This window comes from Cinclus cinclus, chromosome 11 (genome assembly GCF_963662255.1).
Source record: "Cinclus cinclus chromosome 11, bCinCin1.1, whole genome shotgun sequence".
Taxonomy (NCBI): domain Eukaryota; kingdom Metazoa; phylum Chordata; class Aves; order Passeriformes; family Cinclidae; genus Cinclus; species Cinclus cinclus.
In genome coordinates, this window is record NC_085056.1 from 12,478,255 (window position 1) to 12,595,013 (window position 116,759).

The 116,759-nt window shown below is 40.4% G+C and overlaps 2 protein-coding genes across 2 annotated transcripts; both read right to left on the reverse strand.

Moving 5' to 3' along the window:
* Positions 1-227: 227 nt before the first annotated feature.
* ADCY7 (adenylate cyclase 7) lies at positions 228-31,346 on the reverse strand. Its single transcript, XM_062500037.1, has 26 exons — positions 31,176-31,346; positions 29,698-29,898; positions 27,459-27,620; positions 26,516-26,665; positions 24,117-24,265; positions 23,677-23,788; positions 21,255-21,382; positions 20,865-21,023; positions 16,128-16,260; positions 14,634-14,819; positions 13,709-13,752; positions 12,995-13,075; positions 12,017-12,089; positions 11,112-11,209; positions 10,425-10,509; positions 8,770-8,907; positions 7,576-7,638; positions 6,850-6,888; positions 5,343-5,500; positions 4,077-4,158; positions 3,372-3,527; positions 2,542-2,688; positions 2,040-2,147; positions 1,166-1,280; positions 506-630; positions 228-392 (listed from the first exon to the last, which is right to left on the reverse strand). The coding sequence occupies exons 1-26, from the start codon at positions 31,344-31,346 to the stop codon at positions 246-248; spliced, it is 3,210 nt and encodes a 1,069-aa protein (XP_062356021.1). The 3' UTR covers positions 228-245.
* A 40,302-nt stretch (positions 31,347-71,648) lies between these two features.
* Positions 71,649-111,855, reverse strand: TENT4B (terminal nucleotidyltransferase 4B). Its single transcript, XM_062500134.1, has 12 exons — positions 111,311-111,855; positions 89,978-90,101; positions 84,741-84,787; positions 81,855-81,975; positions 80,725-80,832; positions 78,651-78,779; positions 77,176-77,389; positions 76,734-76,860; positions 76,529-76,632; positions 74,738-74,925; positions 74,002-74,166; positions 71,649-72,773 (listed from the first exon to the last, which is right to left on the reverse strand). The coding sequence occupies exons 1-12, from the start codon at positions 111,853-111,855 to the stop codon at positions 72,594-72,596; spliced, it is 2,052 nt and encodes a 683-aa protein (XP_062356118.1). The 3' UTR covers positions 71,649-72,593.
* Between the last annotated feature and the right edge of the window lie 4,904 nt (positions 111,856-116,759).

Below are 116,759 nucleotides of genomic sequence, written 5' to 3' on the forward strand. Positions count from 1 at the left end.
GGTAAATCTTCAAATTACTTCAGGCAAAAGTAGTCCTTTTCAGACTGACAGTTGTGTATCTTCTAGATATTTCTCAGAATTCTTCTTTATTTTAAAAAAAAAAATCTCTCATCTTGAGATGTAGAAGAGATAGGAACAGTATATACATGTTTTTAGAATAAAGTCCTTCACATAAGGAGGGAAATTCTACGTCTTCACAGAAGGGAGACAGATCTAAGTCTATTTTGATTAACTTCATTGTAGCCTCAGTTCAGTCCCATGCCTTGGAATTTGGCTGTCTCAGTGCAAACAAAGTAAGTCCTCAGTTCTCCCTTGCCTTTGACATTAATGAGTCCCCTACATTCACATGAGTATCCCAGCTCCTGTAGTATTTTGCTTGTTTCTTCTGTGACCTTTGTGTGAAAAGAATTGGAAACTTGTGAAATTCTTCTGATTATTCACATTAAAGCAAAATTCCAACCAATCAGAAATAATGCCCTGGACATGGCAAGGCTCACAGTTTTACCTGGATCTTGCCAAGCTCCCCTGTGCTCTCCATTCGGCTGGCAACATTAACAGTGTTGCCCCAAATGTCATACTGAGGCTTCCGGGCACCAATCACACCAGCAATCACCGGGCCGTGATTGATCCCTGCAGAAACAAGCAGGTGTCATTACTGAGGAAGAAAGGGATGTGACTCCCAGTTTCACTGTTAACTGTAGTTTCAGGGGAAAAAAACATCCCAGAACTTAACTCTGCAGCACCTTTCTAGCAATCAGTATTAGTACTGTTCTATAGATACTCATACTGAGGCTCAGGAGATGTGAAGTGATTCACTCATTGCAAAATGGGAAGTCTAGGGCACAAAGCAAAATTCTTCCTCTTCTGCATTTAATATACAGAAATAAGCATTGTAATGACAATACTGTCTTGAGTCAACAGTCACTAACAGGGTACTTCACCCTTCATCTGTATCTTTCATTTCCTCCAAAGTCACCCAGTTGCTCTCTTCCTGCTGCTCCCTCCAGTGCTGAGAAAAAGCCCATCTGTGGAGGAACTTGGCCTGTCTGAAAAGCTGACCAGACAATCCTGCCTTTGGCTATTCAGCACTTGGACCTACATCATCCTAGCTCATCTGTCACTTGTCTGAGCTGTGGAGTTCACGTTCCCCACACCAAGACCTTACCAACACGTAGGCGGAAGTTGTTAAAGGAATGTCGGTTGATGCCATCCAGTTTACTCATCAGGGCAATTCCATACTCCACCATAATCCCAATGTGAGCGTGCTGCCTTTCCCTGTCCTGTGCAAGTCACAACACATACTAATGATCAAATTACAATACAAAAGGCTGTGTCAGGCTGCTACTCCAAAGCAGTACTAGAGTGACTGCAGTGTTTATGAGACTACTCATCCTTATGAGTGCAGAACTGTAGAATTTCAAAACTCCATTAAATTCACCTGGGATGGCTATGAGGTAACAAGCATGATAGGATTTGATTTTATAACAAATTAATGTCTGTCCTTTAGGGTTTCAGCTTTAATTTTACATATTTTGTGTATAATATTATATGCATCTTAAAGTCGTATGCAAACCTGCTATACCGAAAATGAGCCAGAGAAATTTGTGTTAATTGTTCTTGGGTGACAGTTTCAGACCAAATGTGGCACTTGAGGATTCTCCTTCTGTGCCAGTTCTCAGGTGTCACAAAAAGCCTACTGTCCAGTTCCGAGATGGCCTTTCCTTTGGCTCCCTTCTTTGACTCCCCTGTTATTAGAGCCCTTCTGTTATGCATCTAGTTGTGTTAAAACTATTGGAATCAAAGATGAAATATGTAAAAAGTATGCTGGGATTACAGACTGAATACCTTAATTTAGAAATAAAATGGAACTAGGAGATAAATAATGAATTCAGCAGGAGACAATACAATTTTGTCATTTTTTCCTGTATTTTAGAAAGGCACCCTTCATGATTTATTTTTTTGTATCATGTTACATTTTGTTACTTTGAACACACCTATGCACCCACAGGGTACTGAAGGCAGATTCAGAGCCAACATACCTGGTTGTTCTCCTGGCCTGGTGTAACACTGAGACCAGCTGCTGCCATGTAAGTGCTTCCAATTGTTTTTATTTTTTCAACACCACTAAATTTAGGTTTTAACAAGAGCTGTTTGAATGGAAAGAAAACAGAAACTTTAGACTTTTAATACCACATTTCAGTGTAGTATTTAACCAGAAATCTGATACTGAAGATTGGATAAAATACTGAGAATTAGTTTCACAGTTTTAATCTACCCACTCACAGGAGAAATGAAATCACTGAAGTACTGAAATAAAGTCCTTAAATTCAGGACTTTCAAACCTTATTTCCAGTGGATTAGATGATGTACTTGAAAATCCCAGCCAGATGAAAAAATACCTTTCAAGATTGCAAGGCTGAAGTCAGAATATTAGTACAGCATAAAAGTGGTTTTTCCCCCTCTAATGCTTACAGATCTAGTGAAACATTTATTTTGCAGTAAATATGTAATCCAATGCATTTTTGACAGAAGCTTAATTACCTCATCAAAATCAGCAATGATTTCATTTAACAGCCTCAAGCATTCCAAGCCTTCTTTATTGACATCACATTCTGTGTAAAACACTTTAAAATCTGGAACTGATGCAAACATGACACAGACACAATCGTAGGATTGATGGTACCAGTCCTAAAGGAAAGCAATAAACCCACACATTGTCAGCAGCCACATTCCCCCACTCACACTCATGATAATTGTCTGTAACCAGTAATCAAATTACAGCTTTCCTATGAGGTCAACCACATCTCTCATTCTACCAGAAACATTAACAAAGTGGATCTGCCTAAGGAAAAGCTGAGATTCCTTAAAGATATCTTAAACATTTTCATCTTCTTGGACAGTGTCACTCTTCTGAGACACAGCATTGTTCTCCCTGATGTCATGTCAGCAGAATGAGATTTCTTCTTTAAAAAAATCATTATCAATGAACTTCTCTCTGGGAGAGACTGTTTGCTCCTCAACTGATTTCCCTAAAAACTATGACCCAGCCTCTCTGGTAAAATACTGTCTTTGGAAAGCAATAAATCTCATTTAAAATTAGAGTATTTAAATTAATTAAACTGTGCCAACTTAAACTGTGTCCTGAAGCTGAACTACTACTTCTGAGAAAAGATTTCAGGGACTGACACTAAAAGTTGCCATTTTTTTGAGGCCATCTATTTAACAGGTTCTTGGGTTCACAAAGGTTTTGGAATACAAACAAGAGGCAAAGATGGCAGAAGTTTATAGTCTGTGTTCTTTTTCACATCATGTGTACTATATATCACAGAAATCCAATTTGCTGTCCTTCACACAGGAGAGACTCAACACACCTCATTTCGTTTTTCTCCAATGAAATATGCAGCAACGTGTGCTGGAAGTACATTTTCCAGCAAAAGCCTGTTAACATTCTCCATAGTTTCAAATTGTTCATGTTCCTTTTTAAACTTATTCTTCCACAGACAATCCAGTCGACAGTAATAATCAATCTGCAAAGAGATCAAATATGACAAATTAAATCCATAAAATAACTCACGGAAAAATATTAGGCAATTTTCTCAAGAAGTGCAGTAGCAATGGTTTCTTCATGGCCTTTTGAGTCTATACAGTTACGAAAAATGGGATTTGAGAGCAGAGGTCAGAAAAATATGAAGCAGCCACTAAGACCAAATGTCATTCGATACCATCAGGTGTATTTACCAAAATGACACTTTAGTGATATGATTATTTTTATCTTCAATTGCTATGTTGATTTCACATGAATACTGTTATATACAGATAGATCAAAACTGGAAGAACCAGGAAGTTCTCACATCTGTGATGTGAACACTGTTGAAAACTAGAAAAATGTTCCCATCCTTTCACAGAAAATTTTTTTTCATTACCAAAAACTAATTACAAGTATGTTATCTGCAAAACCCAAATATTAAGAAAAGATAAAAATATACACTAATTTAGAGCACACAACACTTCTGCATTTTATTTAAATCAACTCGCTGCAAGTAAAGGAACTCCGTGATTGCGTTTTAAATACGTACCTGTTTTGCAAGTAAAACTAGGGTTATGTAAAACAGAACCAGATATAAATTGGTCATTATCCTTGGCTCTTTGATGAAAAACCTGAAAATAAGAGAGTAATACTAAATCATCTGTATGCTTTAAGAGAATCTGCACGATGGAGGGCTGGGGTGGGAGGTGAGGAGGAGAGGGTGTCTGTCCCGACGTGCCCCACAGTGTCCCTGTTCATTTGTGCCAGTGGCTGGCTGGGACAGGTCCTGTCCTATCGAGGAGAAAGGATGATCAGCCAGCTCAACACATGGAATGATGCCTTTCACATCAGGACACACTGGGTGTTGAAACCTTGTTCAGTAGCTCTTGTAGTGAGATGTTCAAGTAAACATGGCTTTATCTTAATGGAGCCATCTTAATTTCCACCAGACTGAGTTTCAGCTCCCATCCCACATCACTTTACAAAAAATACAGCCCACAAAACCTTGAGGTGGGAAAAGAAACTTTCTTATTTGTGCAAGGGATGACAATAACAAAATAAAAACCTGAATTCCTAAGACAAAGACAGCAGTTAAATCATACCTGTATCTGAATCACCATTCATATTTCATAGTAAGATCAGTCTTACCACATCACTTACTTTCTACAAATGCAAATTAAATTCTTATCATATGAATAAGTTCACTCAAGCTTTTATAAGGTGTGCTGACAGGTTACAGCTCCTGCAAAATAAATGTATTCTAATCTTCAGCTATGAGACTATGCTGAGGAATCTGAGAAAGCCTTAAAAACTAACAGTAAAGCCTTTGCATGTGATTTCTCTTCAGTATTTTCAGTTTCTGCAATTAGATCAGGTAAACTGCTGTTACTTTTCAAAATACCAGCACTTAGGTTAGTACATGAAGGGTTCACCATCCTATTGACTACCAAGGTCTCACTAGCACAGCTTGAGCCTCAGACTTTTAGCAAGGTTTTTCTTCATAACTTAAGATCAACCTTACTATGACATTAATATTCTACTCCCTAGTCCTTACTGCAATCCAAGGCTTTTAGAGATCTCAGAAGCCACATTACAGAATTTTTTCAGAGAACATACATTTTTTTAAAAAGAAAAAAAAAAAAAAGGTGACCTGGTCTAATAGTATTTCCATGTTGTTAACTTTACAGAAAGGTTTGCAGTGTCCAGCTTACATGACTTTGTTATTTCAGTATTCATATATTCAAAATATGTAAGTGCACAAAATCTAACACTTCCTTAAATGAAACATTAAAGGATGAGAAACTTTACAGTGCACCTGGTACTGTTGCCATAGATGTCTTTGTGCTGAAGGGTATTAAAAATGATGAGGTAGACAGTCACAGCAATGGACAGGAGGAGAACTTTGAGTTCGAAGCTCATTTGAAGAAACACTGAGCAGGCAATGAACCCCAATATACAGCAGTAAGCATAATACTGTAAAAGAGGAATGTAAAGAGACTTTGCATTATTCAGAACTTATGTCTAAGAGATGTTCAAACCACAGCAAATGCTCTGAGTTTATGGTCACCGCAATTTAAAACAAAGAAATTGCAATCACTTAAAGCTGTATTTTTAATGGTGCTAAAAGGATGAACTAAATATTGATTTTAGTTTACTTTTTTAATTAGTTATGGGTAAACAAAAATATTTAAACAAAACAAATCAACATAAGTAAGCAATGCTAGATAAAAACTGAAGTGTTGAGAATTTATCTCCTGAAGTTTCTTAATTAAGCGATTATTTATGTAAAGCTCAAGACTAATCTAAAGTAGGTTTATAGTCTATTGAACCAGCAAGTCCAGCACTCTAATCCTATTCTGACTCTGCTTTCTCATTGTAACCCAAAGCAGATACCCCATTCTCCCCTCCCACACCAGTAGCACGTGGAGACCATGAGTGCTGACCCAGCCTTAGACACAGCTCCTTCACAAGAACTTTGATGCTAGCAAGCATTATCAAGCAATGGCCACTATCCCCATCATGGAATTACTGAGCACTTTGCCAGGGGATCCCAGCTCAGGCATGGTGTCAGCATGCACCTGCAGCCCGCAGCTGGCAGCACCAAACACGGTACCAAGTGTGTGGTGCAGACGGGATTGCTGCGGGCAGCCACGGGCACAGCTGTGAGCTGCCACACTTTAGTCTACGGGCAGCTCCAAAATTACCTCAGGTTCTGCTCCTCAAGAATTCATGTCTCTTTATGCACAAAGCAGTTTTCCCACCCAGCACAGGTCTACCACAGAACTGTGAGATTCTTGGCTAAATAATTAATATTTCTGCTGAATTGAACGACCCGAACAACTCCTAATCAGAGCCCACATATAACACATTACACCAATTCTGTCATCCTAAAGGCATTGTGTCTGCCTCCAAAAGATACCACTCTCCCTCAAGCCAAACCTCTGAGAAAGGAACTAATTTGTAGAGAACACCAACAGAGGTCTCTCAGCCACTTAAGCCCTTTTACTCCGTAAACACACTTTACTGGGACACTCACAAGTATAGCTCTCATCTTTCAGACTCAAATATTATCATCACCCTGTTCTGCTGACTTTTTCTTAAAGTTTTAGACCTGCTTCTAAGTCTGAAATTTCTAAAAACTGCAAAGCCATACTTGATTCAGCACAACAGCAGCAGCTGAATAATCTTGATTTCATGAAGATTTTTTCTGCTGTCAGACACCTTAAAAAGCTGCCTTTTATACAGCAACAGAACCTGCCGTTTGTCAGTAATAAACACAACATTCAAAGATCAGGCTTAAGTAAGATGCATTCACTACTTACAGTTTCCTCTATGCAGGAATGAGTTGTGTTTCCAAAAGTCTGATTTACAAACATGCAAGACAAAAAATTACCAGATGAGTACAATGTGCATTTCATATGTCTAACTTATCATTTGTCATAAGCACCTGAATGAAAGGCTCCTCACACAACCTGCTGCACGTAATTCAAAAATATGTCCACTATCTAAAGGGATAGCCAGGTGACAAAGTAGCATCCCAAACATTTGGATGAACTTAAAACAGAACACTACTTTGGCACTACAGACAGAAAAAGTGAAATAATACTTCTGTGTCACTAGTAAGTGATTAATTTACCCTTACAGAAATGCTAGAGAACACCTTTCAAATATCCTGTGACACCTAAATAAACCAAAACTCATTTTTTATAAATGAATACTCCAGACTTCTGAAAATCCCTAAAGGATGCACAACAAAGCCATATGTAAAAATACAAAACACCCCTTAAAACTGTTTTGTGTCATTAGCAAGTCTTTATGTTCAACAATTAAAAAAATAAAGCCAAACCTTATCTTTATAAATAAATAAATAAATAGATAGATAGATAAATAAAATGGCAATAAAATGTTGCCATCCATCTACATGATAGGAGTTGGATTTTGATGATTCTTGTGGGTCCCCTTCAGTTCAGGATGTCCTATGATTCTATACCCACCATCCAAGATTCATTTCATTTCAATCCCAGAAATTAAGATGGTACTCTACTCACATAGGTGGTACCACTCAGGTCATTTGATCCAGTAAAGTTGGCAGGCTTGTTCTTTTCGGCAGTCTTGATTTATTGAAGGGGAGGAAGAAAAAACCACAAAACACATCACATCAATAAAACCACCATACAAACTTATTAGAAGGTAATCACTGATTTTTTTTTTTTCTCCATGTATTTTACAAAGAGTGCTGATCTGGTTGTCTTTATGTCAAAATACAGTGGCACCCCATGTAGTTGTATTAAACACATAGGCACACACAAGCTGCAAGAAGGTTAAAATTTACTTATTTTCTAAATGGGGGTAAAGTTTTACATTATGACTATGTTAATTTAGCAGCTATCTGGCACAAACGTGTTTTTGTCTCACCCCCCAGTTTCACAGCTGCTGTTCATGTTTTCTTTCAGGCTGTCTCTTGTGGTGGTCACATGACACCACTGTGAATCATTTCAAGGACCTAAGCCAGCAGAAAAAACACCCTACGGAAGAAAATTAAGCATTTTCTGCAGTATTGCTTTCAGAATGAACTCCCTGTGGAATCAGAAGAATGGCAAGGCAAACAAACACGTGGGATCAGGAGGACAACAGTTTTAGTAGTTAACTATGAGTAAGGTAGACCTGTTAACACACAGAGGTTGTTTAAATAAAAAACACAGCACAGTTATTCAAATGTACATACCCCAGGTGCAATATAATACTCAAACTAAATTTAAAAGACAGATGCCATTTCCACCTTACTCCAGCAGTACCTATCCTCAATGCCTTTGCTATTAGAGAACCAAGCTGTGTTCTTCCCTCCCTTATCCCCATTACTATCAGTGAGTGGAAATACCACAGTGAACTGCTTAAAGCGCTGCCTGCCACTGCCAAACATTTAAAGCTACATTAAAAAAGCAGAAAAACATCTTAGTGATGAGGGTTACAATAAAGAGTTGTTTTCAGTGCCATCTTGAAAACAAGAAAAGGTGGTATAAACTAGAACTGAAGTTTATCACACGTACTTTCAGTTTCACAAACTAGGAGCTTTTCTTTTTAATGCCTTTAATTGCCATCATGCACTATCCCTGTGCAATCATCTCATGTTGCAAATCAGGCATTAGGAAAAGCAGCAAAACTGGTACTTGATGAAAAGAATGCAGGAAGTTACTTAAACTGCAGATTTTACAGTAAGTTAATCAATTAATGTGATTACTTACCAAATTAAAAATGGCTATAATGAGCAAGGAAGCTATAGTGATGAATGCTAAAGGCAGCCTGAGTAAAGGCATTGTTTCCACCTTTTCTGAGACAGCACACAGATGGTGAAGGAGAGGCCACTGATCTGAGCAGCACTTCTGAAAACACAATTAATAACAGGGATAACACTTTGATACAGGGGAAGAAATATTTCTAAATATAAAGCTGACCTTTTTTCTGAAGGAGAGAGTCAAGAGCCTTCACTGGAATTCTAATTTAGAACTTTGAATCTTGTCATTCAGAGTCAATGTGTAACACCTTTCCCCAACTGAAAACAGAGACAATTCTTCCTTTTTTCAAAGGGGTTGGGTGCCAAAATTTTCTGAATTTGTGCTTTAATAATACAGAATTTTGGTCTGTTTGAAAGATCTAGAGAAAAGCTAATAAAAGTGCAGTAAAAGTGTTGGGTTTTTTTGTTTGGTGGTTTTTTTGTTTTTTTTTTTAGTTACAGAGCTATGATGTTATATTTGGAACTAAATTTTCAGATTACTAAATCAAAATCAACCCTAGACAGTCCCCATTTTTGCCATCCCTATATCCTCCAATTGTTGCTAGAGAGAAAAAAATGCAGTAAAGCATATAATTTTAATGACTGCAAGCATTATTCCATGATGCTGCACTAAAACCCTCCCAGCATAAAACTCAAGTCTGATACAACTGCAGTCTTGGAATTTTCTGTTTTCTTTGTGTGTTTCTACACATGTAGAAAAAACATATTAATGGATATACACACACCCCTCTCTCTCCACAGACATATATGTAAAAATCCATCTATCCACAAATATAAATGCCACACATACATAAAATCCATACATCTGTCCAACCATACAATTGAGTCATAAATCTTTATCCCATGTCCTGAGTACAATTGTCTCTTATTTTTTAAGAGACTGCAGTGCAGTGGTGCTCTGGCACAGTGCAGGTTTAATGAGTGCAAGGAGCATTCTAAAATCTCTTCCCTCTCCCTACCCTGCTTACCAGGAAGTTCTTAAACTGAAAATGACTTTTTTTTTTTTTTAACTCTGTATCACTGAACTCTCCATCACTATGGGCTCTCTCTTGTCACTATGTATTTTCAAGCAGTAATTGCACGTGTTTAATAATGCAAAGAAAAAGGAACTACAAGTGCAAAGTGTCCTAATTGATGTAATGGTGAATTTGGAATTCTAACAGCCATGAAATTGTTGCCAATAAATTATTCATGTTTGTAATTTTTGTTACACTTCATAAATTATTATGAAAACTGATCTTCGGTTCCAACTTATTTCAGAATTTTTTCCAGCATAGAGGATAACAATATTTACAACCAAAATTACTATTAATGACAAACAAAAACAAAAATACTTTTTAAAAAAACCAACCCCACATCCTCCTTCCTACCCATCTAGTCTTGCACCCAAGTAGTTCTGAACTACTGTGAGAATTTTCAGACATGAAAATCTGTCTGAAGGGAAATCTATCTCAGGCAATGGAATCTTCTGGTAACCTGAGGTTCAAGGCTCCTGTAACTCCTATTGAAATTAGTAAATTTCATCAGCCTAAAAGGCAGACCAAGTTGCTGAAGTATATCCATCCACTTTTGAAAATAGGAAGTGTTTTTTAAAAATGAACTTACCAGACATTTCTCAGCAAAGCACACAAACAAAATAAGCACAATTATGACTGCAACAACTCCAAAGGAAATTCCCAGTTTTGCAGTTCTAAAAATAAGAAGAAAGCACTTTAAAATCCACGTTTAAATATTATTTTTCTTCAAATAGCACTGAATGCCCATGGCATCACACAGGTTATGGTTGCTCTGTTGCACAAGCTGTTTTAAGAGATTCTGCTCCTGATGGCCTGAGCCACTGCCCTGTGCATAAACCACATGGAAACTGCAATGCAACAGCCACAAGAAACAAAGATGCCATAAACTTCAGCATTATCCATCCTCTGCTTTCTCAGAGGAGTGACCAGCACCTCCAAGTTGCCTCCTTGGAGCTCTGCAGAGAAGGATCTCAGTTTAACCAGCTAAATCCCATTTTTCTACTGCTCAGTGTCCTTACAGCCAACTGTTCCTATAAAATAGTATTTCTTACTTAATTGACCACCTCCCTGTGTGAACTAAGCAAACAAAATATTGAAGAAATATTTCTATTTTATTTTCATACTGGTATCTTGGCTCTTATGCATTCCTTTATCATCAGGTAATACACGTTTCTTAAATTTAACCCCTCAGGAACTCCAAAAGGTTTCATGCACGAGGTTCATCTTTAGCTGCTGGTTAAATTTAATTATAAATAATTAAAATACCAGCACTTACTTTGGCATGATAAACATCTGGATCACAAATATACAGAGGAACACAAAACTGGCACACACGAAGTAACTCTTGAGTTTTAGAATAGGAATGGTGCGATACTGAAACACAGAACAAAGCATCAGGGTCATTTCAGGGGTGTTTTTTCTTAATTTTATTACATCCTTGAGATGATACATATATACAAGTTTATACTGTATTATTAAAAATACACCCAGGACTAAAACAGAACAAAAGAAGACCACCACCAAAAAAAAAACAAAAACCACAATACTTGAACATCTTTCAAGATAAACAGCCCAGTCCAAAGGATAATTTCCAACCTAAAGGGAAATGCAGGCAGTATTTAAATCAGCTCTCCACAGATACCCATGGCCAAAATCCTTATCAAGAAAGGATATACACAGAAATAAGCCTAAAGTGTGTGTATAGACCCACACCATTAACTATATCCACAGCACAGTAAATTTAACAGTAGTTATTCAAACAGAAAAACTACATTGCACCTAACAATTACCAACATTATATCTACAATGAAACAGCCACAGAAAACAAAGTGTTTTCATTAAGGATGCAGAAATCCCTTTTTTTTCCTCTTTAAATCTCATTACTTTTGAGGGAAATAGTTTATATAGAGAAATTATCAAACTCCACTAACTCCCTTACGGCAGGAATTTGACAACAGATTAGAGACAATCTTGTTTAAGATCAGAATTTGTATTCTTAAGGAAGAATGACCAGTTCAAATGACTCCTGAAATGTTCTTTCCATTAGTTACCAGAAGCCTCTTACAATGTGCAGTCAGCTCCAGAACCCAGTTTCAGAATGAAAAGGTTCAAACATATTCTTATGCTGCTCTGAATGGCAAATTGAAGACCAAAAAGGGTTACTACTTTGCTCTTACCAACCTCTTTTTCAAGACCAGGTTCTGCAAAGATCAGTGAGAATCCACAGAAGTCATCTGATCTGCCACACCATGGGCTGCAGCCAGAGAGAGACAGGGGTTATCAGGGCAACAGAGCCAAGGACAGGACACAAAATCATCGCTGCACTTGAGACCCTCCCAACACACATCTGATGCTCCTGCAAGGTCTTTATGTTTCACAGCAGAACAAACCAGTGGTTATGTTCTTACTCATCTGACAGGCAGATCCACAACACTCAGACAGCAATATCTGCCATCTACATGAAAAATGTAGCTCCAAATCTTCCCGAAGGCTTACGAATAGGAAAGTGTAACAGCAGATATCAGAGAGGGCTCACAGCCTCCAAAACATTCCCTAAATAAAACCAGACTCCTATTAGGAGTACCTGAGGCACAGCCTTCCTAGAATTTAGATTAAATAAAGAGTTTTTCTTCTCAAATTCAGTGTTTCAGCAATTTAACAATTTAAATATTGTACTTTAAATTAAAACCAAAAAAAAAAAAAGAAAAAAAAAGAAAAAAAAAAAGAGAAAACCCAAACCACCACCATTGCCTATATTTGTCTGCTTTTAAATGTACATGTAGTGCCAAAGGAATTACCTGCCCCTGACAGACCATTTACCTTCAATGGACCAGATACTAAAGCAACTTTATTACCCACAAAACTGGTTTGACTTTATATGTAGATTTTTGTTCAGGACAGCATCCCATTTCATTAAATCTCTTGTTTTAACAAAGAAAACACTGAACAGCAAGATTGATCACTGGCTTCTTGCTAAATAATGCAGTAACATTTATATTCAAATTAAATCAAAAAAGAAACTAAATAAAAAACAAAGACAAAAAAAAAGCAAGACAAAAATCCTGGTAACTTCATACGTAGATTTTATATCTAGGCTTAAATTTAGAATGCAAGTTAATCTCAAAGAAAAGATGAAGAATAAATTAAAGTACTGCATACGTAGTTGAACTGAGGCCTTCAATGGTTGACATCATTTCATCATAAATGTCTTCCTCTATCCTTCCCTTCTGAGATGAATTTCTGAGGATGAAATTAAGTCTGTGTGACAAATGCTACTCAGAAACAAGTAAGGGTACACAGCATGCTTTCTCAGCACACAGTGGGGCAAGCTTCCAGGGAAAAGTTAAACCAGAATGCTCCAAACTGATTAAAAAATACACCCATGAGCACTTTACTAAGCATTTCTCTAGTTACTCAAATCATGCATTTTTCAAGCTTTTGACAAACTGAGGGAATGTTCCACAACTGAAAATCAGCTCCTCATTTAACTCAATGCTACAGGTGCCATTGTAAATGACAGCTCTTTGTCACAGTGTAATGGCAAACATTAACAACACTAACCAAACCCAAATCTTTCCACTGTTCTTTAGGGCTCTCCCTTCCCAATTCCCTCCCACTCTGCTGCAGCACAGCAAGCAAAATGGAACCTGAATGACTGGGGAGACAGTAAAAGCTCCTTGCAGAGTCTGCTAACAATAACAAACATGAACTGAGAAATCTTCTAAAGGCTAAAGATTTATCTTAACCTTCCTAAGGCAGGGCTACCATACACAGAGTGATTAATCACCCAAATGATCACATCCTTACAGCACACTGAACTGCAACAGCAGCACAGGAGCACAAATAAAAAAGAAAAGAAGGTACTTGACAAACCTATCTGAAGTTCTCTGGCGCCCAGTGGAACACAAAGGTATTTCCTAAATAAAATAGGAATTAAGGCTAAGTTACACACTCTTTGGAATAGCCAACAACTATGGGAAACAAACATCAAGAAACTGCCAAAACCATTTTTATTCAAAAATAAAATAAATCAAGAACCATTCCCAAACAGAAATGTTTATAAAAATCAATTGTTTCCAGCAATATTTTCTGCTTTAACAAGTTAGAGATGTGTGTTTTCTGACAAAAAAAAAAGATCTTCCCTCTCATTTTTTTCTCTATACACCAAAATAACTAAGCAAGCACCAGCAGAGGCAAGCAGACTGGAAACCACTTCCACACACCTGAATGGATGGATGTTTAAATTAAAATTTGCCACAGCTGAAAGCATACATATCTCCTACTTCCAGCTTTCAGGAAGGGAAGATGGAAGGAAAAGTTAGTTTTCTTATATTTTAAAATAATCTTAAAAACCTTAGGAATTATTGATCTTAAAAATTGTTTACAGATAAAATCCAGGTGCAGGGAGAGCATGTGGAGGGACTATTTATTTTCTATACATTTCAAATAAGTATTGAGTGCATCTGTCTTTTTTTTTTTTTTTTTTTTTTTTTTTTAAAAACCACATGTACTAGGCAGGATCTCAAGATGGAAGAACAATAGCAAAAAAACAGATAGTTTTGCTCTGAAGATAAACTGTGATTATAGTATGCTGGAGAGATTGGCAGTCTGAACATGGCTAAGTTCTGACAGAAAGAGCTGTTGCACAGACACCCTCTCCGTTCTGCGTGCACACTGGACACCAAGGGGCAAGAGCAGACACTGAGCCACAGAAGGCGCAACACGTCGTGAGTTTCACAGCACGGGCAGCAGGAGCAGGCTGCAATCGCAGGCTGCCAATGCCCAGCCGAGAGCTGACCTTTCTGCGCCTGCCCTGGGAGCTGGAAGAGTCGCTGCTGACGCTCTCCCTGTGGCTGAGGTGGGCGAAGGGCCGGGCTGCTCCCCAGGACTCCAGGTACCGCGTCATCCGCACGGACGCGCGCATCTTCAGCCCGTCGTTCACTCGGGTTTTGGGGAGGTGATTGTTCGATAGGCATTGTTTGGACTAACAGAAAGAAAACGGCTCGTGTAGTGAACAGAAATTCAGACAAATCACAAAATGCTGAAGGTCTGGGTATCGAGCAGCGTAGGACTATACAAATCTCACTGGTTTGCGGTCTCTGAACGCATCAGCAACATGTCAGCCAACCTCAACTCTTTTATGTCATCTAATTAACGTGAGCTAAAGCAAATCACAGCACACACAATTAATTGCTTCAGCTGCCTTTAGGAGATTTCACTTGCAACAGTCAAACTTCCAGGTTTATTTACAGTGATGCAAGGGCTCACAGGATCTTATGAACAAATATAGTTTCCTTGCAGTCAGCACTACAGCAGGGAAAAAAAGGTGCCAAATTCCTGAGCTGGGGTGTATCAAAACAGTGGTTGTAAGATCCCACAAATTACAGACTCCACACTAGATTATACTCCTGTGTCACAGGTGCTGAGTCAGACAGTACAGACAGGGTGTACAGCAATATCCTTGCAGAACTACAGGGAAGCTAAAACTACAGAATAAACTGAGACATCAATGACTGATAATTCTCTAACGTTTCACAAGGACATTCAAGGGAGCAAAGCCCATTTTAGTAGACATAGGTCCTCATTCTCAGAAAAGTGCTATGTGCAACTGGGTGGGGGGGTTGCAGTATTGAAAAATGTATCCAAGGTAAGATTGAGTTCTTGCTAATTAAAAGTGGCTCTATGCTGCTCCTTCCTGTAGAGATAGGCTACTTCCTGTAGGAAGGAAAGAAGTTTCTCATCTGCATTCTTTTTTCATTTGAAGCATTTTACTCATTGACCACAAAACAATTCAAAACAGCAATACTCCAAAATACTCCAGGCTCTAAAGGAACAACCCACAGTTGCTAACTTTAGACCCTGAAAAGAAGGTGAATCTTACTTTTTGGATAGTGAGGAAGATGTCTGATGCTATTTTACAGGGAATATTTTAGCTGCAAGTAGCCACATAGTACAGGTATTCTTTCATTCCTTCATCCTCATCTTTTGACCTGGGTTTTTGAGACACTTCACACAAATACATAATTAAATATGTGTTTTTACTCTAAGTGGGACACATGACAGTTGTCAGCATAATGCTTATTACCTTCAATGTAATAGGCATATCATAAAAAAAGCAGGATGTGCTTTCAGATCTGAACTCTCAAATCCAAGCTACTCAGGCGACTCACACCATGCTTTATTTCTGCTCCTGAATGAAATAGCTGTATGCATCACAGAAATCTATGTACTTGCAATGTGTACTTATAATGTGTACTTGAATAAATATATATGTTCAAAAACAAATACATACCCTTGGATCGACCACTAAGTAGGTTTTGATATTCATGGATTCAAGGTAAGGATCCCTCAGGTGTCCATTCCCTTCTTCTACTTCATAAGCTTTGCCTAGGTGATTTAATGTTGCTTCAGTGATGTGCACACGGCTGAGAAAGGGAGAAAGAACAAGAGACCCAAACACTCACAGAAAGGTCACATTAAGCATTTAATTTACATTTCAATGGCCACTGCTGACATTTCTGCTTTTCAGACATCCCCTGCTTTGGCAGCCAACTGAAATATCCTGCCAGTACTTAAAATTATATTTGCTATCTTTTACTACAGTACATCATTCACAGCAAGCATACTAAAAAACACTTCCCATAACGAGATAGTATTGGTATAAAATTAAATTGAATAAGCAGGGAAATAAATGAAACAAGAAGAAATGGGATCAAAGGAGATCTAATGACTCACAAAACAGGCAGGCTCACAGGCAGGTTGTAAGAGCTGCAGGGAAAACTCATGAACAAAACACAAGCAAGGACTGCTTTGTGCTAGAAATGCACCAGGGTGGAGGGAGACACAAAGTCTGGGAAAAGAAAGCCGGGGAACTTTTTCTGTTAACTCTGAGGAGAATTCTGAAAGTCTGCGTTTTCTGACTGAAACAATCCGAGGAAAAGGCAACACAGCAACAACAACGCACTTTGAGGAGAGTAGGCAGCATTTTTCTGTACCTATTCACAGTTCCCCTTGAATGTTATTTCACTCAGTATCCCAAATCATGTATGTCCACATAAGTTATGAGCAATATCTTGTCATATAATTTCTCAACAAGAGACTGGAGGCAGTTAATAAAATAGCATTTTAAAGTTCTACTTTCTCATTTTTCTTTGGCATGGGAGAGTTAGACACTGTCCTACAATCCATTAGCTCAGGGCTGGGAAAAGCACAATTCCAGAATGGAAACTGGCAGTGTGCAGCACTGCTGCCTAACTACAGAGAGCAAGGGAATCACTGTCTCACCCACCTCTCCTGCCTGAAGAAGGACATAGCTTTGCATGAAGGTAATGTGTCCAAGACCTCAAAACTATTGGCTATAGTCCTTCTAAGAAGGAAGAATAAAAACTTCCTCAGTACTTTTCTATCCAACAGTAGGAGTTTAATTGCAGAGGGTATGTGCTTTTATTTGTTTACTGGTAATTTTCTCAAAAAAATGAGTTTGTTACCTTGACTGCAAACTTTCGCAATTAAGGTGGACCTTCAAGTCTGAAATTTTAAAGTTTGCTCTAAAGCATCATTTTCCTCCAAAGAGACTGGGGCATTCCGGGTGATGTCTGTACCTTGAGCCTTAAAATACAGCCATGTGCTGCAGCAAGTCTCCTGTGCTTTTACACTTACTCCAAAAAGCAGTGCATTTGTTCACTACCCACTATTTTGCATTTTACCGAGTTTCCTCTCCCCTCTCCCTCAAACTGCACACTGCTGTAGGACGTTTCCTATCTTACTGCAAATTTCTCTTCAAATTAGATGCCAGTGATCTCTCAGCAGTTGCTAATTGCTTACTGGATTCCAGGACGAGCACACAACCAAGAGCTGCTCTCACTGGCAAGCTGGAGCACGCACTGCTGCCCTTGCCATGCCAGGACAGAGCGCTCAGCACACTGCGCCCAGCTTCCTGTGCTGACAGGAGAAAAACATGTGCTGAGCTTTCAGGCATTTACACATTCCAGAGAATTGGTCATAAATGCAGTTTTAGTTTTGGTTTTATGCTACTCCTTTCTGCTTTAATAGTGTATTACACTGTTATGAATGTAAGTAATTTTTCAAAATCACAACAAAGATGATCAAGGATACTCTGTCACTGGAAAGAAAATACTTCTAAAGCTAGAAGTTTTCCTGCATCCTTTCAAAAGTCTTTCGATTTCCTTCATTTACAGAAACTCAGGAGAGATATGTTTCCTATTTTAAACAAAACCTCTAGCTGGCTCCTAATGACAAAACTGCTTCCATCCAAGGGAGCAGGACTAGCTAACATTGGAATGAGGAATCTGCAACAAATAATTTCCCTGCAGAGCAGGGTAAAAATGCAACGTAACATTTACATAGCAAATACAACCCCCTTCACCCTGTCAGGCTCAGTCTCCCACCACTAGAAGCTGTTTCCTCTGGCCAGTTCTGAAACACAAGTGAGTACTACACAGCAATAGGCAGAAGTAATAAGGATAATGTTTCTGAAGCAGCATGATAAACTAAACCAGCTTAATTCTTCACCAGCTTATCATCTACAAACCTAACAACCATAAGGGAATAATCAAGAGTTTTCAAGATTAGGCAAAGGTCCTAAACGTGACTAACAAAGTATGTTTTTGTGCCATATGCAGAGTCATGCTGTTTGCTTTACCAACAAAAGAAACTTTACAACTCTGTATTCTTGTTCAATCACACTGAATCAATACATTAAACCCTTCAGGCTGGCTGGTGGTGTAACTGCAAACCAAGCTCCAAGTAGTTACCAATGCAACAAAGTACTTTGATATTCATAACCCCTTATCACTTCATTAATCATTTTAATTTTTAAGTTACAAGCTGCCTAAATTTTTAAGTTACCTAAAAGCTGCCTGAGGCACAAAAAGAATAAGAAAATCTGTGATGAAACCAAAGAAACCAATTAGCACAGAACTACCATGACACAAAAAAAATTTTAAAAAAATTAAAAAAAGGTCTTTCGTAAACAAGGAAAATGCAAAATGTTGGTATTCCTGAAAAACATTTGTATTTGTTCTGCTCAACAAGCATCTTAAAAAGGCTACAAGAGACCAACCTCAGACCCAATCCTCAAATCACTGAGCAGCACATGGCAAGGTAGATTCCTGCTCTGCCTCAATCCTCCCATCCAGCACCACTGCCTCCCCTTCCATGCCAAATGCACAGTGAACAACAGCTCCAGACTCTCTTTGCTGGGATAGTCCCCATCAGGATGCATTTTAATTTCCGAGTTGTTTGTGGGGTTTGAGTGGTAGAGGCGGTGAATACAGAGCTGATATAAATCAAGTGGGACTGATCAATACATTAGCAGAAACACTAGATAAAGACAACTTGGCCTTGTTGACCTAAGGAGCACAACTGTTCTTTAGCTGAACTTACAAATGTAGAATTATCCCTGCATACAGCATGGATTAACTAAGTCAACATAATGCACATGTTTCTCCCAAGAAGGGAATGTCAAGAAGCAGTCACCTGATAAGAACAGAATTTTATAGCTCATTGAAAACGCCACCAGAAAATCCTGACATTTTACAGCTCTGCTAAGTACACATCTGTCCTGTTTCCGCCATCCATCCCCTGGTGAGGTTGTGTGTCCTGGCACAGCTGAAGCCCCCGGTACTGCCCGGCTCTGCCCCAGCACTGCCCGGCTCCCCCCCGGCACTGCCCGGCTCACCCCCCCGGCACTGCCCGGCTCACCCCCCCGGCACTGCCCGGCTCACCCCCCCGGCTCACCCCCCCGGCACTGCCCGGCTCCCCCCCGGCACTGCCCGGCTCACCCCCCCGGCTCACCCCCCCGGCACTGCCCGGCTCACCCCCCCGGCTCACCCCCCCGGCACTGCCCGGCTCCCCCCCCGGCTCCACCCCAGCACTGCCCGGCTCACCCCCGGCACTGCCCGGCTCCCCCAGCTCACCCCCGGCACTGCCCGGCTCCCCCCCAGCTCTGCCCCAGCACTGCCCGGCTCACCCCCGGCACTGCCCGGCTCACCCCCCCGGCACTGCCCGGCTCACCCCCCGGCACTGCCCGGCTCACCCCCCCGGCACTGCCCGGCTCACCCCCCCGGCACTGCCCGGCTCACCCCCCCGGCACTGCCCGGCTCACCCCCCCGGCACTGCCCGGCTCACCCCCCGGCACTGCCCGGCTCACCCCCCGGCACTGCCCGGCTCACCCCCCCGGCACTGCCCGGCTCACCCCCCCGGCACTGCCCGGCTCACCCCCCCGGTACTGCCCGGCTCTGCCCGGCTCCCCCCCGGCACTGCCCGGCTCCCCCCCCGGCTCCACCCCAGCACTGCCCGGCTCACCCCCGGCACTGCCCGGCTCCCCCAGCTCACCCCCGGCACTGCCCGGCTCCCCCCCAGCTCTGCCCCAGCACTGCCCGGCTCACCCCCGGCACTGCCCGGCTCACCCCCCCGGCACTGCCCGGCTCACCCCCCCGGCACTGCCCGGCTCACCCCCCCGGTACTGCCCGGCTCTGCCCGGCTCCCCCCCGGCACTGCCCGGCTCACCCCCCCGGCACTGCCCGGCTCACCCCCCCAGCACTGCCCGGCTCACCCCCGGCACTGCCCGGCTCACCCCCCCGGCACTGCCCGGCTCACCCCCCCGGCACTGCCCGGCTCACCCCCCCGGCACTGCCCGGCTCACCCCCCCGGCACTGCCCGGCTCACCCCCCCGGTACTGCCCGGCTCTGCCCGGCTCCCCCCCGGCACTGCCCGGCTCACCCCCCCGGCACTGCCCGGCTCCCCCCCCGGCACTGCCCGGCTCACCCCCCGGCACTGCCCGGCTCACCCCCCCGGCACTGCCCGGCTCACCCCCCCCGGCACTGCCCGGCTCACCCCCCCCGGCACTGCCCGGCTCACCCCCCCCGGCACTGCCCGGCTCACTCCCCCGGCACTGCCCGGCTCCCCCCCAGCTCTGCCCGGCTCACCCCCCCAGCTCTGCCCGGCTCACCCCCCCGGCACTGCCCGGCTCACCCCCCCGGCACTGCCCGGCTCCCCCCCGGCTCACCCCGGCACTCCGGCGGACTCCATGCGGTTGGCCAGCGACACGTCGTGTGACCACACATCGTACTGCCACTTCCTCAGGCCGATCACCCCGCACAGCACGTTCCCAGAGTGGATCCCAACTCTCATGTTGATGTCCACGCCCGTGGCTTCTCTCACCTGCCTGGGGAGGAAGCAGGGAATGCTTAGAGCAGGAGACTTGTCATTTTCTCTCCTCCTTCTGTTAAGGTTTAGTGTCAACATACACTTGGTACAAACACAAGACAAACTCACGATCACAACTATCCAACTACAGCTAATAAATACACTTTTGAAAGCTGACAAGTAAACTAATTACTTAATTCAGTATCTGCACAGTATCTATATCTTAAACAGCCTTCTGTGTAATACTTACTTTATTGCTTCACACATGTCGAGCCCCATTTTAACACAGTTCCTGGCATGAACTGGTAAGGACACAGGCAGGCCTGAGACACAGTAGTAACAGTCTCCCAGGATTTTTATTCTCATGCATTCATTCTCCTGCAAAATTACACCAAATATTTTTAACAGGAAAAAAATAACTGCAAATATTATTTCTCTGGTTTGAGAAAGTCAGGCTTTGTTCAATCCTTGTTGAAACATAGCTTATTTATTTTTCCCCAAATCTGAAGGCCTGGACACTGCTCATTGGAGAGAACAAAAATGACCACTTAAAGCATTTCTGAAATAAAACCATCTTGTTAGTTTCTCACCTTTTTTTTTTTTTTGGAACTGTGTGCAATTTTAAAAAAAACTATAAATAAAATACAACTGTCACAGAATTTAGCATCTAAAGGAAAAAATCTGCTTAACTATATTTTAATCTGCATTGAATTATGGACAGTTTTCCCTCTATTTTTACATGGCAGCCTCATAAGCTACAGTGTGAGGTGTCATAAAACCTCCCAGCACTGAGGGGAAACTCAGAAATTCAGATGCCCAACCTGGTAGCTGTGCAGATGCAAAATGGAGTTTTTTTTGTTATTTCAAACATGACTGAAGAGGAAGCTGGCACAAGCTCCAGTTTGCTATTTCTAATAAAAAACCCACAAATTCTAAATGGCAGAAAAAAAAAAAAATTTCCTAACTGTGCAACAGAGGATACTGCTGCCAATGACTGGCAGGAGAGAGCAGAAAGCCTCTGATACTGTCTTTTGTTAACACTCCACTGACATATTTTAACTACAAAGGTTGCAAGCAAGCCAGGGCTAATTCTGCAAGGCTGTGTAGTGTTTGACTGATGAGCAGAGATGGCTTCATTTGGGCCAGCCAATACCTCCAGCTGTTCATCCCTACCTGCTGTTGGAACACAGTTCCTAAATCAGCTCCAAAATCAGCCCAAATGCGTGGCAATTTCCCAAAGTGAGCTGTTCTCCCTCATCAGTTAAAGCCTTCAGGAAACATCCATCATTCTCCACATCTCAATCCATCCCAGTGGGTTCTGAGCAGTGCCACAAGTGACAAACTCGGAGGGATCAGCAGGGAAACCCAGCCCTGGATTAGAGCTGCTGCACTTCAGCATCCAGCTCAGCGTCCAGCTTAGCCATCAATTTTTATTAGGTAAATTGGAGCTTGCAACATTTTTACATTATGGAAAAAATGAGAGAATGCTGTCTGGCAGAACAAAAATAGCACAAAAAGCAGGAACTTCTTCTCACAGTTCAACCACAGAGTTGCAAAAGACCTTGACTCACTAAATCCAGACATTGCAACGCAATTTGTAGACAGCAGTGAGAAATTAAAATGCATCACTCAAAAACTAGAATTTTTTCTATTTTTATATCTGCGAAACAGTTACAAAACCTGACCAAATGTGTCTAACCTCAGCTTCGACTTCAGCATTAAAAGAAATTTTGCCATTTGTCAACTAAGGTGACATAACTTACACTGTCTTTATAGATGCTTTACAACCATACTATTGCAATAGATATAACTCATTTGTCAGTACTTAAACACTTCACAGCAACTGAATTCAGATAAATGCCATGTCAGATAAAACATCAGCCATGTCATTTAGTCAAAAATGTTACTAGCATCTTAGGTTTTAAACAGTGGTATATTAAAAAATTATTCAATGATATCCACAAAGGTTTAATTATAGCAATTTCACTCCTCTGCTACATTAATAATTTTAGAGTTTTCCAACTTTTTCAGACAAATTTTTAGGATTCCACAAACACAACACACAAGCATGTAGGTCATGCTGTAATGTGAGAAATAAAAACCTGAGTTTGTGATTACAGCTGCAAAAAATTAACCTCAAGCAGCACCTGGAAGTGGTAACAATTTCTGCCAGGCTGAAGGGTCAGTATTGAGGGTATGTCTTAATAGGGACCATTTTAAACTACTCCCCATTCTTACTTTTTTTTTAAATTAAGTATCCATTAGTAACAGGAAGCTTTCTTCAGCTCAATCCTGAGCTAAAGGACTCTTTGCTGATGCCTCTGAATTTATGAGTTTAAATGTGTGTCTGAGAGTTCTCCATTTGTGGAAACAAACCTTCCAGCTTGTACACAGAACCTGCTACAGCCCTGCTGCAATCACTTATAACCATCAGGCAATTTCCTAAATGATACAGATAAACCTTCACACTCAAGAACTGGAATTACAGCAGCAACTTGCTACATTTCCCATTTTTGTTTTACATTTTGTTTTAACTTGATTTTGCCCGTCAGCCTTAAAGCAAAAGCAGTCTTGTCTTCCTGACTTCAGGACTAACACCCAGCTGCCTCCTATTGTGCAAAAAGACTTATTTTCCAAAGGCCTTTATCCTACAGCACAAACTGTAAACCTACCTTTGCAATCTGATCGAACTTTCCAAAGAGTTCGTTCAGCATCACTACAAGTTCCTTAGGAGAGCAGTCACTGGCAAGGCGAGTGAATCCTACAATGTCTGCATAAAGGATGCTAGACAAGAGCAAAAGGAGAAGGCAGGAAAGGTGAGATATGAAGATACCCAGATTCCACAGCTAGCATAACTGCTGAAATGCATATAACAGAAAACAGAAATTAAATGCATTTCTCCTCTTTGGGAAATAACTCCATCAAAAAGGGTTCAAGCATCTCCCCTGATTAACAAGACAGCACACCCGTTCAACACACATTATCTTCCCATAACAGGAAAGAAACTCACTTCAGCCTGAAAGTCTGCCTTGAAATTTTAATTTCACTGGACCATATGTACTGATAAGAATCAGAAGTTTGTATTAATATTATTTCCAGGGTTTCCACTTACCTAACATTTTGGTGCCTTTTTACATATAGGCTGTGGAAGTTGTTGTCATGCATTTGCCTGTTGTCATTAGTTTCCTTCAGTCGTTCAATGATTGCCAGCTTCATTTCCATAGAGATATGAGCAGGCAAGATAGATAAAAGCAAATTTTCCTATAAAAAAGGGGAGGGGAAAGAAAAATTATGTAAAATTATTAACACAGTAAGTTTGAAACTGCAGAAATCTACTGACTGCAAGAAGGCATTAAAAAAAAACAACCCATAAATGCTTTTATTCAAATAGCTTTTGAGTAATGTATGTCATGTTTTCCAAGAAGACATTTTTACATTGCTGTTTTCCAAATTATTGATTTCAAAATTATGTTGCATGTTCCTTGTGGCCTCGGTGTGACATCCCTTTGTTACCATTAAATATACACACGAAGTCAGTATTCAGTACTACATTTTCTGGATAAATTACATTTTATTTTGTCCACTAGTGTCAGTGTTACATTGGCATTGTCTGATAAAGCTTCTGTAAAAGCTTATGTTTTGTACCTACCAATCTATTCACTACTGAAAATATTTGTAAATTCTCAAATGCTGGAAAAGTAGCAACAGATACAAAAGCGTCAGCCACATTCTGCTATAGCTAAACTGAACCAATGCCACTGAAATGAAGTTTTTTGAACTGAAGGAGAAAGAGACTACTCCAAACCCACTTCCACTGTTTGACTATTCAGAGCACCATTCTACACTGGCTCTCACTCAAAAGCCTATTCTTCAAAGACAACCCTGGGCAGAAAAGGATGGCAAAAAAGAGAATACTTTGAGTGAGGAAGAGCTCTCCCACCACAGAGATGGAAAAGGAAATGTTGTGTGAAGCAGCTACAAGCAGGAACATTTTCAGACAACATCAACAGCAAAATTAACACATTGTGCAGCCAAGTAAAATGCTAAAAAAAAAAAAACCATGCTAAAACTTTGTCCCCTGGGACAAAGTCCTTGTCCCCTTTTCCTCAATACCCAATGCAGCCATGTGCAGCAGTGAGCTGCCAGGGTTATTTAACCAGTTCCTGTCCCCAAGAAGAAATACCCCGGGATCACAGTGGGAGGAGACAGTACTTGAGCATCGAGTACTCATCTACACAAGGCAGCAGTTTAGCTGGAGACTGATCCCAGAAAGAGAAACATCTCCTTTCCCTCAACTACTGTTTTGGTACTAGGAGAATCAAGCCTGAAAGAACAAACAGCTGAATCCCAGGGAATAGAACATGGCCACTGGGAGGCTGACACATCACACAATGAGGAGCCCTAAACTGCACTTCTCACATCTTTTTCACAGGGAAGTGGGTGGCAGAAAGGATACTCAGAATTACTTGGCAAATTGCAACACGGATGAAAAAAAAACTCTCAGACTTAAGCACACTGACACTTCAAAAAGCAACCGTTAAAAAACCAATCCCAAAACCAAAATCCTGGACACCCGTGGAAGTGAGCACATTGGCCAGGAAATGAGAGCACACTGCCTTCCTAACGTGATCTGAGATGTCCCTGGTGGCTGCACGGGGAATTCTGCCAGGGCTTGCATGCACATTTGTCCTCTCATCTCACAAGATTAGCATCAGAGAACACATCGCACTAGCAGTCTGGCATTTTCTTCTTCTCAGTTTGTTCAGGTCAGTCACTTTTCAGCCCCTTCTTTTTATGCAGTAACTGGTGGGCAGAGAACATGGTACACAACAACCTTGTAGAGGTGTTTTTAACCCTATTTATACCAGGAACGGTGCCCCAGTTTCAGCTTCAGTATCTCTCTACAATTCTTCCTCAGTAAGAAATTAATGTTCTTGACTATTCTTTTAATGCCCCTGGAGTTTATGGAAATAAAGATTTTAGTCTATTATATATTTTTTTCTCCCTTCACATCCAATTTTCTCCTTCTAGCAAAAGAAATACAGTTTGTGAGAAAATAGGATATAAGAACAAATAGTACTTTAGAATTCAATGCAAAAAAAGGTAACTAAGGGAAACATAAAACTAACTGTTAAAATTACCTTACAAGTAATTTCAGGGCATTAAGGGTATGTCCTCTTAAGTTACCTTAGGCCAGTCCCAGGAACAGTTTGTTCTCAGGAAGAAAAAGGAACTAAAATGACTGGCAATTACATTCCCGTTACAAATACCGTGATTTTCATGTAGACAAGCCCCCAGAAAACAGTTTCTTCCCTTTAACTTCCTTATTTTGTTACAAATGGCACAACTTTTATTTTTGACACTAGGTGGTTATCTCAGATTGGAACAAGCCTTTCAAGATGGATTAGTCACCAACCGTATGAATTTATACAGACTTTGGAAATGAAAACTTATATAAACTTTATACAGACTTTTGGAAAAGAAATTCATAACATCAACTAGCTCACTTACTTGTTGCCTCTTTTCAATCTTCAGTTTCATTCGCACCTGAATGCATTTTAAGGTGTATCTGTACAAATCCCACGACGCAACCTGCATTTGGCGTTTGTGAAATGCACCCATCAAGTTGCCACAAAGGAAAATGACAGCATTGGCAAGGAGCTGCACAAGAAGAAAAATACTTACCTACTGCAGGGCAGTCATTGATACTTCACTAACACACTTACTAGTCCCATAAAAAACAATCAATCCCAGACCATACCTCACTTCCTCTTATCCCATCCCATAACAAATCATTGTTGCTATTACCCAGGATGGACCTGGCAGATATAATCTAACTTTCACAGTCACAGGCAGAATAATGAAACAGAAAATCCTATTACATCATTTAATATTTATTTGCAGGCACCGGTGCTTGGTTTGTGGAAAAGCAGCACACAAACTCCTGCATCAGCACGCCGTGTGGAGTCTGGCACATACCTGCATGGAATGAGCAGGGGTGCTCCTTTGAACACACCCTGCTAATGAGTGTTGGGATGTTGGGAGCCCTGAACCAGCCAGCAGCACTCCCAGGCCTGCTGGCACCCCAGGGCAGCAGTGGCCCTTTTGATCCACCCTCTGGGCAGTGCCTGGTGAAGGTAGGTACAGCCACCCGAAAGAGCACAGATTGGGAAGAGTGACTGTGACTAAGATAGGCATATTTTTAACAACTTAGTTTAAAAATTAATGTAACAACCCTGCTTTTTCCACTTAAGTCAGAAAAACAAAATGCACTATATATTTAAAAAGTTGTCATTTTACAAAAAGCCCAAGGGTTTTTGGGCCCGAGCTCCAAATCCACAAACTCGAAACCTCAATGGGGAAGTCTGGAACTTTTCTGAAGAGAACAGTTATGCCAAAAGCAAAGGGTAACTTGACTAGGGTATTTCATTATGTAACCAAGTTATTTCCTTACCTGAAATGAAATTAATTCCTTTTTTTTTTGGGAAGTCACACTCACCACAGTTAGAACAACAATATGGGAGAGAGCAGAAACAACACTAATTGTGACAGCACCTCTCATCCCAAAGGGTAGCATAGTATAAACTGTGAAGATTATGAACAGAAAGAACGGCACCTTTGGAAAGAAAAATAAAAAAGAATCACACATACATGTTATTAGGTGAATCCCAAAAATCACTACAGAAATAGGAGCAAAGTAGTAGGATTCTTGCTCCATTTCAGGCTGAACAATTAGATATTGATGTTTCAAAACATAAGGACATTAGTAATTCCATGAGTTTTGAGGGATTAACAGCTATAGGCTCACAGACAAGATGGGCTAACATGACTTATCACCTATAATTTTTTCACTTGTCCTTGCCCTTTATCCTGAACTTATCCTTTACAGCTGGAGATGCACTTTGGATGCACTTTGTACTCAGACATCAGGAACTGTGCGTTGCAAAGCTTGCAATACTGAATAGAATCAGATTTCCCACCTGCTGGAAGATATTTTTCTAATTTTAACATCACCCAGTCACAAGTGCATGTTTGCTTCGTGTTTGATAAAAACCAAAAATCCAACCAATACTTCCTGGTCCTCCCACAAGAGAATAACCTTTATTACCACTAACCACGTATTTAGCTGCACAGGTTTTATAAAATGCAGAACTAAACTGCTCCAGATCAACAGAAAATCTGTAAAACTTAAATCTGTATTTATAGACTTGTTACAATTGTTAGTTTATATATATATATATATATATATATGGAAATTAACAACCCTGACCAGAGGAATATATTGCAGCATTCCCAGCTCAGCACAGCAACTAAACTTGTGCCATTCCAGACAAGATGACTTCCTTCGAGGAAGTCTCAAGGTCCAGACTGCCCTTAAATACTTTCCCAGAATAGACAGCTTGACTGGGACAAAAATAATCAAACAGGCAAATAAAAGTTTTCATTCAACAAAAATATTTTTTCCATGTATATCTTACTATTTTATTAGCTGGAGTAAAAACATTTTTTTCTGCCATATTTGCAGCCTTCATCACAAAATGTTCAGAATGCTGCACGATAGTTTTATAAGCACAAGCAAAGGATGGACAAGCAGAGGCCATACCTGCATTTAAACAGTAGCTTTAGTAAGTGGTAAATTCATAACTTGAGGTGAAAGTCTGAAATTATTCTATTCACTTTTCAGAGTAGGGCGTCCTTATATTTTAGACTTAAAATCAATATGAATGAATTATTACCACATGATGTCACCATGTTGGCTTGCAGCACTGAAAGCAGCAAAGCCAAATCTTGCTTTGTTACATATATGAATTCATAGTTAAGAACAATACTTTTTTTTTGGGGGGGGGGATGTTTCCAAGGCAATAGGCAGTTTCTTAAGTTAAAAAGTAATGAACAGCTACTCAAAATGTACAGTTCTGCATTCAGGTCACAAAGCAAATCAGATTTTGATTGTTTAACTGATAATTTATATCTTTATTCAAATAAAGAAGGGAAGGGGCAGAGTCCATAAAACAAGATAAAAAGTCACTTTTATTTAATTAAAACTCTTCTGCTTGCATTATGAGATCTTAGGAGGAGTTTCCTACTAATTATGATATTTTTGACTTCATGAAATCACCCATCTTCTGATCAGAGATAGCAAGCAATGAAGTTAAACCACACCCAGCAATGCCAGGATGTGTCATTAATCCTTATTGTTCACTTCACCTCTCCCACTGACTTAAAAACCTGCTCCCTATGGCACACCCAGTTCTGGAGTCCTTTATACATTTCTTGAACACCTCTTTGACCCAAATAAATTAACAAAGTAATTATTATTAACAAAAAAAAAAAAAAAGAACAAAACAAAACAAAAAAAAAAAAAAAAAAAAAGAACACTCAGAGATGAATTCACAGAAATTAAGATTCTGTAAAAATCCAGTCCAATTGCAGCTTAAAGATGCAATTCCCACACAAGCTAATGCAATTATGTGATTTTTCCACTGAAATGTATTCTCACTATAATATAGAATACCAACTAAAATTTACTGCAATAAATCAAAAAGCCAATTTTAAAAGTTACCTAAATCTCAGGAGTTATTACGCAGTTGCAACATACTGAAAGACTAAAGCACACAAACACCTTGATACAAACACATCCACAACTGACCAGCACTACTGTGGAAGTGCCTGAATGAACACAACATACACACCTGTTCCCACAGCTGATAATCACTTCCTTTCTCAAAAAGGGATACATATCCCACAGTGAGGAAGCAGATCCAAATCATCACTCCAAACAAGGAGAGCCACCTCCGAAAGAGGGATTCCATGCACAGCAGTAAGTACATGACTGCAAACACGGCCAGGGCAGCACACACGGCGATGATGAAGGCAAGGTGGGAGTGTGCTTCCTGCAAAAGCAAAACAAGGGGTTCTAGCTGGTCCCAATGCCCCCTTCAGAAAAATGAAAAATATATCTATACTGCCCTGGAAACAGCTTGGATACCTTTGAAGTAAGTTAACCTGGGTTTTTAAGTAGTCTAGCTGTGGCAGCAGGAACACTTTCTGATACTCACACATACAGAGATAATATAATAAATACTATTATAGATACTCATTCTACCCCAGTTCCATCATTATTATTTTCCAAACTAGCTCACAAGGCAAGCCCCAAACCACTGAGCTCTAACTATACTGTATCTACAATGCAGATGTACCCAAAGAAATGCATTTAGAGTTCAAACTTTGCTGAAGAGGAGTGTAACAGTGCTCTAAGATTTGCAGAAGATAAATTGTTCCAAATCGTGTTGCTACTTTTCTACCTTCCTAAGAAATAAAAGGTAAAAGGGATACAAGTGCAATTGGTAAGATTCGATTTGCTGCTAAAGAAAGACTTGAAGACCCTTTATCATGAAGCCAAGTGTTTGGAAAGCAGTGTTAGAAGGCAATGAAGGATTATAACAGCTACTTACTACTTTTTTACAGTATTATCTTTAAATCAACTCCTCTTCTTACCAGCTCTCAGCTGAGCTTGTACAACACCAAATTTCTTTACAGAAAATCAAATTACAGTACATAACAAAAAAATCTTTAAGGTGCATCTTTTCTATGCCTATAGGATCACTGCTCTTTGCTACCTAAATATTGATTCTACCGATCACCCATTGTACTGGGAGGTTTCTGTCATGTTTTTACTAAGGAAAAAAGAGAAAGGAAGAAAAAAGGAAACTTAACATCTACAAATCTTTGAAGAAAAAAAAAAACACCTCAGGAATAACCTGCTGAAGAAACAAGTAGTCACCATAATATTTGATATTTCTCAGATTACTCTTTAAAAATATGAGAAATGCAGGACATTTTAACTTATGTTCCTGTTCCTTCCTTGGCTCGTTTAGTACTTACTATCATAGCTGACATTCAGTACAGATTAGGACTTGTTCCTAATGTACAAAAAGGAAAAACAATCCTTATAGTAACTGTGCATGTGCCTGACAGCCATCTCTCCTCTCTTCCCATCCTTTCAAAACCATACACAGAATTCCATGCACAGTTACTTGATACCTTTCAGCACTGCAACTTTGATACCATGTGGCTCAAAATTATATATAGCCAAAAGTTTAGTGTGCTGTCAGAGCAATTCCTTATCACCTCTGAAAACACTGAACACACACAAAAGAAGTTTACTCACAGCAGTAACAAAGAAGATGATAATTAGAGTAGTCCAGAAGAGGATGGCAATGAAGAGCAGCAGCAGCAGGAGGGGATGCTGCTGGCTGGTGTAGCGGTACTTCTCGTAGAGCGGGTCTGATATCCTGCAGTCATCGCTCTCGTTGAAGAAGTATTTCCCTTTAGCTGGCATCTTCTCCCCGGCTGGCTGCTGTTTCTCTCAGTTCCCAGTGCACACAATGACACAGCTGAAGCCACTGCTTCAAAGAGTTTTGTCGTTTTGCTGCCTCCTTTGTGATCTTTAGGCACACCGAGTAACCCACGTTCTCTGGTTTTACTTCTCATGAGCGTTAACTTCAGGTTTCCAGTGCAATTGAAAGCAAGAATTAGTCTCCCTAAAACCACAGGCAATTCATCATCAGCTCTAAGCATGAAGCTCCAGATCAACTTGCATTGGTGCAGATAGACGTTTTTGGCATGAGGGATTTTTTTATTATTACTTTTCAAGCCTCTAACTCCTTTCCATAAGCTTGAATCTCACTTCCTGGGATGAATCCTGCAGAGAGACAGGATCAGTAAATTCATGGTTAATCATACACAATGTTCCCCAAGCGGGAGGAAATAAAAATAGGTGATTCCCTAAACTTTCCTTGAACTTTCTACCTGCATGCTCTGACCAGTGAGCAAAAGCTGCCTGCTGCTGGTGGGTGGGAGCTCAGGAGCCTCATGCGTGGGCAGTGGTGCCTGGCAGCGCTCACCAAGGACTGCTCTGCTCACCTTGCTCTGGCAAATCACACATTTTCATGTACAAATCTACTACATGTTTGTTTTGTTTTTTTTCCTTTTGATCAAATGGCACAGTTCCAGTGAGCATGCTGTGTACTGAATGCTCACAACTCTTTGGAAGTTGTGCATGTGTGTGTATATAATCTTTAATCACAATACACTTGGCATTCTCTCTCAAAACATGCATCTTAAAAATTAAGAAATCCTCTTTTATTAATTTCACACTTTAATTAAGACAAAGAAAAATGAGAAAAGAATACAGCTGTCAAAGTTGAAATTAGTTAAACTTTTTTAAAAAAGATACTTAACATCTAGTTCTGTATATTTCATTCCACTCTAAGTAATACTATTTCCAAGGCAATACATGGTTCTGCTAACAATGAACATTAAGGAATAAACTGTATCATTAATTTCTAATGACCAGTGTTTTTCTAACACATTAATTACTATAGTCTGTTCAATGCCAAGAGCCATAAAAAAGAAGAACAGGGATGTGATGGAGAGAAAGACAGGATTTCATGAGTCTTATTAAAACTTGGTAACAGGACCACAGCTTCTTTGACTGCCATCACCATGGTGCCCAAGGTCACTGCTCCAGAGAGAAAGTACCTACTAAAACCCAGTTTTCCCCCTCACCCTCAGAAAAGCCAAATCCCAGCCAGTTACTTTCAAAAACCAAATGCTTAGCTGCACACACACATTCAGACTACTTTCACACTGAAGGCAGGAAAATTTTTCAAAAATCATACTGAGCAATACTGTCTCTGGTAAATAGAACCAAACACTAACATACTATCCAATTATTAATGAGCAAGCAGGCAAAACCAGATTTATCAACAGTAAGACTGGACCAAAAAATAAAAAAAAAAAAAAGTACTTTTGCAAAATGAGAAACTACAATTTCTCTCCCAGAATATACCACAAACTTGAATTAATCACAAAAAAGACCATATTGCATCACTCTTATCCAGTAACAACCAGAATAAACTGATATATATATTAATATATATAGATGTATAATAAGAAAATAAAATTGAATCTTTCCAATTTATATTTAATGGTATACCTAACGTCTCACCTGTACTGGTTATTACTGAGCTTTTAATCATAATTCAAGTCCTCCCATTTCTCACTTTACAAAATTATTTTGGTACTCATGCCATTTGCATGTGCATAATATTGCTCTTGAAAAGAAGCATGAATCTCAGAAACCACTGACACTTAAAAGAGAGATGAAGAAGAAATTGAAACATTTGCATCATGTTTTACTGCATTTTCCAAGTCAAAGGTAACTGCACAATTACTTCACTTGGGTGTAAACCAGTTTTTTTCCTGAAGAAGAAACTCTCAGGTGGGCACAGGGGCAAGTATCTCAATCTGAATTTGTCTTTCAGTAACATAACAACACACTCCAGACTGGGTTTGGCCTCTGATGCATCAGAGAGGCAAACAGCTCATGAAACAGCGTGAGGAATTCTTTTACCATGGAGCTAGGGGTGCAGGAGCTCACTCTGCCTGATGTGAATGACTGTGTGAAAGATATGACAGGCTTGCTGTCCCAGTTCTGTCTAAAAGTATATTTCAGGACAAAGACAAGGAAGATCCTTAATATACTTGCAGAAATATTATCTTGATGGTAATTTTTATGATACAGAGGCATTTTGAAAGGGACCTTTATTTTTTCAATTAGCAGAATTACATTTCAAAAAATAATTATTAATTGCTAAGCAGCAATCCATTCAAAATTATGTGGAACAAATTATTCTGTCCTGGGCTACTTAATATTAACATCCAGGAAGAATTACTTCACAACTTGCTTTCTGTAACTTCTCTTGACTATGTCAATGACAGAACAGTACCAAGGACAATTCTACCGGATTATATTCTGTGGCTGTGGTTCAGTTATCTGATGCTCAAAAAAATGAAAAATGGGTGCAGTGTCATCTTGGAACTATCTCTGAATATTATTGAAGAGTTTTACAGGACAGCAAATTGAAGAGACATGTCTTTTCAGTAGTCTAACCCATTTTAATAAAAAAAGAGATTGCTATCTCATTGATTTGTTTCTTCCTGGCTGATCTTCATAGATATCCACTGCAAGTAATTATGAATGACCCCTGGGTCATACAATTTTCTTCTCAAAACTCTACTAGGTAAAGAAACTCGCCAACAGTGCTTTATTGATTTACCAAGAATCCACAATGCACTGCATAAATGCTACTTCAAGATGAATAATTCAACTCCAAATTAGTTCCAATTTACACCCCATGCCCCACTGCCACTACCACCTCCCTTTTTACAAGTCCCTACTTTTTGTGTCTTTCCTCCTTTGAATTTTTTCCAACAACCTTCTCAAAATATAGAAGGTAGATTTGAGAGAGAGAAAAAGATTCTGTCATGGATAGTACCACATACTAGAAAGAGAATCTTAACTCAACATGCTCCTGTTTATATGTTTAAGGATCATGTGAGCACTGTGCACTACAGCATCACTTTTACTCTTTTAGTCATAGTTGCTTGAAGATTTGTTGTTATGACACACCAAGAGAGGTGTAACCCTGAAACAGTAACAGGCCACAAAAACCAAAGAACACTCCCAGAAGTACCAGTGGCAAACACACTGAGCCAAATGGGAACTGGATCTGGGCTGTTGCCATAAAGTCATGGAGCTCTGATCGGTAGTTTATCAAGAAAAAGCCTCATTTCTTTAGAAGCTTTCATTGTGTTTGGACGAAAAAGAGAAGGAATTGTCACCCAGGCCAGGATATATGAGAAACAACCCAGGCAGCATGGGTTAGAAACTGCACTGAGAACCTATGGGAACAGCCACCAAACACACTAATAAAATTTTTGACAAATCTGTGTGAGCTTCATAGCCATTTGCAAACCAATTAACATGAAGATTTTTTGCCCAGTGAATATGTAAGAACACTGAACATGTGACAGGTATAAAAAGAAACTGGACAAGAGAATACCTTGCAGAACATGAAACAAAACACCCATTACCTTCCAAATCTACTGTGTTTCAAGCCAGTGGGAACAGGGATGTGCTCAGATTCAGCACCAGAACTTCTTTTAGCTAAGTACTGGGCAAGACCTGACAAAAGTACAGCCACCTTGCACCTGCAAGCAAGAAAAGACAACATTTCTACTTCCCACAAAGCTGGGTATTGCTCTATGCTTTCCTCCCCATAGATGGGAATTTCCAAGCACTGCTAAACTCTCCAGACTCCTACTGACACATCAATAGAATTTTGTCACAAAACATACAAAAGCAAATATTTCGTCAAGTCTATTAGGCTTGGACTGAAGCTCTTTTATTCTCCCAGGCTAGTTAGAACTGTCCACCATGCTTTGTAGCAATCCACCACATTTTCATAAGACCTGGACTGGACTCAACAGCTGCAAAATAGCTGTGGCCTGTACAGAGCCCAAGTGTTTTAAAGAAACACACACCAGCCCAAGGGTGTTGATGCATGGGGTAATTTCAGCCCCTTCCTCCCTAGAAGTTGTCTGCATAGAGCAGTGTGAGGGCAGATGGCGGAGGGAAAAAGGGGAGAGCATCCAAGACATGGAGAGAGAAGAACACAGTCACTCATGGCTGGGAGCTCTCTGGAGCTCTGGCACAAAGAGCAGTCTCCCCCCAGCAATGCACACAACAAAGAATGATGTGCTATCTGATACAGAAGTCAGACTGGTAACAACAAAACAGCTCTTAGGAAGGCTTCCTTTACTCTCTGCATCTGCAGAGAATGAGAGTTTCCAGGTGCTAGCTCGCTCACAGGCAGGGGAGTGGGCCTGGAAAACCTGCACGCTCCTGCCCACCCTCTCACTCACACACCAGGATGGACAGCCAGCCACGGATCACATCCTATTCCCCCTCTCTTGGGAGAATTATTCACAGCAGTTCCTGATCAAGTTAAAGCCTTTCCAAACAGAATCCAAGTATGTTGTGGTTCTGTTCTTCATTTCAAAGCTCCTGATATATTCACAAGCGAATACAGCCACAGTAACCACCCAGATAATTTATAAAGTATTTTTTCTCTTAGTTATTCATTTGCCAAGAACTCAAGAGTTGATCACCCAGAGCTGCCTGGTTACCAAAGAGCAGCGTCTGAAATATTAGAACAAGCCCTAATAGCAAGAACCAAATGAATCAATATAAATTGCCTTATTCCTCTCAATAACTTCTGTATAAAAGCAAGCAGAACCACTTTTTTCATCTTTAACTACTACAGCACCAGACAGACAGTACAGTTTTGATTTCCATTCCATCTTTTGTTTCACACAAGTAACAGTGTTTCTGAAATTACTTTAGCAATTTCCATGACAAGAATGACTGCTGACTGTAATTACCCATTAGCAGATATTAAAAGGAGTCAGGAATCTATAAACATGCAATAGAATAATTGAAGAAGATTAGTGGATGAATTAGGAATCTCAAGTAAAAATAATCTCCAGTCTAGTGGACTCCACAACTAATTCAGTCTAGGAAATGAACTTCAGCAATCCAGACATACCCCACAGGAAAAACCACTCATGTTAAAGACAACACTTCTTCCTTTTAAACTTTACTTTCAAATGCTAGCCTGCAGCCGCCTCAGGTTCTACTAATACAAACCTACTGTGTGGAGAACAGGTGTGTTTTTAATGATCACTGCTAGCAGTGAGTTTCTTTACAAAGGTGAACCTTTTTTATATGTATTTTGAAGTTTTTCATGTGAAATTTCACCTTCTATAATTACACTTAATTTAATAATTGAAGGGCTCCTTCTGCAATACAGAAAAAAAAAATCTTACTTATATTGACCTTCTATTTTCTCACAAAAAGTGAGCATAGCCACTTCAGTACATCAGCACTCAGAACTATGTTTACATTAATAAGCCAAATCAACACAAAAAGTAGTCTGTCATTCGAAAAAGAACCCACCCCTTGATGTATCAGAGCAATCAGTAACACTACATCACTAAGCCACAGAAATGATAGTGCTGAATGTACTGCAAACAAAGCATTAAAACTGAACTTTTTAATTTACATTCTTATTTCAGCAGATTGCTTCTTCTCATAATGTTTGCTCTCCAATACTTCTTAAAGCAGGAATAAGTAACGAGTTGTTTAATTTGGAAACAGTTCTTCAGTCTCTTGTACAAGTGGAAGATGTGAAATAGCAAAGGCTATGGTTTCATAAGCACCAGCAGCCAGCTCCGACCAGCCAAAGGAGAAGGTCTCGCCCACTCAGAGCCCCCATCCTGTACCAGGTACCTGCACCAAGCTCCTGCTGGGCTCTCTGCAGAGTCCATTCACCCAAAACAGCACCAAAAGCCAGTTTTGGCAGGTCACTTCCCTGTCAGGGCGGGGAGTGCAGCAGGTAGCAGAGGTATACGTGAGATCCGGAGCTGGCCCAGGGTTTGGAAAGGAAAAGCAAACCACAAGGAGGAAAGCAAGCACAGCAGTGAGCTCTTAAACTGACTCATCACTTCTCACAGGTCCACAGCCTAAGGAAAAGAACGTCAAGAACACCACTGCTAAAGCTGGGGGCAGGGGGAAGGTGTTTGTTGCTCATTTTTAAATACCACTATTACTAGAGGATGTGCTTTGAAGAAAAAGATTACAGTCACAGAAAGAAATCTCTGCCCTACTGATCCAGGTAAGACAGAAAATGGTGACAGAATATGGTTCAGAAAACTGACTGGTGATTTAAGACAAGCTCACAAACTAAGTCAATAAAAAAGAAAAAAAGAGTCCATAGAACTAGACTGATGCAACAGAACTACACAGGAGAGCTTACTACTGTTCTAAGGCACTTTTTATTGTGAAAACACGTAATGGTTCAAACAACAACTCTATTAAGCTTTATAATTAAGTGCTGGGTCTGGCTCAGCAGGGTGGGGGAGGAAGCAGTCCTTTTATAATACTGGTTTTCATAAGCAGCAAACTCCAGGGTGTAAAAAGATACATCACACCAGAAGGGAATTGAGCTGTGCTTTGCATCTTTCAAAACCAAGGTGTGTGATTATTTCTTGACTTCCCAACCCCCTGTCACATCTTTCACATAGATTTTCTGACTTTAGCTAATTTAAAATTGAACTTACACTGCAAAAGTCAATATTCCCCTTACAGTTTCAGTTTTCAGACCTATTTAAAACTCATGTCTTTGAACACTGTGTCCTCAGAAGCCAGGATGGCTTTTCACTGAGTAATTTCAGTTTAGTTATATCAAAAGCAAAGTGCTTGTGCTGTTATTGGAAGTACAAAAACCTGCAATATCATAGAGAGCTATATAAACTACAGGAAAAAACCCTGAAACACAGAACATTAAACTTCAACACCACAGGAAAAAATTTTTCAGCTAAGACAGGAATAGGGACAGAGTCTATTTGTGTCTAAGCACCAAAAATTTTGACAAGGATATCCCTGATTTTCACAGAAAGTAAAACTCCTGACATTTTCAGAGCATCTGTTTTTTAAGGAAAAAAAAAATGCAGCACACTACATAATACTGAGCCTTCACTGAAATCAGCAATAAAACAAAAATTCAAGAAAGGTGTGTTTGAACAGTCTTTTTATTTTCAGGCATTACCTCATTTAGGTTACAGAATTACAGCAAATAGCAAACAAAGAGGTCAGGCTGATAAGTTTTCTAAGCTCAATATAATTAATTACACCTAGAATAAATTCTCTGTCACCTGTATTGCAATATTTTGAATATGCCTCAGATAATCTATTTCAATAAAGCAGTCAAGAAGCACAGATGTGGCAGAGTACCAGGGCGTAACTGGACTCTTCTATTACTAAACACAACAAAAAGTAAAAAATTACAAAACATTTAAAAGTCACTGTGAACAAGAGTGCAATGGGCATCACACATTGCTCTCCATTTTTCCTGTCTCACAAAGTTATTCAAGGGGAACGTACAGTTCAACAGAGAAATGAGTCTTGCCCACCTCTAGGGTAAATAGTGTATTTGCATAGAGCAGGTACAATGACAATATGGCACGGACAAGGCAGGAAAAAGACAACACCTGCCCTGAGTAAGATAAGAAATCACTTCCCATTTCAGTCGAGTCCATCTGAAACCAGAGAAGCAGAGAAGGAGGCTCCTCTCTCTCCTACCTACAATACTCCCACCCCACTAAAGTGAATAGAAATACAAACTAGCATTTGAAATTCAAACAATGCATTGATATCAACAACAACTTCGGTTTCCTCGATTTTTTTTTTGTCCCACTCTCTAATTTTTACAGACCAAGTATTTTTTTAAATGATTTTGTCAAACGTGGTTGATTCCAGCTGAACTTCTGCTTGCTCAACTTTTCCCAAAGCAATCTCACTTTGGAAATAAAATTCAGCCCAAGGCCAAGAGATGGACACAAAGAAGGTAACTGTGCATCAGTACCTGGAGCAGTGCACTGCAGGGTTGTATTGCAGCACAAATATTTTTTGTTAATGTATAAAATGCCCTTTACGAAAGCAAAGTCTTCATACTATTTAAGGAAGAAGGGGGAAAGTAAGGAGACAGATTAAATCCAATCCCCCCCTTATTTAACGACTAGTACTTCAAGACTAATCAAATACCTGCTTTAAAAATCTTATTTCTCTATACTATTCATTACAGGAGAATTTTAACGTTCCCCAAACTAAACATGCAACATCTGTTACACCACCACATCCGTACTTCACAGCCAAAAAAACTAAAACTAACACTTGCAATAAGGAAGTTCCCTCCCTTGGAGGTTAAATATCTAAAACACCACCAAAAAGACAGACATTTCTGATGGCAGCATTGTTTCTAGAGTCATACCCTACCTCAGGACACAAAGCTGTCAAACACTCACAATTCTCTTTTAAAAGTTTTCCAAAATGTCATACCAGGTTTTGGTAAGGTCCTCTGAAATAAAACAATGATAAAGGATTGAAAAATCTCAAAAATCTTCTATTTTCAGTCTCATTAGGTAGCAACCCACCAAAAAATTGTTAGGATATTACATATCCTAATTGTATATATTTTTCACTGATCCACACAAAGGGCCACAGGAGCCATTCACAAGGGCCCAGGCAAGCTGCTTTGGATCACAAAGAGGGAACCATGCAGAAGCAGCGAGAGCTTTCCACTGACAACCAACATGCCTCATGGAATTTTGTTTCCAGACTAAGTTTTAATTGTCTACTAAGATACTAAATTGTCAGAACACAGATCTAATCACTATCACTCTTCTTGTTTCATCTTATCTCTCATCTTACCATTGCCAAAGCTTTGTTTGACAGCCAGCCCTGTCAAACTGTTCCCAATGCCAACAGGCCACTGGAAACTTGCACCATGCAAAGAAAGCACTGACTCACCAGGGGAAACGTGGATATCTCACCTGACACGGCTAAAACAAAGCAGACACTTTTAAATTCTCCTGAAGCAGCTCTATCCTTTGGATTTGCTGATACTAAAACCAGCTAACAAGTATTATAGCAGAACTAGTTGATTCCAAACCTGAAATACCACCACAGACACAGCAAATCTTCAGGACATGGCAAAAGCCACTTCTCAAAACAGCTTGCAGTTCCTGCCTCACAGCTGCATGAGGTTTACAGAAAAACCTTCCAAACTGAGGTATCACCAAAACCTGAGTGAAGGCTACACTGCTCAGCCCCCAGGGCTGGATGTGCACCCACCACAGCAGCACTGAGAGAGCACTTTTTACCTTGACTAAGGTGCTGAGCTGTGCATAGCAGATTATTCCAGGCTTTTATTTACTGGGATCACTGATAAGAAGCACAGGCTGCTTGTATGCTTACCATTACAGGTCACAGGATTCATTGGCAAAATCTGCATTTCTCCACTCAGCTCTGGAGTCAGTCATCTTGAAATTCTTGCAGGAGAGTGAGTGAAGCCCACTCAGGTTAAATCCTTTACACTAAATCTTTTGATGTACCACACATAGGAACCTGCAACAAAATAGGGAATCTTTATTCCAAGGACTACTGTGGCATTAACAATGCTTTATTTCTTCCCCTCATAATTCTACTCAATCTCCATCATACATTTTATGAACCTCTACTCAGACAATCAGTAAAAGAAAAAATTATTTAACTGAACTTTGACACGCTGCAGCATGAATATAACCTGACTGAAACAATAATAGATGGAAATGTCTGAGAAGAAGGCTCAAGAGTGATGAGAGACATCGTCTGTATGATAACTGATCCCAATGCTTTTCAAGCAAGGCCTGCATGACAGCAAAGGGCACTCTGCTAAAAACAGGATAAGAATGTTTTACTAACTTCCACAGCATTACAGATAATGAAAGCCCAACTTTTTCAGCAAGTTTTTTACACATAAAACCAAATAACAGCAAATTAAAAAAAAAAAAAACTCCAAGAAGGGTAACTTTAAAAAATATATGTAAGTCAAAACAAAATACTGAAGATCAACAAATATGACAATATGACAGGAAAAACAGCTGGGGAAAAACCCCAAAAGCACGCCAACAAAGCATTCCTTCCCTGGACCTTTTAACTTTGGATAAAGATTTATCTACTACTACTATGGAAATTAAGAGATTCTGGCACTATGTTCACTTATCTTGTAATACAAAAGAGCAGAAGTGCATATTCCTAGGATGCTGTGAACAGAAAATTGCATCTCCAGTTAGGCAGATGATGACAAGACACAGTTAGGTACCATCCTTGAACCCAGTGCACCAGGTATCTAGTAGGGGAATTCGTATCACACACATTATAGCTCCTGGCTTTGTCTCACTCTCTTCCTGCTTCATCCTCTTTACATGCATTCTGGGAACAGCTCTGCAGACGTAAGAAGATGCCAAAGAAGTTCCACACCTCAGCACAGTACCAGGCACTGGCAGGAGCCCTGGTTCCTCACTGTTCCTTGTCGGAAACCAGTGCTCACTCACCAGGGGCATGAACCAAGGAGTAAATGCTTACACAGGAATGCTGAAACCATGACCCAAACTGAGGCCCAGAGCAGGAAATCAGAATTAAGACAGCACTGAGAAACCTGATTCAAGTTAAACAGCTGTGCTGGGAAGAGACAGTATCAGCATCTACTTTGCAGCTCATCCCAAAACCAGGGACCCCTTTTGGAAAGCAGAAAGCAAGGTAAACTGTCAAATAACCTGGCACAAAATCAGAGTGGATGTGAAGTATTTTATTACAACAAGAAATAAAGTAAATATATTGCCATTTTCTGTTATTTTTTTGCTAAAATATACAAACTACTTGAACCACCACTCAAAATAGGCACTCCAATCTGTCACAGTGGGTTAAATGTCCAGCTCAGACCTAAGTCCTGGGACAGCTGTGACCATTTCCATTAGATTTTGGCCAGGAGTTAGCTGTACCTAGCCAATCCCTACATGTATCAGCATTCATAAAAGTTGGGTGAAAGCTGGAAAAGAGTCTTATGAAAAAGGTCAAAACCCTGACAAAGGGTTTTGGCAGCCTTGGAGAGAGATGAGAGGAAAAGCCAGAAGATATCTCAGATAGTTCATCTGAAAAGGCAAGATATGAATCTGCTGTGTCTGTGCATGTGTAAAAGCAGATAAAAATAAGACTTTGTTAAACCTGCTAGATGTTCAATTTGGAATGACTAAATAAGCTGCTGCTTTACTTTCAGTGTGTTATGTATCCAGTATTAAGGATGAGTTATTATTAAGGATAATCATGAGACATGCCTCACATTACTTTGAAATGGACCAGTGTCATCTGGAGAGCAGCACATGAGGATGTTGAATAGTTAAAGCATCCCAGAAATATCATAATGCCTTTTAGAAAAATAAACTGTGGCAATTTTTTAATCATTCCATGTTTATGAAAGTGCTTAATTGTAGTAATTCACACTTATAACCACATTAGAGAATTACAGTGCAATGTAGAGAATTAATGTAATGACTATACCAAGCTGACAAAGTTTCACTGACTTAGATTTTTAAAAATTTTTAGAAGCTATGCCTAAAAACATACTTTTGTCCAGACCCCTTGATAAACAGTTGTATGAAGATTTCTTTTAGTTACAGAGGGATGAAGGTGCTGCTTCCTAAAAAGTGTCCTGGGGAGAGTATATTCCCATCCTACACAGACATTATAAACAAAGATAATGTACAGGAGAAATACTTCACATCAAAATGTAAAGGGAACGGAGTTAAAAAAAAAAAAAAAAAAAAAAGAAAAAAAAAAAGGTTCTCTCTGTGTGTGTAACTGAAGTTCCTCAGAGGCACAAAGACCAGTCTGCTGATAAGCAGCAAGTTTCCGGCAGTAAAGTGATACACAAAGTACTTGGAGCCAATTTTTGATCTGCAAGACAGACAAGCCTCTCTGCATTCAACACTAACCACAGGCGCCTATTTCCCTAGCAACAGCCTGTGGGGCGCTTTCATTTTGACTGAAGAACATTTAACCAGTTACATTATGAGCCCTGCACCTTGCTGCTACAGCAGCAGTAGCTTTTCACACCTACCAAATTGGTATTTGTGTGGTATTGAGCTGCTGGATCAATGCTGTACCTGCAGCACAGATTTGCTTTATGGTATTCTGGTGGTTTGGGTTTTTTTTTAAACTTTTGACCAGTTTTAGCTTGATATGGTTCAGATAGTTAAAAAATTTTAAAAAACCCCCAAATCTTAAAGTATTAAAAAAGATAACTTAGTTACTTAGCAACACCCCTATTATTTTCCAGATGTTTCCTTTGTTTTGAGTATTAGAGCACAGAGAAGTACACAATAGTTGTGTATTTAACAAGCACAGTCCTTGATTAATTTTAGGGTGACTTAATTCAACCAAAAGAGACAGAAAATATACCAAACTAATAGTGCAACATCAACTATTCACCATCAAATCAAATGCCATAATGAGATTTTTAAAAAATAAAAGTGACAAAAATTGAGAAATCTAGCAAATAACCATTCAAAACTGGGAAAAAGCAACATCCTTCAATGAAAATGTAATTGAACTATACAACTTATCCATCCTGAGCTTATCTTTAGATGTTGAGGAAGGAAACAACAAATTTTCATGAATACTATTCTCCAGCCTGCTTAAAGATAACCATGATTCAAAGACCTCACATTCTGCACAGAACCCCAAGGGGAAAGCCAGCAGATCCACACAAGGAAGTGCTCAAGCAAAACCCATGCTATGAAGCACCTCAGGATCTGGGAAGAGCAACCAGAGTTCACTGGTCAATTCTTCCCTGGTAGATCAGGGAGCTCCTGTGGAAGCACAAATCACCCATTTAATTAGTGTCAGCCATTCAAAATCCTGATTACTTCCAACTCTCACTGAAGCTGTTCAGCACAGTTTACGAGCAGGCTTGAGAGTCAACTACTGCCAAAAGTCCAAGAACATTATTTCAATAACCACATCCTGTAGTTAAATCACAATAAATTCCAGGGCTATTTTTCTCCTTTGTAATCCTGTATTTCCATCTTCTGAACACACAGATTCTCAAAACTTTTTGAAGCCATTAGCCCCTATATGAGAAAGACAACTAATGTATTGAAAGGAAAGAACTCAAATTAATTTTTTTCATCCCTCCTATGGAATTTCTGCTGACAGATTCCAACCGTGTGGTATCCCCTTTCTTCTCTCCTAAAGGAACTGACCTAATACAAATATCCACCCACAAAAGGTGCCAACAAAATAAGTGAATACTCACAAAACATTTCAGGAATACAGTGGTCCCAAGCTTATTAGACACAAATAATTTTGGACTATAACAATTCATTACAGTAAACATCTTTGTGGGCACTTCAATGTTTTGCTCAACTTTTATTCTCATACTTCCAGAATATAATTCCTGAAGGAGCATGTCTGTTCAGCTGTGGCAGGAAGCACAATGCTGGGTTTTAAATATCACATAAAATAATAATTAAGTTATTGTGTAATAGCATTATATTTTCAAAAATAAATATATAATTAGATAAGAATGCATTATGTTCAGGATAGCAGAATGGCCGTGCTTCAGCTCCCACTGACAGACATGGTGGTTACAAAAACAACACAGCAATCAGTGCTGTAAATTCACTTACAGAAACAAGGGGGGATCTTTTAACGCCAGTTTTTCAGTAGCAAATGGAATCAGCGTCTCTGAGCAATGGCATGACAACAAAACCACGAGGCTCCTTTCATTCCTTTCACATGGCTGAAACACCACCAGTGTTTGTGAGGTGCAGTTGAAGCTGACACCACTGCCATCACTTCCCTATTGCTGAGGTACAGCTCTGCACCTGCCCGAGCAGCAAACCTGGCACACCACGTGTGGAACCCGAGGTGTCTGGGATGTGCTCAGCTGCAAACAACATCTTCAGCAGCCAGTGCAAACTTCCTCGTAAATCACCATCCTCCCTACATGCAGTGTTTAGGTCAGTTTAATGAACAAAAACAGGAAGTTTTGCTGTTCACTTTAGAGAAATAAACCCACAGATCCTGGCTCTGGCTCCACAACAGGGGTGTCTACAGTAATATTTGCTCAACAATCTCCTCCTCCTCTTCCCTTTTTGTCCCCACCACTTATTCCAAACTTGTTGCCACATCATTCTTTCAGTATGTGCACGACACTGTTTCTAGGACTACAGATCAACTCAGAAATAACCATTTGTCTCTCCTAGGTTTGGTTTCTCTTTGCCCAAGAGGCAGACAAGACCAGTGGTGGTGTGCAGCAGCTTGGAGGGCAGCTCAGCCAGCACAGCTGAGAGCAGAGGCAAACAACGAGGTGACAGCAGGAATGTGCTCCTCAACCTAAAAATGCTGCTGCAGCCGTCATAGGGAGGAACTGCACTCCCACATGTGCCCCAAGATGAGGAACAGCCCAGAGAGATGCTTGGGCCAGAGCCAGGAACAGAAGTGATCAGCTTCTGAGGGAAAAACAGACCTCTCAATGCCTTTAGCACCAAGCAAGTAGTCAGGGTGGTCTGAAAATCTCTATTTTAACATATGGCAAAAGCCATTAACAGTTCAGTTATGCACAGCCTATGACCTGCAGGAAATATTCAAGACTGTGAAGAACAGGGATGGATAAATATATGCAAGCAGGGAAGACTCACCCCAGTCAGACTGGCTCACCCCACCTCTGAAAACTGAATTAGGAGAGCCAAGATGCTTTCCCAGAGCGGGAAGGAGAGTTGTAATTGCATCATTTTTCTAGATGAGCAGTGTCGATGATTTTGGCTCTGAGTCAGTCCTGAGCCCGTCAATGCCCTGTGGAGGCCCCTGGGGCACTATGCTATTAGAAGTGATGACTTTCACAACAGGCTGCTGAGCAGGATCCAAACACTAAATACGCTTATGAAAGAAAGGAGAACTGCTACTTTATTTTTCAGTAAGAGCAAGAACACACTGCCAGTACTTTGGGCAATTTCCAGCAGCCAAATTATTGTTAATGTCCAGAACGCTTTCCACGTTTGTCTGGGAGCTTCCAGGATGAGTAAGACCTTATGTACTCTTATTTCTATCAACATTTCACAGAATGAACAAGCCAGAAATAAATCAGACTTGCTAGAATCACCCTGTGAGCACCACTCATCTTTTGACTGCCGGGTTTATGCTTCCACCAGTAAACACACTTCAAGTTTGCTACCTAAAAACCCAGTCATTTCACACGGGGGGGAAAAAAAAAAGAAAGGTGCTCTTCCCTTCCAACTTACAATTTTCCATGGCAAGATATACACCAAAAGAATCTGTATTCAAGGGCAGGAAAAAAGGGAGGAAGAATGAAGAGACTTTACAGACAAAAAGAACAATTTGAAAAGTTTAGCTCACAAAGCACACAAACTGAAAAGATAGAAATCATTTGTGACCAATTTTCAGCTTTTAATGGTTTTTATCTTGCACACCTTTCAGAGACTAATCTCCAAACCAAGTATTTTTGCACTTGATTACCTGCCTCAAAAGACATATGAGTTCACAGTGAGCTAGAATAAGCCAAACATTTACATTTGTAGAGTGTTTCTGATATAACATAATATGCAAATATTTATAAATCCAAACCCCACACACTAACAGTTCATTCATTTTTGCTGGTTTAAAATTAATTTCAACAAACGAAGCAGAAACCACTGAAATACAATATAATGCACTATATATATATATATAAAACAAACCCCATATTCATATTTATCACTTAGTCAGGCCACTTCATCCAGGAAGTAACATCCAAGTGTTTCAGGGTAAGGAAAATCCTAAGCCTTATGCAGTGACCTTACTTGTGCATAAAACAGGCAAATTTACATTTCTAGGTACTCCATGTATTACACACAGACATAAAAATGCTGTTACATTAATTTAAATCATAAAACACTGGTTTACACCCTAACTTCTACTGCTTTATCACCACACTAAGCCTAAGCGTACGGACCTAGAACAAGGAAGGGAAGGAATAAAATGTAAGTGAAAATGTCTGGTAGGTAATCTTTAAATCTACTCCTTAAAATGACTCTCAGCAATTACTGTATTCAGGTACATATACACTGCACTATACCAATAATTTCATCATTGTCTATTTGCTAAATATACTTATAAGCATATATAAGCACAAAGAAAACTCATATGATGAAGTAAGTTGAAATTAATTATAAGCAAACAGTCAAAACTTAGGTCTCAAAACACTTTAGCTACTCCACAGCATTTTTACAAAAAGACACTCAAAGTGTTTAGTGACAAGCATAGAAAAAGGCTTTCTATGTCTTTCACACAAGCTCACAGCTTTAGGTGGAATTTAAAAAAGGTGTGTGGGGGAGACAGCAGATCTGCAAGGAATGTGCAGAAGTTCAAGTGACATTCAAAGCAAATCAGTGGAGTAAAATAAAAAAAGTGTCCCATTGGGAAACAAAATGTACACTGTCAGCTGCAGACGTCAAGCACAAATTAAGAAAGCGTTAAGACAAGCTTTTATATTTAGTCACTAGGTAGTGTATAAATATAATGAACATGGAAACCAACATTCACTGAACTCTCCACCCAAAACCACTGACTTATGAAATGCTTATTTCCTAGACAGGATGACAAAGAAAAGAAGTAAAATAAAGTAAAATCAAAGCTGCGTATCAAACAACCTACATATAAGAGAGATTTTACATGTACTATGAATACTAGATGTCCACTTTGATAACACCATGGCTGGAAATAAATCCGTACTGTGAACATAAAGCAAGGACTCAAATCAACCACAATAAACAAAACGTAAGATTTTGCACGAAAATATATTCATGACAGCAAATGTAGTAAGTAATACATCCATTTTTCTACGTGGTGTTAGATTTTACCAATTTCCTTTAACGTTTCATTCTTTGGCTGGGATGAATCTGGATGTTAGCACAAAACTGTGTTTCCCAGGGGATGCTGACAGGGCTTTGTGTGAGTGACCTCCCCAGAGCCAATACAGACCAGACACGAGCCAGGGAGCAGCACTGGCTCCTCCCCTGAGCCCTAGAGTGATTCTCCAGTTTGCCCTGGTTTTATGAGCCTACAGAAAGGATCAGGAGGAGGTCAGTCTGAGGAACAGGGATGATTCAGTGAATGACGCATCAAGGAACTCAGGCTGTAGGTCAAGAAATCCCAAAGAAGAAAAGGAAGATTCTCACTCCAGCATAAGCCAAACAAAAGAACAGCCAGGAAGCTCATCAATAAAGACAGATCTTTGTGTCAGTACTCTGACTTTGAACAGGCAGTATATGTCTAGTTCTGGCCCAAAATCAGACTTGCACAAAGAAGCTACAGTACAAATTCAGGGTAACTGCATCAATACAAAACCCTATGGCACAAGCCAGAAACAGAGCATATAATCTTCCCCATATATTTATTCAACTAGTATGCTTGGAATTATTGGGAAATACATGTGAAAAACTAAAGGTCCTAAGAAAGTGTTTAAAAGTTTGCTGACTTCTCCATTAAGACAGGAAGGAAGATATAAGAATGTTTCAGCCCACTGACACAGCATTAGTGTTTTATCAGAATATTAATGTTAGCAGACATTTTTAGTGGACCCTAAATCACCAAATTGTGTATTAAACAAAGTTTTTAGCATTTGACTGCAGAAAAAACTCACCTTGGGCCAAAAGATGATAAAAATTCGTAACAGAAGTGAAAAGGCAGCATACTGTTCTGAAAGGCTATTTTTCTTTTTGCAAACAATTCATAACCAAAAGCTGTGTTTGGCAATGCTGCAAGGAAGGTGCAGTAATCCCTCAGGTTACTATCATGTTATTTAAAAAAGGCTTTTTTAAAAAGAGAAAGGGCAGGTGAATAAAACTCACTGTTGCCTATGTTCCATGCTGTTAGCTATATAGCAACATAGAGAGGAATTAACAATTAATGACTAGTTTACAGGAATACAAGCAATCATCCCAAGAAGGTTAGAACTAGAGAAAATTACATCTTGAGATTATTGTGACTCCGTTTTTACCTCCAATAAAAATGCACACAATAAGGTTTGTGCACTACAAATGGTCTGTCCAAATTATCAAATTACCCATATTTTAAAGATTTTTTTTTAAAGGCTACCATGGCAAAGAAAACTATTTACCTAGTTACGCAAACAAATTATCAGCAGATCAATTAAAACATGAGGATTAATAGCACGAAAAATTTCCCATGGTAACTGCCAATGTACAAACTGACAGCCTCCTGTAAAGAAAAGCAGAATAATTTATCTCACATTTACCTTATGTTGGATAACAGTATACACAGGTAATAACTAAGGCATTTTAACTTGCCAACAACATCTTGTGCAGCCACCCTCTTAGGTCAAAAAACTAGTGTGCTCATAATTGCCATGTTGATCCTCTGGTGTAAGAATACACACGGATGTTAGAAGATATTTGTGCAGCCTGTGCACGCTGCTGGGGAGGTGAGGAAGCTCTGCTCTCATAAGCAGCTCTGCTCTGTAATCACAAATTCCTCGAGGCTGGCACAGGAGCCAACACATTCTGAAGTTTGCTTGGACATTACTAAAGCTCTTTAAACATAACAACCCTTCATGTGACAAGGGGACACAGGAAGGGAAAGGCTGGCTGGATGGCACTGCACCGAGGAAGGAGCAGCACTCAGCTTTCCCTGCTGAATAAGACACCAACAAAGCTCATCCACAATCACCTGGCCGTTCCCTAGCAGAACAGGTGGTTGGTACATTTAAAAACCAGTTTTTCAGGTCTGAACTCAAATTGTATGGTAACCATGCAACAGACCACCCAAGGGTCTGTGACTGGCCAGAGTGTCACACAGCAGCACAGGGAACAGGAATCAAAGGCTGCTTGGATCCTTCTCACAGAGCAAGGAAAAGCCCGTGCTGGGGGTGTCAAGCACAGGAACAGGGAGGGATGTGGGAAGCCTGGGAAGCACTGACCAAATCCTAAAGAACACTCCAAAGAAGAAAGATTCAGGGAACAGCATGCTGTATAGTTTGTTTTGCACTGACCAGCAATCACAAGCATCACCTGGAAAACTTAAAAAATTTCCCCCCACTACTAGCTCTATGTCTTTGTTACTGTCAGCTATCTCATGCCTCCAAGAGTTAAGTACTTCTAGATCATGGGACTTAAGAAAAGTTTGTTTACTTCAAAAAGACAGTCAGAACTGTTTTAATGTCCAGGGCATTTGTTCCCAAGGTCCAGGCTCAATGAATGGGCTCAGAGAGGCAGAACCCTGAGGTGCTTAAAGCACTTGCATATGGGGTGGACACCAATACAGCTGGCTGGTGTCTTGCAAAAAAAGCACAAATCAGGGTGATACCATCACTAACAAAAAGAGAACTTATACAAAAAGAGAACTTATTAAAATTCAACCATGAGGCTGGAAAGAGCACTGGAGTTGTTCCCCACTCAGAACTGGCACATTTCCCCTGCCCACTGCTCCAACAGCAGAGTTCAGGCTGCAGCAATTAAAAAGTGTTTCTGGACAACCTGATTAACCAGTGTGTTAGGCAGCTGCTTCAGAAGTGCTTTTAAAATGCACCAGGTATCCAGAAGACATACACTGCCTTCTCCTTTCTGGTATCTCCAGAGTCCTCTCACACCAATGGCACTAGCCCAAGCCTGACTCTGGATCAGGGCAAGTTCTGCAAGCCCACTGCAGCATCATTATGCAATAATAACACAATATAATTAGGTCTCCCGTGTCTGCAACCCATCCCATTTTTGTGAGGGCAGTGCACAGTTAAAGAAATCCTTCCTCCTGCCCCTGATCTCACTCTTTGCACCTCTTGAAAACCCTTCTCTTTCTAATGAAAACATTTTTATAGCATGCAAAAACTGCAATAATTGATCCACGGCTTTCTAATTCCCAGAGTTCATACCTTCTACAACCAACACTCCCCAGACCTACCAACAAGTAGTAAGTTGGTTGTTCAGGGTTTCTTTTTTTGGGCCCTTAAAAAATTGGCTGTGTAAATACACAATCCCAAAGAATGATGCGTGGGATACTGATACACAGAATATGATAAAGCTGCCATTCAGAAAGATAAAAAGAAACAAGCACAGTACTTTGGATTCTGTGGCCTTCAGAACTGATGCTTTAGTTAGTTTTCTTCATTTATACCAGGAGATGTTTATGTATCTTTACATATACATGTTTTTATTGGCAGCAGAGAACTCCAGGAAAAGCTTAACCATGAGCAGTGCAGTTTAAAACAAGTACAGGAGAATCTATTTCCAAATACAAATGCCCACATAAAAGTAAGACATAAATTAATTAAACATGTAAAACAAGTGTTCAAATGCTACTCTGACAAACCAGTTTAGCTACAACTAGATCCAAATTCCCTGTGTCAACATGCTTGATGAATGGTTATGGAATACAGAATTAATAAAAGAGCAATTCTTATTTCTTGCTTACATCTGTCCAGAATTTTGAAAAGCAAAACTCCCGCCTTTATAATACCAATATACTACTAATGAATGGCAATTTAATCTCCTTTATCTAACAAGATCATTAAATAATTGGTCTGCACCTGACCAGAAGCAATTAACACCCACATGCAGCTCTGCTCAGACTGACAACATGTGTCACTGAATCGTGTTCTACAACTCCACAAGTGAGCTCTGAACACACAAGCAATCAACACATCAGCTCACTGGGGAAAAATAGAACAGCCTGTGTGGAATTTTGCCTTTTGCAGCATTGTAAAAACTGCATCAACCTGTTTTTACCAAGTAACTACAATGGGTTTTCCTTATTTCTTTTAAAGCTAAACATGGTGTTCGTACTGTTATCAAATCAAGTTCTCACTTTTTCAGAGCAACTCCTAGCTTTGAGTACCTTCCCATGTGAATTTGTGTTTTCATCTAATGTGCAACAACACTGCACAGTCTCAAGCAAACCACAATATAATTATCAACCCAGCTGTTGCTGTAGCACTGCAAAGCATCTTCTGCCTTATTTTAAAAGTGCAGCATCCTCAGGGAGGAGGGAGTAGGGGGCTTGTAATTGTTACAATTAGCAATCTAAAAATAAAATGTAAAAAACTACTAAATTCAAAACAGGATACTCCTCAGGAACTTGACATAAAAAATAGATTATTTTTTAAAAGTACTACAGTGAAATATGTTTACGTTCATTTCCTGCGGTACAAGTAAAACAGAGGAACAGAACTCACTCTTAAGAAATACTGAAATTGGGATAACAATTCAACTGGCAATACCTCCAACCAAAACAGAGGCATGTTTCAGAAGTACAACTTACTACTTGGATAACCAGGAGCCCAATTTTACAGTACAGCGACCACTGACGAGGAGGGAATTGTCCCTGCCTGTCTCTCTAGAAGTTCAATATGTTCTGACCACTTCCTCTAGCCTGGTTGTTCTGTTCCTACAGAGAAAAAAAAAATCATACTTAAAAAATGCTTATCCTATTAAAAAAACCTGTGTTTTGTCCATTTAGCTTCATGAATCATCTCTGCAGCAGGTCAGATGAGCACCAGTGCTGACTTCAGGATGGGGTGGAAGCACAGGGGCAGGAAGTGAACAGAGCTGCTGGCTTTTAGTGACAGCTGCTCCTTGAGCCAGCCTAGCTGCACCATAAAAATCACAGCCTTCAGTGCACTTACTTCTGTGGTCATATTTTAAGTCATATATTTCTAGGAAAAAAACCCACTTTTTTTACACAAACATCATTAGTCATTATTACATAACAAGTGAGCAGAAAGGGATTTAAAATTCTCAGGACATTCCCAAAAGAGGCTGTGCCCTCCTGTATATATACTAAATATATACACATATATATATATATATATATGACTTACCTTTTTAATTTATTCCCACATGCACTCAGTAGAAATAACAGGGAATAAGAGAAAGACACACAGAAAAGCTCCAGTACAAAGTTCATCCTCTCTCAGCTTGACCCAATCTGGGTTTTTCCCCACTGCCTAAGTCTGAGCTTGTTTAAGCAAGCACATCCTGCCTCAAACACTGCAGCAGATGGGCTCAGGTTCACGTGAGCCAGATGCTAAGAGTATCTGGCATTTAAGTAATCAGGGCTTTATTGCCCGTTTCCATTCATTTCAGCTGAGTTTGAATAAACCTCAGTGAGCTCAGTCTGTCCCAATCCACCTTTGTAAGCTTCCAGTGCACCCAGCTTCACTGCTCGCCCAGCCCTTCCATGTGCCTTGCCATCCTACTGGAACACTTGTTCCCTCACCCTTCTGGTTACTCGGATGGAAAACAGTATTCAAGTCACTGCTAGGTGGTTTGATCAACTAGTTTTTTTTTCCAAAGAACCCCCAGAATGAATGTATATTTTTATATAAATAAAGCAGAAAATGTCCCATACTGAACATTAAGTAAGTAAGTAAATACTGGCTAACACCCAAGCTATATTATAAATGAAGAGCATATTGCTGCAGTATTTTATTCAACTCATTGAAATGATAACTTATCATTATTAGTCATAACAAAAATTCATGGAGTGAAAAGTAACAACCCAAACCCAAAATTATTCAGTCACAGGTAAACACTATTTCTACTTTTGTCTACCTATAAAACACTCACTATGTTGTCTCTTTCCTTGAAATAAAGACTTTATCAAAGCCCTTTAAAGCATTTTTGTATTGATTCTGAGACTATTCTTGTGGCTTTATAACAAGCCATTTACAAGGCAGCATTATTAAAAAAAAATTTACTGCTATTCTTGCTGAACACATCAAAATACATTGCTTTTGTTGTGGGCTGAATGACAACTTGCATTGCCAAATGCAGTACTTGCCTGTGCATCCCACAGAACAGGTGGTGGGACAAAATCCTATCACTGCCCTTCAGCGATGCAGAACACTGGAAAACGAGCCTGAAAATCACCTCCTTCACTTCACTTGGCCAGAAGGACCCAGCAACAACCTGAGCAGAGCAAACACAGACACTGCAGTGAACACAGCACACACGGAGCACTGGAGGGAGAGCTGCCAGAAACAGCCAGCTCTGCTCAAAGAAAACTTGTCCCCTTTCTCTCACTTACATCAGTCGCAGCCTTGGTAATCTTTGTTATTTCTGTTTCTAACTAGAATCATTGCTTATTCACTTTAGTTTTGTGCCCAGAGACAGGAGTTAAACACACCCTGTTGGTTCTTCTCTTTAATTACAGATCAGAAGCTACTTTTAATGCTGGAAAGAGGATTACAGAACAGCTGTTAAGAGAGGAACGTTTTGGCCATTAGCTGTGAAAGAAGCTCTTAGGAAAAGCAGTGTATACAGCACCGCTGTCACAGGAGAGCCAGATTTTACTTTGTTCCTTCTTTAAAGCACCAACAAACCTGAAGCCTCCAAACTGCAGGGCCTGTGCTGCAGAAATCAAACCAACCCATTGGCTGCTACAGAGGAGGAGGTTTGGTTATTTTTTATAAAAGTGCTACTGAAAAGAGACAACACAAAACAAAGCTGTTTGAAGGGCACATTTTGACATATGTCATAATTCCAAGGTACTGAGGTAAAGCAAAGTTTTGGTTAGAAAAGGAGCAGCAGCCCCAGGTTTCACTTAAATTCTGTTGTTTATCTTTGAGTAACCTAGACAAAACCATTCCACTTCTTACATTTTTACACTCTCACTTCATTAACTGAAGAGGTAGCATTCAGCAGTAGACAAGCCTACACGTGGTGTGCAGGAAATATCATTACAGCATATCTATGCTATCGTATGTTGTTATTTAGTAAAGAAATAGTCTTCCAAAGGAAAGATCCAGTGTATGGCTTGACCCCCCCGCCTGCATATATGGACTACCCTGCTTCTCAGCACCACAAGACAGAGCCTGGATCCCATCTGAGGAGCCTCAGGAAGATAGGATGGTGTTAGAGGTGAAAGACAAACAACAGTCACTTAAAGTGATTTCCAAATCTCTGGAGAAAACAATAATGATTTTTATTATAAGATAAAAGTGTTGTAAAACTCCTAATTTTTTTAAGACGGCATTCTTTTTCCAGATGAAAATGTTCTGGTTTTGTAAGAGCAGGAGAAAATCGAAGATCTATGTCTACTATTCTCAAAATGCAAAATATAAAACTCATTATTTTTGCAAACACAAAACAGACTCTTCATGAAGTCCGATGTAACGGCCTGAGGAAGAAGTTGCACTTCCTTATTGTAAAACAAGATGATTTAACTGCACAGGCTTACAAACCATTTCACACTGTAACATCCTGTCAGTTTAGCAAATAATCACCTTGAAACTTTGCAGGTGCTAGTTTAATAGATTATCTCCCTCTTTATGCGGTATTTAGCCTTTGAAAGAACCAGTTAGCTCCTCAAATGGTGCTTTAGAGAGACCGCACTTCACAATTGTAATACTGACCGGGTTTTATCAGGCAAGGAAAGAGAGATCTTTGGCTCAAGCAGGTCCCTCCTTTCACCTGAAAAGCCGTGCTAGTTTAAGGAAGGTCCGGAGCTCTGACAGCGCCCGTGGCACCCACAGCACATCCCATTCCTGCCCAGCTGCTCCTACACACCTCAGCCCCAGCCCGACTCCCGAGGACAACAAAACGCTCCTCGATTTACACTGACCGGCAGGTATTTCTAGACAGAAAAATCCCAAATGACACTTGCAACGGGTCATTGCGACACAAGCTTTGCAAATGCTGAGTGCATTGTATTAATCTGAAACAAATCCAGGTAGTCTGGATCCTTTTTCAGAAAGATAAAACGTAGCACCAACACAAACTATAAGACTGAGGGAACAATAAGTAGGTGAAGTATTTCACCCTGTATTTTACAGACTTCCTAAGTTAAAATCAGAACAAGTAATTTTGATAAATTCTGTAACGTTAGACCCAAGTCAAAGTTGTAACACAAGAACAAATCTAAGATTTCAATTTAGAGGTTTTATTGTAATTCCATAGACAATACTGTATTTTTCTTTTTTTTTAATCTACGAGCAACTGGCAATTACATAAACACCCACCTTTAACAGAAAACAGAGATCATCATCCCTAGGCTTACACCTTAAACTAATTAGTTCTCAACCAGCACCTGCTCTTTCACTTAGCACAAGCCGTGGGGGCAGAAATACCCACATACATTAGGGAATGAAGTCTCTCCCTTGTTTACTCTTAATTGTGCTGACATTAGCTTCATTAAGAAAAATTTAAGAAGTTTAATGGCTGCTTTACAAGAACCCCCAATGACCCTAATTGCTGTTACTAATGGCTGCTGTAAGCAAAACTAACATGCTGTAATGGCCATTAGAAATCCGTATGGGCTTACTGTTTTCAGAGAGGTATTCCACATACCCCTCAGTTTCTGTTCCACACTTCTGGATCGGGGGCAACTGTCAAGGTGTGGTGACTTTGGCAAATACTGTTTTTAATGTCATCTACTGCAATGAAGACGTTTTTCACTACAATGGCAAACATACCATGAGTGCACGGTATCACAGGTTGTACCATACACCTCAACACATTCTTTTTCAACCTACAGGGGATCATAAAAATCCTTCCAGATCAGGACTTAAGCATTTGAAAGATCAGGATGCCTAAAAAAAAGATTTATTTACTTTTGACCTAGACACAAACATTAAACCCTCCTGGAGTTTTTCTCTTGCTCTCCTGGAATCCTGCATGTTTAAAAATAGTATTGGAAATTATTCTTATTAATCTTCAAAATACATGATAGCTACAGAATTTCTTTATATAGTAATTTTCCTTTTTAGACATAAATACATAAACAAATTAATCTCTTTTTTTTTCTTTTTTTTAGGTGAGTTCCTTTCCCAGGTCCTTCTTTTCTCTTAAAAAAACAAACAAACAAACAAAAAACATCACCCCCAAACCTCTCCATCACGAATCTCTGCAGAAAGCAGTAAGGTCGTTAATGCAGGTACATTTACAGCCTATTTCCTACTATGAAGAAATTCTCATATTGCAGTATTCAGATGCTTTACTTCCTATAATAAATCTCAACCACTTCAGACTCACATCCAAAGTTTTTGGTACATTTGTGTGGATTTTCCCCACCCAGTATTTGCAGAGCACCTATCATAGCATAGTCTTGGGCCACAACCAAGCATGTCAGGATCTCAGTAATACAAATAAAATGCAACACATCTGACGAGAGAAAAACAGACTTCTATGCCGAACCAAATTCAAACATTACACTGCATTTATACTTTGCATGTTCAAAAAAGGTTTCAAAGTGTCTCTGCCCAGTTCTCAGCACTTGTGCTGACCACATCCTTACTGCTTATGACAGAAGTCTCAGGCTTCACAGAGTTGAGGACAGTCCTGGGTCACTGGTGATGACATGCCCCTGTCCCAGGATATCCTTCACCTGCCACTGGCAAACATCCGATCCCAGCAACAGTGATCCAACACTGTACTACATGTTTTAATGTGCTTTAATCCCTTTATTAACACGTGTTATAAAAATGTCATTAACACATCCCATGGAGATTAGAAATAACTTACCTATTCAGCAGTAAAACAAGATACAAACCAAACTTGTGCTGATATTTCAAGCTCCCGCTGGTATTTAAGTACCTCCTTGAGAAGTTTAAAGCCCTATTGTGTTAAAAAAGCGCAATCCAAAAAGGATCTGAAATACCATGTACTAAAAACAAGCCAGCTTTTGGCTCGTGAGCGCAAAAGACACCCCCCCAACTTCTCCATTCATGTGCAAATACTCAGGCCTCGCAGCTTTACTAAATTCGCCTTTTCTGAGCAAAATAAACTTGGAGAAAACGTTTATGGGCCTCAGCATTTGTTCGCTGTTCCCAAGTGTATCAACTGGTGTCATACAAGGTAGGAAATAAGCATTCTACGGGAAACCTATCGAGCCTTCCACTCTTCATGCCGCGGTCCGCGCAGCGCGACCCCCGACCCTCACCCTCCCGCCGCGGTCTCACCTGCGGCCGGCGGAGCAACAGCGGGCAGCGGGCCGGGGCTGGGGCTGGGGCTGGGGCTGGAGCTGGGACTGGGACCGGGCTCGGCTCGGCTGCTCCTCCTCCTCCTCTTCCTCCTGCCGCCCGAGGTGTCTCTGGGGCCCGCGGAGCCTCCCCGGCGCGGCGAGGGCGGGACCGCGGCGGCATCGCCCCTCCTGCCTCTGCTCCTTCTCCTGCCCCTGCTCCTGCCCCTGTCCCTGCTCCTGCCTCTGCCCCTGCCCCTGTCCCTGCTCCTGCCCCTGCTCCTGCCTCTGCCCCTGCCTCTGCCCCTGCCCCTGCTCCTGCCTCTGCCCCTGTCCTTGTCCCTGCCCCTGTCCCTGCCCCTGCCTCTGCTCCTGCTCCTGTCCTTGTCCCTGCCCCTGTCCCTGCCCCTGCTCCTGCCTCTGCCTCTGCTCCTGCCCCTGTCCCTGCTCCTGTCCCTGCCTCTGCTCCTGCCCCTGTCCCTGCTCCTGCTCCCTGTCCTTGTCCCTGCCCCTGCCTCTGCTCCTGTCCCTGCCCCTGCCCCTGCTCCTGCTCCTGCCCCTGCTCCTGTCCCTGCCCCTGTCCCTGACCCTGTCCTTGTCCCTGCCCCTGCTCCCTGTCCCTGCTCCTGTCCCTGCCCCTGCTCCCTGTCCCTGCCCCTGCTCCCTGTCCCTGCCCCTGTCCCTGCTCCTGTCCCTGCTCCTCCTCCTGCCCCTGCTCCTGCCCCTGTCCCTGCTCCTGTCCCTGCCCCTGCCCCTGTCCCTGCCCCTGCCCCTGCTCCTGCCTCTGCCCCTGTCCTTGTCCCTGCCCCTGTCCCTGCCCCTGCTCCTGCCTCTGCCTCTGCTCCTGCCCCTGTCCCTGCTCCTGTCCCTGCCTCTGCTCCTGCCCCTGTCCCTGCTCCTGCTCCCTGTCCTTGTCCCTGCCCCTGCCTCTGCTCCTGTCCCTGCCCCTGCCCCTGCCCCTGCTCCTGCCCCTGCTCCCTGTCCCTGCCCCTGCTCCCTGTCCCTGCCCCTGTCCCTGCTCCTGTCCCTGCTCCTCCTCCTGCCCCTGCCCCTGTCCCTGCTCCCTGTCCTTGTCCCTGCCCCTGCTCCTCCTCCTGCCCCTGCTCCTCCTCCTGCCCCTGTCCCTGCTCCTGCTCCCTGTCCTTGTCCCTGCCCCTGCCTCTGCTCCTGTCCCTGCCCCTGCCCCTGCTCCTGCCCCTGTCCCTGCTCCTGCCCCTGTCCCTGCTCCTGCTCCCTGTCCTTGTCCCTGCCCCTGCCTCTGCTCCTGTCCCTGCCCCTGCCCCTGCTCCTGCCCCTGCTCCTGCCCCTGTCCCTGCTCCTGCCCCTGTCCCTGCTCCTGCCCCTGTCCCTGCCCCTGTCCCTGCCCCTGCTCCTGCCCCTGTCCCTGCCCCTGCTCCTGCCCCTGCTCCTGCCCCTGTCCCTGCTCCTGTCCCTGCCCCTGCCCCTGTCCCTGCCCCTGCCCCTGTCCCTGTCCCTGTCCCTGCCCCGGGTCTGAGGGCCCAGTCCCGCACAGCTCAGGGAGTCAGTGTGTCCCCCAGCAGCGATCACGCTGTTCGATTTCTGCCCGGGATTGTGAAAAATACAAAAGTTTACGGGCAGTGTTTTTTACATCTGGCCACTGCTGTGCTGGTTCTGGCAGGGCTCCCAGCTGAGCAGGCGGCACATGAGGGACCCAACCGTGACACCCACTGCCCCGAGCTGCCACTGCCCCACTGCCCCGAGCTGCCACTGCCCCATGGCACTGGGGCTCCCATTGCTCCACGGGCTGGGGCCCACACACTCCCTGGGAGTCCCACTGGGCTGCCAGTGACTCCTCAGAGCATCAAGCCTGCGACATTATTCATATTCACCACTAATTCAGACAAAGCGTGGCTCTGCCATACGTCAAGTCCAGTGCAAAGCTCACTGGAGGCAGCAGAAAGAAATGCTGATTTCCATGGATTTTTGGATTAAGCTTATCTGGTGACCTGTTAGTCACTGGCAACTGCACACAGCCCATGGCAGGCAGGTGTGTGCCTGGCTACTTGCAGCTACAGCCACGTTAGTCATCCATGGATGTACCATTACTGCAATAACACCTTAGTAACTAAATACAATTTGTATTTGTGTCCTGCCAGCCAGCTGGTGCCCTCCCCTCTCCGTAGGCCTGGGTGATGTGCTTCAATTGACTCTCAGAGGGAGCAGCAGCTCAGCACACATCATGAGCACGACAGCTTTCTGTGACTCTAAGCTCCTGTTCCAACATTGCCGGGAAAATAGGAAAGACTGTGTTATCCGAGACTGCCCAGCCATTAGGATGATTTCTGGCTGGATTTTGGAAAGGAATTTAAATCCAGTTTCAGCAATGTGAGGCTATAGATAAGGAATACAGCTGGAAAAGTGGTTATGTACCTGAAGCCCAGGACTGTGCAGCAGGTGAGCTGGACTCTGCTCCTCTGAACCCTGCCCTGCAACATTTCTATGTGCAGTCTTGGGCAAGGTACCTAATCATACCTTGGCCTTCCCGTTCCTGTTTTGGACATAGTGTCCAAAAGAACTTGGAAATTATAGGAGCATTCAGATGGAAGCAGTGCACAGGCTGTTCAGGCAATTTCTTATGGGAGAGGAGAAAGATCTTCCAGTAAAATGATTGTTAAAAAGAATTGTCTTCACTGGAAGTTGGATTAGATAACAAGATTTAAAAAACTGCAGGAAATGGAAAATACATTGTTCTGCTGAGATCATAAATGGAGTAGTTTCAGAACAGATGGACTCAATTTATCACTTCATCAAAATTTTGTGGACCTTCTGAGTACACAGATTGCTTAACATCCTTTCTGTGTACCCACAAAAAGTATTTGCTATCCCAGAATAAGATCTAAAATTCCTGCATGATTCAACACGACTGACATTGTAGGGTTTTTTTCAATGGCAGCAGCTCCAAAGCATTCCAAAGCTTTATGAACACTGTTGTGCAGGTTCCTCTTTAACTATCAGCAATTGCTGTAACACATTTTTGGGGAGAGGGGGACAAAAATAGAAAAGAAAATATGGAAATTAATATCCAGTTCACTGCCTCCTGCATATGTTACATAGAGACTTTCCCCGTTCCTTTCTCTGCCGCTGAGGTTTCTCTCAGTGCCGGCAGCCGAAGCACAGCCAGGGCTGGTTCTCACAAGCAGATGCTACCACCCCTTACTGGAGAGCACCTGGCACTGCTGGGAGCCTGCTCAACACCACCACCCAAGCGCAAGGTTCTGTCCTGGCTGAGCAAAGTGGCAGCATCTCACCTGGGCTTTTCAGTGGCTTATTTTTTTGCCCCTGTAAATTAATCCAAAATTAATTTCCTATGCATATGTGGTAGCTGAAAATGTTGGATACTGTGGAAACTCTGAAAGTTTTCTTCACAGACAAGGAACCATTATTATTTTCAAGCTCTTGCTTAGAAAAGTATCCAACAGCTCTACAATTGCATGTATATATTGAGTGTATAAAGTCAGAGTATTAAACACACAAATATAATCTTTCTCAAGATTGAGCTGAATAACTATATCAAATAGTATTGGAGATTTTGTTAAAATGCATAACTATATCAAGTAGTATTGGAGATTTTGTTAAAATGCAACACATTTGCTGACAAAAATCTAACAAAATAAAATCTTTAGTTTTCTGTGTAGGTTATTTGTAGAAAGGATGTTTAAAACAAATGCAGTTGCAAAATGAGTTAATAGAGCATTACAGGAATCTGTTTTGTACAATTCAGATGTGTGCTTCAATGTAAATTGCTGTAGTACCCAGGGCCACGAACCATTATGAGACAGAGGGAGATATCACTATTTTTAAAAGAAGCAGAGATAGAAAAACATAGCAAACTTCAAGTATAATTCTCATGTGAGGGGTTTACATTTTTCTCTTAGTAAGTCACTGTGTCTTGAATCTGCCTTCGGTTTGTGCATGCTTGTACTCTACATAAGTAGTAAAGTTCTAAATTTGGTTCTAAATAATTTAATTTGCAAAGTGTTTCAACACTCAGATTTTCAGTGGCTCCAATAAATGAGTCAGTTAGGACTCATAGAGTGGTTTCTGACCAAATAAATATGTGACCAAAGCAAATTAGAAATATAACCTCAGAAAATATTCTTTTAAACCTTTAGGTAAAATCTGAAAATTAATATAGACCAGACTCTTCTGTGGGTTAGACATTATCACAATATGTTACGTTGTACTTGTAAAATTAGCAGGTAGACTTTTAATATATTCACTCCTTTTAAATATTCTTTTGACATCCTGCAACACCACAGCATGTAGGGTAGAATGCTTTGCCATGCTGCCTTTTTGTAGTTCCTCAAATATCCAGAAACAGTGACCAAGACAACCACAATTTCTGCTTTTCGTCACTAGTTCCATGATTCTGATTCACAAAGACAGAAATAAAATATTGTTTTTAATGAACTCTACAGTAGGAAGTATTTACTAGAATATTGTTTGGGGTTTTTTGCTTGCTTTGGATGAGATTTAGTATCTATTTACCAGTGTGCATCCGCACAAACTCCACTCTCTTTCGCCACTGATCAATTAAGAGAATGAGACAACTTGAGTAAATTATTTGCTATTTCCTGTAAAGATATCTAATAATAGAACAATCCCAATGTGCTAGACACGACATGCTTAGGAAGCATGTGGTAAGGCATTTTTTTGAGCTGCTACATTGCTGTCACCCTCATTTGCAGGGCAATATTAGAATCAATTGCTGAAGACCATCAGGCACATGCTGCTAAATGCAGGAGCATCTCACTGCATCAGCTTGGTCAAAGAGAAGGCAGAGTTTCACTGATGTTACATGGCTTGCAGTTTTGGCTCTGGGCTCAACAGAACAAACTTTGGGGAATAATTGCTCTGCTTTCTGTAAACAGAGCAATAGATGTCATATATGTTTCTTTCGGGACATGGAAAGCTATTCAGGTATCTTATCCTATTTGTTATTTGTTTTAAAGTTGTCAAAGACTCCTAGCTGACTTGGAAAGACAATCATGCTTTCTTGCATTCCAGACTTCATTAAAGTTAGTGGGACAACAGGAATTTCTCCAAAGAAAACTTCAAGCTCACAGAACTGGGAAATGATAATTAGGGAAGGTTACACAGAGTGCAAAAGAGTGTGTGGCTGAGGAGCTTATGCAGTTTCCTAGAGGAACTGAAGGAGTTAGGAATACAAGTCCCACCACTTGCAGCTCCAGAACCTGGGCTAGGAAGTTTTGTTTGAATTCTTGGATTTAACAACCAAAAAACCACCTGCATCTCTTCTCCTGTTCATGATGCTATCCCCAGAACAAGAAAATGCATTATTCCTTGAAAAATCAGTGCCTGGTTAATTGCTTAAATCTTTTTACCTGTACTTGCAGGTGTGATTTGTACTGAACCAAGGGCTATAGATCAGCCTGGGCTTTAAATCTTTTTGTATACTCAAGTTGACCTGTTATAAAAAGGAACATTTTCTTCTAGAAATTTAATTATTCTCAGCAATGACAAATGATTTGGTCTTTGGCTTCCTAGAAAACTGTTAGATGGTCTTTATTGAGGAGTCACTCTTTTTATTAATTGGTAAGTTACACAAGAAAGGAAAATAAATGAACAAAAGGCCATTTCCCTATTAGGTGCCCTAACACTGCAGGTCACAAAATGGAAAATGTTATTGATTGAAAGAACACAGAAAAGAACAGATCGTTTTTATGTCCACAGTAAATGATGGAACTATTTAGCTAACTGTTTTCAATTTGCACCTTCAGTATCTCTGCATTAGTATAACTTCTATACTGGAAAGAAAAGAAGAATACTTTAGAAAAGTCAGTAAGGAACAAATGGACCATGCATATTATTAGGAGAAAATGCTCTTACATAAATTGGAATACAATTATAGAACACAAAGTTTCTAAAAGAATCCACTAGGAAACATGGATTTACTGAAAAAAATACCAAAGCAAAATCCACCCAATCCTGTTATAAATCAATTTTAAAAGTCTGTGGACAAACTTTATCTGATTAAATCAATGTAGCCCTATTATAGTGAAACCAGTGAAGTAAAAAATATTTCTATTACCTGAGGATGTAGCCTTTCATATTATCTCACTGAGCTTATGGAAGATTAGTTTATTAAGATCACAATGGGGATTTTGAAAGAGAGAATACAAAAAACCCCATAATCCTCCCTTTAGTTTCCTTTATGCTGTGAAACAGAGTGTGTTTTTTCCTCCAAGTAGTTAGTATTTTCAAACAAACCAATATAATAACTGTCCCAAATGTGAGAGGGACTAAGGTGGAAAATACCTTACTTTGTTACTATCCTAAAATCGCAGTCCTGCTTGCTATCAGTGGAATCAGTGGAAGAACTCCCCTAAAATTCAACAAAACCAGGGTGTGGTAATTCTTAGACTAAGGCAAAAGATTAATCTCAAATTTCCAACAGCAAAGATTTCTCTCCTTTGCAATAAAATCTTAGAATTTATTGATATAGTAACATTAAAATCATGTTCATACTGCATCTTCATTACATTTGTTTTCAGTACAACACACTAATAACTGAAATCAGCTGGGCAGTGATTAATTTCATGAAGTAAGGATGGTCTGGTTCTTTATCATGTGCCCCCATGACAGTTGGTTGTACTTGCATTATGATAGATTTTTTTAATGTGGATAGACTACTGAACTGGGAAAAAAACCTGGCTATCTTCAAACAGGGCTGTATCCAAAATGGATACGCTCTGCTCTTTAAAAATGATCCATCCAGCTCGTAAAATTTAATCTCAAGCAAGACCAGCAGCCAGTTTAGGATAAAGGACAGCAGTGATGTGCTATGCAGGCCAGATGAGGCACAACAGTAGGAAACGCCTGTAGAAACTGAGACACAGATGAAGACGCTAAAGAAGAAATGAAAATTTAAAACTTTCCTGTTTTCTGACATCTGAGAAATAAACACCAGTCCTAATTTATGTCCTTTTAGCATTTCAACAGCTCATCACAATTGTTTATTACAGTTTTCCTACAGTAAGCAGCAGCAGAACATTAAAACTCTCACAAATGTACAGATACAGTAATTATAGTTCACAACTGCTGGACAGGATTTTATATCTAAGTGTGATAATTAGAAAAATAATTACATAATACAAATACTATAGAACTGCATTATTTCATTACTTGTTATTGTTTTCTATATCTTTTACTTTAAAAATATTCGTCTGAAATAGTTACGTAAAATATCACTCTATTCAACAGAAATAAAGTGCAGTAAAGCATTTGAAGTTTTAGGCGTTGTTTTGGCTTGTTTCTTAAAAATCAGACTATCCACGCAAGGCAAAGTTACCAGACCAGAGCTCACTGGAACTGCAAAGGTTAAATTCCTTCTTTTTTGAATTAATGCCTCAGCTTCCAGATTCCCAATGCCTGTGTTTGCCTATACTCTCCAAGAAGTTTGTTCTGCTTCTGACAGACCATCCTGGGACTTTGCTCTGAAGAGCCCAGCAGTGCTGACTTGTTACAAAGCACTCGGTGTAGGAGAGCAGGTCCAGGGCAGTGTGGTCTCTGCCCCGGCCAAAGCTGCCCCTGTGCACAGCAGGAGGAGGCCAGGGCTGCCTCTTTCTTGGAGCCAGTATTGCTCTTACCCCTTTGGCTTTTCACCCTACTAACATTGTGCCAATACTTTTTGCAACGAAATTTCAGTTTTCTCAGTTCTACCCTTAGATTAGTGGGATTCTGTGGGTAGTCACCACTACATGAAGGTGCTACTGCTTGCGTATAAAAAACTTCACAAAGCAGAAGCCTTCAAACTACCTTCTGTAGTTGGAGTTGGTGGGTTAGACACTGCACAGAAGTGATTCAGTGGGTGGCACACACTGCAGGTCAGACACACTTGAAATTGTCAGCAATTATGCTTTATGACACTATCTTGATGGATAAAACTTGATATTGTGACATCTGGTTAGTAAGACACTTCGAGATGAAAAGAATCTTACAGAAATAAGTACATTATTTTATAAGTTACTCCTCCCATGCTCCGTGACAAATTTTGAAAAGGAAAAACAAACACGCATTGAAGGAAGACAGTATGAAAGATTTCTACCTGCTGTTGGGTTAGCCATTGATTTTTCTGACTGAGAATGTCTTTTCATAGTTACTGATTACCAGGCAACCACAAAGGAGCTTGATTTAAGATCCACTATAGTGAAGAGGGAAAAAACCCCAACCTAGCCTTAATCAGTCTCCTACTTATTGTAAGAATGAATAACAGTCCTGTTTGGAAACTGGTCACAGAAGGAGGGAAATGCAAACAGCAACCATGAATGCACATTTCACCTAAACCACATCATGTTATTTTTGTAAGAAAAATATTTCTTCACACTCCTGGCGCAATAATCTATTGAGTACAGACCAGCAAGATGTATTTGTTTGGGGATTTTGTTTTTGTTTTTTTTTTAAGATGGGAACTTTAAGTTCAGAACAGATATTTTTGCGTTACATTGCCAGGCAGCATAAATGAACAATTTGAACCAGGATTATTTTCAGATTTCACTGTCACCAACTCAAGCACAACAAATGAACTTTAGACCTGGGAAAATGCAGCTGAGAGTGCAGATTAGTTTCACTAACAGCTATTCAGAAGCATTTGATTGCTTAATGATCTTTAAGCTCAAGAGTCAAACATTGCTTCATACATAAGCAAAAGTTGTTTTATATACCCGCACAAGAGCATTTTATTTATTTTAAACAAGCAAAGCACTCACAAAATCTGCACTCATGGTTCCTCAAACTTCTCTATCACCACACAAATGCATTCTTTACAAGCCAGCTCTCACACAGTCAAGTGGTGTTTTTTTTCTGGCAGAGTTTAGCACTATGGGAAAGCAGGACTTCATTATACAGAGAGACTAAAAAATCAGCCTCACATCCCAACATTAGATTGTTGAATAATTTACACAGAAAATAGTTTCAAATATGGATATGTGAGAGCTAAGGGGACATATTCCTACTTCAGCCTGCTCAATCAAAGGATTTTTGGTCTATTTTCCTTTAAAGAGCTGCTGTAGCAGCAGGAAATACCCTTTTTAAAGCACTAAAGATATGCATCCCCTTTGTTCTTCACTACAACCTGTTGGACAACATTTGATATATGTCACATTTAGCACCAAAAACCAAAGGGTGGGCTCAGAGTTGAAAAAGGATTAGGAAACTCAATGCAGCAAATTTCAAATGTCAAGAGCTGTTTAGACCTGCTACAGAGCAGAGATGCCAAGAGGTTCAGTGCTGAGGTCACTCAGTATCCCACAGGAAAGGCCTGAGCAAATGGACCCACCAGAAACCCCAGAGCACCTCACTTCCACGCATCCTCAAGGCACAAAGATGGCATTCCTCCAAGTGGCTTTTATGCAGAGGATACCAAAGGTTTTTCATATTCCCTTACTTATAGGTGTACTTAAATGATTTTCAGGATCCCATCAGCTTTTAACAATTAATTTACAGCAAAATAAAATTCACATTGTTTTTCTTGCCCAGTTTCATCGATATCCTGCACTGCTACAGGAAGGAGCAAATGGGAACAGGCATCTCTGAGCTGGCTAGTGCCAAGAGAGAGGCCCATTGAACAGCACAGCCAAGATGCCCAACAAAGGCACCACACCTCTCTTACAAGGTTTTAGAGTCCACAGATTAATAAAATGACCATGGTGGGTCAACCACTCAGTATACAAAAAATTACTGATCTAAATTTTACAGTTATCTGAAATGCACACTAATTGGATCTAGCACTATCATGCCCAAGTAACAGGCACTTTCTGGCTCTTTCATTTCTATTTTCTTTTCGAGCAGGTATTTAACAGAAACTTTGGGCTTGTGAAGACTCAATAAAGCCATTTCAATTTTAATTCCTGTGTTACTTAGGACATTAAGTAACTTGCAAAGGATTCTGGGTGGATATTTCTTTCCCTGGGAGCAGCTCAAACATTCTAACAATCAACTTTGAAGGTTAGTTCATTAGGCTTCAGAGCAAATCTCTACAGGGAAGAGCCTAAGAGCACTTTGGCACAGGAAAACCTACAACCATGAAGAAATTAAGCACCACTAGAACAGCAAAGCTGTTTTCAACTCGTATTTGAAATCATGAATAATGTACCTGTCAGAACTGCCAGTAAGTAACCCCTGGAAATACAGTCAAGACACACATTTAGGTCATTGCCCCCAGAAAACTTTCTGGAGGAAAACTCTTGAAACCACTACAAATTAAGTAGAACTTAAAAGCTCTAAAAATCTGCACTTTCAACACCGAGAGTTTTAAGACATACAAAACTTGATTCTTAGAAAATTATTTTGCATTGTTAAGTTAATCAAGTTCTAGGAATCAGCAGAATAATCACTTTTTGCCCTTTAACAGTAGCTGGAACAATTAATTTATTTTTTGTTACAGCCTTTAAATAGGTAAATATAGTCCCTTCTTTAGTAATTACACACTTTATCTCCTATGGCTTTTACTCTTTAGGAAATTAAGTTGGAGATTAACATTCCATTTTAAGATCTATCATGAGTTTCGATATCCATCAAGATGTCAAATGGCTGGGTGCATTTATTTACTTTTTCCAGGAAGACTATTTTCTAACCAGCTGCTCACATTATATCTAGGATATACTCATGATGACTCAAGACATAAAATAGAAAAGGTCTGTTTTGAAAGTACAAAAAAAAGTTGCCACCAGCCACTGGACTATAATTATTTTATGAGGATTTAGTTCTAGGAAAACAAGTTGGGTTTTAGTATTTAAAAACCTGAGCTGTGAATTCTGACAAAACAGAATCAAATTATGTCTCACAAACAGGAAAATTTACTTAAACTGTTTTCTTCCACAAGGGAGAAGATTGTCAATTAACAAATTAATAGACTTTTAACTATAAACAGTATTTGATAAATTTTTTTTTTCAGTTAAAAGATTCTCAGCAAATAAATTTAATGCCAAACAGGAAGACATATGAACATTTCAGCTTATTTATGTATTTCCAATGGTCTGTGGGGGACTACCAGAGGGAAAACTTCCAGAACCTGCAGTAGGTGCACATCTCCCAGGGAAGGACAACAAGAACACGCTTCAGTAACATCAGCCGTGCTTCAGGAACTGCTGAACATGGATTTCAGCTGGAAGTAAATCCAATTAACTCTGGCATAGTTCTACACAACCCCCCTCAGCATGGCAGCTTTGAGCAGCTGCTGCCCTGCAGCTGCACCACCACCCACAAGACAATTTCAGAAGGCAAAGAAAATAGATCCCCCCACAAGTTTTGTATGTATTTGAGGCTGACAATTAAACAAAAACCATACATTAAAAAATCTTCACACATGTATTATCTTTCATTTATTCTCAGGTTTACAGAATTCTCCAGCTTTCCTGAAAGGAAAACAAGCAGACCAGGGCCACCTGAACAAAATCAGCTTCCAAACTCCAAGCAGAGGCACCCAGGACTCAGCTGGGGAAGGACCCCGATACTGCAAACAATGTCACTCAAGAACTCTTTCCACAGTGCTGTGAAGGGGAAGACAGGGTGTGAAGGGGAAGAATGGTGATAAACTGCAGTGTTTAGATTAAACATTTATTTTTTTTCATATATTCACAAAATCTTCACAAAAGTATTGAAACTCAAAAAGGAATTAGACTAGTCAAATACAGAGATGAAATGTACAAGACAAATGAGCAGGCAAACTAAAAGGTCTTGAAAATATTTTACTTCAGATTGAAAAACGAACAGTTCAACTGTTCCGTTTAAATAAAGTTTTGCAAGATATACAGTATTTTATGAATACAATGCTGGTCATTTGAGGCAATGTAAAATACCTCAATTTTTCCTTCATGCTTTTTTTTTCTTTTTTTTTTTCTTTTTTTTTTTTTTTTTCTTTTAGAAAGATACTGTTTACCAAAAAGAAACTTGAGCAGTCCAGGAAAAGCTATTTTCCATTAAATTTATGAAAACCATAAATTGAGGCAAACCTAAGATTCCCAATGGAATCAAGATTATCTTCCCGCTACCACCACCTTAAAATTATCACATGCTTATTGGAACACTAATATCTGCACCCTAGGAGTACATTTGCTTTCAACAATGAGGGTGATTCTTTTAAAAACACTTCAGTGTGGTAAATGCGATACAGATCTTTGCAAGTATTAAGTTTTGGAACAGTTTTGCTAATAGCAGCTAACAATACTGGATTAGTATAATTTATAAATAATTGTTCCCTAAGCGGTGAACATAAGTCTACACATTCACAATAATCTAAAACAAAATAAATAGTGACTACGCATAATGTGGTACAACTTTTACTAGCTTCTATGAAGAAAAGCTGAACGTCTTGATAAAATTATCTGATCAAATTAAAATATGACTCTAAAAATCTTTTAAAAATTGTCAAATTAACATCACTTAAGCTTAGTGTTGGAGTAAATGTTATGACTTGCTGTATTTTTGGAATATATATATATATTTTCCTTTGTGAAGTAAAACACTTTGACACATTGAAAATGTTTATTCATTTAAGTGATGACATTGGTTCTCGTCTCATTTTACTTTAAAAATCATTGCACTCATTAGTGCCCATAAAGGTCAGGTTGGTCTGTAGTATTCTGTAAATGTATATAAAAAGAGTTTCTCAAAGCTAACAATACTTTTTATAAAAGCATCATCTCAGAACTGCTGCATTCAATACAGCCATGTACGCCAAGTACAGACTTTCCTCTTTACAGAAATATGTGAAAGTAAATGCCACTTAACTCTCTACCACTGAAGAGTCCCAACTCCTGTTCCAAGCTATGCCTGTGAGTGCAATTTTCCATTTCATTCCCATTCATGGCATCCGAGGTACTGCAACCTAGACTTGTGATGTGACTGAATCACACACGTGGAGTTTCAATGAAAGGAGAACTAGGTCAATGAAGAAATATTATGAGACATGAAAGGTTTGGGTCTTTAAGGCAATATAAAGTGTATTTCATTATTTGAAATTTTGTTTTTAATAATTAAGTGTAAATATAAAAATGCCTAAGAGGGGAGTGAGAAAAAAATACTTTAATTGTAAAATTTACTTAAAGCTTCAACAGTTATCTCCTACAGGAGTTAGCAAAAATATAAAAGACAAAAAAACCCAGACCTGGAAGGGGGAGGAAAGGCACAAACAAGGAGGCATGGGATTAAAGCAGCCCAGGAATGCAAATGTCTGTAACAAACTGAGTTTTGATGTTCTGTTTTTTTGAACTAAAACAAAAAAAACAATCACCACCATCAATCAAACAAACAAAAGCCCAAAACAAGGAAAAAAACCAACCCCGAGTGGCCTTCTATTGATTCTTTAAAAAAAAAAAAAAAAAAAAAAAAAAAAAAAAAAAAAAAGGGTAGAGGAGAGACCAGTATGGAGAGGAAGAGAAGGATGCAATAGAAAACCCCATTGCCTGAAATGATGGCACTCTAGAAAACAAGGTGAAGGTTACTTCTCAGAGATGACAAGCTCAGTGTCTACACAAAGTACATGTACACTTTACACAAATGAAAATCTTCATTTGCCACCATAAACCTTTCTTTCAGAGGAACAGCTTTTGCAGATCAAAAGTTCTATGAGATCTTCCAAATGCCAAGAAAAGAAATTCTGAGCAATGTAACTAGTAATGTCTCTTTATATGGATGTTAAGATGACAATTCAGATTATTTTCCAAACTAATCCTGAGAAAAATTTATGTTTACAATTTAAACAGTAATGTTATGTAAAAAGTATTAACAAATCCACTATTACAAATGTCAGTTTTCCTATATGGTCATCTATATATACACAATAAAATGGTAAGTATATGCAAAAATAATTAAAAAATCATGCACAAATTACTTTCACCTTTAAAGGCTGGATTTCCCTCAAAATACAATTTTTTGCCTTTTTTTTCTCCTATTTTTTGTGTTTTATTTGTTTGTTACCACCCCCTAGACACACTGAGTACTATCTCTACAGGTCAGCATGAGCTGATGGGAAATACATTTATTTTACATTCAAGCTTTTATATCCTAAATGACCCTGTTGTAGCATATGACTTATCAAATGAGCAGCCTTTTTCCTCTTTTATAAAAATTATTTTTTCCTTTTTTTCTTTTTTTTTCTTTTTTTTTTCTTTTTTTTTTTTTTTTGCAGTGATCAATCTTCATGTTCCGTTCCGTGGCGAGCTGGGAAAAAAAAAATGCAGTTGCTAATCTATGTCTGAACAGTCTGAAGCTCCAGAAGAGATCCAAGGAGTCACTATCAAACTATCCTGTAGCATGAGATCATTGCACACAGAAGAACAGTCATAAAGTAGGCAACTATCTACAAAGGTCTGACAGGGCTGCATCCCTCTTGTGTTTCCTCTTTTTGCCGTGGAAAAACTGATGGTGTGATTTGCTGCCTTGGTGCTGTTTGTTTGTGACTGAGGTACCATGGCTTGAGTTTGCTGGACCTTGGAAGCCTTTGTTGGATGAGCGAAATAACCGTGCAGATCCATGCTGTGGAGCAAAGGGAACATGGTAAATCCCTGTAATGGGAATAAAGCATGGCAATCACACATCCCTGCTTCTGGATCACCAGCGTGGCTATTTCTGAGAACAGCACACTTGAAAAGCTTGCTATGGCTGAAGAAACCTGCTCATTGCTGAGAGCAGCACAGCACTGCCGATCTCCCACCTGGGTGGTTGCAAACAAATCTTCATCTCTAGACCCAAACAGGTCCAGAGAGAGAAGCAGAGCACTTGGAATTTTGGAAAGTGTAAAGGTATTTTACAGAAATGGCCATAATCCAAGACAACACAGGAAGATTTCTCAAATCCAGGACTAATCTTGTGCCACATCTTTTCAGAGCTGGGGAATGTCAGATCATGGACACACACAGGCCAGCCTGGAATTGGTTCTGCCCAATAACACAAACACATGCTCATGGCACAGCCAATGTCAGGTGTGTGAACTGTCTTGTTAAAAGACAGATCATCAGCAAATAAGATAGAAGTCTTCAGAATTATTTTCAGGAAAAGTATTCCAGAAGGTTCTGGACTAGGTTTCAAACATAAAACATCTAATTTCTGAAAAAGTGTAAGAATTTAAACGGCATATATCCAGGGTATATAGAGGTATAGAATATTTCCAGAATACTGAGTTGCCATAGAAGTATTCCTCAGTGTGGGAAATCTCCTAAATGCATAAACTCTGATAGCATCTGATCATAAGGATGTTTGGCTATAGGGCAAAATGAGGGGGAATGTCATGTATCAGCAAAGACTCCTCACCTCCCTTAGTGGAAGACAGATAAACAAGTATCAACAGTTAGAAGAGCAGGCAGTCAGAGTTTTAAACACACATTTTTCCTAACTGTTTTCATTAAGTGTAGGCATGCTTCATTTCTCAAGTTGTGCAATCAAAACTGGACTGATGTGCTTTGTGCAAAGGAGGAAATGGGTGCAACACAGCTATGTACCTCTGGCAAATTTGGTGTCCCAGAATCAAGTCAGACCAATTTCATCTGTTCTAAAGCTGGGAAAGCCAGAGTTTCAAATTCATCTGTGCATGCTTAACAGAGAACCAGGTGGCTTTAGATACAATCAGTGCTGGAAGCTTTTAAATGGGGTAAAAGGGAGGTAAGAAATGCAGTGTTCCCTTTCCAGAACAAGTTACCCTTCTATGGAGGATATGTGTAATACTCAAATAATCTACACAGTTGCTGTTTTCAAACATTTCACAAACCTGAGATTTGTTCGTGTTGCTGGATGTATTGGCTGTTTGGCTATTTTGTGTTTTCCCACTTGACTGGGAGGATTCCAGTGACACTTCTTGTGACCCCACTCTGTTTGTGGTAGACTGACGACAACTCAACTGTTTAGAGGTTTTGCAAGGTGTTCCATCAGAATCCTTCAGGAAAATGTAAAGGATTAGTGAGTTTTTCTTAAGAGTGAGTATTTCTAAAGGTGAATTTTCCTTTAAAAATAAAGTTAAGAGTGGACAAAACTGAAAACTTTTTTATTTCACTAGATATTCAAATTCTTTCAATCCAGAATTCTTATTGTGTACAGATTTAAAGATGTATTGATGTGTGATTCTGGTTTTGAGATTTGCCTTTTATTCTTAAACAAAATTCCCAAACAGATTTTTTTCAAAGCTTTTGGCTTGCTTGTTTTTAAAGCACAGGGCTTAGGACTACCAGTCTGTTTTATTTTTGAAATACAGTTTTCCCAGAAAAAAAAGAGGGCTGTGGAACTTTGTATCTACTAAATTCACTTTCTACATGTATTGTGTCAAAAACACACTGCAACTTGTAGGTGTAAAAATTGCATAAGAGTTAGCATCTTATGCAAGTTAGGATTCTGGATGAATTAATTGACTAGGATTGTGAACTCCCAAAATGTATTTTGTGACAATACAAATCAGAAGAAAAAAAAAATAAAGTCAGAATAAACAAAGTCAGAACACCTCCAGTACTTACTACATCACTAGAGCTGGACAATGTGGATGATGATGATGATAAAGGACCTGATGAAGAATTTGAAGAATGTTTACTAAGTGTTTCTGAAGTTTTATTTCTAGGTTTTCCCAGTGCTTCATTCTCTTCAGCAAGATTATTGTTGCATTTGTCCAGCTGCTGAGTATCTACTATCAAGGTTACTCCATTACCTAGTGAAAACAAAACAGAAGCATCACCACATATTTAAATGCAAAAATATGTTGCCTTGGGTTTTTTTAATATAGCCTCTAAGATACAAAATATGTGTTACATCCCACAGGACATGCACAGACATCTGCACACATCCACACCCTAAATCCACACAGACACACGTGAGTGCATCCCTGTGTGTGCACTGTAGGCCAGCACCTCCCAGAGGGGTGGTGGCTTCCTGATAGGATCTATTAATGCACTTAGCATTGCCCATGGTTTGAGATGGAAGTTAGGGACAGAAGACATGGAAGAAGGCAGTAGCAAAGTTCAGATGTGCTGCTGTAGATTGTTTCATGCCGTGCTTCAACAGCACTCAAACACATAGGTTTAAATTCTATTCCTGTATGCCCAATGACTCAGCAACTACAATTTTTCTTCTGATGGAGCTGCTAGGATCAGAAGAACTCCAAATAAGCATCACTGCTTTGTAGGATTTCCTACACTGAAAATTCAAGATACAGAACACTCATATCTCACTAAGTTCTGCCTTAAAAAAAAAATTGGAACTTAAAATCTGAACTAAATCAACAAGACAACCACTGTTACTGTCACCATTACTGTCCTAATATGGGGTTATTTTTTCTTTCTTTGATTGCAAATAAGACACTTAGAAGGTAGAGATTTACATAACGTCCATGCATGTAGGCAGCTAAAAGGGAAGTGATGGGAGCTCCTGGGACTGAGCAGCAGCTGTCTGCCATTCCTGGGGACAGCAGGGCCACCAGGGCCTGACAGCTCAAACGGCACAGAGCACATTCAGCTGACAAATCACTGACACAAGTTCTAAAAACAAGTAAACAAAATCCCAGCCTAGCCAAAAGAATGGGTCCTTGCAACATCTTCTCTGATTAATCACTAACAAGAGAACACTTCTGATAGGGAACATTCTGAAATTAACTGGAGAGTATTAAAATTAATTCTAGTTTGAAAACTTCCAGACAGCAGATGCACCAAAAGATGGAGCCAGAAGACTGATGGATTAAAGGTGATTCAAAAGGGCACTGCCACCAAGTTCTCTGGCTAGATTTTGTGTTTCCATTTGTTAAAAACAAGATAATGATTGATATTTCAGGACTTTTCTGTTTAAAAGACTTACTCCACTTATATAGTAAATCCTGGCTTAAGTATTGCTTCCTTACACATACAGTATGTTAGACTTTAAAATTAAAATTAAAAATGTAGAATTTAATGATACAAGGATTTAAGCCTGCCCAGTAATTCTTGTTAAAACCTTGTCTACATTTAAAGGACAAAGGAAATGTGACACTGACAATGTGGTAATTTAAGTTGGAAGCTTTTCCAAAGTCTCTTTTTGGAAGGCAACACTCTTTACAGACCTCTCTACTGTCCAAATCTATTGTAGTACAAAAAAGATGGGGGCATTTTACTCTTGTACAAGTCTGATTTTTCTGGATAAAGAGTCAGGAATACTGAACAAATATAGGAAATTGCTATTAAGATGCACACATTGACTTAAGTGAGGTAAAAGCAACAACAAAATCTATACAAGCAAAATGTGAAGGAAGCTTCCCCCATCAGCCCTGCTGAGCCAAAACTCACCATTACATGAAGATTCTGTTCTGCTTTGCATTCCCCACTGCTTGGATATCCAGTCTCTGTAGGTGGCCACTTCTTGTGTTACTCTAATTATTCTCCCTAATATACTGCAAACCAGGAAAAAGACCAAAACCATCACCACTATTAATTTTTAGACACAGAAACATCTATGCAATGAACGTCAGAGATTTAGACCTGGAGACTTTACCTTTCTGTTTCGTTGTTAGGATAATATTTAGCTATGGGGGAAACCGCATGGCTCAGAACAACGTAGGCATAATCAAAAGCCTGCTTCACTTGCATGGCACCATAGGAACTCCTCCCAACATCATTACCTTAAAATGAGAATATAAATAAATGAGTAAGATTGAAACTGTGGTTATCACCTCTCAGGCAGGAGACAGCAATTTGTTTTAAAAATTGCCCTTAAGCCCCAACTAACTGCAGTACCTTTTGTAGAATAGGATTAGCAAAAGGCATAAATATCTGAAAGAGCTTAAAAGATCTAAAGATATTTAGATGTAAAGAAGTCCAAACCAGCAATTCTCTGGGTAACAGTACACGACATGAAGAAAAAAAATTAAAAATCCTGCAGTGCATCTATTAAACATTTAACAGTACTGTAATTCCATTTTGGTTTCTGAGGTTACCTGGCTGTAATGGATCCTCGATGTACAGCATTGATGGTCTGTAGCCATCCAACATGCTTTTCTGCACTTCATCCTTGGCAACATAAGAGCCACCATCCTTTATTCGGATTCCAGTCTTCAGATAGTTGAAGTGACGTCCATATAATTCAAAAAACTCTATTAAAAGAACACCATAGTTGGCATTGGGCATACAGGCATCTTCCCTGGGATGCAGCTATTAAGAAGAGAGGAAAAAAAAAAATCATTCTTTTAAGACTTCAAGTTCTTCACTTTTTCACAGTAAACATGTCTAAATACAGTAATAAATAAAACAGGTATCTCTAAATACAGTATTTTCCCTTGATAAAGCAGTTTTGTATCTTTAAAATAAGATGCTATGACAACTTTTATACAACAATTACCTCTTTAAAAAAAGGCTGTCAAGTATTAATCTTTTTGCATTTAAACTTTTAGTCCAGTAAGTGAACTTCTAGCACTAGTGGCAGGGTTCTTGTGAAAAAGGAGATATTTGCACCTCACAAACCTGGGTCTGCAATACAAATACAGACTTCTCATGTGCACAGCTACATATAGGATCCCCTCTGCTGTTAAGTAAGCAGCCTGAGAGACTGAATAAAACCAGCTCAGAATTGTAATAGAGGTGAAACCTGACTTTTAAAAAAACATTGCACTTTTAAATAAGCAAATGGAAGTGCTGTCATTCAACATAAGAAAAAAAATGGATTCAGAGAAATTTTGGTTTTAAAATATGTGCATGTTGCCCTTATTTATTTTGTGCTCAGCAGGGAACTGCAAAGGCACTCAGCAAACACCGAGCTCTACTTCCAGGCTCAGGTTTTAGAGTAATTGCAGTCTGGGAAAGTATGGACATACACTTACAAACAAAGTTGTGCATAACATTTAGTCTAGGAAAAAGAACAGGGCTGATACAGCCAGAAATCAGCTACTTCATATTTGTCCAGTATTTCCCTCCCCCAGGCACAACAACATAGATTTAGCTCATGCATTTTGTTCTATTAGATTTAAGAGAAAGTTGTAAAACACATTTGTCTGATATCAGCTTAGAAATCCAGAGAAGCAAGATTGCACTGCATTCATGAAAGCACACACAGGGTGTATGACCTGGAGACCAAGTGTCATCAAGGACAGCTGCAGCTAGCACCAACTTTATGGAACTTGTTCCAAGCAAGTTATACAATATTCAAGGTATTTAACATGAATGACACAAGTCATATAATGTGTACTAAAATCATGTGTATCACTGCCTGGTATTGGTACACAAATAGATGTTCCAAACATCTTTTGTACTAAAAGTATCAGCATCAGAGAAAGAACAGAAAACAAAGGGGACATATCTAATTTTAAATTAAAAGGGGGTGAAAGCCCACAAAAATAATAGCCTAAATAATTAAATTTAAGGGTTGATCAAATTCCTTCTTAAGGTGATTGGTATAGATAGATTCCATTGAACTTACCTGAAGGAAACTGACAGCCATTAAAAAGAGACTATAAGAACCAATTCCACCTGTAAATACTTCATTAAGGTCCCTCTGCAACAGGAACTGTTTCAATACTAAAACTAGAAATGGTAACACAGGATATTTCTGAAAGAGAAAAACAAAGCTGTTACAATACTGTAATGCACGCATACAATGGATGCTAGGAGAGCACACCGAAACTATATGTTTTATTATATTTTGTCTTAAAGCTAACTACAAATCTAACCTATCACTTTTAGTAACACTGGAGAAAGCAATGCCCTGCCTGTGATCAACACAGGTATTTTGACTCTGGTGACAGATATTAACAACAGAAAAAAGTTATTATATCATAAAACCTGAAGTATTTGGGTATTTATACACACACATATATATACGCACACATGTGCTTTTCTCCTACAAGTGAAAAGCATAGCAGAAGAACTGCAGAGGTACCAGTGTCTGTAACAAAACCTTCTTGCTGCAATTGAGAGGTAGCTCAAAGTGCACTGAGATTTCTGTCCTGCACTTTGGATGCCCAGAGTTAAAGAAAGCCCTTCAAAATTACTACACCCTAGTAATATTTTTCAAACAAGTGAAATACCTTTGGGTAACTGATCCTTGAATGAGTTTATCTGCATGGATTCCCCTAAGAGGTGTGGAGAACACAGACCTTTGGGACAGCAGTGGGCTATGCCTGCACTCTGTACAACCCTCCACAGGGGAGGGGCAAAAGAGGCTCAAGAATATCACTGCTTTTATCAAAACAGAGCCAAAAAGTTCCTTAGTGTCACAGATGAAATGTGGGTCATGATGTCTGTGACTGCACAAAGATTAAAGGGAAAGAAGAATTGTGCTGAGAACCTCTGCATGAGCCTTACAGTGACTATTGGGAGCCCTATTAACTGAAGATTCCTAACTATCTAACTGAAGATTTTGAACTACTAAGAACATCCAGTCACAAGCTGTATTGTTCAATATGATTATACACCAAAATTTAAAGATGGGATTTTTCTCAGAAAACTGCATGCCCTTAATAAAGGCTCCAGCTACCTCAGACTTCCTAAATAACCTGGATGACGAGAAAGAGGCATTTCCAAGCCTAGTGCCAAATGACACCCCAGTTGGGTATTGTTATGTGGGACAAAATAAGACCCAAGAGAATGCCCTGCAAGTGTTCTATAGAGATTGCCTCAACAACACCACTGCAGTCACTTGGCAAGAACACACCAAGTTTTCTCCAAGTCAAACAAAGGACCCTCCACAGCAGCAGCACAGCTGCCCGTGCTCAAGGCCAGCTGTGGCACAGCTGCACAGCCTTGGCTCAGCCTGCTGGGCAAACAGCCCTGTGGGAAAGCACCATGTGGGAAGCCTTGCTGGGAGAGCCTCCACTCTGCTCCAGAGCTGCTCCCCATCTCAGCTGCTCCTGCACTGTCAGCCCGAGCCACTGGTGCTGATCCTGACCCTACCCACAGCCCCCACACCCTCACTGGCCACTGCTCTGCCAGGCACTGGCCAGTCTGGGAGCTGACCCCAGCTACTGGCACCAGACCTGCTCTGCTCTTTGGGCTGGGGGTGCCACAGGGCTGCAGCCCTGCTCCTGTTGCCACACAGAGCTCCAGCTCCATCCCCAGGGGCACAGGGGGCTCTTGCCCCCTGACCCAAGGCCAAAGGATCACAAGTAACCCAGGCGACTTGATTTTTCCATGCTTTCACACACAAAAATGCCTTCAAGGCTTTCATGAGAAGACTATCTCCCATCTTGAAATTCTGAAGTGCCTAGTTCAATGAATTGCAGGTAAAAGAGCAGAACACTTACAACAGAGACTAGTGCATTTTCCTTAATCACGGTACCATTAAAACTACTCCACATTTTGTTCTTGTATTTTAGTATCTTCATGCCTTTTAAGGCAATATATCTAAAACTTAAGAACATCCCTCAGCATTGTCAAACAATAAAAAATAACAGAGTAAAAGTGCATCTCTAGTAAGGATGCAGTTGAAGTAAAATAGAAAATAAAATTAAGTTATCAAATACTCAGCATGTAGTTCCATGAGAGTGTTGGCTAACCTTGATAAAATCTTTGATGAGCTGGGCTGCTTTAACCCCATTCTGTACATTAAAGCTTATATCAACTTTTACTTCAGTGAAGGAATCTGTCAGTTTAATAATAGGTACCTGCAAAAGAAAGATACAATAAGTCAACACAGATTTCCAAGACACACTTGGTTTCATTTATAACTTATATACACCAGTAAACCTGAAATTTTTCATGACTTTATAGAGAGGAGGTAGGCAGTGAAATCAGGACTCCTATTTATGAACTCACTCGCCCTGCCAATCTGTTTACATAAACTTTGCTTTTCTAACTCATAAATGCTATTTTCAATTTACAGTCTGGCTGAACAGAACTTAATGCTTCACCTTCGAGACAATTTATTTTGCATTGGTTTGGGTGAGCTGCTGTTGCAGCAGCTCAGCGCTGGTGGGGACCACAGACACCAGAGAAAACACTGGAGAAACACAGAGAAATGATCCTGGAGACATCAGAAATGACACAACTCATGTCACTGGGGTCTTAATTTCCTCACCAAAAGGAACTTCAGTCAAGAAGTACAAGATATAGGAGAGTATTCTGATGTATCTCCACCTGAGTAATTGTCAATTTACCTCTCTCTACTAATAATAGCTATGACTTAGATGGCCCAATACTCCTACATGCTCTTACAATTAGCAAAAGGTAGGAAATTATAACGGAATGTATCTATTTTTTGCAAGACATACCACTACCTATTTAGACAAGGCTGTACTTAGTACTTATTTGTGAAAACTGATTATACTTGCTTACTTGCAAAAAGAAAAAAGAAATTATTTACTTATGTAAAAGCACAGTCCAGAAATGCACTAGTTGAAACACATCAATGCACAACACTGACTGGTCCAATCTCTCCTAAAAACACATGTTGTGCATATGAAGTATTAGACAATTTCCACAATAGAAAAAATTCTTTTTTTATTGTACTATCAATTATTTTGTCAGTAATTTAAATCATACTAAATAAAAAAGTTCTATATGTTCTATTTCAAATTTAATATATAAAATAGTTTCTGCTTATGAAAAGTAATTCTTTTAACCAACATCTTTCTTTAATTAGAAATTTAGCTTAGAACAGGAAAATACCCTCTTCCCCCAAACTTACAGTTGCTTTATCTAAAACCTTTACTGAGTTTTCATCTGCTACATTGTGCTTTCTAAGAGCTTCTTCCAGGGTCCAAAGAGGTAATGTCTCCCATTTTCCAAACACAACTAAATCAATATCACTGAAATGGAAAAAAATATATTCATTCAAATTAAAAGACCAATACACTTAAAATACAAACTACTGACATCTATATATAACTCAAACAAAGCTGACAGAACATAGCTTAACCAAATAATTAATTCTGATTTTTCTGAGTACATGGTTGGAGATGAACTCTTACATTCAGGGAAATACAGACCATTTCAAGTTACCTAGAGGAGGTGACATATAAATCAAATAGGCTGCAAAGCCTAAGATTAGTCTCCTCAGGCCACACTGTGAGCAGAGAGGGATCAGCTCCTCTGGAGTGATTCAGAGCAAGAAATTAACTTGTTGGAATCACCACCTTTGGGTTGTATTCATCAAGAATGTTGATTTAACAGCCTGACACCAAAAGGAAAAGTCCTGTTTCCCATCCTCTACCCCCAGATGCATGACCCTGTCTCCTCCTTTGCTCCAGGTCTGGTGGCTTGCCTAATCCACAGCAAGTCAGGTCAACCTATTAATGGGTCTGGCAGAAACCTTCTTCACTCCCCCTTTAAAGAACCCACAGAATATTCTGGGAGGAACTTCCTGCCTCTTTGAATCTCTAAGTTGGTTTTCTGGATGATCAGAGCATCAGAGGGCACAGGGTAAGCTGTTGGCCTGCAGTACCCAGAACAGGGAGCAAGGAAAGGGAGAAGAAAACATAACTTGGACTTCAGGAAGCAACAAGCTATTAAATAAGATCAAGCCACCTAATTAACTTCACTCACTAACTCACCTCCTTGAAGGGGAGCCTTCCCACTACACTTCCTCCCTATGCACACACAGAGTCATTTCACTACACAGGGAGCAGACACCCTAATTCAATCTCTGAACTCAAATCCAAAAGGTGGCTGGTGTCACACCTCAAGCCAGTGAGGGCTACTGTGAGATGCTGAGCTTCTCCCTCCTTGCTCCCCAAGTCCTTTAATTTCCCTGCTTAGCCAGGAACATGAAGGAGGTGAGCATGTAACCCCACAGTAATGCTAGCAGGATGCTTCAGTGATACGGAAAACTGTGTAACAGAAAACACAAAAAAGTTTAGAAATACTTCCCCCTGCAACAGATTCTACAGATCTGCTGATTGACAAGCACCACTGCTTTAAGTCCCAAAGAAACTACATCTGCATTAGATGAGCTGTTTCCTGCCAAGCAGCAGCTCAGCCACAGACCATTGGGCTGACAAGGACAGGCAGCACCCGGCCACCTTTGGAAATGTGTTCAAAACTGGCAGGAGAGCAAGAAACACTGCTGGGCATTTCTCTTCTAAACTAAGTCAGTGTTAAACCCACTACTGACACGTAAAAACGAGACATTTTTCTGATGCACACCCAGAGAGAAAAAGCAGCTCTCTTGCCACCTTGTGCATAGATACTGCTTGCAAAGGGACACAGAGATCCAGCAGCAAAGCAACTGTGTGCCCAAACCTTCAACAGCAGCTTAAGTTAATGGATATAGAGCAAATCCCAACAAAGAGACACAACATTAAAAACACACTTCAAGCCTCTCAGAATCCCAGAGCCTGAAATCTAAAAAAACTGTTACTTAGAGGTAGAGAAAACCTAGGGCAAAGGGAAGCTTTGGTAGAAGGCAACAGTGAATTTATGACCAACACACAAATGATGACTATTTTGAAAGTTTGGCAAGCACTGCCACTAGAAGGTTTTCTATGGATTTATGTACTGTATTTAAAGTATCTGCATTTTTTCTCCCTCGAAATTTCACCTAAAGAAAGGTGAAACAAATACTTGAGAAAGGCAGTATATGACAACAGAGAAGTGTTTTTGTTACACCTGAAAACAATCAAGCAAATATAGTAAAGAATCCATCAACTGGCCAGGAATATCTCTCTAGCATTACCAGCATCAAATCAAATTTAATTAAGCCTAATTTATTTAAAATAAATTTTTAAAAGGCCAGGAATGAGGCCAAATGTGAAAGCAATGAGTATACGTACACCTCACTTCTGGCTTTACAAACAAAAACTGAGAAATTAGACTTCCTTACAACTCCTAATACTAAAGCAGGTACTAAAGAATCTGTCAGGTTCTTTTTTTTTACAAATAGAGATGAAACAATGATGAGGATATCCCTCACCTGCACTAGTTGTCTTCCTGTTCCCAAAGTATGGAATTCAGTTCCAAAGTTATCTTCAGATTTATGCTATTTAAATGTCTTTATCCCCTGCAGCCATTTAAGCCTTTCACTTAATTTCTGTTTAGTTGTCATAAATACTCACAAATTCTACATAGAAGATACCAGTGTCACTGATTAAAGACTCTGTGAAAACTAGCAATAAATATGGAAAAGGTAGATGCTGATTATTCACAAAAGAAGACTGAGAGAAAAAAAAACATTTCTGTATGTAACATTTCCTCCTCAGTGTTAACATTATCAATGTCATGTTAAAGGTTTCAATTTGGTCATCTGTAGAGATAAAATTTAGCTTTTCTTTTAGAACTAACATCTTCTTTTGGTATTAATGAAGCCAAATCCCAACATAATCCTTTTTTGACCATATGGTTAATTCAGACCCTTTTACTGATAAATGCAAGATCTATACAGACACATGTTACAGTCAATAGTTTTACTTAATGTATTTCTGTACACTTTACAGAGAATTAATAGCTTAACACTTTCTTAGCATAACAAGTATTGACACAAGCAACAGATCCTGGGAGAGCAGATAAATAACCCCAGGGTTACATGTCCAACAAGTCACTTTTCTTTTGTAGGAATTGACACTGAAAAAATACTAACCTTGTAGGTAAATATAAACCAGTTTTAAAACTTCCAAATATCTGCACCTGAAACAGAAGAAAGGGATATATAAGAAAACATATAGGAAGAAATAAGAAATTTTTCAGGCTTCAAAAGACAAAGAATTCTATTAAGCTGCTTGTAAAGGCTGGTTATTGCTACCCTCCATTGGTAGATTTTGGTATTGCTAACAGGCACTCAACACTTCTATTAAAGCATAGTCATCTTCAATGTACTACAAACAGCTGATCCTCACTGTTTTTACTCATAAAACATTAATAACTTTGATTTTTTCTAATAAAAAACTGCTCTGCAATGCAAAAATTGTTCCCACGACCAAATTTATCAAAAAATCAGAACCCAAGATTTTGAAATGCTTAACAACAACAGAACATTTAAGAAAAACATTATCAGTTTAATATGCTTTTTGTTTTCACTTCTCAAAGTATACCTCTCAGTATTTAAGTATTTTTGAAGTTTAACACATTTCCATTGCTTTGCATACTTTTAAAAAATCAGTTCTATCATGACCCATTTATTTTCCGCATTACAAAGCAAGTAGCACAACTCTGTCTATTTCTGCTTAAACAAACAAAAGTTTCATAAAGCTTCACATCCCACAGAATTACTTTATTAGCTGGATTTTTACTAGCACTGGAGGTGTAAATCATCAGGTTTCCCCTGTAAGCTGTCCAAAATCACCCTCTCATTACTTAGCCAAGCCTTGCAGGGAGGTTGGACTCATGTGCTGAGTCTCAAAGGGGGGTTGAGGAGACTTCAAAGTAAAAAATATCTACACATTTGGGCTAATTTTCAGCCATCCTTCTGATGTGTTTCCTGGAGCCAACTTATACAGACTTGAGTATTCTGATTTAATGAGTCTCATACAGCAGCTTGATTGCCACCTATTTGTATGTCAAGTGACCCACTTTTTATGTTTTTTCCCTTCAGGATATGTAAAAGTGGGAGACAGGAAAAAATGGTGTTTTGCAAGTGTCTCAATACTTTAGTAGACTAAGAAGCAGTTTGAATGCTTCTTCCTGATTATTTTTTATCACTTCACCCCTCTCAGCCCCTTACCCCACGCCCAATAAAAAGTACACTGTTTAATATTGGAAGTTCACAGCTTCTCAAACTGGCAAAGACTGTAAGAGGTGCCACAGCATAAGCATCAATATTGCACAATAGCATAACGGCATCACAAAGCTACAAAAGGAATAATAATAATTACAACTATTTTTAATCCAGGATAGTAATAAAAGTACCCTCTATGAAACTGGGTTCAGTCAAACCAGGATTCATTTGGGCACCAAAAATACCAGAAAAGTGCTTTTGCACAATAAAACAGCCACTGATGGTTTGGAAAACACTAAATGTTCTTTCACATTATCAAACAAAATAGTGTATTCAGCTGAACAGCAAAGAGAGCCTTTACTGAATAAACAACCCTGAAAGTATTCATAAACTTACTGATACAACATATATGACCTTTACCAAAAGGAATGAGACAACATCTGCTCTTGTACAATCATTTGGAGTATGAGAAGCACTGAACTATCAAAAAAGAAACCCACACCCACACTTCAAGCACTCTCTCAAAAAAATCAGAAAGCCAAAAGAGGAAGGGTGGGGAAATCAGAACACAAATTTTGAAGGACTTTGATTTATTATCAATTTTGAATTTGAACTGTTAAATCTCTATAGTCATGCATGTATTTAAAACATCCCAAACACAGAACACCATTATGGCTTGAGACATGAGCATTAGTTTTTATGGTGTACCAATGCTGCCAATCATGTTTTTATTGTTTGTGAACAGAGATCTGTATTTTCACTCGTAAGATAACTTCAGTCTTCACAGTACTGTAATGACTCCTACTCCTCTATGTTATTGTTACTATTTATTCCACATTTCTGTGAACTTGTTCGTATTAAATTCCACAGTACTTGAAGGAGCTTTAATTACAGTATTAATTACAGTCTGAATACGTTCTCACTAAGCACAACAGAACTTGGAAACCCACAAAAGCTTGGCAAATTTCTGGTATCAAGATCTGTCAAAACAACAATAAAAAAAATCCATACACAGCCAAATTAATTTCCCTTTCTTCTACAACTTTCAGTAGAATTTTCTGAAGTTTGTCAAACTAAATAGAGTTCATCTTTCTACTCTCATTCCCAATCACAGTGTTTTCATAACTGAGGTGCATGAAGTATGCAACATTCCCTCTTTTCAGGTCTGTGTGGTCACATGGACTCGGAGCTGAGGATATTATGACAAATGTATCCTAAACTCAACTGTGTAATTACTTATTTGTTTAGTAGCCACATTTTCCTACTGAACTGGTCAAAAACCTCTGTCTTGAAAAGTTTTCATTTAAATGTTTTGGGTTGTTTGGTTTCAGTGTAATTAAAGTGTTTCTTATGGTCAGATCCCTGCTGATGCCAAGAACAGTTCTCACTTACTAGGAATGTTTCCTTCTACGCACATTCCCTCGACTAAGACAGCAAATGACACAATTGCAAACTTCTATAAATAAAGTAACAGTTTAGGATACCTAGTTTTACCCCCCCTCCATCTGCTTTTTCAGCCTTTTCCTAAATGGAACGGAGGAAGCGGAAAAAAAAAGGACGTGCTCAGGCACATTCCACATCTACATTCTCTGTACACTTAAATCCATGAATCCTTATTTTCCTTTTCTCGGTATCTGATTTTTATGTATTTACATAGTTTTAATGTCTTATCTATGTGTTTTGTGAGAAACTACAAGCTAAATGTGTATGTTTAACTTCTAAGTTTATTCTAGCTGGTTTGGCTGCATCAACAACTCAAAATGAACAGCTTAAACATTAACTCATCACTTTACACTACAGCTAGAGCTGAGGACATTGGACCAGATAACACTCCACCTTCTCAGAGCATGCACTCAAAACTTGAATCTTAGAAGTAGCTAAACCAACACAGATTTTCAAAAGGTTAGTGATTAACTCAAAGGACTGAAAAATTACAAGAGACTGCCCAAGTCGAACACAGTTGAGTTCAGCAGTTCAGTTTCCAAGCTGATCTTGGAAAAGTAAGTTTTAGAAAAATAACATCACAGTAATGCTGTTGTCACCATTCAGCTTCTTTTTAGCCTCCAGAAAACGGAAGGACATACAAAAGGAGAATTCTTCCTCAACGTAACAACTGCAGACAAAATGCAGTCGGGCTTTGAAGAACAGTTACTGACTTGAGAAAAAGGAACTGGCACACTCTTGTTCTCTAACATTTTCAAGCACAGCAGAGAAAGACAGTCCTGGCAATTTTAACCGGCACTAATTGAAAAGTGAACTTTGGTTTTTCAACTACACAGTGTGTGCTTCCTCTCAGTCACGTTACAGCTAAGCCCAGTGGTCAGCTGTCACTTGTGGTAGGGCTTTAATTTGCTTCCCCTCTTTAAATACGTGGTAGCTACAAAAAACTTTCAGCAGCTTAAAGAAAGACTGTTTTCTCAAGGATACAAAGTTATACATATATATATATATATACACACACATATATATGTGTATGATAGATATGTATGTTATATATGTATGTAAAAAGTTTTTTTAAATACAAAATACTTTTACAGATAGATCAAGCCTGTCCTACAGAGTATCTCTGGAAGCAGCATGTTACTGCACCCCATTCAAAGTACTAATGGTAGTGGTAACAAAGAGAGATCCCCTGGTAACAAATCCATTCACCCCACTAGACAGTTAAGTTTGCAGCACACAAACTTGCCGAGGAAATAGCAACATCTCTAGGCTGAAGCAATCAATGGTTTTGGTGAAACCCTCTCCTCCAAGGCACTGGCAGGGTGTATCACACCACAGACTGTTTCATACCCACACTGTTCCCTACACTATTGCCTGTCAGACTACTCCTGCTCTTGATTAGGGTCCACCTGACTGTTTCACTGGGTTAGAAGAGACCTGTGCAACACCTGTGACACATGCTGCTCTCTTACACAGTTCCCATGGAAAGGTTACTGCATTTGCTCAATGAGAAAATTCCAGATACGTGGAGTAATGACTCAACCACCTCCCTCCAGCTGTGCACAGGCAGTAATCACCAAGTGGAGAGTGCTCCTTCCATACCATGCTCACCAATACATCATCCATAACAATAATCACTCTTTGAAAATGTGAGTATATTTTACACACTAGCCCACACACCACATACGCAGAGCTTAAACAGAATTCACATTCTGTCGTATTCTGCCAGTTTCTAAAAAGGCACTCCAAAAAAAAAACAGGTTAACAAGATTTGAAATGAACAGTGGATTTAAGTCACTTATGTCAAAACACTGTATTTTACTGTGGCAGGATCAAAGAGCATTCCTTATACTAGAGATTCTGCTGTCTGAATCTGGTTTGCTATTCTGGCTAACAAGCCCTTATTTTCAGCTACTGTTATCTACAAACAGATGACTACAGCTAGAAATTTACATTCTGGAAACGAACACAAGTAGAATACAATTAAACTAGATTCAATTATGCCAGAAACCCAACTATGTCCCCATAAAAACCATACTGACTTAAAAATGCAACTTCTCTGTCTTCTTTTTAATCTAATCTTTATCAAAACACCCACAACTGCATAGGAGAAACTCTTGTTTTGAATGAGTATGTACTAACAAAAACCCATCTACAGTGGAAAGAGGTGTTACAGATTTTAAGGTCAGCACACAGATCTACAGATTTGTTTCTTCCTAAACAAAGACTCATGAGTTTTTAAAATTTGTAACATATATCAATTTAGTATAACTGCCCATTAAAAATACCATGGTCTGGGTAATGTGACAATGCCAGTACACCACTTTAACAGATTTATTCAAGTTCACAAGTCTTTGGACTAAAAGCCCTCCTACTAATGACAGGAGTTTCAAAAGATTTTTTTAAACACAATACATTTATACATGTCTGGTATGTTCCCATTCACCTTATCAAATACATATTCGCGACAGTGAACATTGCCACACCTTATGCCTTTTCTTTGACTACAACAGGACTAACTTGTCTTAGTCTTATGTGTGACAGAAAATGTTACCCTGTATTATTTGAGAAAGTAAGATCACCTCTTTAATTTCACCAGAAAACTTTTTATGTTTAACATGGAAAAATAAACAGCATTTGCAATATTCAATATTCCATATAGTAAACAGGCACAAAATGTTGCTTTTACATATTGACAAATAAAACAGTGTCCTACTCACATCTGCATTAGGCCAGAGCTCTTTGATAACATTTTCTATTCTGGTCACCACTTCCATCCGCATTCTCTCTTCTTCAGGTCTGGGAGACATATACTTATAAAAGTCAATGATTTCTTCATGAAGACTAAGAAAGAAAGAAAGAAAAAAAAAAAAGAAAGAACAAAAAGTCAGAAAAAAATCCCACATGCAAATGAAATATCAACTATTCTAAGCAAAAATGCTTTTAAAGCTCCTAGTTTCCAATTTTGTTAAGGGGCAATTTTAGAGCAGCATGTAATTAAAGAAAATCACAACGCTTTGTTGCATTTAGTCCCACATTAACTTCTTATGCCAACAGGTCAATATTGCACTTGACTTGGTAAAAGCATGGAAGCAAATCTAAACCCAAGTGCCTTCAATTCACATTGAAAGTCACACTCTATTCTAATGCCAGCATAACACAGAAATGGTTCAGTCTTCAACTATGAACGCAGCTGTAGCTCTGAGTACACACTTCACAAAAATTTAAACAGGAGGTTTTTAGCCAACACTTCCTAGTCATCCCCTTGGCACCAGACAGGGAGTTTCAGGCAGCAGTCTGTATTCAGTACCACACTTGCAAAAGTTGACAGTAATTGTGCCAGTACTAGAGCTAGAGAAACTGCTTCTTTTGCTGCTTACAGAAGTCACATAAGCTAAAAATGTACTCTCCCCCCATAACCCCAGAAAATAAGTAGTACACATGTAGCAGCAGTTGCTCAGAAGATTAAGTGACTGACAGACAGTTAACCCATATAAAATTTCCCATATTACATGCATTTTTCATTGTCAGTAAGTTATGTTTACCTTGCCTGTAATGAGAGCTGAAATAAAAATGTATTCAAACAGTGCTACAAATTTCTGTGCTTCTGTAGTACCAGAAGCACATTGTCAGCTTGACTAATGATGTAATTCCATCCACAGAGTAACTAAATTAATTTCATTTGTTTCCTGCAGTGACCATTATAGTAATAGCTAGTTATCTTTTAAGAATGCACTGTTTCTAGTTACCAAGTACCACTGCATCTTTCATTAAAGCTCTGAGGCACCACCAGAAGAGAGCAATTTATTAAGACCAAGCCCGTAGCTGAAATGGGAAATCTAATACTTCCCTACTGCACACACACTTAAACAAATCAAATGTTAATAACTGGAAGCTGTATACAGGTGTCAACAAAACGGATTAAAATATCCAACAGTTGTGTTTAAGAGAGTGAGAGCAGGCAAAGAACTGAAACCACCTGCATTAAGTTCTTCCAATACTGCAGTGTTATCAACAACACAAGCTTCTCTCCCTCCACCCCCAAGTTAGGAGAATAGTCACAAAAGCCTGACAGCTTGTGGTGTGCACCACCATGACTCTCTATATAGATAAGGCTAAGAGAAAAACTCCTCTGACAGAGGAGATCTCTTACCTCTTCCTACAGCTGCTTTCTTGCTTTTCCTTGGAAGCTTACATCCTGGAGTTAATGTGCACATTCCAAAGCACCACTTGCACCTTACACCACAGGCTACTCTGCCTTCTGCTTCTCAGCCATCTCCTGTTTTACTCTTCACTACTATTACACGTGCTGGCATTTAAACATTCTTACAATTACCTTCCAAGTGCAAGTACTGGATTCAGGTGAGAAGTATGTGATAAAGGACAAGCTGAGCACTCCAATAACCAAGTTCACTCTCTGGCCTCACTGCCAGTCACATGTACTGAATCACTAATTTAGTTTCCACATGGTTGACCATTAATGTAGCTTTCAAAACCAGAAGCAACAAGGAAAATGGGCAAAACCCCAATAATTAAACTCCTGAAAACAGAAATTATTCTTCAACTGTAATTTGGTGAACCAGCTTACAGGAAGACCTGGGAGTCACTCTGTCTTTAGGGGGCAAACAGTGGGGAACTGATCAAGAAACACAGCCCCATTTCTGCCTCCGCTCCTCTGGACTAGCTGGAGCAGACTGGTTACATTCACAGGGCACATGATTTGGGCACATCCCAGAGCAGTGTTTTCAGCAAGGACTCTATGCCCACAAGCACTGCAAACCCATGAGGAGTAACACCATGCTGTCTGAGGGCACTGAATGGCATGAGACATGCTGGCATGATACCAAGGGAGTATCCCTGGGGAGAAATTCATGTGTGGCACAGCACAAATCCATACTGCCCATCATTAGTGGGCCCAGCTGCTCCTGGGCTTGTGCTTTATGGGAGTTAATTGTTGCCCCATCCCATCAAGGAACTTTGAAAGAATAAGGCAATCAGAAAAGAGGTCCCCAAAGTGCACAGAGAGCCAAGCTATACAGACACTGCAGTTCTCAGGGCACTGCTCTTTATTAAACTCTATTGACACCCTTAATCCAGATAATTATATCAATTGGTGCATTCTACAGAAGCACATAAAATAATGATGTGTTGTCAGAGCCAGATGTATCTCTTTTTGTAAACACATAAATAGCAGATGTCTGCATTTCTTTGAATGGGATCCTTCTTATTCGTTGGTAGTCATGCAAAGCTTTGTGACAAAACAAAAAATTAAGCTACCTGCAAACACAAGAATTCACAACACTATGTTCACATTCTGTGAATGTTCAACATTCACAGAATGTTAGTAAACACTGCACATGTAGAAAAAAATGAAACCTGAACTTTTTCAATGATAGAAGAAAGGCTTAAAGACTACTACAGGGAGTTCTCATCAGCACTCCAGTTGGAAATAGTACAGACATAGCTGTGCTTCATCTGCTGCAAGACTGCCCACTGCCAGGACCTCCTGTGCTGCACAGAGCCATGGTGTGCAGAAGGCAGGCAGAAACTACAGGGGCTCAAGACTACACCTGGATCCATATTTCCCTGCCCAAAAACAGGCTGCTGCCAAAAAATAAGGGAATGATTAATTAAAGCCAAGACAAACAGAAGTAGGCACACGTGGATTTCAGAGCAGTACAACATGACTTAAGAGTACAACATGACAATTACTGTGGAGTTAACTCATGCTGTATTTAAAATGAAAACTCAAGGTTATTCGCTGACTTAATCAACATCTATTATAGTCGCTATTTCTCAAAACAATTTGTTAGGATTAATGGAGTCTGTTTACAAAAGTCTCAAGTGAAATTTTCTATATTTAGCCAAAATGAAGATCAAAGAGACTGAGATGTTCTTTTTGGCATCATAACAATATTTTATTATTTTATTATTTAATTATTTAATACCATTACATTCATCAGTAATTTCAGAAAGAAGTTCTTAAAAGGAGACTTGTTTATACGAAGAAATTACACTGTAATAAACCTGATTTCACTATTGAAAGATATTTCATTTGGCTTTATAGCCATGTTGAAGTATACCCAAAACATACTTACGATGCGTGGAGAGAATTCTCTGCCATGCATAAGAGCATTAGTTTGCCAATTTTGTTACAGCAAACAGGGGTAAACAAGTGGGTCTTTGTCCTGTACTGAAGGAAATCTTTACACATGGGGAAAAGTAAAATAAAAAGTTCTCTTACACTTTCTCTAAACAGGTTTTAAAACAAAGTTCTACCTGCATCACACCTGTTTTCAAGTCTGGTGAGCTGATTCCATCAGAATTTCACAGAGAGAACAGAATTATAGAGAAGCCACTCAATTTAGTTTCACGTTCACCTGAGAGGGACAGTAATGCATCATTAAAAAATAAACTACGGCTACAAAACTTATAGTCACAAAAATTACTTCCCATGGTAACATCACTGAATCCATCCTCATCCACGAGAACACAAGACTGCGAGAGTCAAGTATTTTAGGTGGAAAGTCACAGCTTTTGTGAGGTGCAAGTACCATGGAACACAGTGTATTATATTACTTTCTTAGTCTGATCACAGCTTACTTTATTTTGCAGCACGACTTGCAGGCTCTAAATGTACGACTCGGGAATCTCAAAAGCTCCTTTATATAAGATGTTCTGGAGTATGAATCTTGCTGCAAGTCTGGCAATCAAAAAATAATCACGTATGAACAAAATGTAATTTCTGTTTGATATGCAGAGCACACAGATAACGTGGCCAAGCACATACACTTGATGTGGGCACTTCAGCTACCTGACACCTAAACCAACACAACTCTCTCCTGCCCAAGTCCAGAACTGGAACCAAGAGTGGCACTGGGAGGGACATCACACTATGAAACACAACTGGAGATACAAGTGTCACCTCCCTGTACTCAGATCTGGATGCAGAATAAATGAGCAGCCCACTGTCTTCACAGATTCTGGCAACTTGGAGGAAGCCAGACTGACTGAACCAATGCCCAGGGCTCGACAGCCACACCAGTGACTGCCTCGGTGGGACCATTCCCTCAGCCCCCACGGTCCTGAGCAGCTGAACAGCAGAGCCAGGTCCTGCTAAAGCAGATCCAGGTCGTGCTAAAGCAGAGCCAGGTCCTGCTAAGGCTGAGCCCGGTCCTGCTAAGGCTGAGCCCGGTCCTGCTAAGGCTGAGCCCGGTCCTGCTAAGGCTGAGCCCGGTCCTGCTAAAGCTGAGCCCGGTTCTGCTAAAGCAGATCCAGCTCCTGCTAAAGCAGATCCAGCTCCTGCTAAAGCAGAGCCAGGTCCTGCTAAAGCAGAGCCAGGTCCTGCTAAAGCAGAGCCAGGTCCTGCTAAAGCTGAGCCCGGTCCTGCTAAAGCTGAGCCCGGTCCTGCTAAAGCAGATCCAGGTCCTGCTAAAGCTGAGCCCAGTCCTGCTAAAGCAGATCCAGCTCCTGCTAAAGCAGATCCAGCTCCTGCTAAAGCAGAGCCAGGTCCTGCTAAAGCAGAGCCAGGTCCTGCTAAAGCAGAGCCAGGTCCTGCTAAAGCTGAGCCCGGTCCTGCTAAAGCTGAGCCCGGTCCTGCTAAAGCAGATCCAGGTCCTGCTAAAGCTGAGCCCAGTCCTGCTAAAGCAGATCCAGCTCCTGCTAAAGCAGATCCAGCTCCTGCTAAAGCAGAGCCAGGTCCTGCTAAAGCAGAGCCAGGTCCTGCTAAAGCAGATCCAGGTCCTGCTAAAGCTGAGCCCAGTCCTGCTAAAGCAGATCCAGCTCCTGCTAAAGCAGATCCAGCTCCTGCTAAAGCAGAGCCAGGTCCTGCTAAAGCAGAGCCAGGTCCTGCTAAGGCTGAGCACCAACAAGGTAAAGATCATTCTGAACCATTTTGCTTAAACACAGCATAGCAGTTAAGTGTTGCTTTGTGTGGCAACACGCTGTATCATGATAACTAGAATAATTGGTTTTACTTGAAAAAATTCCTACTTTGGTCATTCTGCAATTGTGCTATACTTCCACTATCCTCTGGCTCTTCATTCTTCCTCTCACAGGAGAAATTACACAGGCATGCATGTTCTAATTTCTCTCATCAGGGCGTTACCCATGGCTTCTGCTCCAACTGTTCAAAATTCTGCTCATCCATCCCAAAGATCTTATCAGCCTTGGGTTTATATATTCCTCTGCACACAAAAGGCTATTTGCAACACCACTGAAGATAATTTAAAACAGTGGATATAATCTATACTCTAAAAAATCACCTCGTGCTCATGCACTACAGTTTGGTTTTGACAGGATTTCTGAAGGAAGTTTCATTTGCAGAATGATGAAAATCTAAATTATTTAGAAACTCTGTGGATGGTGGGCTGAAGCAAGCAGTGAACACACAGGCGACTTTCATCCTCCTAAACTGTATGCTTTAAACCTTAAGAGTTTAAGGTATATTTGCAACATAGCCCTGCAGCACTAAATGAGCCTTTTGTATCTGAGTTTTCTTTGGACAAATAATTCCTAAAGGACAGTATTTCATTTCCCCTATCATTTGAAGTCACCTCTAGACTAAAAAAAAAACAAACTAAGGAAACAAGGAGAAATACTGCAGAATTTCAGTATTATAATTGTCTTTGGAGAAGAATGTGAAGGAGGAACCTGAGGTATTTTAGCCACTGAAAGCATCAATACTTAAGAATCCAAACTGCATCCATCCCTTCACTCCCGAAAGGAAAGCTAGCATTGCAAAAGAGAGAATAACTTCAGTTTGAAGGTTCCAAAGGTATTTTACTAAGAAAAAGACGGCACTGGTAAATTCTGCCAAAATTTCCTAAGCTTCATGAACTAAACAAATCTTTTACTCCTACCATTCATGACCTACTTGGTTCTAAAATAGTTTTGAATAACAATTGTACTAAGGTAAATGAAAGACACAGAGCCCAGTCCTCACTCTCCCCCTCACAATTATATTGGAGAATTCAACACCTTCCTAAATTAACCTTCAATTTTAACGCTGATCTTCCACAAGCTTAATAAAATGTTTTCTAGATTACTATTAGCATCTACATGCATTGAATAATGAAGCAGGAACAACAGCAGACACTGTAAAGATCACAAATTATTTTCCCACCTACAAACTCAGGCAAAACCAAACATTAGAGTCCTGATGGGAACTGTAAATATGAAGCATCTGCTGGGGTCCTTTCCCTACCACCTGGGCCTCCATAGCAGACAAATCCTTTTAATATTTGCTGGCTTAAGCTACTGAAAAAAGCCCCACTTAACTGTATTTGCAGGTGATTTAATAGGCACTTAAGTTTCATGGTGACTGACACATCAGTCTTCATAAGAAAATAAAATTATGCATAATAAAGGAAACAATTTTCAAAGGCCTCAGAGACTCTGACCATCATTTTTTATATCCCTAGTTACTGAACCATATCATATATTATAGGTCACATAATAACCATATTTTGAGACACATATGCCCTATGGGAGCTTTAAAATCAAACATCCCAAAACATGTCCATAATAGCAACCTGACAAAACCAGGAAAGCCTAAGGAGCTGGGTTTTTGATATCACATTTTTTTCTTCAGTTCACCCATTTTAATTACAGCTTCACAGACCATCTTTTCACAGTCTACCTAAAAACAGACATGCAGAAAAAACAGGTATTCCATTGCCATATGATTGCTAAACTTCACTAAAAAATCAGGATATTGTATAAACACTTTCTTAAGGTGTAAGTGGGGAATTTCCCTTTGCAGACAGGTAGGCAAATGAGATTTATATCTGTCCATTATAGCCCAGGTTCTTGTTACCACTGCCTGGCTTCCCAGACGCAGGGTCTGTTATAACAGGACTACACAAACCAACATAATCCATCCAGGGTAAAGTTAGCCAAGCCAAATCCCACCACCCTGATCAGTTCAGGTAAAGCAGCCAGTTCTTCTCAGGGCTGTGGGGAGCCCAAGAAGGAGCCCTCACCCTCCCAGATGGCAAAGGGTAAAAAGATGCAAGCAGAACTCCTTCAAAAGGCATAGCTACACCCAAAAAAACACCTCTGGTAGCTTCCAGGGTTTACCCAAGAGCAGCTTGCCCTTTCTAATTAATGTCTGTTGTCTGCTGAGAAATTCACAGAATTGCCTTTTAGGACCAAGGGAGAGCAAAATTTCCACAAATATGTATATGATTTAGGAAACCTGATCTTGTTCTCAGGACAGAAGTCTTCTGGGATTAATCTGATCATGCTGACACAGAGTTTTGAAAACATGGAGATAGTTTGTTCACTTCCACCAATTAGGGTAGACTGATTATGCATGTTTCTTCAAAAGCTGTGGAGAAAAAAACCCACTAACCGTGCACTACAAGACCTGCACTTTCTATCCTGTGCAAATACTTGAAAGCCTATTTCTCCCTCCCAATAAACACCCACCCAAATCCCTCAAATTAGTGTTGTTTTTTCACTTATGTTCTGTATTTTACAACTGCATCATAAAAGGCACTAAAATAGCACTGCTTTGTAGAAAGAGCATAGTGTAGTAGAGACATTAAAACATTGGACAAAGAAGAAATGTGGACAGTTCTTTTTAATTATTTAAACTGGCTATCTCTATATTTCCAGTTTTTAAATTTATTTTATAGACCCTTTGTCTCAAACAGCATGAGTGCTTGCTTCTTTAAACTGATTTGAGCTACTTCTAACTAAAATTCCCAAGCATATTCTTTAGTCAAGAAGTCATGCAACAGACTCTTTTCCTACCAAGGTGAAAGTGAGCATCTTTTGTCTGTTTATAAATTTCATTGTGTGCTTTGTCTTCCTAAAATACACTTGGATGTACTAGAATTTTCCTAGAAAATTTCCTAGATATTTTTACTAGAAATTTGTTTTTCAAGAGGGGGAAAAATCCTATTGAACTTAAATTATAAATCAGAGGCCTGAATTAGTCCTACCAGTAAGTGATTTGAAGTGTAGCTCAGCAACTAATCCACTGGCTTTTAAATCCATGCCATATGCATGCTCAGTCTTCCTCTTTATTTTTGCAGCATTTCCAGCAGAACACCAAATGCCAACTGGAAAGACTGTTTTGAGAATACCCTTACTTCCCACTGGCTTTTTTTTTTTTTTTTAATCACACTGTACATAAAAACAATCTGGCTGAATCACTGCATGTGTGGGAATAACCTTCTATTTCTTCCCTGGAAAATATCTACATATCATCCCTTCTTCCCATCTCTGCAAGCAAGTGCTGTGAGTCTGTTGCTTCTATTCTCCCAGGTGATGGAAGATGCATTTTGCTAACAGAGGAGAGAAAAAAAAAAAAGTGAGGAACTTCTACCTCAACTATCTGAAAGAAAAAGTACTTACAAAACAAAAGGATGAAGCAGGAGAAAAAGGTTTTGTGCAAGAAAATCAAAGTGGTAAGAGCAGCAATGAGAAGAAGCTGATTTATTTCATAATGACAAAGAGTTCAACTCTAGTAATATCTAATTATCTTGAAACACACCAGTAATTCAAACATCTCCTATAAAAGACGGCCACAAGGTTTTTCTTCAGTTCACTTGCAAACCAGTGTTAGTCTGCTGGAACAATTGCACATATAGACAATATGCAGTTTGCAACCTCATCATTTAAAATATAAAGATGCATATTTTTGAAGCCTTAAAGTGCAACTATTAGCATACACTTTGTATATTCTGGAATTATAGCTTCAGGTAACTTTAAAACCACAGAGAAGTTGAAGGTATCTTTTTCCAACAGTGGGGAATTAGTAATTCCTCAGCCTACCAATTCCCTTTGCTTAAAAAAAGCACTCAAAAAGACCAAACTACAGTTTTTAAGTTTGCTTTACAACAAGAGCTTAACAAATAAAAGTAATGATCAGTATCAACTGTAGTTCAATTAATATTAGCTAAACTTTCCCAGCAAAGCAGCAACATTTGGGTTTGTATTAGAGCTCTAACAAAAGCTACAACTACTAAATTACTGTAAGATTCAAATAGCTCTGACCCCCTCTAAATCAGCACAACAGGTACAAGCACGGAGTTTTAAAACAAATAAAGGTCTATTACATCAGTTCTGAAAACCACACCAGTGGTGTTACTTTTAAACCAAACCAGAAGGGAACAGCAGGTCAGGTAATCTGCCTTTCTGTCTGTCTCCATAAAGCCAGGCAGCACAGATCTCTATAGAGCTCCGGTCTATTGCTCCTATTTTGTTAGTGTAGTAAATATTATCCCATAAACAAATAATCTGTGACCTTCTGATAACTGGCACCACATGCTATCTGGGCAGAGGTGAGACTAACACACTCCCAGCAGACTGATGAGCACTGCTGCTGGATAACAGGCTTGGGAAAAGACCTCCACCTGAAAACCCTGATGAGAGCAAAAAATCTGCAGCACAGACCTTTTGCCACCATGTGCACAGTAGCAGGTCACCCAACAGGAAGCCTGGCAAGACTTGCACAGGGTTTTCTCACACAGAACAGTGTGGAGAAAACTCTACGTCCACACAGTGGGTTCTGCCTGGCAAATATTCTTGTTTATGGCTTGATAAATTGACTTGAAAGATTAGTTAAACGAAAGAATGGAGAACAATGTAATTATTAGCTCCTGTCTCCTTCCGTCAGAGTAGACCTACATTTTCAAATGTCCACTCCAAACAAGGCCACACCTGTCCCCAAGAAGGAAGGGACACTACCAGGCTTGCCCTGCTCACCTCAAAGCCAGGACAAAGGGCAGTCTGAGGTCCAGGTTCCACACTTGGCTGCACAGATCAGTTACACACCCGAGTGCTGTGCTCACTCCAGAAACCCCCTGCACGTCCATCTGTGCAGCAAACCTGCTTTGTAACTGCTCAGTAGGCAGGGCAACCAGAATAAAACTCTGAACATTTCTCCTTCAGGAACATGGGATCAAACTGAAAATAATTCAATATAAAAATATTAAGTCAAATAACTAGCCACAGCTGCAGTTCATTAATAAATTCTCAGCTTCAGAATAAGAACATTTTTAAATTAAATCTGAAGTCAGAAGCCAGAATGCCATCTGGAAAGTCAGTGCAGAATCCCAAGCCTTTCCAGTATCTTCTTATATTCACAGTCTTTTGGACAGTGGGGGTTTTGTTGTTTTGTTTTTTTTTTTTTAAGAGGAGGGATTTTTGCACAGCATTTTGGAACATTCAAGGAATACAAAACTGAGCCCCACATTACTTTGCTACATTTCCTATACCAGAAATATTCAAAACTTCTGACAAAAATATCTGAAGCCAGCAATTACAATTAAAACCACAAGGTTGAGTTTGTAGGTTAAATTTCTATTCCCTGAGCAAAACGGAGAGTGATCCCAAGTTACCTGTTTTGAAACAAGTTTATCACCTGTTTATTACTTGTTACTTTGGTGACACAGTACTCATACAAGTTTAGATGCACTGCTGTCATACCCAGGCAAAATGAAAATCATAGATGTAGCTCCCCATCTCACTTCCAAATGCTTAAAATCAACTGCAGTGGGTGCACTTTGAAGGAGGAGGAACAACCATACCTACTATGGTAAAGATACAAGGAACATTTAAGGTAACTTTTTACTTTGATGAATTGTTATCTTTACAGTAGGGGTGTGCACAGTGAACTATGTTCAGATTAAACAATGCAGTATTCATTTTGGGACTCATGTTGTAGTATTATGCTCCTTTAAAGGTATATTAAAAAAACGATTTGTTCATATTCTGATTTCTTCTCTTGTCCTCAGATACTCTTACTTGCAAGGCAGGATGCACTGGTACCAGAAACACCATGGGCTGGAAGCAGTAACACTGCAAAGTATTTTGGAGTCAGTAGCTCCATTTGCTCTGCTTATCACCCCAGGATAGAAAGATAGATAGAAAAAATAACAATCAGAAAAGGATCTGTCTAAGCACATCACAGAAAAATGTTTCCGGTGGTTCACCTCTATCAGCCCAGTGATAAAAATGCACACTTAAGAGCTTCCATGTCATGAATTGCAAAAAATGTTTCTTCCTCTAACGTAGGTGACAGATCTCATCCTTCCAAGTACCTGGAGAAGTTGGTCTCTGACTAAACCTGTGGATCAAGTCAGGGGTTTTATCTTCTTTATTTCCCTTGAAACTTCAGGTAGTATATCTGTCAGAAAACTACTGATATGAAAACAAGAAGAAAACACTAGAAAATATTGCACTGAAATACTTCCCCTGAGTCCAAAATGTTAAAAGACCAATCCATACTGAAAGATGACTTAGTAAAGATTCCACACAGCTACCTCAATTGCTGGGTTTTGCTTGGAGATAAAGACAGAAGAATCAGCACATGATGGAAAAAGGGGAACTTTTAACAGCCTGACTCGGACCTAGTATCACAAAGGTGACTACTGGAACTCACTCCAGTGAGGGGGCATTCCTGGCATGGCACACCTGCTCACACCATCCACATGTGCATGAACACATCTGTGCACAGTCTTCCAACAGAAGTAGCGAATGTAGTGTGAGAGGCTGTGCAGAGCTCTGAGAAACACCCCCAATATTCATCCAACTCACTTGCTGGAGCCACTCTCTAAAAATAATTTGAAGGTTACATAAAAGTGTCCTGTGTACCCAAAAAAATGAGTAGAAGATGCAGCAGTGACCAGTTTTAAGAGAGGCGTAAGAGGGTCGCTGTGAGCTCACAAAGTGCAGAATCAATAGCAACTCAAAGAGCACGTTTCAGCATGCCTGAAGCAGGTTTGCTTCAAAGGAGCAAAGGCTGAAGTGAACTATTCCAGCATATAATGTTCAGTGACTTGCTGCCTACAGGCAAACAGCACACAGCACAAAAAGCAAGGGAGGAAGTTTGTTAATACAGTTACTCTCTTCTTTACTCCTGGGTACTTCTATGCCAGGAGTTGACACTGTTACTTATTGCCATTGAAACTTTATCTTTTACCAACTGTATGTGCCTTGTCACATTTGTCCAGGTTGTAATAACAGCAGCTTCAGAAAATCACTGGTTAATTCAAATTTAGACAGAAAAACAATGCAAATTATGTACAATGTAATTACAAGAGAGCAAAAGAAGCAGGACTGTACCGTCCTTTCTTCCTCATCTCAAAAACTATCCCATAAGAAGCAATCTAACAGCTTGAGGAGGTAAAGTTCTCTTCCACCTGATGTGGGAAGCAGAGGTAAAGAAGTAAAGAAGCTGCTTCCCTCAATAACAAACTAGTTCTCCAAGGCAAATATCAACATGAAAATTTTTTCACGTGAGTACCTGCCAAGTATGACTACTACGGTAGTCATTGCCTATGGATGAATGAGAGTAAGATACTGAGTCTGAAGCACAACCTGAGTATATAGAAGGCTGGGTATACAGAAGATCTTCAAACATACGAGTTGAATCACACAACTGGAGAGTGTGACAAAACAAAGCAAAAATTAAATAAAATTAACCTTAGGACTTAATTTTTTCAGCCTGACTCAGTACTGCGACCTAAGACTGTGATCTGCAATCATGACCATTATTCAGATCAAGACAGTTCCTTCACCACACTATGTTTAACTCAACCCTTTAACTGGCAGCTGTGGAAAGCTTGCCAACCAGGAGTGCCTCTGAATACATAAGAGATAAAGCTAGATGCAAGGCACGAGTCCTTCACACCACTTTCAGAAACTATATGCATACTTTAGATGAAAGCCAAAATCTTACTGAGAGATAAGGGGGGAGGAATGCAAATGCAGAGAAAGGAGTATACTTTTTATAACAACTTGTTGAAAAAAAAAACGCCAAAAAACCTCAAAACCAGAACAAAAACCACTTGCTTTTTGTAGCACACAGGAAAATATAGCTGGTCCTGAAGTAACATAGGAAGTGAACAGCTCTAAAATTAACAGTGAGAATTAAGAAAGCCTAAGAAAGTAAGCGATCACACTTCCTCAGTCTAGCTTAAACACAGCATCAAGAGGTCAGGCAGGGTCAACAAGCTTTGATTAAAGACTCCTGCCTTCAGACTATACACACTGACTCATAACAGAAAGATCAACACCTCAGTCATCACTCAAATTACAGCACAATATTCCTGCATGCTGTATTTCAGAGGACATTTAAAGAAGGGCTTATCTATACTTAACATTTGTGACAGGTTAATGCAAGTTCTTTCATGGTGTTACTGCATCCATAAACAAAGTAATTGTAAGAAATCACGTGATACTTTCAATAGGTGTACTTAAACATAACTGAAAGTCAGTCTACAATGAGTGAAGGTGATGAGCCAATGTTGCTACTCATCTATACACCTCTCACTTACCATAGAATACTACCCTCGTTTCCCTGATTAAGAAGTTTCTAGAGGATTTTAATGTTTGAATTTGTCCCTTGTTATATTCTGTTACTTGCAGAATCACAATACTATCTCCTCCACACTGTCTTAACATCTTCAATATAGTGTTGGTTGCTTCTCCCATAAGAGATCACACTGACAAGACAGAAGAGTGGAAACACTGACTTAGATGTCATGCCTCTGCTGCCATTGCTGTCCAGTAAAAATCCTAAAAATGCAATGCAAAACAAAAAATTGCACAATGCATGCAATACAGTGCAGTGATGCAGAATAATATACCATAAAGCCTTCTCAAGTAATTGTAGCAAGACTGTACCTCTTTCACTTTTGAATAATTCAGATATAGATGTTATACCATGGAGGATGTTATGAGACTGTCAGAGAGGCTGATCAGGAATGAGGGCTGCCAAATAATCTTAACTGTCATCATGGGAGGAAGAAAATTAACAGATGTTGCATCCCAGCATAAGACAGCACCAGCCTCGGGCAGCCAGTTCATCCTCACTCTGGGCTGCTGTGCTAGAGCTGCCCTCCCACCCATGACCCACCCTGAGACCTTGGCAGCCCCAAGGGACACGATCAGGGTGGCACAGTCTCACACAGGTTTTGTGACACAGCTTTAAGGGTCAGGAAGGCAATCACCAGGGACAGGAAGAATCAGAGCACCTGCACACCTTGACTGCCCGACAGTCATACAACACACAGTATCACAAACACAAAGTTCCTGGGAAGATTTATACCAGCTCTAGTGACCTGTAGGGGAGAGCTTTGTACAAACCTATAAACAAGAGTTCTGCTCCCTTGATTCATGTCTGTCTCTTGTTTTGATATCCTAAGTTCATAGTATTGCCGAAAAAAAAAAATGCTGTGTTATCTATTGCTTAAAGTTACAAAATGATTAAAGTTCAAATTGCTCCTGCTACAGCTATTTGCTGCCTAGGAAAAACATCTGAAGCTCATATTGAGTTCACTACCTTTCCTCTCTTTTTCTTGCTTACAGAAATATTTCCCTTAGCCCTCATTTCTAGGCAAAGGCACATAAAGTAATACTCAAATACTCATGACACTTTGAGCACTCTTTGGCAGCTCATCCAAAAAGATAATTCAAAAAGAGAAACACTCATAATTTAAGAATTCCTAGAATGTTCAAATAATAAGTTAACATTCCAACTGCCCACTAAGAACAGCAATAGCATTCATTTGCTTATAATATGAATTATACAAGATTTTTGCTGGTTGTGTTGCTCTATCACTACCAGCACAATTCCCTCCCTCAACACAATACCTAAGTTGGCTCCTTCTGCCAGTTCCAAGATCCAGCAAGGAGAGCAGAGGAAACACTGTTTTACATCACATACAATATAAACAAAAAGCTCTGAAGCAACAGTCATATCTGAAAATTTGGCATATACGTAATTTTGGGAGCATGTACACCACATTGAAAGATGTGTTCAGAACCCCCACATGATGAGATCAATAAAAAATAAATATTAAGTATTCTTATCATTGCCTATTCTATCATTTTAATAGTAATGTTATGCATACAACTCCCAAAAACCAGATTTAAATTTTCCAAAGTAAATTGCCAAAGTGAAAACCAGACTTTACATTCTAGTTTTAAATAAATTATTAGAAAGGGCCTAGGAACAAAGTATAATATGGAGATAACAGAAAAAAAAAATGAAGGGGAGAAAAAGCAATGATGTGCTGTCATGATACAGGTCTCCATCTATCTCTGTTTCCTAGTACTGACAATAAGATCCCAGGCTTCCTAAAACTGACCTTAAACTAACAGTTTGACAATTAAAAACTAAAAGCTACAACCCCAACATGGTTTAATATAATACTAATAAAGGCACAGGGTGAACAGATCCTCCTTCTTCAATGCATACTGCTGCATAAAACACACGGCAGCTCTTGGGAATCAGCAAGCACACAAGAGGGAATGACACACTCCTCCTATTACTTAATATAGACATCTCCATCTACCAGAAAAAGTCTGCCAAACTTCTGTTCCTTATATAGCCACTCCAAGGTAAACAGGTATTCAAGTCCCAAACAGAAGATATGAATTGGAGAAAACAGAACAGTTCACAAGAATACATCCACATGCTGTTTCCTTGCACATGCAGAAATCAGCAGCCTCTGAAGTCCTTCTTAAATTGTTTAAGCAAAACATGCCGAAATGTTGGCCCTATTCCAAAATCCTGCAACTTCAAGTAAAACTGTTATATAATAGTCACCACATATTTCTCAAAAGGTTTCATCAAACTGCCTTTAGTCTGCATCTTCATCCCTAGTAAATCTGTTTCTCTCTCCCAGCCCTTCCAAAAGAAGTCATTTCTTACTACAGGAGGCTGCGGGGAAATATCCGGTTTCACTTCCATAAATCCCAGCTGACTGCCTCCAAGAGCTGCACAAGCTGTCACAAGGGTACTGCCAGCACGGTGCTGTGGCATGACTCAGGACGAGACAGAGAGTGACAGTGGATCTCACCAGGAGGGTGCAAGAGAAGGATCTGCACTCCAGTCACATCCCTGCACTTCTACCTCACAGCCGGCTTACACAGCCACGGAACGAGCACAGAGCACTGCTCTCGGAGGCTTTTTCAGGAAGCAAGCAGATTTCTGTCTATGGATTTTTCCAAATAACTCATTTTTACACAAGATGTACACAGTGTATTTACCTGTGGCCTATGTTTTAATGTACCTGAGTTCACCAAATCCAAAATGCATGCAATTACTCTAACAGAGGATGCATGAAGTCATGCACACACCTCGTTGTTTCGTCAGAAGTCTGTGCACAAAGGTGTTTGTTTCACCTACATTAAGCTTTTGTGTCAAGTAACGTAACAGTAAATCAGGCAACAACTCTGTATTTGATTTAAGCACTTAAGAGTATACGATGAAAACCAACAAAAATTATTAGGATTTTATCAATTTCCCTAAGTCAGGCATTCCAGCTGGTTTTACACTTTGCTGGAGGTTCACAGACTTACTCTGCTCACACTATACTCAGCTCTTTCTGTTTGTGCTCCAGCCCACATGGAAATCACACTCCTGTGGCTGATACCATGCAAGGGCTGGAGCAAACAGAGCAAACAGGGATGTACAGAGTAAGTTATCACAGGCAGACAGCAGCCTTAATGTGGCTCCACATCCTCTGGTCAGCTCACATCTGGGACAACGGGTTTGTGTCTGCCTTAACACACTTTGCTTCTTTCAAAAATGAGCCTGAAAGACCTGGGAAGCTGACAAACTTCACATGAAAAACTCATAATGGAATTTCTGTAGCAAAGACTTATGGCTTTAAGCTATTTTCTTCCCTCGAGTAGTTATGGCTTTATTTTATGGTACCCTCTGTAATCCTGGGCAACCTGCTGGGAACCCTTATATTAAATAACCAGAAGTCTGCTCAAGTCTGTGCCAACCAGTTCAGCAGCATGGGAGTGTGTGCATGTCTGTGTGCAACCCCCTCCTGTGGGAGTCACAGGATTCTCTCCCTTTCATGGGCAACTTTCCATGAATACTTCCAAACATGCATTCAGCATTTCAAACTGTAGTTTTTCTATCTAATCCGTGTTTTTTCTTCTCAGCAGTATACACCACAAATTTACCTCCTTAAACTCACACATTAACTGGGTTCTTGCCTTCAGCTGCAGATTACTGTGAAAACAGCTCCCTACAGAGTCCCAAATCCACATCTCCTTCCTGGGAACTGTGTAGCACTGGGCTCTTTCCTTTGGCACAAGAATCACAGAAACCAACAATAAATAGGCCAAACTTAAGTGCAAGCCTTTATTCTTGGGTTTTGTTGCGCTTAAGGCTTCTCATCTCAGCAGTTCTTTTGTCACATTTTAACCAGGCTCAATCAAAACACGGTGAAAGCTGTAAAATAGTCATTTCAGTATCCCACATACTTTTTCTCCCTTTCTAATTGTGACAGTACTAATATTATTTACTGCTGCCCTTGAGACACACACACACAGAATCCCATCCAAAACCCCCAACCCACACATCCTCCTACATCCTTGAGTTTTGCTACTAACTACCCTGCCAAGGTAAACCAAATTTAACTCTTTAAAGGTATGTATTAAGTCAAAAGTAACATCATTCTCATGCTGTGAAACTTTCCATTCATATTCTGAATTATCTGCTCTTTTCAGCACTGCTGTCTGATGACAGTCCCCAGAGGATGGAAGACATGGAAGCTGACACTGACTGCTGCAAGGCAACTTGCAGGCAGCACTACACAATTGATTTACAGTGATATTTCACAAGCCACCACGTTAAGTGCCACAACAGAGTACCTGTCATGCAAACACCTGCATTATTAATAGAATTGCAAGTCTGAGAACTTAGACTAAGGAAAAATATTAAAGACAAGCCAGAATACAATGTACACAACAGCACCCTTAACTGCAAGGGAGCAAAAACTCCCATGTGTTGAATGTATTTCAGCACAGGTAAATGTTAGGAAATACCGTGCATACTTTGTAAATAATCTATCTTGAAACCAAACTCAATACTGTTGTAGGTTATTTTTTAATTATTTGATTATCTCTTTATATGTGCAAATAGCATTAACTAAGAGAGTATATTTCTCAATAAAATTAAAAAACTTATCAGAAAAAAAAAAAAGATTTGACTGAATAGCTACTTAGTTTTTAACCAAAACCTCTATTTCAACATGTTTACCTTACCTAAATCTTTAGACAGCTAGTTACACAGTGTTATGTGTTTACATAATCTGTTCAACTTGCTAAAAATTATTGGACTGGTTTTCCAGATAGCTGATCAACAGAATTGCCTCTTCAAAGCCGGTTTTGCACAGCCATCCACACAAGTGTCATCCTTGCACTAGAAATATGAATGCTTTCATATTTCTTTCAGCTGTGTTTGCCAGTAAATCTGGTCTCATCTTTCTGAAAGTGGGACTGTTCCACAACTCCATTGTATTCCAAAGAGTCTAAAGTTTAAAGTGATTTATTTAACAAAATTACAGGATGGTATATAGGGAAAAGCACTGAGAGCCATTACTATATTGTCAGGGTTTGCATAGTAACAGTTAGGGAAGAAAAAGATACCCATTAACACACAGGTAATAAATAATATAATAGCAATGCCTGTATCTTTTTTTCCCCAGTAACTTCCAGAACTACTGAACACAATTTTGGAAATTTGCATTGGAATCAATGAATTTAAAATATTTACTTTAGCAGAAACCTCATTTGCTAGGTTACAAACCTCTCTATCCATCCTTACTGCCCAGTGTCTCAAGATGCAGACAGATGCCTTAGAGCAGACAGTTGATGACAACCAGCTTGAAGTGGGGAGAGAAGGCAGCACCTCAGGTCACACCACAGGCACAGGAGGCTTCACCCAGCCTTGCCAGCAGCCAGCCAGTCACACTGCAACATCCACAGCACCTAGGCATTGTCTAGGTTTTCCTAGGAAGCTTCAGCTCCTTTTAGAAATTATTTCCATGACTTTTCATTCAAGATTGTTAGCAAACAGCCTCTAAAACTTTTTATAGCTTTTTAAAAAGGAAACTTGTATAATTTAAGAAAAGCAATATGGGGTGTACTTGAGAGACACTCTACCTTGCTCTGCTTGGAATAAAGGAAATAGCTAAAACAGAAGCTCAGCATCATGCAAATATATGCCACAAACTAGACTGTCAATACACGTTCAGAGTAAGATATCCGAGTATATCTTGATGCTGCTAAAAAAAAAAAAACTCCACAAGGGCCTACCACTTGGAGTTTGAAACTGATTCCACCAAAATTTAACTCCAGCAACACTTTGAATATTTTGGCAAAGTTGTTGCTATTATTATTATTAATCTCTTGATAAAGCTCACTCTTTGTTCACCCCATTATTATTACTATTACTCTCCTGTTGAAACTTACACTCTTCCACCCTATATTTTCAATACAGTGAAAAATGTATGAATTTATGAGACAGAGAGAGAGCAAAGCACTTCTAAAAGTCTTCCTCAGCCTCCAAGTAAATAAGTTACAAGGCAGAATACAACCAGAGTCCAAACACAACTTACAAAAATTCAGTACTTAGTTCTACACATTACTTTTAAGTTGTGTGAAGAAAGTTGCAGAAAATTCCAATGTACAGTGACTAAAACACTTAAAATAGTATACTTCTGCCGTGCCATTTTATGAATTATTACAATGCCAGCAGTAAAGGTAACATAGTTGCTGGCAAGGATACAGGGAGCCAGAGGTAGTAAGAATCTGTTTTCCAAAACAACCAGAGAATTTGAATAGCCACTTTGACAAATATTACAGAACATCAATTTCGGAAGGCAAAGAGGTAGTTACTTTCCTGTGTGAGGGGGCTGAAGGACCCTCAGGTACAAGCTGAGCACGCAACAACTCATGCAACTAAATCACAACTGATTTCTAAAATGAGCTCTGCCAGGCCTTCAATTCTTACCATACACCTCCGTCATCTAGACCATGGAGGGTTCAAGGCAAAGGTTATGTTTTGAAAAGCGTGAACATTACAAAAAAAAAAACCACAGAAGTTACCAAATGGCCTTTATCCAGGGCATCGCCCATATCAAAAGCCATCACTGTGTTCTAAAAAAAGGGAGGGCTCAAACCAGTTTTCAGGTAAACAGAAGATAGGTGATTGCCTGCCCTCCGTGGGCTCGTTGCAATGCCAACTGACGAGACCTAAGCTAACACAAAAACACTAATGACAAAATATTCAGATCAGCATATGCATTCCATAGTCAGGGATCCATGACAACCATTAATAACCCAACACTGCACACTATACATGCATTGAAGTTATTTCTGAGAGCAGGTGCCTGACTGCACACATACCTTCTCTGTCAGGTCTCAGAAAACACACTCCCCGGGAAATTACCCAGTCTGTGCGCTTTCTTTTGACGCCAGCAGATGATAATTGTTTTTTCAAGTTCTAGCTCCTACCACGCATTTGTTCCGCAGGCAGCACAAAGCGTTCGAGGCGAGCTTGACAGCGCTGCGGAGAGCAGGCGTGCCGGCCCTGCGCCTGCCCCTGCCCCGGTCCCTGCGCCTACCCCGGTCCCTGCCCCGGCCCCGCTGCAGGTGCGTGAGCAGCGAGGGCAGCCTCGGCGCGACAGCAGCGAGCACAGCGCGAAGCGGAGCTGACAGCCGAACGCCGCGTCCGAGGAGCCCGGCGGCGCCGGCGGGCAGCGTGTAACACGTGCACGGGCGGTGACAGCGGAGGAGCGGCGGGGCACCGGTGCCTGCGGATAGGCGTGCCCGCCCCATCAGCATGCACACGGACACCACCGCCGCCGCACGCGTGCGGCCCCGGCCCCGCGGAGCCGCCGCCCCGGCGGGCGGGACGCTCGGCGCAGGGGCTGCCCCGCACAGGCCGCTCGAGCCCCGGTGGGGCGTAGCTGCCAGCCCGGCCGGGCAGCGTCAGCCCGGCACCCATCGCCCGCCGCCCCTTCCCGACCCCGCGGACGCGGCCCGGCTCCCTGCGCCACCCGTCGGGCCCGCGCCGCGCCCCAGGTGCCGCGGCCCAGCGGCCCCTCGGCGGCCGCTGCCCGGCCCCGGCGTGCGGCCCCGGGGCGGGGAAGGACCTCGGCCCCCCCCCCCCCCTCCTCCTCCTCCTCCTCCTCCTCCTCCTCCTCCTCCTCCTCCTCCTCCTCTTTCTCCGGAGGCCGAGCGCGGCCGGGCCCGGCGCCCCCATCGCCAGCCCCGCGGACGCTCACCCCACGACTCCCTGGCTGTAGTTCCTTTTCTTCCAGGGGGTGCCGGTGTAGAGCGGCTCGGCCAGGCCGGGCTGAGCGCGGGCGGCCGGCTCGTCGGCCGGGGCGGGGGCGCGGCCCAGCAGCAGGCTGTAGTTGAGCCCGAAGGTGCTGGCCTTGTTGTCGCGCTTCCTCTTGTTGCTGGCGGCGGCGGCGGCGGCGGGCGGCGCCCCCCGCGCGGGCCGGGCCCAGGCGGCGGCCCCCGGGGGCGGCGAGGCCTGGCGGTGCCCGCGGCTGTGCGGGTTGTTGGCGCTCTCGAGCGGCAGGAAGTCGGGCGGGGGGTCGGCGCGGGGGGCGCGGTACATGCCGGGCGGGGAGGCCGGGCCGGCCGCGGCGGGGGCGCTCTGCTGCTGCTGCTGCTGCTGTTGCTGCTGCTGCTGTTCCTGCTGCTGCTGCTGCTGCTGGAAGTAGAGGTTGCGAACCCCCTGCGTGGTCTCCCAGATCTGCATCCACAGGCGGTTCGACGGGCCGAGCTGCTCTGGCTGGAACCAGGCTATCCGGGGATCCATCAAACGGGGACCCACCCCGGCTGATCCGCTCCCCGCGCCGCGCCGGCCGCCGCCGCCGAGACCCTGTCAGCGGGTCCCAGCGCTAATGGCGGCTCCTATGGAAGGGCAGCTCCGCGCCTGCCTGCTCGCTGCTGCCGCCGTCGCTCCACAGCCCCCGCCCCTCCTGGCGAGCGCGGCGAGGCGGGGCCGGGCCGGGAGAGCCGCCGGCACGCGGGCCGCGCGCAGCACGGGGGGCGGTGGCGCCCCGGCCGCTTCCCCGGCACCCCCGCGCTGCCCCCGGACCGGGCCCGGCCGCTCCCGTCCCGGCACAGCCGCTGCCGGCGCGCAGCGGCCCCGCGCCCCCCGGGGCAGCGGCCGCGCTCCCAAGGGCCGAGCGCTCGTTCCGGCCCCCCCGCTGCCGGCGCGCCGGGCTGCGGCTCGGGCGCAGGGAGAGCCGCGGGCAGACCCGGGCCAGCGTCCCTGTCTGCCCACCGACAGCTGCCGCTGCCCCCACTAAAACTCTTGTGAGGAGGCGTAGGGCTAGTTCAGGGTCTTCCTGCCTTTCATTCCGCAGTAAATGAGAGGCAAAGGCAGACTAGGTGCAGCCTTTTTTGTAGATGGAAACATACATCGCGTACACAATACCCCGAACAGCAACAGTGAGTAGTACCAGTTCTTGTCAGACTCGGTTTTATTTTTAGTGTTTTCATAGTACAGCCTTAAAACATCTTTAATATCAGCTACAAAGTTTCCAGCATTTTGCAGGAAGGGCCTGGTGCTTCCCCCACTTCCAGAATTGCATGGGAGATGATTTCTCTTTAGGAAGCTGGAGGTGGAGGGTTTAGAATTAAAAAGTTACATGCCAATTTCAATCATTCAGTGAACAGTTTGCAAAGAAGACTTAGCAACAGTTCCTGGTGACAACCAAAAGGTGAAGTTCTGGCTTCTCCCCACCATCCCCGAGCAGAACACACTGTTCTCCGCACTCGTCTGTTGTGTCACAGCGTGGCTGCTGGGCATTGCCCAAGAGAAAATGAACCACAGTAAGAAGGTGAAATTTGGGGAGTGAGTTGACAGACTTAATTGCTTTGAAAATTAGGACCCGTACCTAAAACTACTACTGAAAGCCAAACGGAAACTGGTGAGACTTGAACACATCTTGGAATTGGGGAATAACCACTATGAATAACCCTATTTTTCAAACCCCATATTCTTCAGTTATTGAATTTTAAGCATAGCAGGAAAAGGTAACAAGACGACTCTAAATGATGTTCCCTGTACATCAAAACTTCAAATAAAAAAGTTTCAATTAATAAACTTTTGAAAAATGCAACAAAATGTATGTCAAATAAAATATTTCACATTGCCTTTAATAAAGTAACAGTAACAGGAAAAATAACTGATTTGCTTCATTTTTAAATAAAGCTAATTCCACAAAAATCCATTAATCCACACTTATAGCACATAAATGCCAACAAGTTTTGTTGTAGGACTGAGGTTTATTAATTTACAAGATTCCTCAGTAGCAACCCTTGTCCCAAGCAAATGCAATACAGGTCACGTAGTAACACAAATTCTTTAGATTAGCAAGTATGCCATGGGGGACATAAAAAACAAAACCTGCACTTCAATATTGTCAAATTGGGTTTTTTTGATCACCGATTTGAATTTTAACTCTTTTATTTACTAAAAAGGGAACTTCCCAGGAAAGGTTATTTGGAAACATCATGCATTTACTAGCTGAATCAGCCATTCTTCCATGAAGTTCTGGAAGTGCTTTTCACTCTCCATCTGAAGGGGCAGAGAAGAGGGAAGAGGCTAATGCAATATTCCTCAAAAGTTGAGAAAAAAAAAAGAATTCACATCAGAGGAGAAAGAAAACAATTCTCAATGAGATATTTATCGTAACAGGAACACAAAGCCAGGAGAAGCTTTACTGAAAGCCCAACACATCTTTCAGCATGGTGCAGGGATTTATGTGAGCACCTCACAACACCAGGGGCTGCATCAGGACCCTCACTGTGCTGAGAACACACAGTAGCCACAATCACTCCAACAGCATACAGACTATTACAGTGGGATCTTACTTCAGTTCCCAAGTAGTTTGATTTAAACCCATAATGTAACAGTAATGCTCCTGACACCCAGATTCAAAACAAAAAAGCATCTTCCTATATCCTTGTGTATTCAAGCCACAAACTATCCTTTATGTGGTCACTGAATTATGTCTGAATGTTTGATAAAATGTCCCTCACAGAGACAAGAAACAAATGAAATTTACAGAACCAAAATGAAATTTAAGTGAATTTACTTAAATACCTTCAATTTTTTCCCCAGAAGGTACAAAAATTAACAGTTTTAAATTATCTAAAAATTAGACCAAAAAAAAGCCCACTACTCAAGTAAAAGCTTCTTCAAACAGAAAGGCTCACCATGTGTCAGCCCTGGTGGAAAAACTGCATGTTTCTTAATCTGCTGTCTGTCAGAGACCTTAGGTTTTGCCAATTCTCTTGAAGTATTAACAGCTTGTCCAGAACAAACTATATATAGATTGTTTGCTCAAGTCACTTGTGCCAGAAAGGAACAATTACATTATTTTCAATTACCACTACCATTGCCTGAATTGGAATTTGCAACAGTAAATGTAAGGCTAGACAGTTCTATCCAATCCTCGGGAATACTTTTATTGAAAATTCCTCACTAAGGAAACAGAACTTGACTTTATGGGCATTTTTGGTTGGTTGTTTTATGTTAATATTCCACAAGATATGAATTTCATTTATAATACTTAAACTAAAAACCAATTTTAAATTCGTTTGTTCTCCAACACAGTTCTCATTTTGTAATTTTACTGTGCTCTCATTCTTTTTCATATTTGTCTCACAAAATACAAATATCAAACTAAGCCAAGTAGTAGTGGTTGAAGTTATTCTTGTCCCTCTATGAAGACAACCTTCAAATAGGCAACAGCTCATACTGTGCAAAAAATTACCTTCATCACACACCATAACCCCAAAAAAGTTAAACTATTGACTCAACTGTGGCATACAGCCATCTGCTTTTGAATGTCAAGGCAAGAGGCATAAACAAAAAATGCACATTTAAATCTTGCTACTAGTTTCTTTTCATAGAGAGCAAGAACAAAACCACACAAGTGATAATTCCTTATTTCTACAGCTGGGAATTCAACATTTTGCAGGCTGCAGAGACCAAGGCAGCAGAAAATGCCAGTGGTCCTGCTGCTCCTGAACAGGGCAGGGGACCCACAGCTTCCTTCACACTCTACTTGATACCACAAACCAAGGTAAATTCAGCAGTATTTTGGTATTAGAGCTCAGCTCAGAGCCAGTCTGCTGTGCTCAGTGTCGGACAGGGACACAAGTAGAGCAGCCATCCATACTTTCTAAGGACTGTGGTTTTCAACTGAAGCAGACAGACGTCATCTTAGGGACCAGAATAAGCAAGCCAATTCAGATACATGTTTTGATACCAGTCTTATCTGTGTGATGAGATGTAAGACCACTTACATCTATTTAGTATCTATCTACTTATGCTATACACTGTCTACCTCAGTCCAATTTCTGCCACCCTCAAAGTATCAGGATCTGTCTTCCTCTTTGTAGGCTGTGAAGGATCCTGTCTTTGTCTGAAGCTTACCCTAGACCTATAAGAGCCCCCAAAACATTTAATTCACACACGATCATAACTTCTGCTGCTGCCTTAATTTTCCTTAGTTGTGTCAGAACAACATTTGCAGCCCCAATCTTGTACCTTAGCTCTTTTGTGCCAGTGTATCTCATCTGGTTGTAGTCCCTCATTTGACACTTTAAATCACTCATAACTTGCCTTGTCTTCCATAGATGCATTAGTATACTTCTTTAAGTGATATAGTTTGTACTACACACCAATCTCGTTATGAAAATATTTTTTCAAGACATTCATCTGATCAGTGTGTAGCAAAAAAAAAAAAAAAAAATCCCAAAATAATCTGTGCATTCCTATTGCCAGATCTAAATGTCAGTGTTTTGGGTTTTTTTGGTTTTTTTCACTTGAAGGAAAAAAAAAAATGGGTCTAACCGATTCTATTAAGAAAACCATATTTCTAGTGGATGCCCTATCTTCTGTATACTTATCTGCAACTTTCAGATTTGTATTTGTAGATGAAATGTTTGTAATTATCAATCTAAAAGAAAAACCCAAAACAAAAAATAACCTACTTTGGTTTTCTGTCGGCTCCCAGGAAACAGATTCTGGCTGCTACACTTGTAAAATGCAAATCCTAGATTTGGGACAGTGCTCTTGACTGAATAACCAAAGGACAGCTTTGGAGAGAAGAACCAAAGGGTCCTGGTGGACAGTAAGTTGAAGCCAGCAGTGACAACAGATAATATATAACAGGCTGCACTGGCAGGAGCATGGGCAACAGGACAAGAAAACCAATTACTTCTCTCCATTCAGCACCTAGGAGATAATATCTGGAGAAATGTGTTCAGTGTTGGGCCCTCAGTACAAGACACAGTAGAGCAAGTCAAGAAGAAGGCCAGTAAGATGGTTGGAGTGTGAGAGGGTATACAAGGAACAGCTGAGGGAGCTGGGTTTATTTGGCCTGGAGAAGAAGGAAATACAATTGCTGTTTTCAGCTGACAAGTGTGGGTTAGGACATGGAGCCAGGCTCTTCTTGGTGGTTTGCAGTCAAAGGACAAGAGGCACATTTTGCAGCAGGGGAAAGTCCTACAAGGCACAAGGGGAAAAGGAAAAAAAAATGTGTTTCCAATGAGAACAGTCAAATCCTGGAAAAAGTTCCCAAGTCAGCCCTGCTTTGATCAGAGGACTAGACTAAGAGATCTCCAGAGATCCCTTCCAATCTAGAATATCCTGCAACTCAATGTAGCACCCAGAAAATGAGAGCAGAACTTTCCACGTGG

What these genes read in the sequence shown, in the direction of transcription:
- TENT4B (XM_062500134.1), bottom strand. Translation starts at nt 111,855, where the DNA reads ATGGATCCCCGGATAGCCTGGTTCCAGCCAGAGCAGCTCGGCCCGTCG. An exon ending in AGCTCTGGCCTAATGCAGAT is followed by an intron (nt 84,788 to 89,977) that starts GTGAGTAGGACA and finishes CTTCTGTTTCAG; the next exon opens with GTGCAGATATTTGGAAGTTT. An exon ending in TGTCCAGCTCTAGTGATGTA is followed by an intron (nt 74,167 to 74,737) that starts GTAAGTACTGGA and finishes ATTTTCCTGAAG; the next exon opens with GATTCTGATGGAACACCTTG.
- ADCY7 (XM_062500037.1), bottom strand. Translation starts at nt 31,346, where the DNA reads ATGCCAGCTAAAGGGAAATACTTCTTCAACGAGAGCGATGACTGCAGG. An exon ending in TCATCTTCTTTGTTACTGCT is followed by an intron (nt 29,899 to 31,175) that starts GTGAGTAAACTT and finishes TTGCTTTTGCAG; the next exon opens with GAAGCACACTCCCACCTTGC. An exon ending in GACATGTGTGAAGCAATAAA is followed by an intron (nt 21,024 to 21,254) that starts GTAAGTATTACA and finishes CTTCCTCCCCAG; the next exon opens with GCAGGTGAGAGAAGCCACGG.